Source organism: Eutrigla gurnardus (assembly GCF_963514095.1).
Source record: "Eutrigla gurnardus genome assembly, chromosome: 15".
Taxonomy (NCBI): Eukaryota; Metazoa; Chordata; class Actinopteri; order Perciformes; family Triglidae; genus Eutrigla; species Eutrigla gurnardus.
Window position 1 is genome coordinate 5839874 of NC_139938.1, and position 144179 is coordinate 5984052.

Consider the following 144179-nt stretch of genomic DNA (forward strand, 5'->3'; position numbering starts at 1 on the left):
TTTCTGCCGGTATAGCGACTACACGCGACCGTCCGTGAAGGTGTCGGCTAACATACGTCACCCCCCCGAGAAGCAACAACTGACAAAAAGAGTAACGCGCCGTGTATTTGGATAAGTAACTTTAATCTGACTACTGGTTTGGCAATAGTAGCGCGTTGGACTACTCGTTACTGATCGTTCTATCGCGGAGTCTCCGCACGCCGGGCGGAGTAATACAAACAAACTAGTGCGAGCGGAGTAAAACAAACAAACTAGTGCGGACGTTTAAGAACCGGAAAAATAGGATTGCAATTCCAACAGCTTCTTAACGGTTCCGGAACCGGAGGTTAGGAACCAGTTCCTATTTGGAACCGGATCTCGATGCCCAACCCTAGTGATGAGTAAACGGGATGCTGCGATGAGTGGATGCGGTGCTGCGATGAGTGGAGGGGATACTGCGATGAGTGGACGTGGTGCTGCGATGAGTGGATGCGGTGCTGCGATGAGTGAATGAGGTGCTGCGATGAGTAGACGGGATGCTGCGATGAGTGAACGGGATGCTGCGATGAGTGAACGCGGTGCTGCGATGAGTGAACGCGGTGCTGCGATGAGTGGACGCGGTGCTGCGATGAGTGGACGCGGTGCTGCGATGAGTGAACGGGATGCTGTGATGAGTGAATGCGGTGCTGCGATAAGTGAACGCGGTGCTACGATGAGTAGATGGGATGCTGCGATGAGTGGACAGGATGCTGCGATGAGTGGACGCGGTGCTGCGATGAGTGGACGGGATACTGCGATGAGTGGACGCAGTGCTGCGATGAGTGGACGCGGTTCTGCGATGAGTGGACGCATCACATTCAGTGTGATAAAAACTCCCAAGTATACACGGTGTTAAAAGCGAAGCGACAACAGGTCCCATCAGGGACCATCTTATAGTGGAAGAAGTAGAAAAATAGAAGAGTTGGAGTAGAGAAATGGACGGCACACACACTAAAATACACACACACACACACACACACTAAAACACCTTCAGCTTTACCGCTTTGCAGTGCTCCCCATCGCAGCTTAGTGTTAAAGCTGCACCAGCACCCCGATTAAATTATCATGTGTGTTGGGCCCCTGCAACATCATGGAGGGTTGCGATCCAGTAATAAAGAGTGAAATAAGGAACAGGACGAGGCAGGGAAAAGGGGAAATGCATGAAGAAGCGAAAGCGCTTCTGTACTGTAGTGTGAGAAGGAAAAATAGGCCAAGGCTAATCCCCAACATTACAGCTCAGCATATGATTAGGGGGTGCAGGAGTAATTGCGTATACACAAATGCCTTTGCCAGTCATAAAAAATAAATTTATTTTCCTGATTTAATCTTTCTCGCTCTGTGTTTCTTACATCTACGGAGCTGTTAGTCTTTTAACACGGTAAAATCTCGAGCTTACACGAACCCCTGAGACGAAATCTTTCACCACGTAAGGCTGAATATTCATGTTTGGGCGGGCGGGGCCTTACAGCTCCAATCACACATCATTTTGATGTGCAGCCTTTTGTGTGAGAAGGGAACAAAAGAGTATGAAAGCAAAAAACAAACCAAGAGAAAGCAAATATACAAACATGAGAATCACAGATGAGCTACAATAAAGAAGAACTCATTTTGAAACGAACCCCGTTACATCAAAATGTATGTTGAAGCACCACGTCCTTGCACTGGCCCTTGAAAGTGAATCCCAGCGAATATAATCAATATCGATCAATGCCATAGATTTTCTCGTTGCAACGCGTCTGATGGAAATTATTCACAGCATCACTGTTTATTTATTTTCAGCAGAAATAAGCCCCTCGTCTGTGTTCAGCCGTTGGCAAGCGGAGGGGTTGCTCCAGTTAGATAAAGAGAAATGCCCAACATGTATTCTTACAATCAGCTGTGATAAAAAGTTTGGCAGGTGCTTCAGTAATGCTACCGGGAGAGTTGTGCACGCACGACTTGGCCTAATCCAGTCTTGTGATATAAACTATGAAGAGGTTTCCTTTTTGATGAAAACACACATTACGTGATCGTGCTGCAGATTCGAGGCGTGGCGTTAGAACGGGCTTCTGAGCAGACCTCTTCCTGCCTTGTCAAGCTGTGATCACTGTTCCTGAGAAAACACTAGAGCAGATGAGATGCTCGGCGGCTCCACAGTGCTCCTGGAAAGTAGAAGTCAGGAAGTAAATATTTTAGTGGAGAAAGTTCATACCTTGGGTTATCAACCCTGTCTCCAAAGTTTTCTTCCAATGCTTTCCGTCTCACGAGCCTTCACATTTTCACCGATTACAGTCTTTTCCTCACCTTAACCTTAAGATGTACTCTTCTGATTTTACAGGGTAATTCTCCATTGATTTTACACATGCAAGTCCTTTTACAAGTCTCTGGGAGTACGACTGCATAGGTGATGCACATGAAGCATTTCATGGCAGGGATGTGCTTTAGGAAACAACTGAGAAATGTTGCCAGTGAACACTTTGCCATTATGTATATCATATAAAAGAGAGAACAATGATTTCTATTTGACACTGTTGCTTCTATTGTTATTGACCAATCCTATTCAGGTCGGCAGTCTATCACAGGGCTGACACACAGAGACAGACGACCATTCACGCTCACATTCACGTCACATCACATTTGGAGTCATCTAACCTCTTTGGACTGTGCGAAGGAGCTGGAGAACGCTCGCGCTGGTGCAGGGAAACATGCATGCAACATGCAAACTCCAACGACAGGACTGCCTGACATTACATATGCTGTTTATCTAAATGCATAATAGACATACAAAGTTTGCAGCTTCATAAGGAATTAAGAAGCTCTGAATTGCAGGTTCTGAAGTCATCTGGAAACCCGTGAAGTGAGGCTTAGATGGGCGTGATAGGAAGTTGACTGGTCGATTGGTTCAAAGTACAGTAGCTGCAAGTTTCACTAATTGCAGAAGGTGAAGCGCATTCTGGCTGGGAGTGGATGAGATCAACTAATCTACACAAGAGGAGATGAAAGCAACGAGAGTTCCTTGAGGTCAGTGTGGGATAATAAAGGAAAAAGAGAAAGGACTGACTCCACTTGATCATTAAAACAGAGATTGGAATGGGTTTCCTGGTGGCTTAGCTCACTAAAGCGAGTACAATGAAAGCAGCCTCCTTTCTCTCTCAATCAATTCTGCCTCTGACTTTAAGCTACCAAATATAAGCCAAATAATGTCCAAAATGACCATCATAATATAAACTAGATCAGCTTTTAATCTGCCAAACAAGGCTGTTCTTAATAACTGTTAACATCTATTTAAAATGCAAGATGTGCTTTACTGTGATCAGGCCTTACAGACAGCTTGCCTGTCGGTGTGAGAGCTCTCAGCCAGCGGTAATAAGCAGTTGCAGAAACAGACCATCAAAATGTACACCCGGGCCATACTAACCACACTGCTGTTTGTGGCAACATCGCTGACAAGCTCTCACAATTTATACTGTTCCACCATCTGCACTGCTGGGGAAGCTTCTCTGACAAGGCTCGTGCACTCATGTTGTCAGATGGAATCCACGGCAACGCGTCAGTTCTTACGCTGAACAAGAGAAACATTATGTCGAAGAGCAATAGCATATCATTCTATGGTATATATCGTATCCATCCATCAGACAGTGGGGGAAATTAGTTATTACAACATTATTAAATTAGTTTTGTAAGCCAACCACAGAAGTTAGCATCTCATTCGTTCCCTCAAAAGCGAACAGGATTTTAGACTTTTTTTTTTTTTAAATAAGCTCCGTGGCACAAGTTTATGATACTTTCACCTTTATTCAGTCGGTTACTCTTCAAAACAGAACGCCGCTTTGATTGAATACGATCTGCAGACGAAATAAGCTAATATAGGCTATAAACTAACTCCAGGGTCACATGAGTGAGAGTCCACACGATGATTTCAGCCACTCATTTAGCCACTTGTAAGCAAGACACGTAAAAGCTTGAAAATTGCAGTATTTACTGATGGATATTGTAGAACAAAATGTTAAAATCTTTTAAGCTTATGTTGGACACAGATCTTACTTCAGGCATCCAACCAATAATTCCTTCAAAAAAAACGAGGCAACATGAATTTCTGTGTTTTAGGATTAAATCAAGCACCACTGTATTGACTGTAGGCAAAATCAATAGAGCAATAAATACAAACAAATCCTCATGCAGCGAACATGAAAAACTATTTTTGTCCATTACATTTCTAACATAAGTGCTAATGTCATGCCCCAACAATAGCAAATCCAATTAGTGATCTTTAGCAGGTCTACTGTTTACCATCTTAGCGATCTAATATTAGGATGCTAACATTTGCATCCCTGAACACAAAGTGCACGTAGGCTGAATACCAAAATATTGGAGAAATTGATATTTTGACCTGATTGTGGCGCTAGGTGGAAAGTCAGAGATAGTCATGTTGATTCCTTCAGTAGTTGACGAGCAATTTCAGTCTGGACCAAAATTATGGAGAAAGCAACATTTCCATCCATGAGGCTACATCTGAAACAGCATGGAAACCAATACCACCTGGTGATAATTACAGTAATTGCAGCCTGTCAATTGGTACCTGTTATTTTTAAAACTGTGGTCACTGATTTTTTTTTTTTTTCAAATGAACCCAAACAATACAATCCATTTGAGAAGGAAGCAGATATTTGGATTGACAGCATGGCGAGAGGCGTCAGCGGCAAACTATAGTCGTGACCGCCACCTCAAATTCATTTTCTACTGGAGGAAAGCAGAAAAACACCTTGCATGAGAATACCAGAGGCAGAGAAAATGTGTGAGGTAGAAGCCGAGAATCAATGTTCAATTTCTTTTTTCCCTCCACCAAATAGTTCCAGTTTCCAAGTGTGGGGTTAATAAGACCTGCATGAATGCATGCCATGGGGAAAATCCCCCACTGTGAGACCTTGAATGTGGAGTTATTCATCCTCTACTCCACACATATTTTCCAGGAGAAATCTGATCATTAGTAGTGGGTCTCTTCGTGATTCAAGTCTGTAATTCTCACCTTGACATCACAGCCCTGTGGCCTCACAGTTAGGGAATTCAATTTATGGCAAACTAGCTCGCAGTGATACTCCTCTGCAACTCTGAGCCCAAAAGCAAAGATTGGGCCATTTTGTTCGATTTGAGACGTGTTGTTCAACCAAAAAAAAGCGCCCTGCAGTGACGGCGCAGTCGCCTCATTATGAAAATATTCATTCATCAAATTCAGAGGACGGAGGGTCCTTAGATGTCGGCCCATATGTACGGTATCAACTGAGTCACTGTGAAAACCTGACACTGTTTTCTCCTAATTGTCCCTTGTGGGAGCGTATAAAGAGGAATAATAGTTCCAGCGTGCTTCGTTGGAACCAGGCAGTGTTATTAGCCACCATCTTTCCACTCAGTAAACAGAGCATCTTCATGCTGTGAAGTACTGTAATCAGAGAAATGAAAACGTTGTGATCTGCTAAAACAAAAGAAGCTCTCCGATCACACAACAATCTGTAAAGTTCCAGCAACAAAGTGAGGCGTTGTATAATTTAGCAGTTGCTTTTTTTTTTTATTACAGACCTTCAAAACATTGAAGTCTTATTCTGACAAGCTGTGGACCAACAGTATGTATTAAAAGAAAATATGTTGGTGGAGAGATCTTCAAAAACATCTTGAAAGAATAGCTGAACATTTGAAGGGAAAATTCGCTTTCCTCCCAAAAAATATGCATCTGGTAAATATGAAGTGACAGCCAGCTGGCTAACTTAGCTTAGCATAAACACTGGACACCGCTAGCTCTGTCCAAATGTAGCAAAATAAAACTCACAACTTAACTTGTTTGTAAAAATGGAGGTGTAAAAACAGACATTTCCAGTCGTTATGCTAAGCTAAGTTAGCCATCTGCTGGTGGGGGCTTCATATTTACCTACAGACTCACAATATGAGCATGAGTGGTATCAATCTACTCATCTAACTCTCAGCAAGAAGGATATGACTATAGTGCAGTTTCTGTTTTATGAGTTACACGTGTTCTGAGGACTGCATTGAATCCTGGATGTTTGAAACTTGTGCTTAAAATAAGTTGATCACAGAATCAACAAAGATTTTGATAAATCGATAAATCATCTGTTACTCATCGAGCAAAAGATCCCCCCAAAAAATCGCTGATGACAGCATTTTAAATGTGAGGATATTCTCAGTTTGGTATCATGGTAAACTAAATATCTAGTGAAGACGTCGTACTGGGCGTAGTGAATTCATTAATCCAGAATCAAAAAGAAAATATTATCTTGAGCGACAATGACCACTGTTCACGAGCACAGCTCTGATTCCTGTCCTCACACAAACCACAGGATGACTAAGACCAACCACGGAGTTGCTTTTGTTGATTTAATATGCTTCACTGGAGTCCTCGCTGCTGCACACACTGCACAAGCTACTGTCAAACCCATGCATACCTCTGACACACACACACACACACTTCTCAAAACAGCACTTGTTTGATCTTTTCGGCGGCTGTGCTGATGTGCTCGGAGTTGTGACATTTGAATCGGGGCTTAAAGTCACACAAAACTCCTCGTGTGATTATTGCACTGTTTGCTCCGCCGGGTCCAACACACACACACACACACACACACACACACACACACACACACACACACACACACACACACACACACACACACACACACATTGTTCCATCATAAAGGGAAACCCACAGCTGACAAGATAATTGCTTCAGAGCCTTTCATTACCATACCTTCCATCCATACATTACATCACCTTCAGTGAGCGTAAAGGTCACGACCCTTCTTGTCATCCTCCCACCATGTTGATCAATTCCAGTCATCAGACTGCCTTTACTTGATCGTCGGTGAATGGAATGTAATCAATCATTTTTTATTTTTTTTCCTTTGAATCAAGAGCTCCGGTGATGATTTACTTGAACCATTGTGAATGAAAACCAGCAGGAGCTTCCAAGCAGATATAAATATAAATATGTGGGTGGAGTGAATCAAATTAAAATGGCTGCCCTTTCGCCAACTGTATTTTACTAACCGTGACCTGCCGTTACTGTATATCACAAACTGCCCTCAGCCCCCTTACAGTATCTCTGGAGATGGATTTTCAGACTTTGGGTCCCGGATGCAGAAAAGTTGTTTCTCTTCCACTGCAGCCTCTCGATGCACTCTTTTTTTTTTTTTATCTGCCTCTGAAGATGCCTTTGGCCGTTGATGAAAGCCCTGGCCACATTTTTCCGAGCTGTAAAGTGTTCACTGTTCATCCTTGGCTGCAGGCTCAGAGCGCTTCCGCTGCCTTTATACCTTTTTACTTCCATATGCCTGATCTAAAGCGTTTACTGCATCTTCCTATGGCACAGTCAGCCCTCCAAAGTAAACAGAGAGCTGAATGATGGACTGAGGTCTTACAGGCGGGTGTTTGTTGTTTCTCGACGCGACGGGAAGCTGATGTTTGTGTGCTTGCGTTCCCTTTTCCCCTGTGTACCCAGGCTGACCCAACTTGTGCCTACTCAATAATTCTTTCTTATTTTCTATCCACCTAAAATGCCATAATGATGTATGGTTGTCTCTCATAACGCATCAATAATTAATTTCCGTTGGTTTACTTTGAATTACTACTTCCATGCTCTGCAGCAAACGGCTGTGCTGCCGGTGCCAACTCCGTCTGCAGAAAGACTAACTTTGCATCCTCTTGGGACGTACAGTATCACAACCACTCTCTCTCTCTCCTTCCTCTCTCTAGATAAGCTTCTTTCAGCTTCTGAACTCATCACATTTTCTTACTGAACATGGGATGCCGTGTCTACAACAAGGGCTAAACCAAAAAGATAAGATTTAAAAGAAAAACTTTCTTTAGCCTCATCAATGAGATATTTGATTGGAAGGCAGAAATGCACAGAGGGGCAAGAAACATGCGTTTGTGCCATTTCGTGCAGACATTGTTTAATTTGTTTAATTAACATTTTTGTGCACATTAGAGGCTGATTTCAGTCCACTGCTCAACACAAGGATCTAAAGTTGTTATATGTCTGACTGCGGCAGGAAATGTTCCCTGGCAGAAGTCCTTCTTTTAGGTATTCTCCATCCCGGAACAACTTGAAAGCATAGCTTCGTAAAATCCGCATCACAACGGCAAACTCTTTGAAGCCCATACAGCTGACTGGCAGACAGATTCTTTTTTTCAGTGACGCTATAGCTCCCACCACCGGGGCCAGGCCAGAGATGAAATACTGATCCCTTTAATTTGATACTAGATCAAACCTTATGTTAAACAAAGCTACGGATTAGAAATGATCATCTCTACACACTGCATGCGTGTGCTTTTGTTGTGAGAGAAGATATTGTAACAGAATACATTGTTTAATTCCAGAGCCCTGACGTTACATAACTGGCCTCCCCGTTGACGTGACGGCTTAACTATGCGTGTACCTTGCAAACTTTTCGGCAGCTTTTTGTCCGCCTGCTAATCCGTCCTGCTTTGATCTGCGTGGTGAAGACAAAAACGGAGCTTAAAAAATAAACAATAAGCACCAAAGGAAATCTTCACCCAGCCAGTGAAATCACAATAAGGTAAATACATCTCAGAAATCTCTCTTGTAAGAAAAAAAGAGGCATTTAAAATGGAGTTCTTCTTCCAACATTATGAGAATTTTATGAGCTTTATATTATTAGCTGACAGAATTCATCATTGTATTACTGTGGCCATCGCATTCTCACAGGCACGTTTCTTTCTGAATTTCTTTCCTTCAATATTAACATCAGCTTTGCATTATTTATTACGCCATTATTATTCCATTTCAGAGGCTTAAATACTCGAGATAACCGAGCGTTATAGCAGCTGCAATTGATTCAACTACACACAAAGAGTTCTGGGTGAAAACCGATGCATTATACAGTTTCATCCCACGAGGTCCTATTTCAGTTTCCTTGTACAAACAGTATGTGCTCGTGGAGACGTAAGAAAATCTGAGATTTTCTGTCCTTTCTAAGAATTACAATACAATATGTTTGGCTTTGGGCACGTCTCGCTTCCTCCCAATCACATCTTTTAACCGTCATCAGTATTTTGGGAATGGAGGGTCCGTTCAAGTGCCATCATTTGGTGGCGCTTTGGAGTATTGATGAGCACATTGATTCGGAAGAAGAATTTCATGACTGTGGTAGATGACTTACTATTATTATTATTATAGGCTACAGTATTTAGTAGCAGTGTAATGGTCCAGAATGTAGACATGTAGTCTAAAGTGCCTTGAGTAGTCGAAAAGACTAGAAGCGCTACATTTACTACTGCGGATACACTTCAGACATTTAATTTAGCATGGCATCACCCGCATGTGTGGATTAGCGGAGCGAAACAAAAACAGACTGGAGGGGGAGTCTTCCTCCTCACAGCGTTCAGGCAGCCTCCCACTGCACTTTCACACTCGGCAACATGAACATTTCACGCCGTCGTTATCTTGACCAAAATAACTGCCGTTCACGATATTATCCCGATAATTATCAAAATGGTTGAGAAACTAATCTTTTTTTTATTGCATCACAGAGATAATTTATTTATTGTACTGTATAAACAAGCATAAATTACAGCGCAATCTTATGATGGGGGATTACAGAATCAGAAATACTTTTTTGATGTCATGCTTTGTGAGAAATTGGATTACAGACATTTCTGTGATTTATTTTTGTTATTTTTTATCTAATTGAGACAACGAAGGCATCCATGATGGATGAACTACACAACGTCTCCTCTCTAGCCCTCCCGTACCTGTTTCTATAAGAAAAAAAGTCTTATATTAGTGTAAAAATAGTTTGCATGCACTATAAAGAGCGATTTTTCCAAGTGATGCGACTGTCAGGATGGAAGTGCACTGAGATGGAAGATTGCTCAGTCAACCTCAGTAGAACTCAAGACACTGATCTGCAGACAGGAGTGAGCTGCAGCTGCAGCTTTAGGGTTATTAGTAATTTCTCCTTGATATGAAATGTAATTACTTGAAAGGTATTCTGGTTGATGTGAAGATGAAACGGGAAACATTATCCATTATCGCCAGGTTTTAAATTGAGTAGATTCTCTTGCTTATGCCTGACCAAATAAATATGGGATTTAGTGATTATGATACGGTACAGCTGTAAAATTGTGTGTGACGCAGCATCTGTATGTTATTGATATGGGTGTGCTACTGTAATAAATTAACATCTATAGAGAACAATAGAATGACACCAACAGCCTGGTATTTAATGCAAATAATGTTTAGATATAGAAATAGCTCTATAAACTGTGCTCGACATCAACAGCCTTTTTTGTCTTTTTTTGGAAAAGGTGCTTAATCTGTAGCAAAGAGCCCCAAGGTAATTTAATACAGCCTTGCTCACAGTATTAGTTAGAAACCGAGTTAGAAACTGTGTCCCTTGTGAAATAGACGGCACAGATGCACAACGTTGAACTTAAGTCGGTCGGATCCAGCGGCACAAACCTATGCAATCTCCAGAGAACTATTTAACAAATGCAAACTTGTCTTCGGTGCTCGACAGCCAAATAGGCTACGGCACAGTTCTGGGACGAGCAGTGCTCACCGAGTCTCACGAGGCCCGCTGTACACATATACATCTGGGGACGACCGCGTTTAAATATGTGCTTGGCGTTCATTTCAGCCATCTAATCATGGGATGAATACGGACTGGGAGAATGCAATGAGCCTCAATTAACGAGGTGATGGGATAGAAAATCAGCAGCACCCCGCGTGCCAGGAACCAGGATTGAGAGGCATCGCTGTCGAGCGTCGTGTTTGGCCACGAGCACCTCTCGTCCTCAGAGCAGCCACACATCTTGTGTGGAAAATGGCTCGGGTCCCATCTGGGATTATTTTGAGTTAATATGGTGTGAATGCAGACTGAGGGGGGGTTTCATCTGTGCAGCGTGAAACAAAAGCGGCAGTCAAGGCGTCGTTACACATCTGAATTGAAACGGCGGTGATCTCTACGTGACCCTAACAACGTTGGGTCATTTCGGGGCACACCGGGAAAAAAACGTCCCGTTTTATCGCCGTGTTTACTGTGGGAGCGACGGCCCTGGGAGACGGGGGCGAGAGGTTACACGGAGAGGACAGATTGATGGATGGAGTGAGGCCTTGTTAACGAGCAACAATATCTTTCAAAAGCAATTAGCATCACGCTAACAGTGTTTGTGCGCCGAATCCCAAAGCATGTCTGTGATTAATTATACGGCTGACAATGATTTGTGACGCTTGGATTTTATGCGGTGATCACAGCACTTCCTTTATTCACTGTGACTCCTCTTAAAGCAACACGCAACACTCCAACGCAAAAGTTGGGCTCCGTGGCAAACGTGCACATTTCAGTTGGGAAAAGTGTTGCAAGTTGTGCTCGTGCAACGTAGACATTATTAAATATTAGGAGGGACATGGCTTACAGACACATACTGCAAGTGTATTTATTTACCGCGGAACCAGAACAGGAAGGAGTGGGAGCGGTGGATCCACGCGATGAGCAGTGCGGCACAACCACTGAAAGACAGAGGAGCTGATGGCTTTAAATGAAGAGCTGACAGCTTCAATGAACTGCCTGGCATTAAATGCTGACAGCAATTAGCGCTAATTAGAAACAAGCTGATGGCCAACTGATGTGGCGTGCATCAACTTGCTTTTTCCCGCCTGAACTTGAGCTTTGTCTGCAAATATATGCATCGAACACGTCATTAGCTCGACGTTGTTTAATCCATTGCGATTGATCGTTCGATAATCTCGGGGGCACTACTTAGACCTGCCATCAGGGGGCTCCACAGTGGGTAGTTATTCACCGACGGACCTCACCTGGCTACAAGACGCAAGAATCTAACGCCGCTTTGTCTTCATGAAAGAAAAGGCGCCACGTCTTCTAAACAATGTTGCATTTATTTATCAGCCCTGAAAACCCCTTGCACCTGTGGCTCAGACCTGGCCACACACACACACACACATGAAAACACACACACATGAAAACACGCACACATGGGGGCACCTTTTCAATATGTGATAGTAAATGTAGAAAACACAGCAGCCTCATTTTCAGAAAAACAAAATGTGAAAAAGGTCACACTTATTAGCTGCAGAGGAAACAGGAACGTGGGAGAAAACAAAGGTTGGATGCAACAATACGACTGCTCACCAACGTGACATTCAGATACATGCCTTCACACGTTCGGAGCCTCAGGGTGCAACATTCGGCCGGCAGCACCTCTCCAGGGTTAAGTGTCTCGCTCGGAGCGACCCCCCTGGAAGTAGAAGTTATCAATCGATTGGCGTCCGAACTGAAGAGGCAATCTCCGGGTCGCAGGTCTGCGCCTCGAACGTGACTCCAGAGATTACCGTGTTTGGACCCTGGGGTGTGCCTGAAATGTCAGATCCAGAGATGCAGTAATGGTCAGATTTGATAAATATATCAGCTGATAGAGAATACAAGATCTTTCTCATAGAGTCTGTTGTACAGTTATTTTTTCCCCGTGCATTACACAATATAATTTATCAAGTACATTGCTAAATAAACTATGGCACTTTTTTTCCTGCGGTTTTTCAAAAGCCAACACATCTTTGTCCGCAAGCTGGGACTAATTAACAAAAGCAGTCGAGACGTACACATATCTCACTGTCAGTTTTCCGGAGTTTATAATTATGAGCTGGAGGACATGATTATGTAGGCTCAAGGAATTATTGAAAGCTAAGGCACTTGGTAACCGGAGAAAGCATGGAAATGGCACATTGATTTATTTGTTTGCCGCTCCCGCTTAGCCACGTATATGAAAGAAGATAAGGTGAAAAAAAAGGCTGTGGTGTGTAAAATGGCCATTTTTGCAAGCAGACTCTGACGTGCTGGGAGGCTTCACATAAAAACAAATAAGAGAGATTAAAGCAATAAGCCAGAAGGCAGCATACACAGCGGGTAGCATTCATGATATAGGCAGGGAACATTTCGCTTTGGGGAGCATGAATGATTTTCACCCTAAAATACGCACACAGGACCTAAAGTCAGCCGAACTCCGTCTGCTCGTGGTTGAAGGATCCTTGGCAGAGCCGGCCGGCGCCTCTCCCTGCCCTCGCCCACAGGAGCTCACAGCAAATCAAGTTTATTACGGCCTCCAATTACAATTACAGTCTCGAAGGGCTTTGCAATAAAACAATACATGAAAATGATAAATGAAAATGACACCCTCAACCTTATACCCTCAGTGAGGACGAGGGGAAACCCTTCCACGGCGACTTAATTAGGGGACGATCATCACGCGTTGTAAAAGGCATAAACAGAATTGTGTTAAAGTCATGTGGAATTTTATAAATGTTTAACAAATTCTAAATAGCATCAGGTTTGAAAACAGAGAGCCTGTCATTTAATTAATGTATTGTCCATCTTGTTAAATGTATTTAAGACTAAAATATGCAGTTTTACCAAAGTCACCAAAAGGTCTGTGCAACGTCTGAGGTGATAAAGATCTCTCAGGTCTTGCAAGACTCGCTCATTTATTATTCATGAACGTTAAAGCTAGGGTTGGTAATACTGAGAGACTATCAAAGGGCGAGATTTTTTAAATGGTCCAACCGAAAACATCAGCCAAGCGTTGCCAACTCTTTTAAGTTGGCAGAACTGACAGCCCATCTCTTCAGGCCTCCCTCCAGAGAAAGTCACCCGAAATCATCATTATGAAGGGTAACAACGGACATGGCTCACAGCAGTCTAGCTAGCAGTTCCTGGAAGACTCTTTAATGAGTTTGAAGACCGTCATAACGTTTAACATGGTTATGTTATTTCTGGAAGAACAACATCTAAATCTTGTGATTTGGGACGAAGCACTCAGCATTAACTTTGTTGAGTCAAAAGAGGCAAACATTATTAGAGAGTTGCTATTTTATCTCAGAAATATTCCCAAAACATTTAAAAAAACAACAACATAAAAGCAATGTGTGGTTTCCAACATAAAAGGGGTATTTACAGTCGTAGGAGGGGGGAATGAGTCTGGGTGAGGTTTCAGAAATAGCCTTTGCAAGAAATCCAAAAGTTTGCCCGTTATCGAGCCGTAATATATCATCTGAAGCTGACATCTGACAGACAGGTCACTCATTTCACTTTAGCTTATTTCTGCCAAGTGTCACGTATTTGATCCGGTACAGCAGAGAACTGAACCAGGTCAGGGGCGCTCACACAAACAAACCCTGGGACTCGGCACAGTAAGCATGGGGTTAGAGGTGGTGACATCACATGCCTTGCACAAGGGCACCTTGGGTACATTTGGAGTTGAAGGAGAGATGTGTCATTATGCTTTCCCCTCGCCAGCCCCCCTCTCTGATTAGACCACACCAAACCAAGGTCACGGATCGGGACTGATCTGCTTCCCACTCCCTGCTACTGCGGTGACTCAGATGAGATTGCTATATCACTGTCAGCAGCGGCTCGCGGGCTTGGCATCTCTGTCAGGCGCGCTTGGACCTTGGGCACCTGCGTCAGTGCTCAGACTGCGCGCAGCCCCGCTGAATAAGTGGGCCCACTCACTGCTGTGTCTCGCCTGGGAGGTTGTTGTGCAATAACGCACGAGGAGGGGGTGGAGGGGGAGGTTTGGGGGGGAGTCCCTTCCAGCTGCTGAGAGCATCACTGACAAGCTGGTCGGTTAACAGTAAACCCTCCCGAAAAACGGTCCGCCGCGTGTCCATGTGGGCATCGATCCGCCTGACAGACCGCCGCCTCTAAAGCAGCCCTCGGGTTCAGGGTTTGCCCCTCCTGACCAGCGCCAATCTGAGAGGGGTAGGAGGAGGGGGCGGGAAGGTTAGTTTGAAGAGGGCAGAGCTTTTGCGAGGGGGGGGGGGGGGGACGCCGATTCCTCTTTTATTTCACCACTGGAAAAAAAAACACACACACACACACACACACACACAAACAACAACCCAAACCCAGTGGACAATAACAGCTGAGGGAGAAAACCAGTCGGACCAAACGTCAGAAGAAGCGCATTAACTCCGAGGAAAGCCAGTCGGGGAGAGAGAGAGGAGAAACGGCGAGAAGAACGCATCCCTCATAGCTGCCGGTGAGATTCTTTAATTGTCATTAGCCGTATACCTTATATGTGTAACGTCGTTTATTACGCGTTGGCACGCGCCCTTTGCCCGGATCGTAGCCGCGGATGATGGAAAATGTGCTCCATGGCAATGTTTCATTCACATGCAACAACTGCTGTTTGCGTGTCGCTACCGCAGTATAATTGGTGGTTTAACAGGTCTCCTCGCATGCTGGAGTGGAGACGGTGCTGGTGTGAGGATGCGGCGCCGCATGCTCCGGTGTTGTCTTCCATCATCATGATTTGCTCGGGGAATTAAGTATTGTTCAGCAACAAATGTGGGGCTTCCCCCCCTTGTTGTCTGTGGGAATGCAGTTAGGACGTCGGTGTTAAATGGGTTTCTCTCCCCCCCCAGCTTGACTTCTCAGGACAGTCAAATGGCAACACAATGCGACACTACGGCACTTTCAGTTAATGGGCTTTTAAAAAAAAAAAAAAAAAAAAAAAAAAAGGACAGCGCGCGCGCCTTCGCAGCAAATCGGGCACCTGCACCGTGACTCCGGGCTCGTGCTCTGACCCGGCGTGCTGGGAAATCCGGTCCGAAACCAGCAACCGCAACCAGTGACAAGACTGTTGAGCAGAGAGGCTAACTTAACCTTGGAACAAACCAGCCGCCACAGCGACGCGTCGGTCTGCGCCCTCGCACGCGCGCGCGCGTGCAAGCTCACCCAGGCTGATAACAAAATAATATCAATAACATGTGAGGAGTTGAGTTAAAATGACGCAAAAACACAGATTATGTCGAAGGAGGAAAAAAACATGTCCATGTGGACACAAATGTTTCACTTAACGGATATGTTCCTCTTAATAATTTAAACTCAGTGCTGTGTTTGGCTGTAGTTTATAATGAGGAAGCATAAGCCTGCCTCATTAAAAAAAAAACATAATCCCTTCTTGTGAAATCTGTGTGTGTGTGTGTGTGTGTGTGTGTGTGTGTGTGTGTGTGTGTGTGTGTGTGTGTGTGTTTCTGCCGTCACTCCCCCCTCCTCCCTGTCTGTGCCCATGCATGCCATGTAGTGTTAATTTCCACATATGCTGAGCAATGTCCAATTGGAATGATGTTTCTATCAGACAAAGCAGCAGCAAACATTCAAATATACCCAAAACCGTCTCACCCCGTTGCAGAACCACATGCAAAAGAAGGTGAAATTGGGTCGAGGCAGACTAGACAACACACAAGACCCTCCCAATGTTGCATTGTTTGGTTGTTTGTTGCCCAAGAAGAGAAACAGGCAACAAATGGTTTCCACCCAGGAGCAGTGATGGAGAACGCTCGTGATTTGTGATGCACAACGTGGTAGATGGCACGTTTCAGACCTGTTGGTTCTCCATGTTTGAGAATGTCTGTGCAGAGGCAGGATGAATCATGACATTCATTTAAGCTTCATCTCTTCTCTGCTTTTTAAAGCCCGCCAATGTCAGAGGCCATGCTCCGGTCTTAATTACTGGGCTCCATGAAAAGCAAAGTCGTTTACTCCGAGGATAACCTCCCACACCTCGCTCAGCCCTTTGCCTGCCACATTTTTAAAGCACCTCCTCCCCCCCCTTCACATCACATATTCATGCGTCCACCACACCTCTCATTTGATGTAATGCACAGTCATCTCCAGCTTCCTCGCAGCTTCCTCACTGCCTCAGTCTGCACGCCACGGGGCTCATAATGCGATGACTCCCCGGACTCACGAGTGTGACCACAAGTAAATGACTTTTCTCAGCCGGTTTTCTTCATCTGTTGAGACACACGCAGCAGAGAGGCCCCCCTTCTTTTTCCACGGCAAATGGCCGCGTGCTGGAAAGGAAGCAAACTCAGATTTATTGTCCGGCGGGGGAATGTGTCAGGGAGAGCAGATTTAGTTGAGAGAAGGTGTTATCTATTTTTTTTTTCCTTCTTCCCAGAGAGTTGCAGACGGATATGTTGTGCTTGCGCGGCGAACCTGCTCCATCTGAAGTGGCGTGATTAGAGGATCTGTTTGTAATTGCTATTATTTTGGAATCCGCACAGATGCAGTCAAACAAAATGGGTGGCAAAGATAGAGGCAGATTGTTGGGAGGATTAGCATTTCCATATTGTTCCTCGAGGCACTGTAAGGCATGACGCAGTCAAAGGCAAAGTATCTCCAGTGATTACAAAATAAACGAGGATAATGTCTCCCAGTCTTAAGGGAAAGCACTCTCTTTTTTTGGGCGTGTTGTTGGAGGCAAATCATCGGCCCATAAATGAATGTCAATGTTTACAACATGTTTCAGGAAAGGACTCGGAATGCTAAATAATAGTGTTAGACTCCACTAAAAAGAAAAAGAACAGCACACACACACACACAACGTCCTGCACAGAAGCTTGTGTTGGAGATGACGACGTGCGGCGAGCTCCACCAGTAGACACGGGCGCCGCGGCGTCAAGCGGCAGTCTGACGATGACAGAGATCACAGCTGACAGGAGGTAATCACGGCGGCCCTTTGACTATGTAGAAGCCTCGACCGCGATCGTGTCAAGTCGTGACCGAGAAGCTTCCAGGGGAAATTTACAGCGTGGCTCCGCAGGGACGAGGAAGATGAGGAGAGGAACAAGGCAGGACAATGAGAAGGCCACGCTGGGTTAATAGAGACGGGGGCCCCGGTTCAGATTCAGGTTTAACCAACGCGTTGACTAAGCATGAGATGGGGAAACTCAGTTTCCAGTTCCAAGTCAGCCCAAAATAGTTTCAAAGCTCACTTTTACATATTTGTTATGCTTTAATCTGAAGGGACGAAACACGGTGTCACAATCTGATCCAGTGGTAACGCATGTGGTCATTTAAAGTTTGAAACACAGTGGATTTTAAATTGTATATTTGGATCTCGGCTCATTTATTTCAGCTACTTTAACGAATGTAGCACATTTAAACCCAGTTATTAAAATGCTGTCAAAACACGTTCGGATTATATGCAGCCTATAAATAAGTAAATAAACACATCCTGCAGCTGCACCATGATGCGATCTCACAAATAATCTTGACTATTACAGGATGTTTCGTCAATGACAGCCGACATGAACTGTGTGCACGTTATATATTTTGTATTAAAAAAAGAAGGGCATGCTGTGCTGAGGGTGACTTTACGCTGTGTAATATTTTTAGGAGGGGAGGGGGGGGACTGTTCAAAGGAAAGACTGAGAATGCTTAAAGGTGATAGGCTAACCTTAGACTTTCCTGGGGAACAAACTAATATCCAACCAGGATTTAATCTGTCACATACAGTAAACCTCCACTAATGAAAGTGCTTCGATACGGACTGAATCACTGAGGAAGTAAAACGGGACGTCTGACTCTGTTAGAAGGATTCGTTGAAGAAAACCTGCCAGCGGTTCACAGAGTCAGTTACCACGGTAACTGACCACGGTAACTGACCCAGAGTTTATGTTACCTCTCCGTCTGGAACTGAAAACCCAGAGTTCCCCCCTCATCTCGGGGGTTAACCAACTCGAGAGTTTTTCGCTAAACGTGCTTCCTGGAACGGAGTCGGGGGAGAAACATTTACTTCACTGATTCGCCGCAATCAAAACATAATTTGACGGATGAAGTGAAGAAATGTAATATTTTCAGCATGCCGAGTGCTTTTGCATTACCCTGAATTTCGCTGCTTCCAAGAATTTTTACTTACCTCACTCGCTCTCCGGCTTGGTGAGCTCCCATCGTTTCCCCATTTATGTGCAGCGAGATGAATCACTGAAGCTCCGTTCACACAGGAATAATGTTTCCTGCAGACGCCCACTGATTCATGATCGTTTCTCTGATTGTCACTGATCTTAATCCTGTACAAATGCTCTCCCATAGCTGTCATTTGTAACATGAGACCCACACAAACAAATTACTCTAATGTTTTTTGGCAGACACAGGACTCCAGACAAGCGCGATCCCACGTGAATGCACATTCCAGTGATATAGGGACTGGAACCGCTTGCCAAAACAGCATAAAGCATTTTCAACAAGTACATTATGTGCAGAGCAAATCATCGACTGCCGGAGCTGCCACAGTTGGAATCGTCCTCAGTTAGATTATCATTGAGATTAGATTTGTTATTTTAAAGCATTTTAGCGGTTTCTGTTGGGCGAAGAAATGAAGACATTTGTGCAAACATTTTGCACAATTTAGCACACTCGCATGAAGATTCTTCATCCAACAAGGTCGTTGTCAACGCAGATGTTAGCCTTTTGTTCCTCACACTTCCTTTGAAGCACATAGGAAGGCAGGGAAGAGGAAATTGCCTCGCAGAATCATTTTCTATACAAGAAATAAGAACAGGCATTTCAGTTAAGGTTTTCAGATTGGAGCCTATGCAATCTGCACGTTTCTTCGTACTGTAGTTATTGTTGCAATAGAACACGTCCATTAACTGGAGGTTGTTGAAAACATGATGCCACCTTGCTCTCGCACATTTGCGACTACTTTCCTTTCAGGGGAATTGTGCCCATTTTCAGAAAGCATAGACGTTATTCCTAAGGTCAATCCAAAAATATGACACTGTCCAAAATCTACAAACTAGAGTTGTTCCACCGTTTAAGAGAGAATAGCTCATGTTCTCAAATAAAGACTTTACTTGGCCATGGATATAATTATATTAGCAGATTGGAATTCATCATTTAGGTGTCGTTCCCCTTTAACCTCTTTCAGGGTTCACGTTGACCTTTGAGGTTGACAGCCAACATCTCCCAAATGTCATAATCTTCTCCGAGCCTAAAGCTTCATATCAGGACTGTCTGTATTGGCAGAACGTGTGCAGGAACTCCTAAAATGTCTGACACATTGTATCATACACATTGGAGACTTGAAATGGTGCCTAACAACGCCCCTCAGCTCTTGTAAAATCACTGTGAATGACGGCGTCTCGTGGCTTATCGCTTCATTTAAAACCGAGAAGCCTCTTAAAACGTTGTTTGGTCACTGAATAATTGCTGCTGCCGTGCATTTATTTGACTGGCACACAAAAAGAGAGGAAGCACTGGACATTTGATTGAAGTTGGCTGAGGACGGGACGATGAGCGGCCAGATTGTGTTTCTGATCCAGATAAGCGGAGAGCTACAACACAGCGTGAAGGTTATTGGTGGGGAGAGTGGGTGAAGGTGCAGTGGGATGTGTGCAGAAGCAGTGGTGGCACATAGCTGGTGTTTTGAGGATGGTATAGACAATTAAACCTTGCCGTGGTTGCATAACCTTCTGTGCACGCTCCCTGCTCAAAACATGTGTTGTTTTTTCCCGTTCATATCTCTGACATGTAAGAAACACACTTAGACAAACAGCCATTTTTCTGCTCCAGCGCAGCATGTTGACCATCTCAGTCACAGGTGCCTCCATCGCAATTAGAAATGTGATGCTTCGGGCGTTTCTTTTGTCACAGATATGAAACAAAAGGCGATGCACACAGCTGTTGTCTCGGTAAGGTTTTTTTTTACTGAATATATGGAGAGGGCATTTATTGGGAACCAATGGTCCTGAGGGCTTTGTGTGATGTCAGGAGGAGCTTTAATTGTCTTTTTGATTTTTTTTTTTATGGACCCGGATTTAATTGCGTGTGTCCCAAGTGTCCTGAGGGCGACAGCAACTTTAAACGCCGATCATTTTTACTGCTGGGAAACTGTGTGAGGATGTCAAGATATAAAGCGAGCAGCGAGACAGGAAGGAGCACACGCACGTCTTTGTGGTTATTCTGGGACGGCCTGGTGCTCGCTGCACAATATTTAATTAGGAAAAGGGAATCAGTCTGGTGTGTGTGATCCTGCTTTGGCATAGCGCAATGAATCTTGATCAAAATTCAATTTGCATGCGAGAGGAAGGTCAAAAACTCATGTAGATGGTGAGTTTGTGTTGGTAATATGAAACTTAATATGATCTGGCAAAAAATGTTTACATGCAAAGAGCATTTTACCCAACTGTTTACTTCAGAGGATGCCACTGGCCTTGGAGTTTAATCACATTACCATTTACGTTTTTTTTCTCTCTGTCAAATATGACAACACTCCCATCTCACATGTATTGCTTCTGTTTGTCTTTTTTTGATAATAAATTGAATAACTTTGAGTTTTAGACTGTTGAACAGACAAAACAAGCAATTTGAAGATGTCAAATTCTTTTTGTTGACATTTTAGAGACAAAAGAGAAACATAAATAAAATATTGTTGCAGCTTCAGTGGACAGTGAGGTGAGTGCCTGCTGTGCAGCTGGTATTACAAACCACATTGTATAGCATGTTGACATGCACCCTGTTTTATGACACAGCCAATGCAGAGGACTGTTCTCATGTGAGTCAGTGTAACTCGCAGCACATTTCTGCACAGAAACCAACAGCTCCCTTCCTTACAGGTAAGCTCACTCCCGAGACCATATTTATATGTTTCTTTATCACAAGCTGCCAGATGATTGTGGGTATTTTAATGTGCGTAGCGTTCGGCCACCCTCATGCTGTCTCAGCCCACTCTTTATTGCGCCAGGTATGGCATGGAGAAATTTCTTTCACACAGATTATTTTACATCACTTTTGCATTGCTACGCAACGCGGTGTAGGTGTGATGATAGCTGCTGAAATGTATCTTTTTAAAGCACAAGGGAGATATTGCCGTTTAAATTGTACCATAAATCGTGACTGTCAAGAACAATAGCTATCACGTAGTCTGCATTTCGCCACAGGAAATCTGTTAGTCAAGGTTATAATGACTGACTAACCTAAATGCCTCAATAAACAGATGGAGTCATGGGGATAACTAATGCAAAATACTGATCTCAGACAAGGCTGCAGGGAGGCAAGAAGAGTAAACATCAAAGATGATAATAAGGCCGTAGTTGTGACAACACTATGCTGGAAGCTTGTTCAGAAGCCCTGGAGCCCTGGCAGCAACAGCATGGTCAACTTGAGCAAATAACCTTGACACAGAAACTGTCAGCAGTGCTCCTGCTTGAGGATTTTTGTCATGAGGGGGATCTTAAGTTCAGCGATAAGTCGCTGCCAGGTCATTCAGAAGGCTTAAAAAAACATTAGCAGTTCAAAAAAAAATCAATGAGAAACGAGCATCCAGTGACAGGATGCCAAAAACTGAGGAGATGTGTTCCTGTCTCCTTGTTTCCATTAAAACAAGTTGTGGCACTTTTGAACACGTTAAAGCAGCAACGCGGTAGGGGCCGCATGAGAGTCATTGTGAGCACTAAGAATACGATACGACTTTTGGGCAGGAAGGAGTGTCATAGATAAGCTAGTCAATAAAGTTAGGAAATGTGACGGGTAGCACTAGCTACAGATTATAGTCACGTAAAGGCACACTTAAAAAATAAGTATTTCTACTGATTTTTACTGCTTTACCTTGCCGTCAGACAGCCCTTTCCCACAGAAAACCAAAGGTGTTATATCGCTGTCTTCCAAGCTACCAGACTCCATTGAAAAAAAAACTGTAATTTTACAAGTTGGATCCAGACTAACGTGGCATCCACACAGCAGTACTTTGCTCTCTTCTGTGCCGGTACTTCTGTCTGCCTCTCCAAACTGGGAGCATGTGGGAAAACAATTTTAATAGGAGGAAAATAGCATTTTGATGCTAAAACAGGCCGACATACTTTGACCCAAAAATATGAACTTTCATTGAGTTGAATACATGAGAAAAACTGTTGAGAAGCTATAGAATGATTGAAAAAACTTCAGAAAATGGCCCCACCCTTTAAAATAGAATTTAAAGATCATATTTTTTAATCTCAACCGAGAACTGTAAACAGCTAAGGGAGAGGTAATAATAAAACACGGTTTTCTCAAATGCCCTGACCCTGCAAGCACTTTCATCAAGAGACAGTGCTACTTTATTACATTTGATAGACCATGAAATTGAATTGTAGACACAATATAAGAAAATATCATATATCTGAGGTTTACCTGGTACCAGCCGAGCAGAGCAGCTTTTATTAACATTATGTCCTGCCTGAAAGTGTACACTACCGACATGAACTGCAGCTTCTAATGCACTAACAGCACCTGCATGAGACCTTTACAATAGCTACGGGGCATTCCTATGAATACTAATTCAATCCTTGGGTAATCTTAAAAACTGGGGCCGTGCAGAAAGACTTTCTCATCTCCTCAAATAATAATGCATGTGTAAAATGTCACTGCTGTCAGGGCAGTGTCAGTTTGTCCTTCCATCTGCTCAAGGGTGCAAGTTAAAGAGGTTGGAAGCGGAAATTTATATTGAGCAGAATGTACGACTATATTTTAAGTCATTTAATGTGCAGAAATGTAAGGAGTCCACACCACGGCCATGAATGCCCGTCAGACAGACAAAAGACAGGAAGGACATTTTTCTGCAATCAGAAGGCGGTTGGTGACAGTCAGGACTTGACTTTGCCTCGATGCCTATCCACGATCAGCACCAACAGGCAAAGGGACAACTTTGTCAGACTTCGACACTCACCTTCAACGAGTTTGACTTCACGCCAAGAATGTGAGCACAGTGAGGACAGGACAGCTCACAGTAGTGTCTCCGTAGAAAAAAATGCAATAATAGGACTTTTGCTTCAATGGAATTATTTAGAGATGATGTGATGATGTGATGATGTAATCGCGAGACTCAGACTTAAAAAAAAATATCCCAGAGAACAAGATGACTTTCAATTTCTTATTTGTCTGAATGACAGTCAGCTTCACAAGAAAAACTGAACATTTTGAAATTTGAGAAGCTGGAACTATCAATACTGTAATTTTATAACGCATGACTAGATTGTTGCAGCTCCAGTTTTGATAGTATGTAGAGCAAAACCTCTGTTCGTGTTCACCTATCGGTCCGCCCTAACATTGACATGAGCGGTTGCAAATGTGTGTAGCAAGCTAGCATATGGACTATGGACATTAGGACGTTTTTATCTAACGATAAACGATTTGGGCTGAGAGAGTTAGAATAGTGACGAAAAAACAGGTAGATCAAATTTAGTACTGTATGATAATGTAAGCCCATGTTGTTTATCCTACTATGTTATTCTCTAAAGCAATATAACATAATCGAGTAAGTGTTCTGTTGACGTAATATTCAGTACAGTTTATCAAAGGCCACATCTAGTTGGCATTGGGGATCTTGGATTTGCAATTAGGGTAAATCCAATATCAGTGAAGTCTACTCCAGCATATTGCTTCAAAGATAGGATTCCAGTTTACTATTGCTGTTTACGCCATCCCTTCCCCTCCTTGTAATTTACAATAGTAACAATGTCTGCCTCTTTTAAGGTGTCAGCAGTGAGAATGAGTGATCCTCAACATTTATTGTGTCATGGTTTGATATGATGAAGACACTTAAACAATAGAGGATTTTAATCGCAGATTGGGATAAAAAACAGGATCAGGATGATCGTAGATATCAGTGAAATGAAGAAGCTGTCTAACTCGCTATCGTGGTTGAGAAGGGAAAAATAGAGCCTGATTTAAAAAATACAGGAATACAATTTTTTTGATTTATGATAATTTGATTTATGATAATTTTAGTGTTTTCACAGAAAAAAAAAAAAAAATCACAAATAAAGATGTGTACGAAAATAGTATAATGGCTGCCGTTAATGGAGAATATAAATCTACACGGGGGAGCGTGCCCACAAGCTTTTGGGCTGAGCTCCAGATGTTTACAACATCTGGCTCCTCCCCCGCTGGTCAATCACTCCCCAGTGGTTTTCCAGCTGGTGGCCACGTCTTTACCGGCCTGATCAAGTCATCTACTGAATCATTGATGACCTCTGATCGATGCCTGGCTGGTGCTGTCGATGTCCCATTACATATCCACAATTCCTAAACTCAGATTGTTCACTTTTCATTTCAAATTAAATATTAATGTGTTATAGTTATTGTTCACATTCCCAAGGTGCCAAATGTGTTTCAATGACACGGTTTGTTTACTCAGATGCAGTAACCCTGTAATGGCCTTATAAAAATTCAGTACCAAGAGGGATGTAAAGCTTAATTACCATATAAAAGTGAACTCCATCGTGTCGTTACTTTATTTTTAATATTGCCGCTTCCTGTTGGCACTGCTCCGATTTTCAAAGTAGCCGACTTGAAAATGTCCTACCAGGTGCAGATGCACACACACAACCCTGCTTTGTGTTTAGTGCAGTGTGTTGAGTAACGGTCGGAGTTTTCAAGAAGTACATTTTGCAAATTTTCAATTATGGATGAGGAAGGAAAGTAGCAGGACGGCCTGAGCGAATACAAACACAGAGGAATCTATTGTTGGGAGTCTTACCGGCCTTGCAGGTTTATTAAAGAACAGCCATGGAAATAAATGGTTTGCATCCAAGCGACGCATCCATTCAAAACCAGCGTCCATGCTGATAATGTCCAATTTAGTCAGAAAACACATAAAAATGGCAATCAATTATTTTCAGTTTATTGACAAATTGATTAATCAACTTATCTACTGATTGGTGATAACTTTAGTAATGAGTTTAGAAGAGGAGAGCGCAGAGTTCTGACGTTAACAGCAGGCTGCTTCAGTTGCAACAATGATACGTGTCGGTAGGACATGAAAAATAGACTCCTTTACAATACCTTAATTAATCTGGCATGGGTCTACTGTGTTTTTAATGAGTTTTAAATACTCTGGTGGAGACAATTTGAGGGATTGTTGTCAGAAATACCTGCGTCTGAGACGACTATTTTATGACTATTTGGACTGCAGTTTTCTTTGTAACCACAGAAACATTCACGTCTTTCAGAGAATGGAGAAAATGATAAGAACATTATATTCGGTGTGTGTGAAGTGCCTCGGGGAATTGAAAGTACTCGCCACTTTGTTTGGAGCATCGGCTGGCATTTATTTTGAGAGCAGACTGTGATCTTGCTAGTTTACTGTATATAAGTAGGACCAAAATAAATGAAAGCTACCTTGCCTTTCAGAGGAAGATGAAAGAAAACCAAACAGTCTCACGCTGATGATTTTCTGTACTTCACCGCGAGACACATTTTAAAGATTTCATGTGGGTTCCTTGAAAGCAGTTGGTTCAGACTCACTTTGTAAAGTAACTACTTTAGGCAGGTAAAGTGTATATTTAGCTTAACACACTTCATTTTGACAATCTTTCACCGGTATTCACACACCATTTTACCTGATAATAATTCATTTTTTCTTTGTGTTTGCCCCCAATGAAGCAGCAATATGGCTACGATATACTTTCCCACCACTATAAAAAAAAGAAGTACTAACTATTATGTGACAGGAGAACGGTGCTTTGTTTTAAGTTCCAAACTAGGCTTTTGTGTTTCAAGCCATGGAGTCACAGAATAATTGCTTATTCTTTAAACTATCCTCAAATACTAAAGGCATTGTATACAGAACTCGAGCTGGGACAATCTGTTTTTTTTCTGTCTCGACCAAAGCATGATGAGATATTCGGATTATCAACGTGTGGAACGGGTTTCTGTTTAATAGTAGTCACTTAATATACATTTTCTAAAATGTTTCTTCATTGCCCCCAAAAGTGTTTTTTTAGCCCTTTAGTGCACCATTTGCCTTAACTGCATATTGCTCCAGTGATGAAATAAATCTGTCATCATTTCAAGTTTTAAGTTAAGCACTCAAGTGAAAATAATAAAAAGGGTCGCTGTGACAAACAGTGATTGAATTAAATGTCACAGCAATCCTTTTTTTAATTTGAGGTTCAGTAATATTCTGATCAGGCATGACAAATGGGGTCTATTATCTTATTGCATTTGTTAAAAATAAATAAAAGACGTGCGTGTCACAGCCGGCTACACCAGAGTCCAGAGCACTGGAGCTTATCAGCCACTCCAGAGTGGCCAGTGATTAACTGGTGGTGCTCACCCTGCCCAGTCACACTTGTTATAGTTGTGTTCATCTCAGCCTCCAACCAGCAAACTCCACCAGAGTGATAAGTTGCTGCACCAGCAGTCGAAGCTGCTTTGATCACCAGAATCACAGTCTGAGCCACAGTCTGCCGGCCTGTGCAGCAGCAGCAGCCCACACAGAGCTTCCACAATTATGCCTGTCACAGTCACTCAGTCACACTTGCCACAGTTTGGGCTAATGCAGCGACAGTCCAAGTAGCCAGCCGCACCCGGGATCCTTTGCCGGAGCCAGAGTTGCACTCGCCCCTCGCTGCGTTCGGCGTCGTCCTCGCCAGAGACGTGCTTACCTCAGCCTCGATCAGTCACGCTCGCTGGAGTGCTGCACAGCCCGAGCAGCTGGCACTGTACGCTACATGAGACCGAGCAGCCATCGTCGGAGCCACACTCGCCAGAGGCGCCCTCGCAGCTGCCATCATTCACACTAAGTGGGATCCTACTGGCCACACAAAAGCCCCAGTAAACATCTCATCCACGCAGACTCACAGCAGGACCCCGAGCTGATGGCAGGCCCGCTCAAGAGTCACGCTCCCCTCATTCACACGGGAGAGGGAAAGCTGATTATTATCTCGAACAGGGGGAAAGGTAACCCACAGCGGTGGAGGATACTGGGAAAGCTATGAATTTAATTACATACCAACATTGGCGGATCAAATTTAAATATGTTTCTATCCATCTGTGTGGTGTAATAAGAAGGTAATAAAACGTGATGTGTGCGCACGCTGTGATTTGTGGGATTCACATTTGCAGCGTAAGGTCTTTTTTTTTTGAGCCACGGTATCTGCTCTTGAGATAAGATGAAATATTTCTTGCAAGCCTAATATATTTCAGGGAAGAACAGCATCAGTAATATCCCTCTGTGTCGCACGGGGGAAATGGGTGGCCGACTCGTGCCGGTGGCACACACGCCTACATATCTGGCTGAATGACGATAAGTTAACATATGAATTGCCTATTTAAAATTCAGTCAAAGGGTGGTATTTGTTCAATATGTGGACATTTCTAATAACACGCACGACACTGAATAACCCGTTCAAAGTGTTAAATTGCATCAGATTATGCCGATTCTCTGCATTTCAGGGCAAATCTTTCATTCCAAGTTTAAAACGGATTGCATTTCTCTGCAATACGAAATATTACAGACGTATCAAGTATCCAAGGTTGTGCTGCCACGTAGCACAACTGTCACGCATTCATGTGGGCAGATTATTCATATAACAGAGAAAGTAAAACGGTGAAATGTCCCATATAATGCATTCATTTTCCTTGTTATGTTACAGGAATGTGGCCTTCTCCATAGCAGCAGTTTAGATCAAATGCATTCACAGAAATAAAATAAAGCTTGTCGCTTTTAAAAAAACTGCCCGTTCACCTCAAAGTATCACTTTACAGGTGTGTCATTTGACAGTATATCCTTGTTTGGATAGAAAGCAAGTACACATATTCAAACACAATTCCCGTCTAAGTGGCAAAGATGAGCCTATAGAGCTTCAAGGTGAACCGCAGCCTGAATGCTTGATTTATGGCTTAAATTATTCTGTTGGGCCAGTCTAGTGCGCATGCTGAACTCTCCTCCTCTTTGTATGGCCATTACCAGCGAGTGAAACATTGCATTCCAATTACAGTTGGGCTATAGAGCTGTCCTTCATGTCCGTGATGGCAATAGCTCCTACTTACATGGAATAGCCAACCTGCCTACGAATACCGTACCTGTTAGTGTGATCGATAGCTACTGATCAAGCCACTTCACCGACGCACCCTTAAGTTGTAGAGTTTCAATGCTGTTAAAGACCCACTTGACTCTCACAAAGAAACTAAAAATAAGTTGGATGGAAAATGTTGCTTCACTTGTAGTTAAGAGTTAAGAGGATCAGAGTTGTTGAGTCCTAAATATATTAAGGACTCATTTGGGACTGTCATCGCTTGACTGATCACGACTCCAGCGGTCTCGTGTCCAATTTCATGGCACTATTTTAACATGTTTAGTGGTGCCATTAAAATGTCAATTTCTTATGTTAACTAGATGGACATCGCAGACGATGATGTCATATGTGTCCTTCAAAACACTTGGGCACCGACACTACGTGTCCACAGCCATGCTGGAGATGCTGAAGTGTTGAACTGAGGAAAAGTCGGTGACTCAACCGATGACATCATTTCATGGCAGGCTATCCGATAGTCGTCGAGGCATTTCACGCAAAACCACAAAATGTCATCTTGGTGTTGGCAAAACAGGAAATGTTAAAGTCCATTTAGAGTCAAATAGACCATAAAGCAGGGGATGCTTTAAGGCGGGGCTTTTTTATTTTTATTTTATTTGTTTATTTTTTTTAATTTTTCAGACTCATTTTATGATCCAGAAAGCTGTGATTTAATTCAGGGTGGAAAAGGTTAATTGAACAATAATTAAACAGTGTTTATGATTTAATTGTTGGCACCATACATCACACATTGGTTTCAGGGGGAAATTACCTTGTTCCATTGTTATGTACCACTTTAATTTTGCTTTTCTGGACCAATCAGAGTACCATTTTAGTCCTTGACCAATTAGTGAGGCCCACCTATTGGATATATAAAAGGAAACGATCTGAGACCTCTGAGCCTGTGCAGTACATTAAATTGATGGTTCATTAGCATAAGAAGCTGATTTCAGAGTTAGTTGGATAAAGTATTTTGCATAGCGCCTCAACGGCCCAGTGTGACATGGAGGGTTCAGCTCATTAACAGAACCAGACGGTGTGAAAGTTTAAATAGCAGAGCCGTCGCTGCTTCTGGGCTCGTCTTGAAATGTCTTGTTAGTGATATACTTTATTGGATACTAAACATAAAAAATGAACAAGAACGTAACCTGTACAATAATTATTCACAATTTATTGCTTCCTGGCTTGCAGCCAGTGTTCATTTAGGAGACAAATTTGATGGAGTGCTGACTCAACGTTTCGCGTAGTGGACAACAGTTAGTTCAGTAGTGATGGATATGTTTTCTCTCCATGAATGACTTAACACGTAATTAGTTTAAGCACTTGTCATAACTTTTAAATGATTAATTATGGTCATTTGATTTATACTTGTTAGCATATTCTTTTTTTTTATTTCCAGGTTAGATTTTAATAAAAAAGTAGTGAAATATTTTTTCTCTCCAGTTTTTTCCATTTTGATAGGTCCATGTGTTGTGACTGCTGTGGAATCCAATATTTTTATTGGAACCAGACTTTACGTCAGGGAAAGTTCTCACTGCCTATTGAAAGCTAATTGTTTTTGATTATTACCCATTTTAAATTGATTATCTCCTGGGCGCTGGGGCTAACGTGTACTATAAAACTCAGGCTCAGAGTCAGGAGCCCAACCAAGCACCTCAAAAACAGCATCGTTCCAACATTCAGACGGCTAAAAATGAATTAGAAAACCAACCAAGTGAGCATTTGGGAGGTTAATCATAAAACAATTACCGCCATGCAAACAAGTGGAACATGCTGTTTCCCATGAATTATGCAGGCACCCCCAGGGCCAATTAGTGGGGGTGCATCATCATTTCAAATACGATTTCTCAGGTGTTAACTTAAGACACCACCATGCCTCATACCCATAAAACCCGAGGGGATCATGCAGTTTTGCACAAAGCAGCACTGGACCGCCTCATAGAACAGGTCAACCCTTTTTCAACTAGAGCCCCATGCAGTCCACAGTGAATCTCTATGTCCTGTGTATTGCATGCTGTATCCATTGCATGCTTCGCCATCCCACACTCATTTGTATTCCCACAGCATCGGCGCAGCAGTAGGTTACTGTGCTGACCAGCAATATCATTCCCTGCACACGACTGAGCCACGTCAACACTGCTGCGATCTGACTGGCTGAACATGTGTGTCCACTCAGGCGACAAGGGAAGGCTCACTATGTTCAGCCTTTCCTTTCGTTGCCATTTGTTGAGTCACTGTCATAGGAAGTGCAATCAGACTCCAACTTCATTGTTCTGACATTCATCTGAAAGATAGGCATCTCAATGTTTTCTCCCCTTTTCATTCTTCACTCTCATTTGTTTCAGGATAACAGTCACAGATGTAGGGTAATAAAACTGCTTTCTTCATTTTTGAAGTGTGGATCAATTTTAAAAGTTGCAAGGAGTGAGGAAGAGGGAAATAAACGTGAAACGTTTACTCGCAGAGTTGCATGTTGCATATTTATTCATGTGTGCAGTACCCTTTTTTGTGATACTTTTTTTTGTATCATTTTTTTTTTTATTTTTTTTTAAAGCATGGGTCAATGACAGCACCTTTTGGTCCACTTCATTACAAATCCATCCTACCGCTGATGCTCCTCATTACATAATGTCCACTTCCAAGGTTGTTCCATGCTCTTATTGGAGAGGACTGATAACACAAACATCAACACATTGTATACACTCATCTCACACCAGTGAAATCCTTTTTAGTGTGAAAGAAAACTGGTTATTCAACAAAACTAATTGACCCCACCACCCGCAGGGCCAATTATCAAGATCAGACTGCATATGGCAGACATTATAAATGCTACTGTACGTCTTACTTCTCAATCCCCTCCTTCTGGTGCCCACTTCTTCTCATCGTAAGCCAGTTTGGTTACCCCTCCTAATGGGCAAAGACTTTTCTCCCAGCTGTAATCATAATCCATTGAGGAGATGCAGAACTTGTCACAGCCTGAACGGAGATATTAATTTCCCCTCCGTGTGGGGCCCTGCTCTGCTGGCCATGTAATGCTATCAGCTGTGAAGGAATCTTGCCTGGTTAAGCCTTTCACATGCTTTCTGTTTGACATCCATTGTCTTGCTTAGAATTTGCTTTTAGCTGACGTTGCAAGAAAAGCAATGCGGTTTATGACTTGCCTCCATTTAGTTTGGATCAAAGATCTTCAACAGGGGGTCCGGAACCGCAGGGGGTCTGCAGAGTTACTGCAGGGGGTCCCTGAAATGATCTGATCCCATTTTTTCTTCCAAAAATGTAAATATGTACAAAACTACACCTTAACATGAATACAACTTAATACAATATACAATGCTAAGCCGCTAAAATAATAATTGTTGACAGATTCACATTTTAATTCCATATCGGAATATCTACATCACAATTTCACAACATAATATTAAACAAACAGGAAGATTTATTTTTGCTTATTAATATGAATCTGTCAACAATTATTATTTTAATGGCTTAGCATTGTATACATACGGGTTAGGGTATAAGACATAAGTTGGACTTGTGAGGTTCGGACCTTCACTTGGAGAAAATTTTAGTAACTGGACCTCAGTGACTTTTAATTGAATACCCCTGCACTATAGTCTGCACTTGACATTATCATTGGCCCTGTTTAATAAGGAACACAATTTTATACGATATGTTATAGGGGGTCCCTCCACCGGGTCACTATCAGCCAAGGTTTGTTTGTTTGTTTGATTACCCTTTTGTCCATATTCAATACATTTCAGAATGTACCTGAAAATGTTGTTTTGACAAGGTTTGTGAAATCTCACCTCGTCATTAAAATCCTCCTTGTAGCTCAAATTCTAGTAAGAAAATCAGTTATTGTAAGAAACAAGAGACAAAGAAACAAAAGGGTGGAACCAAAGTATAAGGAGGTCAACGATTGGCTGAAAGTTAGACCTCGGGCTTACCTGAATTTCAGTCAGTCGCACAATAAATGAAGGATTTTCAACTTCATACAACACATTCATACTGGGACATGTGGTGAAGTTGTTGTTCTCTGACCAGTATCTTCTTCTCTTCATTGAATTATGGATCGTAAACAAACGTTGAGCGTGTCTCATACAAACTTCTTTATCTCGCCACTTCCTGGTTACAAAGTCCAATCAGACGCAGCCAGAGACATTTTGACCAATGGGATGCAGCCAAGAGAACATGTGTGCACTGTACCGAGAGAGTGTGCTTGTTATTGAGGTCGGCGTAGGCCGAAATTAATCTCTCGATCTTGATATTACTAACACCAGCCGGCCCACTTACGTAAACTGGAAGCAGCTAGACATTAATAACAAGTGCACCCAGAACCTGCTTCTAGCTTCAGACGCAGAAAGATTTGACACCAATGCACAAATTGTAACGTCCTTTATTAGAGTAATACAGTAATTTAGATCAAATAAACAACACAGTGATTTTCACAAGGTTGAGTTACATAAACCCAGAGACTGAACAGTCTCATGGAGTGTTTTTACACACCGTTTCATCATGAATGGCAGTTAAAACAGGTAGACTGAGCTCTATAAAGTAAACACTGCAGACACTGATGCACGCAGGATGTGTTGAAGACAGGAAACAGCTCTGCTAATGGAGAGAAGTCAGAACTAGACTGGTATGGTCCTTTAATGTTTTCTTTCTGAAGAATACTAAATGGAAAAGCAGTGTTTTTGTTTGTACTATAGTTGAATTTTAAACCCAGGGGATATGAATGCTGCTTTACCCAGTATGATCCACTAGGCAAGAAACATTAATTATTTTGTAGTTACATTTTTTAATATTCCGTCGCCTATTTCTCTTGTCTTGAGCAAACAGGGACTTATTTTTCTTGCTCTGCAGCGCTAAAGCTTACAATGTATCTCCGCTGTAGAACCACTGCTAATGATGTTATTCTTCCTTCTTTCCCCGTTTATTTAATGATGATGTTGAAACTCCACTAGCGGAGAATTACTTCAGCCAGACAGTCTTTGCTCTAATCATGATTTTTTTTTTTTTATTCCCCCATATCCCCAGTCAAGCATTTGCACCATCAAGTACAACCTAAAAGAGGACTTCATGCTGTATGTGTTGTATTTACTTTTTGTGAAATGCTGCTTTTGGAGATAACATAAACCCGTATCAACCTCTTCATTATGAGGATTAATAGTACATAAAGCATCAGTTGTGCGATCTGATTTGCGCGGGCATGGAGTTGCAAACAGCGTAACGAGGCCTGAGCAAATACATGTGCACAGGTGGCGAGTGCTGGGGATGGTATTACTTTTCACTGGGAAGTCTTTATGAACTGTGACAGATTTCGCCTACGAGGCAGGTGCCCTGTCCTTAGTTTAACAGCTGCTTTCCTCTTCTTTTGTATTTACTTCATGGCTATTGTGAATTGAAAGCAGATCGCCATTCGTTCGGTGTTCAGTGGCTCTAATTGTAAAAGTCCCAATGATTTACATGATGATTCAGGTTATCTGAGCAGATCTCTTCCTCCCAGCAGTGTAATGAATGTTTCTGCCCTATTAGAGCACCTTTAGAATCATGTGTGAATTCAGTAACAGAGATGTTACGGACTAACCGATTGTGACCGTCGATTCTTAATGGAAAATATTCAGATTCATGGCAGGTTCCCGATGAAATATATGGAAAATGAATCTATTTTTAAATCACCAGGGTATTAACAGTACTGGGAACCCTCTCCGGTCATTTCTAGATGTTATACTTCACACATTTGATAAATGGATATCAAATATTGTAGGTTCAGCAGCATCAACGGAGAATCAATCAGCTGTGCTCCAGGTGTGCAAACATGCTCCACCGGGTAAGCATTATAGAGCTTAACCATTAGCAATGTGACAGGTGACAACTGTTGATGGTTTACAGAAATATTGAGCCAAGGTGAGAGCTGGATCAGCTTCATTCAGACACAGAGGGGAGGGTAAGATGCATCCATCCAACCTCACTTTCACATGTGGAAGGGGAACGGGTTGAAACGGATCATTGGGGCCAGGGAGGAGTGTTATATGAATCCATTCCCAGAGCAGCAAGCCATCATTATTTTATAGGAGCCGAGGTGGGATGTCGGTGGGTTTAAACATTACAGGACCAGCAAGGGAATTACAGCAATTTTCATTTCTCTGCTCTTTCCGGTTACCGTTTCATCACTCGTCTCCGGTCTGCTGCTACTGGAAGCCCCTGAAAGCCTCGTCAAGTATCACATTCCCTGTCACACACAACTGGATTGTCACCTCTACGATCTTGTGCTATCAGTTTTACTTTTGAAAGAAAGGCATGAGCTCTCTCTGAACATCAAATTACAAAAGGTTTAAGGGCTGCGACAGTGTTTTGCTTTTAAGCACTCTGGCCTTATTTTGGAAACCAGATTTCTGTTATTCCCTCTCTACTGTCGGGTAAATTTACGCACACGGCATGAGAAGTCCAAATCCATCTCTGTAAAAATAACTCCATCTGGTGTATTTTTTATTCATTTCTTTATGCTAATGAACAACCAAAGTGGGTTTTAGGATGTCGTACCGTTTTCCACACTTGTAAACTTGCAGTTAAAAAGAAGAGTAAGCTTTCTTCCAAGAAATCTTGGCCAAAACAGCAAGTGAGAGACACCCCCCGCCTCCCCATAGATTCCTGCCAAGTATTGCACTAATAAAACCATTTATCAAGTCACTTCACCTTAAATTCAGAGGAGATAAAATATGTTTGGCTTTGATTAAACTGGACTATCAGGGCATCTTGGGCTGTTTTATGCTACAGTTTTATAGTTCATTCCAGCACCTATGAACACTATACTTACACCCTACATTAGTCTGCCCACCCTTGGCACAGCGAGATGAAAATGACAGCGTGAAATGCATCTTTCCTCTGCCCTAAAAACAACAACAGGGGCGTATTGTCATGCGGCGCTGTGTTCATAATGGATCCGCTGTACTCTCATTACATGTCTGCGAGGAACAGACCTAAATCGTGACAAATGATCACTGGTGTAACATTATACCGATCGGCCCCAGTGGAAGCAGTTCTGCCTGGCAGCCCAATGCATTGATCATTTGGCAGTGATGAGGCCTAATGATCAGAGCAACACTCGTGCTCACAGTCCCAAAACAGAGAGGAACTTTCCTCGCTCATTAGGTCCACCTGTGTTCCTTGTGAAGGGAGTTATCCATCTCTTATTATCAACACCTCCCTCCCTCCATGTGTGTCAACGTTATTCAACACTGGTGATTATATAAAAGTGGATATTGTTGTATAGATGGTTTGGTGAAGGTCGTACCTCTTTAAGGTACGTTCACACCAAAGGCGAAACGCATGTTCACTGTGTTTTTTGCGCAAGTTTGACCGCAGGCTCAGTTGTATTTATTAGCTGGTTCATTTGTGTTTATTCCCATTTATTCCCATCACTCGTGTGAGACACGATGGAGAGGAGGCGGGGCTTACCTTCATGTAGACGGCGACTATGTTTCATCAATCATGGCTGAAATAACCACTATTGCTGCTTTGTGTACATGTTTTGGAAGTCCCAGATACACCGGGTTATCAAACGGCATCCTGTCCGAGTTCATATCGTCACCCGGAGGTGCTCGGTGAATTTCACTGAGCTGTATTCACTGTGAATACCAAGACAAACATCGGCTGGTTTACTGCAGGGCTATGAAACCAAAACAAAAGATTCTGTTGTGATTTAATTGCAATAAATGGAGAAAAAAAAGGATGCTGAAGTAACGACATAATGACAACAATTTGTAAGAAGTCCAAAGTCGTGGTTTGTTAGATCTGTCAGCAAGAGGATAAGCAAAACACTTTTAAAATGCTTGTTTTCTGAATGGAGTTTGAATCCATCGGAGGTAAACTTTGCTAACACTGTAGCTGCTCCATAAACACTTCAAATAATATAATCTAGGCATACATACAGCAGTGACCTTGTTGTTTGTACTCTGGTTGATACACATAGTTTTGTTCAGTCTCTGCATGAATGAGAGGTTCTATCGTAGAGCACTGGGAGACCACATACCGCTACAATAGGTTTGGTAATTTCTGATTCAGTGACGTCAGGAGGAAAGCGCTGATAGGCTTCGCAGAAAAAAAGAATCACAAGGTAGCCCCGCCCTAAAGCATCCCCTGCCTCATCGTTTATTTGACTCTAAATGGAGCATCATTGACTTAATAAACATCATGCTGTATTGAAGAAGACTTGAAACTAGAGGTTGAGACCATGAACTCATGTTTACTGAGATAATTAAATAAGTGAGAATTAGGGTAATTTTCTCATAGACTTCCATGCAATCAGACTTCTTTTTGCCATCAGAGCAGTTTGCAAGTTTAAGTTTAAGGCATACCGGCATTGGCTTCACTTTTGAGAACCGGAGGACAAAAAGAGAGTTGAAAGGAGAGTGTGACAATATGTAGGTGAAGCCTTTCAGAGATGGTGATGCTGTGGTCAACACTAGAATGACCCCCCCCCCCCCCCCAAATCCGGATTCTTTTTTAACGTATGTGGTTAAATAACAGACCACATAGATCAGTGGTAAATGCTCAGTGCTAGACTGTCACAGGATTTAGGGCTATTTTTAGTGAGCAACCACTTGGATTACATGGCTATAGAGCTGTGTCCTAAATCCAACAATTACTGCAGTCATTGTTTGTTGGCTGATGAGGTCCACAATTTCTTTAGCGTTCCTTGACTTCCTGAACAGTAACTGCACCGGTGGGAGTTAACGCTTACCACGAACTGTATGATATGATATTTTAGTTTCTTTTAGGTCATGACTGACTGCCAAACTATAAAAATAACTCAACCAAATTGTCCCCAAAGTGGAGGAAACTAGGCTCTGCCTTGTCTTATTTTTCCAACCGACTGTATTATCTTTATTGTTCAACAAATCACTCGGCATAGTCGTCCAGTCAAGATTATTCACCTAATTTGCATCAAAGGCGTTTATAGCCTTTTAATTCTGTCAAATGTGATTACATTACTCATCGCATAAAAAAAGCATTGAAAACAAATGTTAGAAGAGTGGGAAATGGAGAGCGCTTTACTGTCACCTTAGGCAAGCTATTTTTAATTTGCCAACAAAAGCACCATGTCTTCTTTTTCCCTCTCCTTCATATTCTCCGTTTCAAACGCGATCTGAGCTCCAGGGACCGCTGACGCACTGAGCCCCTCATTTGCATGACAGGTAACGGGAAAGCGGGTGCAGAATAGTAGACGGCGGCTGGCAGCCAGTCTTTTAATGCCGTTTGTCTTCTTCTTTGTCGAATTTGTTGACACTTGTAAGATTGCTGTCTTGTAAGCTTTCAGGATGATTTTTTTTATCGCAGCTCTAATTGGTGCTTGTGTTGAGGAGACATGAACTGAATAAACAGAAGAAAACGGGGAACCTATAGAAAATGTGATAGACGATGGAGTTTATGGACTGTTTAATGAGAATAAGTTAATCTTTGCCTTTTTTCCCCCTTTTGTCCTTTGAAACTTTACTTTTCTTGTTTACTGAGCACATTAGAGTCTCTAGAAACTATACTAATATTTGAAACTATAATGACCATCAGTGGTGAAGCAAAAAATCTGAGAAATCAAAATATTGAATCATCCAGGCCATTTAAAGCCTCAAAGATGACATACGCTAAGATGATCGTTATGTGAGTGGAAGTCGCTCCAATGAGCGACATTATGTCTGGAAAGTAGCAATGCAATTTTTATATAGACATTAAGACGAGGAAATGCCACCTCTCATTCCCAGAGGGCATCCGGTAGTTTTTAAATGGGCAACATAAAATGTTTAATATAATTACAGTGATCCGCGATTGGTTTTTAACACAAACCTGCTCTGCAGAATGCAGAGAAAGGAAAGAAGGGAAAAGAAAGGAGGCTGAATACACCGATGCCTAATATGATATGCATAAGAAAGGAAGTCAGCTGTCTGCTGTTTACCAGCGTTTGTAAGGCACCACAAGAGTGGTTTAATTTGACACAGTCTGGGAGTCGGTCTGCCCTTGAGCTCGACATCTGTTGAAAGCGAGACGAGAGCTGAAATTAGGAAAAATAACATCTGAGCTCATTTGCATGAACTGTACTCCGTTTAATTGGCAACTTATACCATTTTTTGTTTTTAAAGTGGCTACTCAAGTCTCTTCTGTTTCTGGTGAATCAGTGTAAAAATAACTTGATTTTTTTTTTGTTACATGACTTGAAAGTGTGTAAAAGTGAAACTGGAACCATCATCTTACAGAAGGAACCCACTTTTCAGTTTCTCCACCACAGAAAGGACAGTTGGTGGCGTAGAAAATAGACGATGCATTATTTATGACAACAAGGACACTCGCTGGCTCACAGGTTAATAACGATGACTGTAAATATTTTTACATCAATGACACCTCATGGCTCTTAGATTCATGAAGTCAATGTTTATTGCTTCTTGTCTGCATTGATTGAAACAGTCGATATGGTTCATACAATATCGTTTTTTTAAAAAGTCTTATTGCGATGTTAAACGCCAAGAGCAGTAAAAATATCACTTTAATAAAATGAAGATTTGAACCGCTGCCTCTCCTGAAAATATCTCTGTGTTACAAGCTGCAGCTACTACTACTACTTGCTCACATATAAAATGACTCTTTACAATATCTCTGGTTACTCTTTGGCTTTGGCCCAACTACGATTCGTTTGCTGAAGTGCCGTCCTAACGGATGGTCGAAGGTTGGAGCATCAGCGTTCTTTTACTGCGACCTCCTATTTGAGCACCAGCCTGAAGGGGATCCTCACATCCACTCATTTGTTTACTCCTCTAGTAATGACGAGCGCTCCACGGTGGCACCGACTCCCGAGGAAAGTGTTTGATCTCCTCTCTATACGGTGTCAATAAAAATGGGGCCGATTCTCCCAAAAGCACAAAGAAAAGCCTTTTAAGTGCGACACAGCTGTGACACGTGCTCAAGTGACACTTGGCTTCTTTCCCCCCCCTCATCCTTCCTGGATGTTTTTCAAGCTGCACTCATGTACTTTTCATGACAGGTCATTTCATCTTTCTGTAAATTGCAAGTCTTATAATCATTTCCGATAACAGCGTTAGGAATGCTTTGCGGCATCTATGGAGCGGAGACGTAAGGAAGAAGGACACCGTGTACGGCCGAATAATGCGTTTATCACAGGCTTTATGCGATGCATTATCCTGGTAATGTTTGGTGAAATTTCCCTCAAATATTTGGAGCTTGCAATCTCTCGTCTCCCATGATTACAGAGGGTCATGTGGGCGTAAGCACAGAGACAAGCACCATGAATGTATGAATGTGTTCAACAGTAAGTATAGTGTGCAGTTTCATTTGGTTATATGAGGATAGATTTGAGGTGGGTTATAGAATATTTCATGTATTCAGTTAGATGTGATTATTATTACTGTGCAACAATGATTGGGAGGAGAGCTACGCCTTATGCTTTACTTTTTTTAAATTAAGGTTTATTGTTCACCTTTTCTTCCCCTTCCCGAGAGAAATATCTCAACATAACAGCAGATATAACACTTTCAACCAAAAAACTAAAAAAGGAGGAACAGAGGGAATGAGAGGGAATGAAAGGTGGTCTAGCACAACTTGAATATTTAATATTTTTATGTAGCATTAAATAAGGAAATTAGCATGAGTCAAAATTGTGGCGATAAAATGAGTTACCAAATATCCCAGCCTGTCTGTATCTTTAGAACAAAAGCTGCTTGCTTGCTCAGACTCTTCAAACGCCTTCATTTTAATCCCAACATCTGTGAGGTTTCCTGAATGCATCTTGTGCATTCGCGACGCTATCTCGCTACACAAAACCTGTCCACTGATAAACACAGAAACACGTGGCAAAGAGCTTGAAACTGCCTCGGTGGTCGTTCTGGCTACAGTCGATGTCTCCAGGACAACATGTTGCCATGACGCCACACACGCAGACTCACAAGGTGAAAACAATACCGGCTACATGCGATCGCTGCTGGTAAAAATATAATCCAGATAAGAGCAGGCATGATGAGGCTTAAGTGAATGATTCGAAATAACAAAATGCATTTAACATAGTTTTCTCTGTGTCATCATCTCACTCTTGTGTCCTTCCTACAGGAGTCCCCTGTTTAAACGGATATGGCTGCTGCACTTCGGAAGCCTAAACCACTGGACTTGAGCTTGTGGATCTTCCTCCTGCTCCTCAACCTCCTTCCTGCAGTCAGGTACCACAGCATACTGCGTCTCTCCTCCCCAGCCAGTTCATTCTGCCAACTCCGTCTCTCCGGGTTGACGTTCTGCTGATGTGTTTTGTATAATACATTTATTAATCAGGCTCACTGCTGCAGCAGACATTGTAATCTAACCAACACCATTAGAAGCAAAAGTTAATCTATATTGTAAGCAGAGAAAGGGAAATGTTGTTTTCTTATTACCCAGTGTGATGGTCTCAGCTGTCAGTTTGGCAAATGAAATGAGCAGATCTCTATAATGATGTTGAAAAGAAAACAACCTGCAGGACTGCCTGAGAAATTGAATGATCAAGGAAAGAATGTTCTTCCTTTCTTTATGTCGCAGATAGTTTTTGCACTAAAAGACTTTCACATTTTTGGAAGAGGATTCAAATAGAGTCCATGCCACCGTGTCCTGCAGGCCAAAGCTCATCCTCTCATCTACTGTAAATGAAGCTTGTGCTCTCATATGCACCGGTCTGAATTTCACTGACTGGTGAATTCATTTGCATTGTGCAGCACATTCACAGCATTTCCACTCTTGCATCGGGTGCACATTTTTCAGTTTGTGTGCTAGAGTCAGCACAAAAAAAAAAGCTCCACCTTGTCTAGAAATCATTCCATCCACACTCTTGTAATTTAAAAAAAAGAGATTGCACAGGTTACCATGTTAGCATTGTTGATAAGGACTGACGTTACGGCAGGGAGAAGCGGTGGAGTGGAAATCACTTTCAAGATTTTGCACGCTAGGAAAAAGTCCCTCGAACCTGGGAGAAAGCCGGCTGGGAGAGAAATCACAACAGTGTGACGGGGATTAGCACAGTTAGCTTTTGTCATTGTGCTACTTGGCTCTACTTGCTTATTAGGAGCACATTGTAATTACATATATTAAAACAGAAATGTGTCCCAAAAGAAGCCGCGGGCCAAATCTGTCAAGAGATCTTTTACAAGAATATGTGCTTAGTGTTAGTGTATCTGTCCCCTTCAAAGACATGGTGGTCCTGGTTCAGCTGAACAACGTAGTGACAAACCTGCACACAGTAAAAGCATACAGTGACATTTTAGCCACATAGCCAACAGTTCATGGGAAACCATTTCCTGTTTTGTTTCAACATGTCCCCATGCACAAAGAAATAGTTTTCCCAGTCTGGTGTGGAAAAACTTGACAGGGCCCCTGACCCCATCAAAAACCTTTGGGAGTCTGTCCTCATCACCCAACATCACGACCTAAGCTGTTGTAGGAGCATATTAATGCCTGTGGCTTTTGGAATGAGGTATTATGTTCAGCTGTCCACATCCATTCAGATCAGAGGTCTTCAAACTGTGAGGCTCACCTCCGCAGGACGGCACCGGAGAGTTGGTGGGGGCGGGAGATACGCTGAGTCGCAATTTGTGTCAAAATGAGTCCTCTATCTTCCAGTCATAACTCAGACGTTAAACATGCAGACATGATATACAAATCCTCAGATTCAGTGTGAAGTGCACATTCTGAGGATGACATGATTTCTGCTAATCCTTATAACTGCAGAGCCTGCCTGACTGCACGATACTGGAACAAAACTTACATTGCAATATTTGATCTTCCTGCAATATATTTTACGATAATAAAGGATTTATTGGACTAAATGTTTAAATGTTTTAAGTTAAATGCATCAGGTTGATGCATTTAACCCTGGGTGGCTCCACTCACTCTGGACAGTCTGCCCCCGAGAGCCCCGTTCCTCCCCGCAGGGAGAGAGAGTGAAGCGAGATCGAGGTCCACAGCCCCAGGAAGCGGCGTTGATGAGGCGAGGCGTGCTGTAAAGCTCACAGTAAGCTCCGCGAGCCACCTTCGACCTTGGCCTTTCCAAGCCAAGCTAATGTAGCCGATGTAGGTAGCAGATGTCCTCAGCCTGCCAGATCAGCTCACACATTATGATTGGCTAAAGTGTCAAACAGTTTAAAGTCTATAATTAGATATTCATTGCAAATCTAGAAGTGAATTTATAGATAATATAACATCTTTCGGAATATGAAGCCTACCCTCGGAGTACGGGAACACAAGATCTCCTGGGCCTGTCTCGTTAGTAGCGCCGGTTAGCAACATAGCTAGGCTAATGTTAGCATTCAGCAAAGCCTGGAGGGTAGACTATATCCAATCAGAGGCAGAGTAGGGGCAGGTGTAGGCATGCCCAGCTAATCAGTTTTGTCTCCACATCCAGTCAATGATAATGTTTAACATCTTCCCACACAGAAGGGTTGATGTAAAAAGTGTAACAATTTATTAATTTATTTAATATCAATGGTAGGTAATAAATCAGAAATACTGGATTAGTATTTAAGTTTAAGCAAAAATAGTTGTCATGTCACAATGTCGATGCTGAAACAATATATCATGCAGCCCTACTGAGAAACATCATGTTTTTATGTTTTCTTCCAGTCACGGTGGTCTCCACACACACTGCGAACAGGAAATGCTAATAGGTAATCCCATTTGCATTAATGGTGCCAATCTTCCAAAATGTGGCCTGAGATGAAGATTGACTGTAAAATTACTGACATTAGTATTCAGGACGTCCATAAAATATATGGAAAGTCGTTAGATGTGATGATAGCAGCAGGTTAATAATTGAAAAGGAAATGTTGACATATTCAAGGACAGAAAAATTGTCTTTGCACAGTTTTTTTTTTTCCAACAGGGCCCGAGCAGTCAATGCAATTAATTATGCATGGTCCTAACACCGCATATGACGAGGATTATCACAAATGTTAATCTTCCTGAAATTACTGGAGACATGATGTAGTGCACATATGCAAATCCCACTTAACACGTTTGAGTCCGTTTAACCTGCACTAAGTGAGGACTTTGCCTTAGTTCATTCGAGGAGAGACGTTAGGCCGCCTTGGAAGAAACTAAACCTGGACCAAAAATAGAGTTTCTCCCGGAAATTTACATCTGAAAGTGAAAGCATATTATTAATTGTCCATCAAAGTTAAAGTTGCTGGAGTTTGGAAATAATCCTCAGGACGTCAGCGTGCACACGCTCCCAGAAATATCTGTGTATCAGCAGAGCTGTTCCTCTCCGAGAACCGCCCCCTCCCTGATGCCCACTGATGCTATCGGCAGGCTCCAAATCGGCTTTCCTACAGTTGAGGCAGGAGACTTTCCTAATGGATTAAAGGTGTAACAGACAAATCCTCTATATAAGGGTCTGTCATTCTGCACATCACCAAATTTCCCCCTTTCCTGCACACAGAAAGACGGGGCTGATTAAGCTATTATACACAGGGATCCGTGTATTACATACGAATGAGAAGGGCCGTGTTGATTTCCATCCGCCGAAGGTCTTTCAATCCTTCGGCTCGCCTCGCTCCAAACCCCCGCCTTCCCCTTCTACAATCAACACTTAACAAGTGTGGACACTCGGGCTGTCTTGTTGTCTATTTTGCCTGTAATCTATCGCCAGGCTGCTGGCTAACGTGGCACATAATCAATAGCTATAAGGATGAGAGTGCTATGCGTATGCTTTGCCTATGGATCACGGTGAAGTTGCCGAGTCCCCCGACTGGCTTTCTCACCCCAATTCACATAAATTATTCACAGCGTGGCAGAGAGGGGGCATCACTTTGAGATGTGACCTGGTCAACAGATAACATTCTGTTTCGGTAGTGTTGTCAAGGTTAATGTGTCACAGGTCTGGACAAGGGTAATGTATTCGTGGCTGAGCCACTTTGCTGATTGAATGAGCAGGCAGCTACTCGGCATCGGAAGAAAAGAACGTCAAAGGATCACTCGGTGGAACTAATGTCGAATCAGAAACGATCAATGAATATATGCCGTCTGACTAGAAAACAGGAATGGCGGCCATTCTATTCATTAAAAAAATGAATTGATAATAACAGAGTTTAAACCCTTGTTGGTAATTATTTTGAAGTTGAATCGATCTGTTTTGCATTGGTTGAGTTCCGCTGAATATTATATTTAAATGGCAACCGATAAGTCAAGTGACTGACTTAAAAAAAAATTCTGAAAGTGCAGACTAGCTGTAAACAATTTGAGCAATGAGACAGTAATGGCATGTGAAGCCAGTTTAATTCCATCATCCAACAAAAAAACTAAAAAGCATTGATCCGTGTACTAATTACTTTTGAGTTCCAGTCAATTTCCTATTGACATAGTGAACGCCGATGATCTTCACAGTAACCAATTAGTGGACAACCCCAACAGGCAGGAATCGAACTGAACTTGGATTGAATTACCCAGAACAAGTGTCTGCAGAGTCATTCGGCTGTAGAAATACACAAACGCTGAAATAAAAGTCTGGTCCTTCTCAGAATGGACCCTGAAGATATTAGAAATTCATGAAATTGGACGATTGAGTTGTTGCTGTTGTAGCTCGTTGTAGCCGTGTCTTTTGCATGTTGTATTTATGTTGTTCTTTTTTTTTTCTTCTTCTTCCCCTCGAGGAAGCGGCTCTCACTATTTCCACATTGACAATGAAAGCCCGTCATTTCATTACATCCCATATCCTTTGCCACCAGCGACATCCACCCCCGACTCCTTCTGAAGTGGAATCTGGATAAACAGTACATTCAATACAGATTGAAATCCTTACACCTAGCTGTGCCTTTGAAAATGCTGCACGGGCAGAGTCAAAGTGTTGTGAAAAAGGGCTTTGAAACGGCGTTTCTTGGAAAGCGTAGGTGTTCAATTTAACGAGGAAAGAATCGACTTCCTGTCCGATTCATAAGGGCATCCACGTTTTTAAATAGTGTTATTTCGTGGAGCTCAGATTTATGCGGGAGAGTTGCTGACAGCAAAACAAATTACTTTTATTGAAATCATAATTAATTGCACAGCCTACACTCCCTTTCTTATTGGTGGAAACTGAAAGCAGGTGAGCAGTTTATTCTAATGCTGACTGCAAGAGCATTTCCGCTGCTCGAGGCTGCGTAGCTCATTTCCTGGTCAAAAACCGCTCAAAGATTCATACCTGTCACAAACTAAAAACCCGACTTGCCAAACATTAAATCAGAAAATGTAACGAGAACAGAAGCTGTGCGGTAATAAAGAATGTTATATTGCACAAACCAGCTGTACTGCATATTTTAACAGCTCAAAATAATGTGTCAGACTTCTCAGACTTTTTGGGGATCAGACAGTTTAATAATTCTTCAGGATGGATGGCTGTGATTCGCCTCCCTGCGCCTTTTTGAACCAAGAAAACGGTTTTGTAGGAAACCAAATCATAGTATTAAGATATCATCAATATCTGTGCGTTTAAATAATAATTGGCACTAGTTAAGCTGTTAATTATAGTGTTATTGTTGATATTAATTTATATAATTTACATTATAATCTTAATGTTAAGTTTGGGCTCACAATCTAAAATATTACAGCAACTCAGAAACTATGATCGAGGGGAAATTTGGAGCGAAGTTTGTGACTAGATGAACGCAAAATGAGCGGCCGAGGCCAAATTACTGCAGGGCTTCCGAAGTATATTAAACATTTTACTCCCGAAGTAGTCAGATGGCATCTGAGACTTTGGAAAACTTTGTTCGGTTTTGACTAATTTGGCAGATAGCTAGAGATTTTAAAGTAAATTTCACATACATGCAGTTTGTTGTAACTGATAAAACATGTAAATACCTTAGAACAAGGACCTGCATTATTATTTAAACAGCAATACTTTGTGATAATATATTTCTAATATTAGAAATTGGGGAGGGAAAAGAGAGAAATCTCAAGGATTGCTAAAAAGAATGTGTTTCAACTGATCATTTTATTCCTATTTTCATACAAGTGTAGATTCATTTAACATAAACTCTGTGTGGTTTTACCTCAAACCAGTTGCAGTAACACATGGCAGAACACTAGCAAGGATATATTAACTACACTGGTTTTGGGGCAGTTGTGTTGGTACTTAAAGGCAAGAACAAAAGATGATGCAGCAGGAATGAAATCTGGGAGCTCTGGCCACATTTGTTCTAGTGTTGGATGCAATCCAACCCATTAGGTACGGGTGACTACTTATCTGTTATGGATTACTTTTAAAATGACATACAACTGTATAAATTGTGTGCAGTAAGAAGCCATTGTTCCTGAGGCGTAAAGACTACCTGCTCTACGACTGCTGTCATCGCACCTCCTTCACAGTCTTCATTGTACCTGATAACCTTCCTGTTGTCACAAGTGGAGGCGCGATGTGTGCGCCACTGATGTCTTTACAATGTTGCCTCCAGTTGCATTGTGGGAGAAGCTTTTGACAAGGAAGAAGAATGTGTTGAATGTAGTTCTGCTGCATTGATTTTGATACATTTATCTAAACTGTCCATTGTTGTATAACAATGTTACAGGAGTGCAATGAAGGAAAATGGTGGAGAACTAACTCACTATGACAGAGATCTTCAACAGGGGGATGAAATGATTTGATCCCAAACTTTTTTTCTTCCAAAAATTAAAATATGTCCAAAAATACACATTAACACAAATACATCCTATAATAAGCAAATATAAATCTTCCTTTTTATTAAATGTTACATTATGAAATTGTGATGTAGAAATGCCAATATAGAATTAAAATATGTTCTGTACATATATGAATCTGTCAACAGTTAGTATTGTATACATACACCATTACAATTATACATGCATTTATACGATTATGTAATAGGGGGTCCCTCCAACGTCTCACTATAAACCAAGGAGTCCTTGGGACTTCTGCTTTACGATGTCAAGCAAGTAATAATTAATGATGAGGGAAAAATACTGAAATCATTTGTAAAGCAATCATTTAGCTTCAGCAGATTGTGATGAGAATAATGTGATATTTTATAGGAGGGATAAAGAAAATGTGCAGATTCGTCCCTAATTTCTATACTGTACATTTCCATCACAGATCACATCTCCTATTTAAGTAATATTCCATAATGTGGAGCTCCAATGCTCTCCTCCACCACTTGGTCTGAGCACTGTAGTGATGAGGCTGTGTGTGTGGAAGGTCATCTGAAAGTCCTTAATGGCGCAGTGTGGCTGGCACGCTGAACAGACTGCTATGACTGACACAGGTTGCCACGGACACGCCTCCACCGCAGTGGCAACACCTCAATCCATGGAAGGCAAAATGAATGATCACTTTCATGTGAAATGTGCTCATGTAACCTGGTGAATATTTACCCTGAAAAAATATGTGTTTTTACCCTCCTGTCCATACATTGACAAAACAGCCATATATTTACCCCGATGCAGCATACCTGTCAGTGATATGTACCGGTTCACTAGAAAGAGTGTGATTTACATCTCCTTATGGATTGGGAAATGGGAGTAGTTTCAGCTGGAGTCAGCAAAATAAAAAGAGACAAATTGAGTTTGAAAAGGAACATAGCGATCAGAGATATTGAGAGAGAACATGTGTTACCGAGATGGAAAACGATAAAAGCATAACGCTGCTGTCAAGGATGCGAGTAATCAGAAAGAGAAGCGGTGATATTTTCAGCCTCTTGTTTCACAGAGGAGCAAAAGCTATGACATAGGCTGCTCGGCCATATGTGGAGGCATATGTTGGCTGTAAAACAGGCCCCACGTGTCCTTTACCTGTGGTATTGCATCACTAAATCAAGGCTGTTAAGGTAATATAAAAAGGAAATATATGCACACTGCCTGCTTGGGAATTACATGGAGTGCAGTATGGTCTGTGTCGCCAGGATTAATTGGTAAATTCATTACTGTCCAATATATATTCAATCCCGTTTGCTTATAATGATAATGTATTCCTTGGAGATTCCTTGTGATTTTGAGTTAAAAGGGGGAAATGTCAGGCTCAAGATCATAATAGTTAGTTTAATCTATCTTTCCGAGGGCTTCGTATGAAATTATATACCACATCAACTCGTCCACTGGCTCCGTCCTCTTTCATGAAAAATAACCACATCTTTTAGAAAGAGTCCAGTTTTACAGAACTTCACAGCATGGCGCGTGCTTACAGATATAAACGATCTCGTCATTGCCGCTGATGCAGGTGATTGCGCCTTTGTAATCCCTGCAGATATCAGCGCTGCGTGCGACAGCGAGAGTCGTGGCTTTCGTCTAAAAAAAAAAGCGCCTCGGAAAGTAGGTTGGTGTCACAAACGTTGATATCACACGTTTCAGATCATATCTTTATCTTTGATAATTTCCTGCTGCTGCAGGGAGGCTGTTGTCCCATCCAGCACATTTCATTTGTGGTGCTGTATTTCCATAACTATCCGTTTCCTCTTGCAAAATGTATGCTTTCCTTCTTTTTTATACATAGATTTGTAAATGAAATATTAAATGGATTCATTGCAGTAACATCTTGATTTCCACCTTGAGCCAGGACTGCATTTGCTGATTCGGCTGGAATAATTGTTTGCTATGATAGGAATACTGAACTTAGTCGACCTAGCTCTCATTATTTGTCAAATAATTTGCCATTTTGCATGTACACTAAGCGTTTCAGATGACGGGTCAGCCTTTGTTTTGCAGACCCGAGCAGACACACACCAGAAAGATATTTCCCTGCCCCCTCTCTGACCTTGGTTGCCGTCATGGCAGAGAATTAAAGCTAGTTAAAGATCAAGGACAACAAGAGAGTCGAAAACTGTTAAATTCCAAGATCAAAAAAGGCAGAAGCTTTTACAGAGATGGATTGGGGATTTGAGACAGTGTGTGGGAGGAAAAGCTGGATGTGTGTTGAATGGAAAGAGGGATGCAGTGCTAGAACGGATAGAACAGTGTTGAGCTGGAGACAAGAATATATGTAGCGAGTGATACTGTACATTTAAAACACTTGACATTTAAGAGTCACAACTGAATACTTCAATGGGTGTAATTTCACAGTGAATGACACAAATGCCACTGTAAACAAAGCTGCAGAGCTGAGACAGCAAAGTCTCAAGAAATGATTGAGCCAACTTCCACAAACAGAGATGGCATCTTTTGTTTTCTCAACAGCATCGAGTCCGGGGTACAGAACAACAGTGTTTGGACGATTTGTTGGTACCAGCTGGAAATTAACATCTTTCAATGGATTTTATTTGCCTCTTCTTGTTCCACTGTCTGAACAGATTGTGCCTGTTAAACACAGTCTCCAACTTTTGGCTCCTAATGGTGATCAATGGGCCAACGAGGCCCCGGTTGGCCTCCTCCTCCTGCTTTAGATGGGAAGTGTTCAGCAGATGCTGGGGAGGAAGTGCTGGCCGTGGCCTGGCTGTCATTATGGCTGGGAAACTATTGAAAACCTTTCCACCAAGTTGAAATAGTTTTCGCCGTCCCCTGTTCTGAGCAAGAAAGCCAATGCAAATCTCTTGGCACTGTCTCCAATTTGTAACAGCATGTCCTCTCAAGTCAATACAATCGGTAAAAGTAGTCGCCGCTCTAAAGAAGTGTTCCCGGTGGACACATGGCCTAACTGGCACCTACTGCAAACACAAATGTGTCCAGTGGAGACGGTTTGAGTGTTTACTAAAAATGTCCCCCAGGTGCCTGATGTAAAGAGTGAGCCAGGCATGGCCAACTGGGAAAAGGCCCGGAGGCCAAGCCAGAACACGCTGCAGAGACTGCAGCCCAGCTGGCAGGGGAGCTCATGGGCATCCCCCAGGAAGAGCTGGAGGAAGTTACCGAGGAGAGATGGGTGGGCTTTGTGTCGCTACAGCTCTACAAATGGATATTGTTGAAACGGCTTGGAAAATTTGACATTTAAAGAGGGCCGATCCTGCTTTTCTGCTTTTACCCCTTTTCCTGTAGTGTGTTATATCATTTTTTTTTTTTTTGTGCATTACAAAGGTCTCCTGAGTTGCATAGCTTCAAGACCATGCCCAAAGGGAGTTCCTGTCTCCCACAGAAACTCTGCTCCTGAACTACCTGCAAAGCCTCAATTGAAAATCTTGCCTTTTCTTCTGTGAAGCGATGAGTCACCGAGTAACAAATTAGCATAATACCTTCCCAGCCGCTAATTTGGCACACCCCCAAATCATAGGTGCTTAGAGAAAGCTGTACCATGATCTGAAGAGTTTGGTTCGTGGCCGTCATGTTGAGAAGATGACGTTGTCTTCTTTGCAAAAGGACATTTGGCTGAAATCCCTCAGCAGTACAACACCCGTTATCAGGTTATTGTAATGTGCTGGACAGTTCTGATAAACACACTAAGTTGACCAATCACAAAGGAGCGGGCGAGCTGACCAATCAGAGCAAACTGGGCTTCTTGGGGAAGGAGAAACTCAAACAGAGCGTTTCAGAGAGAGTTTGAGAAGAGCTAGTGAAGAAAATAAATAGTTTTTTGAGCATTATGTATGCATCAGAAAGGGAGCAGAATAGATCCTCATTAATAAGGCTAATAACTAGTGCTTCTTAATGCTTCAGATACTTCTGATAGTATACTTCCATACAGTACACCGTTTTCAATATGTACTTCCTTGCGTATTGCGTGAGTTTCAACAGGGTAATGTCTCCAAATCGAACATGGCTGTTGTGCACATAAAGGAAATGAAAGTTGCAACATTTGACCAATCCTTTTTCTTCTTTTAAAATGTCGAATTGAAAGCGGGAATTACCACCCACATTTAACCATGATTGTTGCCCCTGCCAAAAAATCTGCCGGCTTGTTTACTCAATTGACAATTGATTGAAACTGAATCAAAACAAACTGAATTTTTACTTGCTTTGTTTCAAGGTGGAAAATACGCCTATAAGCTGCCGATAGAGTCTACACTTTGTTATTTGAACCAAATGCTATCGCCAGCATGCTGACATGCTCACATGCTGACAATTTTAATATGCCGATCCAACCCATCCAAAAAGCAAACCACATGGTGGCACATGAAGAAAAGGTCAGGGGGATCACCAAAATCATCAGGATTTATCCTCTGGGCACCATGAACATCTATGTATTGAGATATTTTAGTCCAAAAATGCACATTCTTTAAGGAAATAACAGTCTTCTGTCATCAAGACGTTAAAACTACTGTTTATCTATATCACACTTCAATACTCAAGCTCCAGTTTCCACAAACTCTAAAATAAGTTCTTTGAGCAGCTACTCTTTAAAAAACTTGAACCAAGGTGGATGAAAGAAGCAACACGAGAAAGTTTGTCCTATGAAGGAATATAGATGTGACAGCTGTCCCCGGAGTCAGCCAAATCTACTGTACGTTAGCAGCGATCACATTCCCCCTTCAGTTGCTCCCCAGTGCATATTATCTGCACCAAACAGGCAAGTGGAAGACAGGAGAAAGAAGCAAATAAAGAAAAATCTGTCATATTGTAAAGGCTTTGAATGTTACAAGGCATCCACTGGTGAGAGACAATATGCTGCATAATGCGCTGCCTGCATAACATTGCCAATATATTGTTGGTAGACTAGGAGAGAAGATGAGTGGGAGGACCTGGTGAGGAAGATTAGTTATGTTGTAAAGGTTAACTCATGCATGAATTCAAGCCCGGAATTGACTATTTATTAATCAAGAATGTGCTAATTACTAATCCCCTCCCCCGTGCCTTTTCCCCTACCATTGTGGGATTTAGATGACAGGAAGATGGAATTAAATATGTGTTGCCTCATATATAATAAATAAACCAGCGTGCCCATAACCACAGTGAAGAAAAGTCATCAGCTTCCAGTATTTCTTCTCCACAAAGCTCCAAGCAACCTCACTAATCCCCAAGCATGTGCATTTGGTCGCACCCCTCTCCCGGCAGCAACACAGTTCAGCCAATGTGTCGTCTGGGCACTTTAGTGGCGGATGGATATCAGGGTTCTTATCACTCAACCGTGGCTCGTACCATCGCTCCAGAGGGGGTGACGCACATTAAGAGAGAGATTAGGTAGTTGGGGGAGGATGATGACATGTACTTTTTGTAGGCAATAGCGCCGTGCGAAACATTTACTTCCACTTTGTGTTCGGTGTGAACACCCCTAAAGAGTTTTAAAAGTATTCTGATGATTATCTGGATAATATCTTGGATCACAATGACTTTTGGACAGGATAATGCTGACATTAATTTTTCCTATGCCTGCTGCTCACTTCACTCCAGCTTCCCCACTCACACCAAACGCCTCCAGGCTGGCAGCAGGTGCCCGTGGGCCCACAGAGACCACCACTACATCTCTTCCCATGCCAAGTCTGCAATCCTTCACCTGCCTGACTGGTTCAGTGCACTTACCTTGGATCAGATCCAGAGCACTCACATTCCCGTTCAACTAACTCCAACTCAAGACTGCTTCGGCCCACACACATTTCTTCCCACCAGCCTACTAAGAATCCCATATTGTTCTCACGTTGCCAGACTCACCATACAGGACTGGATCTCCACAGTAGAACTTGGCCACTTAAGGATCTGCAACATCCATGAACATTAAAAGGTGCTCTATAAGAAATTTAGAGTTTATCTGCTGCTTCCACATGGCTCTCAATTTGGCAACGGCTGAGCCAGCGGTTAGCAGCTAACGACGAACCAGAGGTTGGGTGCTATATTTAGGTGGGTTTGGCATTATCAGTTGTAACCACCGTATATTACTGAGTTCAGAGGGGCCGGTATGTAAACAAAGCACAGAGAAGCTCAGATTACAACCCACACAGAGGGAAGACGTTACTCCTCTATAGCTTTACAAATAGCTGTTTGCTGCTATATTAATGCTTTGAATATCATAGAGAACCTTTAATGAATACCATCACAGTGAAAGGGAACAGCAGTGACATGAAAGCATGGGGAGGCATTCATCAAAGGCGTTTCTATGTACATACTATGATGTTTGGACCCTCTAAACTTGTCTACACTCATAAGAATTGCATATTCTTGCAAGTTTAATATGGAACGATCTCTAAAATATTTTCTGCCTCTCATCTATTAAAGGATAAAAAAAAGTTAATTTCAGCTGAAGAACATTGCAAATCCGGTGCACATATGGGACTAAGCAATAATTAAAGAGATGACTTCTACAGAACACGGCCAATTAGCAAAATATATTATTTCAAGGTAACGCTTCAACGTGGCTGTCTCTTTTTCTGAGTGAGTAAACTTCCAGTAAAGTTAAAAGTCTGTTGGCACACGCAGTGTAACGGTGATTAATTGTCCATACCCTCCAGGACATAATATCCTTGACTTTATGTTTGTTCCATCTAATGATGCCATCAGAAAATCTGAACGTGAAGCTGTTGTGCTTAATGTGCTACTGCTTAATTACCTATGCAGCAGATGGATTCTCACGATGTCACAAGATCACGCTAGAGCCGCGGGATGACATACGACACGGAAAAATCCATCATCAGGCTTCAAGTCATTCATTTGTGTCTGCCACGTGAGATATACAGGCCTGGGCAAACTTATTTCCAGAATCTACAAACAGTCAGTCAGACTAGCACTCGATATCTTCATCACCAAAACACAAATTCAAGAGGTTTTTTTATAATTAAAAGTTTTAATTTCAGACCGCTGAGGTGGAAAATGTACAATTTCAATTATCAACATAACAAAAAAAATACAGTCAAAATTCCAGTCAAACCTGCCTTCTTTGACTTCAAAAGTTTGATGATGTAGCGGAGAAGCAGATCATCTAGAGTACAGTGTCATATCATACATGACTAGACTTCTTATTGATTTGATTTTTACATATTTTGTATAATCAGGATGTCTCTTGTCTGTTCCTTCTTTCGTTAGTTTTAAACGGCACAGAATATAGAACGTCGTAGAGGGTTAATTCTAGAATGGACGGTCCGTTTGAATCTGGAACCAAATATGGTGACGGCCAACACAACAACAAACATTTGCTCTGGTTGTGACATCAAATGCAAGGTTTAAATTCGATAGAAACAAACTCCGTCCACATGTGGACTCTTTAACAGCAGACGTTTTGACGTAAAATGATTGATCAACGCTTCATTTCCAGTGAGTGTGCTAGCGTTAGCCTGATAGCGACAGGAGCTGACAGATCTGGTAGCAGGTTCGAGAACTGGCATTGGTCTACTTTCCTCCATAAATATTGGATTCTCATTCTCACATTGTTGTTGTTGCTGTTGGCGGAGTCTCACATAGTCTCTCTCTCTCTCTCTCTCTCTCTCTCTCTCTCTCGAGGTAATGAGAGAAATATTTTGGCAATTGGTTTCTGGCTAAGAAGCAAGCTCAATTTCTATTAAATTAACTGTCTGACCCCGGAGTCACTTAGCAGTTGCAATCACCGAGGCAACCTTTGATTGAAGCTGATTGAGATGAGCTTATTAGGGGTGCCGTTTGACTGACTGACTGACTGACATTCACACACACACACACACTCTCTCTCTCTCTCTCTTGTTTTTTCAAACCTTTTTCATGTTCTCTCTCATACTCATACTTTCAGCTCCATTCAAACCTTACAATCTCCCACATCATTTTCATACTTAGTTGATATCATCCAACTCCTAAAAAGGAAGCAAACCAGCGTCAGCTTTTCAACATTCAGCCTTCACACCACAATTTCTTCAGAAATCACCTTCTTGCTACACCTAAATGCCTACGGTGCAAACAGCCTTTACGTTTGATTTTACACATTACAAACTAGCTGTAAATGTCACCATCCTATACCTTTCTACAACCATTTTGTGGCTAACAAACTTAATAAAACGTTTTTTGTTTTATTAAAGTTGCCATCAGATTTCCAGCCTCACAGCACTGGTGAAGACATGACAGCCATCCCCTGATCAAATACTCATAATTCACTTTTAACCATCAAACTTTCAATTTCACAGTGACCACGCAGAATACAGCGACGCAATAAGACAGAATGGTTGTTAAAAATGAACATCATTTATGCACTACACACGTGACTAATACAAATCTTTCATGAATGCGGGATGTCATGTTCAGCATCCCACTGAAATGAGAGAATCCAAAAGTGAAAGGCTTTGTGAGCTATTGCAGATGTCTGTCTTCACATCTCCAGTGTTACACCTACAGTACTTTACCTTCTGTGCTGCTTATGCAACTTGTTCTCCCTCCAGGCAAACATTCAATAATGTCAATTGCTGACGCAGAGTTTGTTGCCTTGAAATGTTTTCCTTGATGTGTGAATAGTTCAGGACAATTCTGTCCTTTCTTTTGTTATTATAAGCTTAAATTGAGAGAGTATGAATAATGAGGAGGACTGAGGAAGTAAGTCAAACGGCTGGCATGATTATAAAGCCTATGTATTTAAAAAAAAATGACAAATTCAGAGGGAATGTCCCATTTCTTTACCCTCATCAGGGAATTTGAACAGCTGGCTGATACTGGAAGACGTAAGCGTGTGTGTGTGTGCGTGCACATGTGTATCAGAGAGAGTGTGCTTCAGTAAAGTACACAGATGCTACACACCACACAAGTACTTTGATTTCCTGTAGTGGTAATTATCATACGGAGCAGACATTGTTAGAATGGTTTCACAGGGACTAAAGGTTTCTCATTCATTTTTGAGTTTCCACCGGTGCTGTCTGTGAGGCCGCGGAGGCTCCGTGTTTGATAGATGAATCTAGTTAAGTGTGAAATGACCTATTGCAGTTTAACTCGTCACAGCCATTCCTGAAGCTTTTGGCATTTCCGGTGCCTCAAATGTCACTTTTTGAGTGAAATGTATGTTTATTTCAAATAATTATGGAGTAGACTGTGTCATATTTGAACATATTTTTGTCTGAGTTTAATTATATTCTCAAGTACCCATTTGTCAGACAGAATATATGCCATGCCCACTCAAAGAGGTGAAAAGCGTGAGCTTGACATTAAAAGGTTCATGGCTTACAGACTGCACATATTCGTTGACGGACGAGGGAAGGCGTGTCTGGCGCGTAGGGGAGATGCCTTTGCAGACGCTGCCAGCTCTCATCTCGATCTGACTGGGTGATTGGCTGACGGATCTGTCGGCACCTGAAAAGTTGAACTTTTTTCACGCAAGCGATGCAACGGAGCAGACCCACAATTCATTCCGGCATAATGTGACGCAAGCCCATGCAAAGTCAATGAGCTCCGTCAACAGACCTTAGCGGAGATACTGAACCTCAAATATCTGACAACACCTGGCGAATCAGAAGTACTTTCTATAAATATTTCAGTTCTGGTTGATTTGACCTGTGGTCACCGTGGTAACAGCAAGTGGGGTTTCATACTAACGCAAACACTCCTTGTGCAGCCACATTGTCAGAAATACAACGCGTTTCCGTTTGCAGTGCAACCAATAATACCAACAATAATTTCAAAAGTAAGTCATCATTGCAAATCCTGATGTAATTTCATGCTGCACACAGTTCCCCACCCCGACAGCTGGACGCAGTTAAGAGGTTGGAGGTGTGCAGCCTGTCGCCTGCAGCTCTAACGGCTCATTCAGCTGCCTTCTTGTTCCATTACTCCATGAAATATGTAAAACTCATTTGAAAAAAAACCCATACATTTGTGTTTCCTGTGGCTGTTTCACGATAAAAGTCACACCGTTTGCCAGTTAAATGCTGTTAATGTGGAACAGCAGTAGCAGGAAATGTTTGACTTGACAGGAACTGAATACAATTCTGACCTGGTTCAACAGTAAAGAGTGACAATGATGTAACCCAGAATCATTTCCTGTGAATCCTCATATGTAAAGGCGATTTGAACGGCAGACACTGACAAAAGAAAATGACTTAATAGAGGTAATTGCTGAATGTCAATACCATGAATGACTACTGCAGAAAGACATGTTCATCATTAAAAGAATCAAAAATGGGTTTTCATTTCTGTTGGGTGACCTTATGAAAGAAAAGAATGGCGTTTTGATGAATGAATAATTAACTAATGTATTCACAGCTAATGACTGAGCATCCACTCGAATAACAACATTTTATCATCTGTAGTACTGGAACATAATAATTAGTGATATTAATGCTGCATTCAAAACTTACAATGCATTACCGACAGCGGTTGTTCCGCCTTCTTCGCGGCGCACATACAAATTCACCTTTTCTTCTTTCCTTTCTTCTTTCTCTCTCTGCTCCATGAACTTTGGTTTATTATACTGTATAACATGGGGAACATTACAAAATAAAGGACGTGAGCGCTGGAACATGAGGGAGCCGTGATGCTTAATTGATATTCATTCATCGCCCACATATGCCTATGTAATAACCACTTAGCAAGGCTCAAGTCATTTGCCCAAATGACTCAAAATGATGTTTGCCATTCAGAGCATGCATCACCGTTACTCTCAACACCCACACAGATGATAATTACAATTACATACATTTTAAGTAGTGACCTTCACCCACTTAGTGTTTTAACGGCACCGTAGCTGAAATGGACTCTTGTGTTGAGTTGTTATTATAGGACAGATTAAGCTACACAAAGCCCCTCTAAGCAACACAGCAAAGGCAGATTTGCTGCTGAGAGTGCAGGCTTCCCTTTAAACAACTGTGGGAGAAAACCCGGGTTACTTTTCAAGCACTAAATTCCTTAAAGCTCCGTCTTTACCGAGCAGCACAATGCTGCGTCTGTGATAGTGCATCAGGACGAGGACTGCTTGTTGATGGGGATTACTTGGATATTATAGGTCAGCTCCTCAGGGGATTTAAGTTTAATTAAAAGGCGCTACTCATTAACTCATCAGTTTTCCACCTACAGTATAGTGGCCTTTTCATCTCGCCACAATATCGTTCTGCTGGGGATTGTGGGCCATGTAAATTAATAACCAGTGGCTGATAGCATATGATGAATCCTCCAACAAAATGCTGCAGAGTATTTCCTTCTAGGGGAAAGAATTAATTCTCATAACAGTGACTGTTTTTTTTTGTAAATATGGAGGTTCCAGAAAAGACAAATATGACAAAAACAAACACAACCAGATGTTATTATCCAAATATTGATTGAAGCCTGAGGCTGATCAATTGCATTCAATTTTCAATGAGAGAGAAAAATTCAAACAGGAAGATGAAATGAGAACTAGTTTATGGGAGAAAGAAAAGAAGCCATATTTAAATTACTATGTTTAATATCGAAATGTGTTCAAAATGTGTTTCAAATTTCCAAATAAAAATGACTTTTAATCATAGTCAATATAATGAATTCAGTTGGCATGCATAATGTTTGAATTGATAAATCACTGATACATCTGTGTGGTAGAGAATCAAAACATTTCAACCTGCACGTCTGCTGTAAGAATATATATCGACTGTGCAACAGCTGGCACAAACCAACAGCAGGCTTCACAGGCATGGACGTTGAACGCTTGCCAGTCTCAGTGCCCTGCTGGAACAGTATATCAGTTTTTATATTAAAGTTTTTATTACATTTGATATGATTTCCATCTTCTGACTCCACATTCCTGTCTCCATTTCTTCCTGCAGGGCAGTAGTTGGACACAGAGAGCCGTTACCTGACGATAGTAAAGACAATATCACCATTTTCACCCGAATCCTAGATAGGCTGTTGGATGGATATGACAACAGGCTACGTCCTGGGCTCGGAGGTAAACAACACTGTATGATTGATGAGTTTCACTGTGTCGATATCTTAGCTGATGGAAAAAAGAATATAGACGTTTGGGATGCATGAAAATATCACTACAAGTCTTCATGCATTCGAATGTCTTATTATAGACATACACAATATAAAACACGTAGGATATGAAATGTTTAATGTACACATCTAAGCAGTACAATCTGAACTGTAGGTATAATTAAAAAAGTGTTTTGGTGAAGGAATAACTAGAATAATCTGGATGTCATGTCTAAACAGAATTATTATATTCCTATTATCATTGACATTTAGCTTGCTGCTATAATAATTATCAGACTGATCTTGCTAATTCTGTGCTTAATAGTTTATTTCCAATGGTTGGGCCTCATGGATAGAAAGTCACACACCAACACCAGGAGAACACTGAAGTCAGGTCACTTTGTGCAGAAAATCTGCTTTCCCTTTGGCAGATCTTTGTTCATCATGCCCAAATGGCAAATAAGCACACGTCAATGGAAATCTCTCTAATTGATGCCATTTCAAATATTCTCACCCCAAGGTGCATAGTAGCACGCCCACATGCTCAAACAGGCTTTGCCATTTCTCTGCTAGCCAGCTAGAATGGTCATTTGTGCTCTGCTGCCTACTGCTCGAGCCACCAGCGTGGCTATGAGGCTGCAGAGGCACCAGGCTGGATGACCTGGTCTCCATGACAGCAACCAGAGAGGGAAACCATGCACAAGACGTTAATGTCATACTCTGCCTCCGTGCCGAGGTTCACATCTCCAAGGGCGACGAGATGGTGAGCACCACTTACAGTCGTGATGGTTTCCTTTAGTGCAGCGAAACAAAGCAGGCTTTTCTCACCAGGCCCAAGAGACCATTACAGGCCAATGGAGACACAAGAGAACAGGATGCTGCACATCACATGTTCTAATGTCAACAGATCCTCACTAGATCATTCTGATCGGTTGAAAATTACCCCTATTTCATAGGCCAGTAGGGCATCATAAAACACATGCTTAAACATGCAGTTTAGCTCACTTGAAATGTTGTCGTTACATCCACTATATGATTAATTTAATTACAGTTTGATGAAGGCTTATATTGTATTGTTTCCAACTTCTATTTATTATGCAGCAAGATGGCCACATTTAAATGATGCATTCTTTCTTTATAGTTCTTTTATCCATCACAAAAATATGAATTATCATCTCTGTCTGTATTTTATGGAATATTATTGTCGCTTTGTGTTTTTAAAGACACCGGCGTATTGTATCTCTCTTACTGCAGATAAAACAAACAGAGAGGCCGCCCAGACTACATTAAAGCAATACTCAACACTATGGATAGTTCTAGTTTAAATCTAGTTGGTATCATTTGTTGGTGTATTCGAGCTTTTCTGTGGCTCAGCATGGAAACTGTCATTTTGTGCTGCAGGTGAATCTAGATTCACCTCATTTGTCAAAATATATAATGCAAAGTTGAATGATTGAAAGCCCTCTGGTTTAGATTTAGGACCTTAATAATTCAACCATCCACCTGCAAACAGACACACCGGCTGGGGCCCTCCTCAGTGTGGCCAGAGCACTCAGTCAAAGTCAACAGCTTCTACATGTGCACAAACCAGGCTACTAATCTTCCTCCTGTTGGCCACCCCTGTGCACCCCCCACCCACAGTCCCAGAGAGAAACAGTCATGTGAGACCATCTCAGACAAACAGACCGGATAGGAAACGGGAGAAAAACCCATTTAATTCCATTTTTTTTCCGCGGCATCTATTAGCTCTGCCCTATGCTCCGGTGCTTTGTTGTAAACAAAAACAGGGCAACTCATTCTGTTCCCCCGTCATGCAAACTGCTGACTGGGTGTTGCGATAATCGCGCATTTGCGAGAGCTATTTGTGTCACAGGAGTGATTAATGTGGAAGTGGATCTCCTCTCTCAAGGGGGCCCTTTGCCAGAGGACTGGAGACGTCACCTGTGGGTGGTCAGTTAGATCTGGGACACAGTTAGAGACGAGGATCTATTCACTTTTGGAGAAAGGCCTCATCACTCTCTAGTTGTTGCACCGCTGGGAGCAGCTATTTGTCTCACCAATGGCCAAGAAGGCTGCTTCACACATTTGGCCCCGAGGAGCTGATTCAGCCCACGCTGAGGAGGGCAAAGTTTGATCCGTCACGACGCTCCTACCATGCCCTACTTATTTTCAAATCATTTGTGAAGTATTTGGAAACAAATTATTCCACAGCTCATAATTAATAAAGTCCTGGCTAATTTACTGTATAATGATCAATTGGAACGTCGTTACAGTATTGAAATGATTCATAAATCATTGTTGTGACAGGACAAAGGCAGTAATGGAGCTTGCAATGTAACGCAACATGCAATGATACATGTAATTCTGATTAAAGAACCACAGTGGGCCTCTAGGAGCACACAGAGCAGACAAAGCTTGTGTCATGCCAGATTCATACTAAATCAGGCCTAATGTGATTATAATGTGTGCGTAGAACTTTGTAATAGCAGTGAAGGGGGCCCATTATTTGATAAATAAATAAAAAACACACAGAGAGGTCCATCCTTAATGCTGACTGCTGCATATTATTCTTGAGCAAGTCGTCCCTTAGGATCTGTTAAATGTTTTGGGGGGCAGGCTAACTAAATTGTTTCAGGTCAAAAGGGAAACACAGACTTGGGCCGGGCCCAAAGCAGATTTTATGCTATCGTGGACAAAACTAGTTAGCCATTAGCCAAACAAATGGTAGTTTCACTGAAGTAAAGACTTTCAAAAGCATCTGTGAAGTTGCTCACGGCAACATTTTGCCCCTAAATTGAAGATGAAGGAACCCTCCAGGGCCAAATGCCTCCAAGTAAGTAGTAGCAATGCTGTCTTACACTGTTGAATTCAGGACTTTGTTAAAAAAAAAAACCTGCCATCTGCGGCATATTTGACACGGTTTTGACAAAACGAATCCCAAAGACTGTAAGAATCCAGATATTAAGCCGTCCAACAGGGGCCCAAATCCTCCACTGAGCCTGCATGAATCTAGCTCCTTCTCAGTTTGGAGCGTTCCTCTAACCTCAACTTTTGTGTGAAGCTGCTTAGTTAAATGCCAACAGGCAGACTTGGTGTACACAAACAATCAGCTTAACAAAGAGCGGAGCTGCAGCCAAGCTTTGTGCATGACTTCACCGTCGTGTTCTCTCTTTCCTCAGAGAGTGTGACAGAAGTGAAGACAAACATCTACGTGACAAGTTTCGGGCCAGTGTCGGACACAGACATGGTGAGTATGTTTCTCTCCTCCGCCTTCGTCACCCCGATAACATGAGTCACCATGTTCACTTTACTGTCGCAGAAGCACTTTGAGAGCATTTATCATTTTGGATGGTGCGGCGCGGGAACCTGCAGAGTTGACTTTCAGCTAGCTTCTCTCTCTTGTTTTTGCTGTTAGCTTCGCTAAGATGACACTGTAGGAAATCCCAGCAACATTGAAGTTAGTATTTTTAATGACTCCGGCTAAAACTGTAATTCCAACAATATCTCTGGCTAAAGATCCAGTTATTTTCAAAATAAAAGCACATCCAGCTAGTAAATTAGTAAGTAGTATGGTAACTCCTCTCATGTTGTCTCTCTGTTGCAACAGTCTGACAGACTACAGCCATTCCTACTGTAGAATCCTCCTAACCGACATTGTTGATCAGTGTAAATTATTTACCATACGTAGTTTTCTACTGTAGTGGTACATTTAATCTACTGCCATGCATGCAAAACAAGCAGCGGCCCTAAAACGCTGCACAGTATTTTAAAAAGATCTAACATGACATTTTTGTTTATATCATATTATATTACATTACATTAGCTTGACAGTATTGGGTATTATCATCACATTAAATAATCATTACTAATGTGTTTTGCAGCTGATTCTCTGGCACGTAAAAGCCGATAGGCCTTATTGTTAATGACTCTACTCAGCTATAAAAGTCCAAAAGTAAAACTAATAACATCAAAGTTCAAAAAGGGAAAGAATCAGCTGCAGTGTAGACTTAACCAGCAGGAAAAAGTTGACATTTTTATTGTGACATCGTGTTACAACTACCAATGTACGTTTTAAGTGAAAGCGCTCTCTTTTTAAAACGTCAATATTGTGGAGAATGTCCCATGCGCGCCCTGGATGACCTCCTTAAAAACAGCAGATGCTGGAAATGGTTCGCTTTGTCTTGGGACCTTATGCAGCATTTGACATATTTGATCATGCAGCTCTAATTGACCGCCTTGAGCACCGGGTTGATTCTCCGCCTCAGCACAGAGCTGGCTCGACAGCCTGTATGACGTAGCAAGATTAATGACTTTTTATAACTTTGAGTTGATTTGTATTTTCCTTGGTCTTACCGGGGGTTTATTGTAACAAATCTATCATCTTCTCTGCGTTTGTTATGTAATATTACATCCATTTCGCGTTTTATCACTCATTACATGATGATTTAAGGGCTACTGAAATGCACATCATCGAGTTCTTCTAGATGGATTACCTTATGTGTTGCACATTGCAAGTGAATGCACCAACGCACACACAGTTATGTCTATGTATATTTTAATATCACTAATGACACAAATATGTAATAATATTTATTTGGGTTTTATTTTTGGTTAATGGGGCTGCACGGTGGTGTAGTGGGTAGCACTGTCGCCTCACAGCAAGAGGGTCCCGGGTTCGATTCCCAGGTCAGGGTTCCTTCTGTGTGGAGTTTGCATGTTCTCCCCATGTAAGCGTGGGTTCTCTCCAGGTTCTCCGGCTTCCTCCCACAGTCCAAAGACATGCAGGATGGGGATAGGTTCATTGGTGACTCTAAATTGCCCGTAGGTGTGAATGTGAGTGTGAATGGTTGTCTGTCTCTACATGTTGGTCCTGTGATAGACTGGCGACCTGTCCAGGGTGTACCCTGCCTTCGCCCAATGACAGCTGGGATCGGCTCCAGCCCCCCCGTGACCCTGAATACAGGATAAGTGGTAGACAATGGATGGATGGATGGATGGATGGAGTTTGCTTTTCCTATTTATTTTTTTTTGCAGATGAGTAAGTGCCTTATGTCAACTAACACAACTTGTCAGACCATAATCAACATTTTGTCAGTAAACATTTACATTTAGGGCATTTAGCAGACGCTTTTATCCAAAGCGACTTACAATAAGTACGTTTGTTGAAAGAAAGAAACCACAACATATCATTGCCGATAAAATAAGAACGAAAAAATAGAAACAAGTGTTAGTGATCAGTGGGTTTATGTCCCAGCTATCACACTGACAAAGTATGTGGTTCACATTATTAAGGGACAATTAAATAATACATTAACTACACTCAAATTGACTGATTTAGAAGCCTCAGCATATTTGTGTTACAGTAAAAATCGAAGTGTTCTTTCCCCTCTTTTCAACTTAGTCTATCCATCCATCATCAACCGCTTATCCTGTATTCAGGGTCGTGGGGGGGCTGGACCGATCCCAGCTGGCATTGGGCGAAGGCAGGCTTCACCTGGACAGGTCTCCAGTCTATCGCAGTCACATTTTTCAGACGCCACAGATGCGCTGCTGTTGTCATCAATCCAGCTGTCCATGCGGCCATTTAACAGCTCGACCCCCGCTATACTAAGTCTGTTTTCTTCCATTTTCCACACACAACTACAGAGGTGATTTGGCCTCCGAGTGCTGCCAAAACGCGGGTGACCTGCAATCAATATTGTGCTTGAACGCATCCTGTGTAGACGCTGAGGAGCACCGAGGCTGCCGCCGTTGCTGCTCTGCTAACATGCTGCTCACGCCATGTCATTGTGTTCTGCAGCAAAGTTCAGTTTTATTCCACCACAGCACCGTTTAACACCGTCGCCGCCACGTGTGAATAACTTCCCCAATGATGTGAAAAGAAGCTCCAAGGGAGACGACCAAATAATTTGACACAGCATTGATTGCTTGGTCAGTTAATCAGGCATCAAGGCCGCCTTCAAACTGCACGTCAAACGATCACTGATCAGCCTGATTTGAGAGTGAGGTCGGGGGAATCAATTTGGGGTTAAAAAAAAAAATCGAGCCATGAAATTTTCTTTAGTAACAGTTACCGATCATTTTTGGGAAAGCAAATAAAATTAATTTGCACGTATATTCATTAAAATGTTTCTATGTTTCTTCTGGGCAGCGTTACATTTTGATCAAAACATATTTTCTGTTGCAATTCAGTCGTATATGAACATCCTCTTCTTTAAGATTGGGTTGATGTGAACGATCACAACAAAATTAAGATATTGAAAATGCTAAAAAAAAAATGTAATGTCGAAGTGGAAAAATTAACATATTTCAAAAGAAATGCTTTTATATTTTCATGATACATTTCCAGCTGTGCCACTGTAGGAAATAATCAATTATTAAAATCTACTTCATAGTGAAGTATCAGTATCTGAATGATGAAGTCAGATAAAACGATGATCAAAATAGCTGAGTAACAGTTGATATAGTGAATAAAACCACTGGTTTCTCTGACTATCTTCATGATGCACACATGTCCTATCAGTCCGACAACACATGTTACACAACACAAGGCTGCCAACAGCACAACAACGGCTGCAGCATCATCACGAATATGATTGCAGTCGAGTAATCTTCTCGACGCTCAGAAAATGAACACGTTGAAACTAGGGCAAATACAATGGGTTGCTTTTAATCTGAAAAAAAAATCACTTCCAGCCATTTGTTTAGAATATGATTGATTTAAATGTTCTATTTCTTGTAGCTGCCATTTCCTCAATGAAGAAAAAAGCTGCTAAAACACTGCTTGCTCTGCTTTCAAGTTCACCCTGCACATGAATCATATCGGGACGCTAGGGAACCTGATGACTTGTATGGTGAGAGAGAAAAAAATGAAGCCCTAGTTTAAAAGTAACTACAGTTTCTTTTTCTTTTCTTTTTTTTTTTGAAAGGTGAATTTGTGAGACAAATTGAAAATGCTTGTGAAAAGGAGCTTAAATTGGGCTGGCAGGTCTTTGAGCAAAGTCAACATGATTGATGCAGAATCCAGGAGTTCATCTACAAATTTTAGGAGCTCCATCTGTTCGGTTTCCAAAGACCTTGAACTGCTCAGGTAATTTGGAGTTTAACTTTCCAGAATTTTACGCACGGCTGCAAGCTGCACATGTCGGATGTTTAAAAGTAAAGAAAGAAAAAGTATCAGAGATTGTGAGATCTGGACATCACTGACATCATGTCAAAGCCGTCTTCAGCACAGCACTTGTGACAGCCTCCATCACTTCCCATTCCATCAGAGCGGACCTGTCAGATCCCACCGTGAAGCGGGTAAATGTGCCGCGACACCGCATACATGTCAATGAGACGTGACGCCGCAGACCTTCTAAGATACAAGAAAAATTAGCAAGAGTAAGTGAGGAAAGGGAGAAACACATCCGCGTATTTACCAGAGATCAGCGTCAAGATCGTAGCCCACATCCTGGGTCTCCGTGTGACACGCTGCAGGAATGCGCTGTGGTCAAATAACACGCCTTGCTATCGGCCTTATACGAGTTTCACTCCGATTATGCAGTTGCTCTCCCTCACTGTTGGGATACTGGGACGCTAAAGGCAGATGGGGCCTCACCGGGGTCCAAGGAAAGGCAGAACGAGGGGCCCTCAGGGTGAGTGAAGAGCAGATATTTCTGGGACACTTGATGTAGCAAGAGATGGGTAATTGGACCGCTGGATGTTCATGACATAAAGTATGAGATGCCTTGGGTATAGAGTGTGCTCTGTCTGGCAGCGTTTCAGTTCTCTAAGTTTCTCAGAGCATTTATGCTTCACATTTTCTTTTGTCCTGCCAGCGGCGTGACCCTAGAGATGGCAGCGGCAGAGGAGGAAGCCTGATAAAATGAGTGATTCCCCCCGATTCCTTATTTAGGAACACGTGTAGATCAGAATGTTCACAAATCCAATGAAATGACTGTACATCTACAAGATGGATTGGCACCACATTTTACATACATTCGTGGTCCCCAGAAGGTGTATCGTACTAACTCTTGGATCAAATGTCCCTCCCTTAGTGGCATTAGCATTAATACTAAGATAGAGGCCATGTTAAATATTATGGCTGCTTCGTTCAAGACCTTCACTATCTCTGTGCAGAGCCAAAGTTGCAGATTGATTGATGAATTTCGTGATATTATTGGTTGATATTTAAGCACATAATGGGGTTAAATAGGTGCACAATATGAATGAAGATGTCATCAAAAATGGTTAAAAAGGCATTTTTCATTTCAGCTCCACTTTATAATGTGGTGGATCTGCTCCAAACTATTTAGGAAATCACAGAGACCAGTAGGTACCCTGAACCAGTCATTGAGCAGGCCAGTTAGTCATTCAATGCCGAGCACAATCAGCTGCTGTCTCAGTATACATGTGGTCCTCAAAGCAATATGCTGATCTCCATCCTCTCATCTTTAAATATTATAAAACACTGATATAAAAACGGCATATTAAACACTGGCCTTAAAAAACATTCCTTCATGTGTTTTAGCAGCTTCAAGGCAACTGATTAATGGCAACAATTGGCACAGATAACCTGTTTTTTTTCCTGTTTCATTGCCACTCAACCTGATATTTAATTTTTATGTAATTCTTTTTTTTTCTTTTTCTTTTTTTAGAGTGTGTATACTCACAGATTGTGAAGCAGCCTGGGTTCAGTTTCAAAGGCAATGGTAGCATTTACGGAATGGTAATATTCATTTATTGTGAGGAACCACTTTCAATGTAAAGCTTATTAAGCAGTTAACAAGGTTTATTAAATGACTAATCAACAGAAGATGGAGAGAAACGACTAACCCTTACAAAACAATTATGCAGCAACAACATGATAACAAGCAGTAGACCAAAAAGATACTCTTAATGAAGCTGATTTTCCACACTTTATTTTAATGACTTGATAGCTGCCCTAAATGAATCTGTTAAACTCTGTTGTACTGTCTCTGATACAGAACTTTACTTTGGTGAGCACATCAAGGAAGTATCTTAAAACACTTATTTCCACCTCTGAAATACCTCCAGGACTAGTCATTTCCTCTCTTTTAAACTGACCTAGAAAACTGGTCCCTGCTTTTGTTTCCCAGAACAGTTTACTGCAAAGCTTGGTACTCCGGGGCTGTCCTGCTCCAAACTCCAATAACACATCCGACTCATTCTGAACTCGGTAGCCTGGAAACTCACGAACCAGAAAACACGATTGCGTGACCCTGAACTACTGATTTGCCGTCATTGGCTCCGAACAGCAAAGCGCTGTGTTTCCAAATGTGCTCTTTACAAATCACGATTAACTCGCCCCTCAGTACATCGCATATTTACCTGATCTGTGAACCTGACGCAGCTCTCCGCTTGCTAATGCAACTCTCCTTGTTATTCTCTAAACTCAAAAGACAAACTGAGCCACCCACTCACTCTCGGAGGGTGCCCTGCCTTTTGGAAACGGGCTCACATTTGAGCAATTCAGGCGACTCATTATTAAAGTCCAGAGTCAAGACCTACTTATTTAGTGCAGCCAACAGCCCACATTTGCTCACTGTACTGTATAATCGTCGGCCTTGTCCTCCGATTCCCTCCTCAGCTTCGAGGGCCTCATTGTTCCTGGTGCTGATCTGTGACCAGTGTTTTATTCCTCCTGAATATCATACAATCCCATTCAGTCGCTCTGCAACAACTCCTACCAATGTGAAGGTAGAATTGGATAGATATATGTGGCTAGAACTTCTCGATGTGCCTCCAACAATTTAAAAGTAGAAACATATGAAAGAAGTACATCACATCTATCGCAGATGTAAAAAAACTTAATGTAATCTACAGATATTGCAGTTGTATTTACAGACTTGCAAGGCGTGTTATAAGATGATACCAAGTTGACAGCTCTGTAGCGTGATGCTTGTTTTTCCTGAAAGGAAATGCTTGAAGTCCTTTTATGCGGTGTTCATGTGCAGACAGAGACAGAATATGCAGCGTAGCCTGGGGCCAGAGCCTTCGCTCCGTAATGATCAGTGAAATCCCGATGAAGCTACGCAGGAATTTAAGAAATTTTATGCTTTGTTCCCACATCTGTGGAAAACCCCGGCAGCAACAAGTACGTTGTTTGCAAGACGAAGGTGTATGGAACACAGAAGTGTTTGTGCCTTTGACAGCAGACAGGAAAGACCTGCTGTGAAACATTACCACTGAGTCGTCGCCGTGTCCTGTGCAGCCATCACGTGGGCCGCTGACTATACTCTGTGCCGTTGATTCATGATGTTGCCAAGTGGAGCATGTGAAGAGAATAAAAAAATGGGGTCTAGGATTGAGCCCTGAGTGCCCCCAAAGGTGATATCTGCTGAAAAAGATAAAGCTCTGTCTATAAATGTAAAAAACGTGTACATGTCTCTTTTGTTTTGCATCTGTTTGTGGTCAACCTTCATCTCTTCCTGATTATTCTGTGGACTTTTTGTAATTCTGTAGTATTATAACTGTGATTTTGCATATTACTTGAAATCCTCATAACATACCGATAGCAATGAATTCATTAAATGCTCTGACAAAATGAAAAAATGGCATCTGTGGTCGTGGCTGGACTAAAAGAAAATGGGCGGAGAAAGTAATTGGACGGTCGGCCTGTCTGTCAATGCTTACCTCCTGAGATGCACACTCAGCTGATCTCGAGCACTCGTTTGGCGTTCTGGGGGAGCGGCTTTGATCAGAGGTCTGAACGAAGGGGCAGGACTTTCGGTTCAGCGATGCTTTCAAAGTCAAAATCTCAGTGGTTTTTCTAAATGACCTACTGAACCTTTAATCTACCTGTTGACCAAATGTTCTTTTCTCTCACTTCCTTTTTAAATGTTACCATTTATGTTTGTTTTCCTGAGAGCAGCTCAAAATAATTTAATCATGCGCTTTAGATTTTAAAAATGCATCATGTTTGAAAAGAAACATGTTCACCGCAACATATCCTTTTGTTTACCACTCTCCGACTCTGGGCTGATTACATCTATGGAGCAAAAGCATCTGCAAAGTGTCTGAAGTGTTCACAGTGAAAGTGCTCCTCGCAGCTCCAGAAGCTGACGAACACTGCAGATAATTGGAGCTGGAACGGGGATTCACAGCTCATTGCAAGTCTCACACAGGTTACCGTCCCAGCAGGGGAAGGTGAACAGCACAAGAAGCGACGCGAGAGAGAATAATTGACAACCCAGGAGCAAGAAGGACTAGTAATTAGACAAGACATTAATGAAGTCTTTGACTAAGAAGTTCAGGAGAGCCAAGTCGCATGGATACGCTGCCTGCAGGAAGCCGCCTGCATCATCACCACACCTGCTAATCAGGGTGTTATATCTGCTCTGTTGTGCACTGTCAAAAACAAGACCTTGGAACATATATCACACGTAATATTTTTCTGCACATTAAATTGGGGAAACGGCTCTCTCACACAGCACATTTTGTCCAGGGCCGCTTAATCAATCTTGGCAAAGCTGTCAGCTAATGTAGATAAACAATAACATGTACATAAAAGGATGAACAATCGGAAAATATCACGCTGTGCAGAAATAATCTGAAATTTCAATATCCGGGACCCAGCATCTCGTTCTGGTCGCTGTGTCTTCAGGAAATTACATCAAGTCTCTTTATGTGATATATTTGGAGAAGGGGATCAAAAAATAGCATTTAAAATGTCAGATATGTAGTTTTAATCACCCGGTAATTTGATGAAATGCAAATAAAAGGCGTGCACTCGCTCGCTGTAAAGCTACAAGAGATCAAACGCCTGCAATAAACTGTGAACAGTAAAGTCTAAATGTCGCTGATCTGTCGAGTAAAACCAAATTAAAACTAAAACGTGACGGTCATATTAAAATGTGATCCAATACCTAAATGTTTGGAATTTAATGAACTCATTAATTGGAGATAAAAAGGCTGCATTAATATTCTAACAGATTTTAGACACAACCTTCCTGCCGTCACGAGAGAGACCAGTCTAGACTCATTTAGCTCGGTCTACTGTACATCCTACCTTAACTGCCACCTTATCAGCCTGTCTTATCGTTTTGCTCATTTCCTTTCATTCTCTCAGGACTTCAGCGCTGCTAACTGCCTGCTTCTCTCCGCCGCTCCTCCTCACGCACTAATATATGAGCAAAGGAGACGTGTGTGTGTGTGTGTGTGTGTTCTTCCTCTTGTTTCATAATCCCTATTTTTATCGGTTCGTGCCTCCTTTTCAGCACTGCTGTGACAAATCAGTATTTACGGAGAATGTTCAGTAATTGACCTTGACATGAAAACATAAAAAAGACCCACATAGGACAATCTCAGTGATCTCTACACCGTTATGAATCATGCAAATACACATCAGGCTCTGCGCTGAACGTGGCATAACAATTTAATTCAAAAGTATTCATTGTTATAGTAATATATGTTGTTTATATGCAAGCAGGTGACTCCATTAAATGAATTGTTTGAGTCTTAACTGGAGTACGTGACAGCATGAGGCAAACGTTGCTTATTTACACATTGAGGTGACACCAAGCAGCCTTTATTGGAGTCATGTTTGTGTCTGATGAATTTAAGTTGAACATTATATCGGGCTCTTTAGTAACTAAACATGTTCACCAGCTAGTCGCTAAGTTTGTATGTCTGGTTTACCGGAGCTTTGTAGATGAAAACGGCGGCCTGCTGAATCTGGAAATGACGCCAACGAGAGCGCCGAGGGAGAAATCAAAGCAATAAAACTGTAGGCCAGATACCCAAAACAATGAGCTGAAAGGCCCAGCAGATCTGAAGGGAATCGCAGAGTCAGGTGTTAATTCCCCGTGGGACCGTCGCTACGAGTGACCCTTTTCACAATACACATGGGCATTTGATCCATTGTTAATCTAAATATATTGATTGTGGCTTTAAGTCCCACTTCTCATCCATCCAGGGTCACTCGTGGCTCTCTCCCTCCCCACATATCCTGAGTCTCTAAGCTTTATAATAAAGGCAGGATGGCAAAATAAATACACACACACACAAAAGGGATCTGTACTTTGTGTGGGAAGAGGGATTGGGTATTCATGAACCTATTTGTAACAGTTGCCATAAATGCCTTTTAACTTCCTTTTTTTTTGCTACAGTGAATCCATTCATGATCCTCGTTGCTATAAAAAAAACTAAAAAAAACAAGATATTTGAAAACTACTGTTGGATAGAGGCTCCGCTCCGTCTCCTCTGTCAAGGAGAAAATCAATCACTCAGTCCCTGGAGGAACACCAGCTGGCATTTGAACTGATTGTGCCATTGGATCTTGTGTGGAGATCGACTATGCCTTTCCTCATTCCCGTCTTTCAATCTTCAAATTAATTCCCTGTGTTTACCGGAGATTCCTGTCCAAAGGAAACAAACAAATGATGGCGTCGCCCTGCTGGGCCAAGCACACTACTGTCTGTTTAATTCATCACCGGGTTGTTTTACACTGATTGGGATGGGATTTGGCGATGTTGTTGAACCTCATAAAGAAAGGCACGATGAATTAGGACTATAGAAGCGTATAAAACTGTGGTAATGGAGATTTAAGTGGTCCAGGGTCCTTCTGCACCAGGAAAAGGACAAACTCTCTTGTAGTGTTGCCCATAGGTTTTGGTCGAAGGCACACAGCACAAAGAAATATAAATCACCTAATAAGTGTGTGTCCTCGTGCCTGTTCATCAGTTTGTATTGTTACCTAGAGTCCTTTGTTGTCTGCTCTACATCTCTTTCATGACCAAACTCAATGTGGAATAATTAGTGTAAACGGGAGACTTTTAGTGAGAGGGGTAAAGTTATTTGTAACTTTCACCCCTGAAAGAAACAGTTACTGTTGTTCTTCTTCATACTCCTTTTAATTCAAGAGCCATTCCTTAATTATGTGTGTTGTTGTTTTTGGGCTGTAGCTGTTAGTCAAGTAGAAACTCTTTACATCTCTGTCCTGGCTGCCGTGGTAACGCTTTATTCTGGTGCTAAAGTGGCAGGTTTGTGATGTCAATAAATCTAATAACCGTAGAACTCTCATGGATTTACTGTTGGTCATTTTTTGTTTGATTTCAATTACATTGAGTTTTTGTCCTATATGGTTAATTCTAGTAATGGTGTGATTTTGTCCTAAAGTTCATCCTTAATTCAGTAATAATTTATTCTCATCATATAACAAAAGTCAACTATTTACTCAAGTAACTAACTTCACTTCGCTATAATATTCGAACAGAACGCAGATTTGAGACACCTCACACATTACTGATTAAACAAGGAAGATAACTCAATAAGTGGTGGAAAAAATAAGATAATGGTTAAGAGAAACCTGCATTTGTCACACTCTTGATTGTATCAGCCTGTGAAGCTTGCCGTGGGCTATATTACGAGGACAGAAGCAGTGTAATTGTTTTACGGTAGTGTATGCAGGCCTCCAGGAGGTCAATCACATCAATTAAGCGACGTCCAGCCTGCGCTGTTTAGAGGACCCTGTTGATGTGTCGAGGGGAGGCTGCTCACCTCTCCTGCTGAGGATGATGGCTTCCTGTTGTTAAAGCCGCTGAGAAATGATTTTATCAGTTTTTTCCCCCACTCAGGGAGGAGAAGCCCGTTACAGCTCGCTGGTGAGCGCTGCCATACACGAGCCCCTTTCACAGCACGAGCAAAAAGCACAAAGCAAATGAGAGAGAAACGTATCCGGCGTGCTTTTATTGATCACCAGTAATGTGTGCCGTTGCGTGAGATACAGCTTATTTTCATCCCGCTCCATTCAGACAGCTGCGCTTGGTCTGCACAGCCACTGAGTGCAGCTGATGAGGGAAGTCTGTTGCTAGGACACCAGGTCCTATTGAATGAATAATGTGAAATAAATTCCTTTTGAGGGGCCACTTCCGGCATTCACTTTGAGTTAGTTGTCGATGTGTTAAAGTAGTACTTTAAAATTCACAATCTTTGCTACAATAACGTGTATAATGTGTATTTGTGTGTGGCAGTTTGGGTTTTTTTCAGTTGAAGAGGTTTATTGTTGTTTAATGTCCATTATAAAAAACATTTTTAATATTAAAGGATTTAATATTGCAATCAAATAGATCGCCTCTGTGTAACTGATGCCATCTCCCATCTGTGTAATCTGTTATCGCGCCAGTTAAGCTTTTGCAATCTCTCGCCCTCAGGAGTACACAATCGATGTCTTTTTCCGTCAGAGTTGGAGGGATGAGAGGCTGAAGTTTGACGGGCCCATGCAAGTTTTACCCCTCAACAACCTCTTGGCCAGCAAGATCTGGACTCCCGATACCTTCTTCCATAACGGAAAGAAATCTGTGGCCCACAACATGACGACTCCCAATAAACTGCTACGACTGGTCGACAACGGCACGCTTCTGTACACGATGAGGTGAGCCACTTCTCAAATGAATGTCACGTTACATTTTAAAGGCCCTGACACACACTTAGGCACAGTAATGCGTTTAGCTACATGCTACTGTTAGCACACTAACTTGCACCTAGAGATAATGCGATATTTAGTACGTATAATGTTCATCATGTTAGTTTAGCATGATACAATTTGCTATCAAGCTCTTAACTGGTGACTCAGCTCAGCTATGTTAGTGCCTAGTTAAAATTTTAGTGAAACCTGCGCCTCCCATAGAATCAACTGTCAGTTATAGATGCCTGGTGAGCCCTTTACCTTATAAACAGTGCTTGTTTTGGCCTGGTCTTGTACTGAAATGAACATAACCTGACAACCAACACATACGCTATAACCATGTACTAAAAGGTGATGCACTGAACGGAGAGATGATTGATTAGCTTTCACCCAACATCAGCTGGGATTGGCTCCATAGGCCCCGCGAGACCGGGAATAGGATAAACTGCTGCAGATAATAGGGATGCATAGAGTGTTTTTATTTTGGGAAAGCAATGCTCAAGTCAGGCCTGTATGCCTTACATATAACTCCTCACTTCATCACAGTGAGACATACAGCTTATTAATTTGTACCTCCTGATTGTTGGGATGTTAATAATTAACCATTACAAATGTTGACCAATTAATGCTAAAGTAATATTAAAGAATATTAAAGTGTTTATTTTTTAATCTGAACAAAACTTAAAAAAAAAAAAATTCTTCATATTTTTATTTGAATCCAATGTTTTTTTCATCCTGAAAAACAAACCGTGATGCATCCTAACATCAGCTAGTACCAACCAATTTCCACCAATAATATGGTGACTTCCATACATCGATTAATCTGCAACTTCTAGAAAAATCTCCACAGAGCTAGAGACGCTAATCTGTCCAACGATCAAATCAAATTCCTCCCAACATTAAGTCCTGCATGCCTATCCTGTTCCAGCTCGACTCTAAAAAGGAGAATAACGCTGGTCCACCTTAAAGATCAGCCCACCTTAAGTGAACTTATGCCAGAGTTGTAGCTAGCTTCGGGGCTAACCCCCTTCACTTTAATCAGCAGCTAGCAATCAAGACACAGGAACTTGGCTTGGGTCTTGAGGAGTTCTTAGAATTTACACACACACACACACACACACACACACACACAGTTTATACAATACATCACAGCTAATACATTGATTCGGTGGAGATTTACTGGGAAAGTGGCTACATGTGTCCACTACAATGCAGCCAACTGTCCTGGATGGGGGAACCGGGGACAGATGCCCGTTTTGCATAGATCAACAATAATGAACAATGTGATGTAACACAAGTAACCAATAAGCCAGGTTGTCGTCAGACGATAGCCGAGTTCGGAGATTGCATTCCGCTTCTCACTCTCTAAACGGACCATTTACCTGCATCCAACCCGCTGAAACGTGATTAGTCAATACTCTGTGTACAACAAGCAGAAACCAGAACACTTCCAATACCAAAATCATGTCCCGTTGCCTCCAGATTTAGCATTCATATGCAGATATCCCTTCAAAGAGGATATCCTGAGTGGGACATGAATATCTTCACCAAACCTTAAAGGCAATTCATCTAATCTAATCTATGTGAACACATTTGACTTAAAACCACATGTCATGTGCTAGATGAAACATTCGGGGATTAAAAATAAAGTTGTGGGGAGCTTTTTGCTGCAACTATCTGGATCATTTCATCCGTCTGAGTGTCAGATAACTGACTTCCAGCCAGTCTTGTCCACATTTCAAACACACACGACTCAGTGAATAATCACTTTAACTAAGAACTCCACTGGGCCTAAAACACACCAAGACACTCAGTCAGCGAGTAACATTAACTACACAGGAGCAAAAATCATTCAACCCATCTACTCATCGATTCTGTCAATCAGCCCTTTTCATCAGAGCCTTTAATCATTTTAAAAGAAAACCCTTTTTTGATGCTCAGCTACAAGGTCAGTATTGATTTTCAAGGGGGGGAAATTAAGTATGAAAAAAAAGTGTGTGTGTAGTCCCACATGAGTAGATTTGTGATGTGGTGGCAGTTCAGCCAATGCCAACACTGGAGAAACACAAGGACGGTTGCATTTACTTAACCACGTAAATGTGTAGTAAGATGAAAATAAGTATAATAACGCTCCGTTGGATAAAAAGCAAAAAGCTTTCTTGGAATCAGTTTATTGGTAATCACATATTTAGACGGTAAATCAATTACATTTCAAGCCACCAATCAAAAACAACAACAAAAAGCTACGTTATTATTTTGGACCTTTTCCATTTCAACTGACACCCTAAAATATGAGAAATCTTAAGTACTTGAAATCATTTTGAAAGTGTTCAGATCATGAACTACCTTTCCTTGATAATGGTTAAAATGATTATTTTAAGGGGGTCCAAGTCAAAATGTGACTGTATTGTTAGAGGCAGAGTAGCACTCCAAAGGAGAAACTGGTAACTTCATTTTAATACTTCACAGGTATAAGGTTTTAGAAAAGTTGGATTACACCGAAATGCATCACCGTAGCACTTTGAGTTGATTGATCAAAACAACCTCTTAAATCCATTTAATCAGCGAGTACAGCCTCTGAATTGACAAACACTGACGGTCTCCACTCTGCAGGATTGCGTTATTATCTTTGAATTGAAGAGTCTGTTATTGTCTGCTAATGCTGCTGCAGTCTTGTTTTTGTGTGAGAGCACGTATCACTCACTCTCAGCTCACCCCAAACTTGTTCCTAAGGCAGATCTGTTCACCTGATAGAGAATATACATTTGTTTAAAAGGCTTAACATGCACTCATCAAGAGGAATTGGTGTATATTTGTGGTTAAAATCATTTATTTATCCTTAAATCCTCAGCTATGAAGCACCAAAAAGTAACAACATTGCTGTACGACTGCAGTTGATGGAATGCTGCCTTAATGAGCAGACTAATTAAGTATTGGTGGATTTAGAACATATGTTATATGGAAAACAAAATACACTTTTTACCGTTGATCTTGGTGGCATGGCTTTAGAGATGGCAATATTGGTTGGTCCACCACTTTGGTGCTGGCTGAGGTCTCAACTAATGGATGGATTGCCATTCACATCCCCCTGAACAGTTGTAGTAACTTATGTAACTAATGTAACTAATGAACTTATTGTAAGTCGCTTTGGACAAAAGTGTCTGCTAAATGACCTAAATGTAAATGTAACTTACTGATCCAATAACTTTTCATCTAGCACCTCCATCGGGTCAGAACTTTTCCAATACTTTGGTTTCCGACTGTAAAGTGAAAACAGAGTTCTACTATGTTTAGTGCTAATTAGCAAAAGCTAGCATGCTAACATGCTAAACTAGAATGGTAAACGTGGTAAACATGATACCTGCTACACATTGCCGTTGTGAGCTTGTTAGCACGCTGCTGTGAGCATTTAACTCGAAGCACCGACTGGCTGTTAGTTATGTTTCCTTGATTCATATGAATGTTTGCCACTGATCAAAGACTGTTGTCTTCATGTCTAACTCAACTTGTTATCGGAGGCTTTTATTCATTTATTTTGTCTTTGTTTCTGTCAGAGTGTCAGTACAGACGTGCAAGGAGATGAATTAGTTGCCGGTTTAAGTGCTGTGTGATATGAAGCGGCGTGTTGCTCAAGTTTGATTTATGCTGTATTGCGTTCATTTGCCACTTATCAGTAATGAAGCAGCACCATAGAGCAGCCAAGAGGGTGTTAAAAAAAATATCACAGGGTTGTTGCAAGTGCAACACAAGGAGCTAATTAGAAACCGTAAGTTTGTCTGAAGAAGTGGTCCATGATGTAACTAGTTTTAATACTACAGGGCTGCTCACCATGCTCATCATCAGGATATACACTTTTACCTGCTACCTGTCAAACATATACACAAAAGGCATACAACACATACAGTACAAGAAATGACACAGAAGTGATTTACACTTACACTAACTGCATTCACTGGATCAGATATTCTGGTCCCATCATCCCAGTTGTTCAAATAACCCAGTTTTGAATTGATGCTTGGACTATAAATGTTGTAATCGAGTTAGAAAAACCCGGCTCCTGCTCCATTTATGAGTCCCTCAGTCCACTGAAGGACGGCTTTATGGGTTGCTGTTTTGTTTGAACTCAGCAAATGTAATCCCATGTCGATTAAACATGTATGAGTGAGATAATATGGACCATTTCTCTGTTTTCTTCCAGAGTGCATTCGGTGGCTCGGTCATTTGACCAAATGAAATAAACTCTCTGGAGATTTTTTTGTTTTTTTCTTTGTTGTCAGTCAGCTGACGACTCATATCACCAGTTGCTAGGGGAGGGAGGCTGTCTGTTCTTCTTCCAGCTTTTACAACACAGAAATACTGCACACCAAATACATATAATATTTATCAAACATTATCAATATTAAAGTTGATGGTATACTGTGTTGCTGTACTGTACTTTTATGTAATACTTTATTAATACATGCAAACAGATTGCATTTTCTATCCAATTCTATATTGTACTGTACTAATAGTGTCAATACTTTACCATTTTATTCTGTGATGTACTATATTATACCTCTATATTAATAGACAAACACTATCATTACATAAACATAATACATATAATAGTACGTCACTCCACATACTTACAGTACTGCACCGTAAGTTCAAGTATGTTATGGTGTGCTTGCCTTGTAATTTGTGATTCAACTGCTCGTGTAGTTTTTACTTCTATTATTATTTTTATTGTATATATATTTATTGATGACAATGAGGATATATATTTCTCCATCTGTCCTTGTGCTCTTTTGAGGATCAATAAAAGCTCATCTCTTATAATCCTTCAAAAAAAGTTCACAGTGTGGTCGGTAATAACACAGTTATTATGGCCTCAAAGAAAACATTCATACCATGTGTGACAACTCATTTTGGTCTATGAAAATGCACCGTTTTGTTTCTGGAGAACATACGTTATGATGCGTTTGTGTGGGCCCTTCAACCAGCAGCAGTCTGACCGGTGGACTCTCTCCCCTTCAGGTTGACCATTCATGCCGAGTGCCCCATGCACCTGGAGGATTTCCCCATGGATGCACACGCCTGTCCTCTGAAGTTCGGAAGTTGTAAGTCAGTCCAGTTGGTCACAACAAAACAGACTTCAATAGGATAGAGAATCACACTGCAAAAAAAAGAAAAAAAGAAACGCGTGATTGTTCTCTGCAGGCGCCTTTCCTGTCCTGGAAAAACTTCAGAGGACTCCGCCACGAGGAATATAATACCATGGGATAACTTTCAGAAGAAGAGATTCTTTTAGCAATGTAGCAAAAAATAGTCAGCGGCTGGTTTTAAGTGATAGTTCTCTTGATAAATTCTACAGTCGGTCTAGTCAAGGTCTACAGCCCCACCTCAGGCTGTACTTGGGCCCAAGCCCAGTTCTTATTTTTACCCATATCCCTCCTTTTCCAGTGAGTTACAACGGGTAGTGTTTGAAATCTTACATATGAAACCCTTGGAGACCCTGATACTTCATTAGTGGTCATCGATGTCATTTTAAGTGCAGCGACTTCGCTGTTGGACTTAAGTTGAACTTTGGATGTCACATGCCGTAGCGCAGGGAAATGCAACATAGAAAGATGTCGAATGTGGAACTGTAATGCACAACCTTGAAACAATGTGGTCATGTTAGCTAGCCATTTTTTTTTCACCCTTTATAAAAATGTCTGAGTGAAGGACTGAAACAACATAAACTAAGATAAGCTCTAAAATGTCATTCATGTATAAAATACGGCTCTAGTGATGTAGTTTAACTCCTTATATTTTGCAGATAATGTTAACCATGACTCATCGTCCTAGTGTAGCATGTTATTCACTAATTAGCAGCACTAACAGCTGAGGCTGATGGGAATGTCATTCGTTTTGCAGCTATTCTGTGCCAATTACTGCTCTGTCTGTCGCCCAGATGCTTACACCAATAACGAGGTGATCTACCTGTGGACCCTTGGAGACGAGAGATCAGTTGCTGTTGCAGAGGACGGCTCCAGGCTGAACCAGTATGACTTACTGGGACATGTAATTGGCAAAGAAACCATCAGCTCCAGCACAGGTAACACTACACGTCATCCTCGGCTCACACAGCGGTATACCATGTTTGTTTGATGCGTTTGAACAGAAAGAAGCTTTGGTCCTAATCCAAATGAAACACAACATTAAGTTGGTATTCCTGCAGTTAAAACAGGCTGGAAAGCAAAGCACATTTTCCAGCACCGGTGGACACAGCAAATTATATTTTGAGTGAAACAAAATTATTAAATTCTGCATAATTTATGTGGTAAATGAAATTGCTTTAATTAATTCGTTTTTATTGTCATATACTGGCACTCTTGTTTGTTTTAATAAAGTAACAGCCTGCACTTTTCTACAGTTTCTGTGATTTTGAATTCGGCCTGCATTATTCGGGTCCATTGTGCAAATGACTCAATTTTCAGGAAAATATTGAGCATATTTACAAAGATAATGAAGAAGTGAAAGTTCTATTTCCATTCTGCTTTGGCTATAGCCCCCAATTGAACCTTTCAATAAGCAAAAAATTCAAAAGCATTCAGGGAAAGAAAATAGAAAAATAATTGTAAGGTGCCACATAACTTTGATTGATCAGGCAAATAAAAGCAATATAACATTTTAAACATCAACCTCCAGTGCAATAGGACTGGGCAATGTGCCGGCATACCGTTTACTGGAGTTGGTGATTACTGGCTTTCCATTTTGAGAGATTTAAAATCTATGGGTGAAGCGGTTTGTTCAGGCAGCTCTCAAGAGGTGAGCTATCAGGTCCCAGAGATCCTGTGTTAGAGACTCAACCATCATGGAGCCGCGTTGTCGGACGGCTCTCGGCCCGTTTCACTAGGAAGCAAAAATTGTGGTGAAAGCCGCGGAAATAATAGCACTTACAATACAAAAAAAAACCTTTAAACCTAAAGGACTCCAGTGAATTGAAATGGGAGGATTTGAGCCAGTTCAAGACACCTCAGGGAACAAAAGTAGGTTTTTCTCTTTTCTTTGCAACGCAGATTACAGACGTGGCAATGAGACCCGGAGCTTAGGGGAACATTCGCTGCCTCAGTGATACAATCTGAGCTGAGGGAAATGTTCAATATCAAGACGCACTTCACATCCATGGCAGTGAACTGCAGGGAAATGTATACTGTATTTTATTAAAGCAATACTCCACGAAGGGTCAAGCAACACGTGTTTACTGCCTAGATGTTTGGTGGAGCTTTCCTTTAAAGAGGCAGCATAACAATCAAAGAATACGTGTGATGAGGAAATAATAACATATGCATTACAAACATAACACTTGGGCAACAACCTTATTTTAATGTTTCCTCCCGAGTCTTTCCTATTGACATTTCTCAAGGTATCCCCTGATATTCAGTTGTCCTCCACATTTCAAGGATGTGAAAATCACAACTGCTGCTTTGCCGTGACTTCTAACTCCTTTCACAGAAAGGACAATTGTTCCATCAAATCTGTACCCAAACAAATCAGTGATGTCGTACCATTTTCTTTCCGCCCTTTCAAATTCCACCTTTTTATGTGTCTGTTCGAATCCTCCTTTAAACCGAAGCGATATTGAGGTCAGTCACGTGACTTTTCTATACACAGCGCACATCCCGGCCTCTTTGAACGCTCGTCTGACGGCTGAAGACAATCCTATGAGCTTACTGATGCAAATGCTGTAACTTGAATAAATACTTACTTTGAATATTTCAGCTGTTGTTTCTCCCAACTGGGCATGGCTGTATTAATAATTATGACCCTGTGTGTGTCTCCCTCCATCTCTCCCCATGTTTCTCTCCTCTCCCCCAGGAGAATACGTAGTGATGACAACATATTTCCATTTGAAAAGGAAAATTGGCTATTTTGTGATTCAAACCTACCTCCCATGCATCATGACTGTCATACTGTCTCAGGTCTCCTTCTGGCTAAACAGAGAATCGGTTCCTGCTCGCACTGTATTTGGTGAGTGCCAATTTGTGTTTATGATGGTACTTTTTTTTTTTTTTTTTAAAGCATGCACTAAATGATTGATTGAACATGTGCTGAAGCTTTTAAATTATAAGGCAAGACAAAATAAATGAAAAGAGCCACAAACTGCCAAACTATTGGAGGGCTTGACAGAAGTTCCCCTTGAAAACTTTTAATTAAGATAATGGTACAAACATAGCTTGGTGCATTTAGGTGCACATGGGCACACACCAGTAATTCTTTTTTTTTTTTAAACCAAGCTTAACACACAGTATTGACTTTCTCCAGCGTCTGTAACTGCAAACTCTAATCGAAGATAAGTCACAGCAAAATTGGAAAGTATCAAGTGTAGAAAGAAAAGATTTGTGCTGCATCTCTTGAAGAGGATGTTTTGCTGCTTTATCAACTACAAATGCAGCAGCACAGTGTTATTACTCACTCTTGGTCATTTAGAAAGAAAATGTAAAATAAATAACACTTACGATTGAAGGAAAAGCAGTGTTTCTAAAGAGGACACACAACATTTAGCCAAACCCAACCTTCTATTTAATAGTATGCTAATATGTTATTATTCAAAAAGCAGTAAGCTGTGTGTGACACATCCCTTTGTACTGTGATTAATAATAGATTCAATTTGCGCTGCACACTCCAGAGCAGCACTCCTGAACCGAAGCACACACAAGCATTGAGGAGGACACATTGTACAATACAGATGTTGAACAGCATGCAAAGCAAAAGGGCCGTATTCATCACGTCAGGGAGGAGATAAAAGCTAGCGTTTTTATGAATAACCATAGGTCCTTCAGTTCTCCACACACACACAACACAGTTTTACTTGAACCTTGAAAATCATTTCAGTCGCAGGAGGAATTACATTTAGAGGAGCTATGAGTGTCAATTTATCAGTGAGTGATGGAAACAGTTCACAGCAGCGTTCACATCTGGATTTCTTGTTCAAACGGACAAACTGAGCAGCAGATTTATTCTTTTCTGTTGTGTTGATAACATCAAAACGAGATTCAACGCCTCTTTTAAAAGGATACCCTAATTTATATTACAATTCCCGCAGAATTATCAAAATATACAACAGCAATGTTACGCTGTCCTAATAAAGACTACTTTACAAATGTTGGAATATAGTTACCTCATGCAGAATGCAAACACGGACAGCAGATTCATCTCTGTCCTTCATGAAAGTGAAAACTAGTTACCCATCAATCTCTTCGTCACAAATCTTAATTTCTGCCTTATGGTTCACAATAAGATTTTTTTTAGAGCCGAGTGTGAATCTATTTTTCCATCAGAGGAGATAGGTCGGAACAGATGAAGTGATTGCTTTTATGTGGTCGGATGGGCCGCCATTGTCCGACCCACATTTCATCCCCTGCAGCCCTCAATGTAAAGGCAGGATGTGTGTGCGGATTGAGTCTGTTTCCGCGTTCACATGTTGGTCTTTGTAGCCAACCTTTGCACGTAACTCCTGCACTTGAGACGGCTTTCACTAAATGTACCCATGTCCGTTTGAGTATAAGGTGAAATTTAGCATTTTTACAACTTGGGTCTTTTTTTTATTTTATAAATGGAAATATATTCATGGTTCCTTATCATGGCCACAGCTTTATAAGGACCATCTATTGCAGCCAGGAAACCAAACAGAAGCTAGTTCTTTGTCATTTGAACCTGCAAGACTGACCCAGTGTATTTAGCACCATTGGATTTTGTTACTGGCTCTACTGCTTGTCTCCTCTACTACCGATTTCTGATTTAACACAATAGAAATGTCAAGTTAAAGCTCTGCAGTGCAGTGGGCCATATATCAACTAGGGCCGAGTATAACCACTGGTTTCTTGAATAAATTGGATTCCGACTCACAAGGTACTCAGTGGAGTTTTCTTCGATATTGATTCATTTAAAGATATTTCAGTTTTCAATACCAATGTTGCTTAGTTCCGAAAGAGATGTTTAAAACAACTAATGCTGCAAGTTGTACAAATATGTAACTCTATCCTGCTGTATGATTAAAAATATTAATTTTGACATAAAAAATGTTTTACCCCAAAGCATTAATGCACTAAACTGAGTCGTATGTGATAATTCAAGTGCAAAATCTGAAGACTAACATAGTGTAAACAGGGAATATTAAAAGATTGATTTTAGGATTTTATTAATCGATATTGAACCTTTCAAGGAAGATCAATATGAATTGCAAAAATCTATATTTTTTAAACCCAGCCCTACATTCAACATTTATATTTTTCAATGTTACCTTTTCAAATCCAAAAAATGGTTTCAATGATCGAGCTTTATTGATTTCAAACCTGTCTAAATGACATCTTGCATGGACAACCATGATGGCAAAATCTATACAAGATTAGGCCCAGGTTGTAAATAAGATAAACAAAACAGAGCTTTCCTTTTAAGTGTTGGTGCCAAAAAAGGATCCATTTGCTGATGTTTTCATTTTGTCCTCAGGGGTCACCACGGTCCTAACCATGACTACCCTGAGCATCAGTGCTAGAAACTCCCTCCCTAAGGTGGCCTATGCCACTGCCATGGACTGGTTCATGGCCGTGTGCTATGCCTTTGTCTTCTCTGCCTTGATTGAGTTTGCCACAGTCAACTACTTCACCAAGCGCAGCTGGGCATGGGATGGGAAAAAGGAGGGCATGGAAATAAGGGTGAGTGATTCCTATATTTATATATTTATTTTTTTCATTTATTTTCTTTAAATAATGGATATGACACGGCCACACTTTAATGCTGAACATTAATAATCAAACACGTAATCCTACAAAACTAAATGCAATCGTTTTTACCAGTTTTACCTGCAAATTGATTCTTCCTCGTCTTCTAATTTGTTCGCCTTGTTAAAAAATGTGGCACCTTGCTCAGTAAGACCTCATTTTACACCGGAGGAGCGACATGGGCAAATTGCACTTTGGAAACAGTGATAGGAAGTTCCCTCCTTAAAGCAGCCCGGAGTACTCTATAAAGACTATAAAGAGAGCTTTTATTTATTCATCTACCCAAATGGAACAGGGACAGTGGGGCGGAACTGTGGGAGCCGAAACAGAGGTAAAGTCCCAGAGACGCTGGCCCTGATTTACGATGGCAGCATATGTCTCATCCTAAACGCAGTGTAGGCCCATTTTCCCAACAAAAGATGGCCCCCTTACATCTAGTCTGCACTGATTAAAAAGTGAGTGTGCATCATCTAAGATAAATCGCCGGAGGCGGACATCTTTATTTGCGATATCTAATAAATCACAGCTCGCAAATTTGTAATTTTGTCAATAGTCTGGGCTGTTTGTGTGCTGTTTATGAGGACGGTGAGTGACGGTGAGTTTCTTTAAGGGGGCTTTAGCCTACTCAATTTAAGGAATGGTTTTATTTGGAGGAGGCAAGGGTGTTCTCTGAAGTGCTGATGATGTCACATAAATAAAACCTTATAACTCCCCCATAACAGTGCTTAATTGAACATGATTTCTATGATGTTTTATAAGTGATCACATCAAATGAAATATTAGAGGCATAAGAAGCCATGAGCAAAATTAAAGCAGTCCGTCCGGTGCTGAAATACTCTGTAGCTTCAAGGCTAATTTTTTACATAATGAAAGGAATAAATTATTGTCCGATTCTCATGATTGACAGAATCAGGTGTCTGTGGCCTACTGTGGTTTGATTGATGAGGCTGAGATGTGGACTATAAAGTATGTTTTCTTCCTGTCAAAAACAGCTTACATCTCCTAAATAATAATGAATGTTTCGCCCGGATGATTTTTTGAGGTCAGTTCTGATCAGATCCTCGCATGGTGTTGAGAAGATGCCAAACAATGGCATTAAATCTGAATTTTGTGTTCAATTTGTAGAACCAGTGGGGTTTACAAAGTCACGCTGATAACTAACAGCAGGAGAGCTGGCAAACATCACCATATATTGTGATACAAACTGTGCAAGAACAAAGTGCAACAATATCTATAACTTAATTTCCTTGCTCTATAATAAATTCATTTATTTTCCTTTTTTTTTTTCAACACGGGGGAAAGTCTAAACTTAGAAAGTACTATTTAGTAGAAACCTGGTCATGATTGCAGAACAAAAATTGTGGAATAATGAAACAAATAGTACAACGTGAGCAGACTAAGGTGATTAACTACTACCGTACAGCAAAACTAATTATAATAGATTTATTCCTAAGGGCATTTTGTACTCTCACTGGATCGGCACATTTGAACAGTTCTGGCAGTATATAAAAGAATAAAAAACTACATTAAAATGATGGCCTTCTGGGTTTGGTGTTATGCTTGCTAATAACATGCAAATCACATTAGAAATGGTCTTGTATAGTAAATAGTAGCCAGGTAAAAGCTGCTGTTATAGCTCCGGAAATGCTGGAATACTTCAAACAGACACGACATAGGGAGAAATGTATTTTCTTCTACTGAGACAGACTGCCATAAATCTATTTTCCGCTACTAATGTACAAACTGTTTGACACAATCAGTACATTCTTTCCCATTTTAGTTGTTTTTATAGTTTGACATTTGGTCCTCTGAGTGATTGGCAGATATACATATTGCTGCTGTGGAACTTTTCAGTCGGTGAGGATAATTTGCTGCGCTACATTGCAGCAGAGTGGAGGGTTTTCCTTCTTATTTTTTTCCCCTTCCTTTTGATGCCTCGTCTTAATGGCAACAGCCTGGGCTGCGTTCTCGGGGGCTGTGCTGAGCATGCAGTTGTCATGATAGATAAAAAAGAATGGGGTCACAGAGGGAGACGTGGCGCTCCCATCACACCGCCTGCTAGAATGAGCTACTGGAAAGCAAAGGGATCAGAGTACACATGCTTTTTTCCCCCTTTTTGACATATTAACGATAAGAAGAACCTATAGGAGGAGAACCTATACAGGGGGGAAAAAAGAGTGTTTTTTCAAGAGAAGTTTTATATCATTAAGTCCTTTTGAAAATACCGTCGTCAGTCACCAGAGGCAGCGTTTCCGTCACCACCCTTACTGGAACCAAACATTGACTTCCCTCCGGCTCCTTCTTCTTGCAGGACTGAAATGGTGAGCTGTAGTCGAGTCAATGTGCACTAATTTCCATGGCTGGTTATGAAGTTGCTTTGCCCTTTTCTCTCTCTTTCTCTGTCTCTTTTGTCACACAATGTTCTGTTTGACAAGTGATCTACTTAATTAGCGCTCGCCTCGCCGGCCGAAGGTGTGCTTATTACAGAAATGAGCCCGTGGGAAGTTTGGTTGGAATGAAAGCCTGCGTATTCTCAGCACTCCACGTCACATGATCGGACACCACTGTGTTAGTTATGTGCTGGTTTCATCAGCAGATGCAGGAGCACTGGCTCATCATGCAGTGGGCTTCAGTGCTGGAGCCAAAGGAGAGATCAGTCTGTGTGCAGTCTGCCTCACACCTGCAGCACAAACGACTACATCTGCAGACATCTCAACAATAGTTGTGGGAAAACGGGAGACACAGCCTGCCATTATTTCCAGCAGGCACATTCCAGCATAACACTGATGCTCGTATTTCTGAACGACAGGGAAGTTTCAACAGCTAACTTGAACTAAACTTTTTATGAACGGAAAGTCATTGTATTCTGGTGGGAAAACAAAACACGGAGCTGCCATTTCTTGAAGCCTCGTTATTTCCTTTTTAGTTACGTTTCCCACCAGGGATGCGACGATGTAGGATTTTTTTGTGGATTGCAATAAAAAAAACACGAAGGTGAAGGTGATTGTGGTGAATTTCCCTTATCGGGATGATCGTAAATATAATCGCGAGTGACTTGTAAAAGCTGTCAAGCTCCCCATCTTGTAGAGAAGTGAAAAATAAACATTATAAAACAACATTTTTGGATGATTACCGGGATAATATTGTGACTCGCATTTAGTTGGGGCAGTATAATCAGGACATGAAATTTTCATATCATCCCATGCCTATTTCTGTTGGAGGTGACGTAACGCAAGATTATTTTCTTCTTGGCTAGCTTCCTCTGACTGCTGTTACTAGGAATAACCCTTCTAATATGAGGTGGTTATATCTGACCAAACAAACACAGGATGCAGAGGTTTAGGTAACCTGTTACACACAACCTGCAGTAACAAGATCCACCGTTTCAACGACCAGTTTTACAAAAACTTTGGTGCCACTACGATAAAACACCACAGGGACATGAGCAGGGACACCGTGTCTCCTTAAAGCCTGCATGCTCATACGCCCACATGCTCGCATCAGATACTTGAGGCTATTAAATATGCCAACACCTCATCTCCACTCTTTGACTGTCACAAGGTTCAGTTACTCGTGCACACTGGCCTCCTAACAGCGGGACACGGCGAGGCACGATTTACCCCAGGATACTCACACCCATGAAGAAATTCTGATGCAACAATTTGCAGAAGTTGCAAAGACAAGGTCAATAGATGCATTGTATTCGGGGGGGGTACTTGTGCCTGCGGCCACCCAAATGACTTTGAATAGTGCGTAAGAATCTTTGGCCTGAGGCCGTGTCACATTAGGTTTGTCACACACACACACACCACATGTGGTTTCCCCAATTATTAGACCATATAAATTACTACAGGAGGACAGCTCAGCTAAACAGCGACAGAAAATGACTTTGCTCAGCTTGTTTCGTTACTGGGCAAAGAGCATCTTTAAAGCCAAGGACTGAAGAAGAGTGCTATGATTGAGGTCATAGAACCAGTTTTAATGGCCAGTCGATTTTTCCCGCTGATGCAAGCCATGGCTGTGATGGAGGAGAATCATGGTGGTGTTGGATGTGAAGGAATCCATATCGCAGGACCACCTCGGGCAACGTCTCACCATTTCTCTGCTTAATGCAATCAACTGTCTGCAAGCTTTGTTAAGCTCTCCACGACCCTGGTTGCTTTACAGAGGAGCCTGAAGGAGCATCCTCCTCTTGTCCTCCTGCTCACTCGAGGAGGAAACACCGATAACACAGAACGCATTTCCTCCTCAATCCGACTTCCTCCATCACCTTGGACAGACAATCTGAAGCTTCACCACCTCGTAACACCATTGTGTCGTCTGCTGCTAATATTATTCGGCTGCTTGTTAAAAAGTCCCTGTGCATCAGATGCTGAGCAAACTGTAGCGTAGGTCTTGTCACGTGTTTCTGCCCCCTTTTATGAGGTTGTTTGAACATTGAGGATAGAGACAAAATAAAACATTTGGTGATGAGCTGTGTGCAGAAAGAGATGCAGCGTGAAGGGGGGTGGGGAGAGGGGACATTAGTTATGCTAATTTAAGAAATGGAGTTAAAAGGAAAGGGAAGCGAAATTAAATGAAGCTGAAAAGGTAGAGCAAAAATTAGAGCTGGGCTCAAAGCAAAAGTGAAAAAAAAGGGAGCATTGAAAGGGAAACTCTCTGTGACATGACACGCGCCACTTTAGTTGTGCTGCAGATCTTAAAAGTGGCCACAGCGGGGATGAATGGTGTGAAGGAAACTACCCAAGTACAGGCTCAGACGAGTGCATGCCACACAGGAAACTTAAACTGTGCCCGGTGATCAATCTCTGTGCCCTACTTGTTCCCTCACATTCACCGGGAGCACTCCACGTAGTCTTTTAGGCCGATAGGATGCTCAGATGGTGCAATTTAGCAAATAAAATCCCGTCTCCCAGTGCTGATTTTAATATGAAATACGGTCTAATGATTTCTCTCTAGTAGCTGGCAGTTTCTCCAGCAGGCTTTATCACACAAAGCCTTTGTCTCGGTTGGTTTTATCGCAAGCTATTTGTCTGAAGAGGCTGCTCATTGATACAGTTTGTCAGACAAGTTTTCAGGACCTGCGCTGCTATCGCTACTGTTAGCAGCACCAGACGCCGCCCCGACCCGGTTCTGCAGTGATGCAAATAATAGAGCGCTGCAGGGGTGAACATTTTTTGTAGGCCAACCCAGAAGTCAGCATCGCACAAGTTCCCTCGACAAAAGAAAGCCACTGAGATTTTTCTCCATTGGGTGATTCCTTAAAATAAGCTCTGTGGCGAGCAAATGTTTATAATGCATGTTAATTCAGCGAGACAATCGTCACAATGAAGACCGCCTTTATGATTTTGGAGTGAATATAAAACATCATGAAGTAAGAAGCTAACTACACCACAGTAATATGACTTCATGTCACCATCACTAAGATAAAGGCGGAGTAGTGTTTGGTGTGATGACATTTTGTAGTCTTATTTAGCCACTTGTTAGCAACCGTGAGGGTATTAACCGATTTACTCCGTTTCATAACGTAGAACAAAACGTTCAAATCTCTTACGGTTGTATTGACCACAGACCTTACTCGGGTATCTAACCAAAACCCATTCAAAAAAATAAAGTTAACTTTGAGGGAACTGTGCAAAAATGCTGACTCATTCTGGGGTTTTAGGATACCTGCTCCACTCTATTATTGTTCCAATTTCTACAATCTTAAAATTTTACCAAACTGATCATTTGGTCGTGAATTTTTGTCATGACCTTTTTTTTTTTTTTTCTTTCTGCAATCCAGATTTGTATGATGCAGATTTGAATTGACATTATTAATAGTGTAAAATGTTCAAAAGTACTTCCAGCTAGATACTGATGAATAGAGTATGTAAGTTGGGTAATTTTAATATAATTGGTAAACTTTTTTTCTTTTCTACTTTTCTTTTCAGGAACCGTTTCAGGCTAACATGGCCAGGATTAACGATATGGTTAGGCTTTTGTTTTGTTCTTGTGTGTGTCGTGTCTCGTGGTGTTGCTTCTATTTCCTCTTCATGAGTTCAAATGGAAGTATTGTTCAGTCTGGTGCTTCGCTCCTGACAACCTTTACCTTTACTGCCTTCTTCCTTTTCAGAGAAGAGAATCTTCGACTTTGTCCAAAAAGGCAAACAACACCTTCAACATTGTCGGAACCACCTACGCCATCAACGTGGCTAAAGACCAAGGTTTAACGACCATTTCCAAGAGTGCCAGGGAGGCGGCGGCCAAACACCCCTACCTCCATAGAATGGATGACCCCTACACGGAGGCCAAGAAGTCCTACAACCGTGTCAGCAAAGTGGACAAGATCTCGCGCATCATTTTCCCAGTTCTGTTCTTCATCTTCAACTTAGGCTACTGGGCCACATATGTCAACAGAAAGCCCGCTATCATGAAGGCAAACAACTTAAACTGATTTAGCATAGGCTTGATCCGGGAGGTAGACAGGTTCGCAGGAGGCCAAGTCCATTACATCTTATCGTGTGTGTGTGTGTGTGTGTGTGTGTGTTCTCTCTGTTTTTTGAAGAGTTTGATATGTTGCATCTGTATAGATGGAAGGCACATTTTAACATACAGTAGATTCACGTGTAGTAGTGGACTTTGGAGGGAGCACATTCTCACCTCAGACTGTGTTTGTCCCCTCCCCGCCCCCCCACCCCACACATAGCTCTGGCCCTATCCCCTAATGTGAGTAACCAAGTGTTGATTGCTTGCCGTTTTGTAGAGTAGTCCAAATGTGTGTTTTCCTATGTTTTGACATGTTTGCGCTTTGCTTACAATAAGTTAGAGCAAGCATGCGTTTGAGGTTTCCATTGTAGCTCATTACCAATGATAAGGTTTTGACACATCCATCAAGTTAGCATGCATGCACACACACACGCACGCACACACGCACGCACGCAGACACACCATCAGAAAACGCCAGAAGAGCCATTCGTCGGTTGCTTTACTATGCCCCGTTAGCTGGGGGCAGCCTGTATAGCTCCATAGGAGCATCATTAATAATCGTCAGTGTCTGGCCTTCAGCTCGCGCTGAATCTCAACAGACCCAATGCAGTATCGTCTGGAATTGCTATCGCGTCCCATGGGGCTGCCTGTACATTTTCTAGTCCAGTGGCTCTTATTGTTTTAACTGGCTGAGTGTGCTCAATGACAGAGAAGCTATGTGCCTTGGTGAATACACACATGATAAAGAAGAAAACAGGCTTCGACATGCTCACATTTGCATTTACAGCACTCATATGCACAATGGTCTGTGTGTGTAATATATATATATATATATATATATATATATATATATCACATGCAAACATACACTGGTGTCCACAGGCTCCGTGCACGGCCGTACCTGGCGGTGCCTCACCCACCCATGGCCCGTGGTCATGGCCACCGAGTGTAAAATTGCCCATTAGCGTGGAAGGTTAACAGACCTCTGCCTGTGAAAAGAGGAAGCAAAGAGATTAAAGGATCCAGCATAGTCCAGAACAATTATCATGTGCATTTATGTTTTGGCTCTCCATGAGCCAAGCAGTCAAAACTACCACCATTACCTCAGACTGAAGTCGAATTCTGAATCGCAGATTATTATTATTATACATTTGCCATGGAAATGCAAATATCATTCGGTGTTTTATTTATTAAATAATGCCAGACACTTTACTTTCTTTAAGTACATCGTGGGCAGGCACCGTGGTGCCTTTATTTCTTTTCTCCGTGTCAGTGTTTTTGGCTCCATTTTTTTTTCTCTTCTTCATTTCTGCCTCGTCATGAGCAAGATTTTGATTCATGTTGTACTTTTGCCCTTTTATACTTGATTGTTCAAAGTATATTGGTGTTTATTTGATTGTCTACATATGCTGTACTGTTTTTGTGTTTTGAAGTAGACAACAAAGACCAATATGTCACAGTCACACAGTATTTCTAAACAAATTACGGAGACATCGTCATCGCTGGAGGCTATTTTAATGCAAAATGGTCGAATCGGTCGACACAAACAAATTATAATAAAATAATAAACTAAATGTGATGTTGTGATCAAACTGAAGAGCAAACCAATTGTTATATTGATTCATTTTCAACAAGTGGGGGTTTTAAAGTTGTAAATTCAGTGTAGTCTCCAGCTGTGGCAACGGTCTCCAAATTTAGTTTTCTGTATTTTTGGTTTTGTGTTGAATTTGGTATGTGTTTATACAGATGTTATATGATTATAAAGTAATTTCTGTTGCTTTTTTTGCCGGATGCACTCTGGATATTTTGCATTGTCTTAATTATAGACTCTTTGATGGCCACTGGCTACATCCAGTGGACTCTAATTGTATCTTCGGTGGTGAGCAAAGGAGAATGAGTGAACTGTGTTGTGGCCTCTTTAAAAAGGTGTGTTAATAACACAAACCATGTACAATGTATCAGTCATAGGTTAATGCATGACAATCTGTACACGTGTATGTCTGCAACCTCCAATAATGGTGTTTGTCACACTGAAATAGGGCTTAGTATCAGTGTTCCTGTAGTTCATCACAGTTAGCCATCAATTACCGTTTCGTAACCTCAGCAGCATCTGCATAAACACTTAAAACTCCAATTATTTGTGCATTTTGATGTGATGCTAATCATTTACAGTACAGAGTTCTGAAAGTGTTTTCACCCTCATTTGGTTGCACACAGACTGTAAGTTGAATTCTGTGTACCAACGCAGGCACTGAGGCCACATTTCAAACAAGTAATTGCCGGCTCAGCTTCGACAAAACAAAACAACAGGATACTTAATTTGTTCGGTTGTTTATTATTCTCCAAAAGCTGAAGAATAGACCGTATGTCAGATTATTTTCATTATGATCAAGTGTTGGTGTTGGTGGTATCAGTCCCACCATCTCTTGCATTGATTTTAAATATTACACGTTGCCGTCAAACAGACATTGCAGAGGATCTTTGAGCCATTACGTCCGATCAAAACATGTCAAAAGTCTTCATCCCACATGCGTACCATCTTAGATCTTAGATGACATATTGTTCACCGCCTACCATAGGCATATCTAGCCCGTTTTTTGAGCCCCAGCACCCCTAGAATAATAATGCATAGATAAATGCAATATAAAACACGTTATGTTTTAAACGCAAGTCCGTGTTTGACAAGCTTAAACATGGTCAAAAAAACATAGGCAGTATATGTTTTACTTAATATTTTAACAACAAAAATACAACAGACAAATTTCCAGTCAGTGATTTCCCCAACCCCAAAAGTCTGATGTTCTTAATTCACAAATGTGTGAATAATAGTGAAAAATAACATTAAAATGTACATGTTTTTTTTTGTTTGTTTGTTTTTAAAAAGGAAAATTGGGTGAAGCTCTGATCCTAGAATCGCCCCTGCCGTCTACAGACTTTAACTAAATAGAACGCCGTGAATATCTCCTGGTAAACCATTTTCACATTCACACACACAAACTCACTGACATGATAAATTGTGACTCTAAACCCTGGATGAGATTCGTGAGGAGCTCATTAAATGTTTATCCCAAAGAGTCCTATCAAATTATAATGACAATAATATCAAACCAGGTGAACATGTCCCTCTTTAATACTTAACAATCCAACATCATACTGCTGATAGGTTATAGTTTTTTGAATCAAACGTTTCATCGGACGATACATGGTTACTGGGAGGAATCACTGGGAGGCGCCAGGTCTCCTGGTTTTTATCCTTTTGTCTCAAACAAATGGATTCATGGCTCAAACAAACAGATACACATCTGCCGAGGCCGTTTAACGCCGGCTGGCTGCTGCTAATTCCGGATCTGATGACGGAGCGTTATGTGTGTGGATGATTCTCTGCGTAATGTGATGGAGGTGCTGTAAGTAGTCATGAGAAGCAGCTGCCGCCGAGCAGCTGCCTTTGTGAGATAAGTTGCCTCCTCTGAGTGACAACCTTCTCACTCCGAAATGTCCCCGACATGCAGCTGGAGGATCTCGTATGAGTCCTAGACGCATTCACATGTCATGTGTGTTGGGACTGCTCGGCACTATAAAAGGAACCTAATGTGATTCCAATGATTATTGGTAATTCATTTATTATCATTTTATTTTAGACAGGATGGCAATGTGCCCCATAAGTTATGACCCACATTTTTTTTCAATATTTCACTGCTGTATCTGCACTTTTTCATCACTGATATCAAAAAGGGTTTACCAGGAGACATGTTCAGTTCCATCCATTTCATGTGCGACGTTACTCTTGAATGTGATCTATAATTACACATTATATTGTATATAAATACTTAAGTCCTTGCTTCGGACGCCCATTTTGACGCATTTCCTGATTTGTCCTGATGGATTGTTTATTTGCTAATGTGCTAAAGTGTCTGTGAGTACTGGGAAAAAAAAGGGGTGAAAAACTTTCAGAGCCACACAACCACAACCTCTGGCCTCTGCAGCTGAACTACAGTAGAATCTCTGTCATCCAAACTCCTCGGACTGACAACGGCAACAGCAAAAACATGCAGTAGCACAACAAACAGATGATTGATCAACTTTAATAGAAGAAATGAATAAAAAAAACAGTATTTCGAAAAATGTGCATGTACAACTAGCATATTTAGTCTAGAGTTTGTGGTGTTTGAGGACTTTGTATCTGAGGGTTTTGATCATCAGGACTCTACTGTATTGTTGCCATTTAGGTTTGGTTATGATTCTGTTATTCGTGTGGTGAATCCTTTCCTAACAGAGCCAGAGTTCACTTCAGCAGAAACACGTCATCCTATAAGATACAGTATATTAAGAGTATATTACTATATGAATCTATTTAAGCTATTAAGTAGCTATTAAGCATTAAATATGTTTTATAAGACGTAACCTCTACATTGATGCAAATCTCTTGATGGGTAGAAAGCCGTAGACAAATAGATTAACCGAACAAATTATTATAAACTAAATGGCAACAATTCTAATTGCTGAAGAATCGTGTTACCAAGTTGTGAATTTGTAGATATTGTGAAATCAATTCAGATAGTCTTTGTGAATATTGATATGTCACTTCATTTTTAAGTACTTTTTTTTTTTTTTTTACATCCAATAGGTACCGCTGTCTTAAATTGAGCTCTGTAACACTACGTGTTATGGCATTTTAAAACGACGTACAGTAGAGATAATATTCATCGAGCTACTTACAAGGTCCGTACCCTGTGTGCACTTTTCAAAACCTAACTGTGAATTAGCAGCTGTCTGCAAGCGGAGTCGTACACACTGTGTTCTCTCTCCAGCGATTTCACTGCATGTCCCTACGCATTGAGAGATCAAAGACTTCCTCCACAAAGACAGCTCCGGGACCATAGTGGACTTTGTGTTTTTGTTGGGAAATCGCTCTCTACGTGCTCAGTGACTGGACTCTGTGTTGCCCTCTCTCGTTCATGTTCTTACTGTATGAGATGTAGCAAATGGAAATGGGGATTAAAAAGGACGTTGTATTTTGTCTTGGCGTTGTTCGACCCTTCTTGGTCACATTCGAGCCTCAAGGGGGGAAATTCTTCACACGGCGGAGCTCGTCCAAATGTTTATTTAGAGGCTTATTTGAAAAGTCTTTTTCGTCTGATGCTTTTGCGTCATTGTCGGGTCTGTGCATGCCAGTGGTTTTGTTTGTGGTGTTTACACAGTGATTTGTCAGGCAGGACAGCGTGAGGACATCCTACAGGGGAGATGTGGGGCACGTTCAAATCAAAGCACAGCCAATTCAAATCTCTCCATGTTTCTTGTGCACATGACACACAAAACTGGTATTAACAGTCGGTACAATGGATAGCTCAATATATAAATGCATTTTCAATCTGTTTCATTCCATATTACAGTTCATTAACATTTGATTGCTGTAAACTAATTCAGAGTCCAACTAGAGGCTAAAATGTTTGTAACAGTATTTCAAGGGTCAGAATTAAACAAACGGAGACATCCTATGAAAACTGCTCCTGGGAACAAGGAAGAAAACTCTAATAGTCTAGTGTGTCAGAGGTTCTTTTTTAAATGTTTGGAGGTGGAAGGTGCTGCAACAATTTGCCCATTTGCTTTCATTAATTATTAAGTACTATAAGTAAAAACTGCAAACCCTCAAAGGCCTTCTCTGTGAGAAAACTGCCAATAATGCCCAACAAGCTTTGGTTTTTATATGCATGAATAATGCATATAAAAAATGTTGAAACCTGACATTTACAAATTGCAACTGAATAGACGATGAGATCAAATTAAATCCTGAATATTAAAGTCTACTTGCGTTAGTCTAAAAAAACATCCTCTTTGCTTTGGTCATTGGTCTAAAAGGATTGTCAGTGTAAACAGTACTGAGTATTTTCAATAAACAACACTGTGCTGCTGTCTGCAGACTCTGAAGGTTACTGTTGGCGTCTGGCTCCGGTCCAGTCCTCTCTGCCCTGTAGGTGCCTTCAACTAACTGCACAGGAGCGCCAATATGTTTAAAGCTGAAGCACCTCATTTTTCTCAGCATGCTGGGGAAAATGAGCTCTCTAAAAGCCCCAACATGGGCATATAAGGCTGTTTGCTTGCTATCATAAATCAAACGATCCATTATACATTTAGTGGCTGTTGTTCATACCAGCTCAAGGACCATAACATGCTTTGTGTTTGTGACTGGCACCACCGTTGTGCTTATCTACCTGATCTCAACACACGGCAACGGTAGACACACGGCAACGGTAGACACACTGTAACGATAATTATTTTTAATGAAGCAGAAGGTACTGGTAGAATAGCTCTTTTTGCATAACATGCAGGAAAGACTGAGATATCCTCAAAGCAAATCTTGCAGATGGTAATATCGACATATTCAAAAGTATAATACGACAGGAGGTGTCAAATAATGTTGGAGGAACTCCAACACCCAAAACCCACAGATATAAAGCCCATGAGTGAACAAATGTTTTACCACGTAAGCAGCGAGAGTTGTGTTTGTCATTCATGCATGAGGAAAAAAAAAGTATAGTGCAACTGCTTAAGTGATGAATTTGCACAGGAGTATACAAACGGCTGACTTCATGGTAAGCCATTAAAAGATGCAACGCCGACCGTGGAGATAGGGCTGCATTTCTCAGTATCGTGAAGAGGAATTCATCAATGACCCCTCTCATTGATGTGTAAAACCAGGATGAGAAGGAAGTTATCTGATGTCCAGTGACTCATGAGCGTGCTGCGGGGCCCCTCAGACATAAAATATGCTTCCAGTTTGTTTTCAACCCCTGTTAACCGTCGTTTTCAAAGTGTCCACCTTTTTATTAGTGAGGTTTATGTGCGGGGCTCCTGACAAACTGTTGCCATCCTTTTCTCCAGGAGTTGCTCTTCCTCACAGTGAATAAAAGATTAAGAGCCTCCACGTGTCTGTTAGTGTGACCGAGTGTTTGGTGAAATGCACGACAGATTTAAGTTAATGAAAGACATTACGGAGAATACGGCAGCCCAGAGACATCCTCAGTAATTGTCTGGTCCACTCGGGGGAGTCTTCAATCTCGCAGACATGCAGTCCTGTCTGGAGGTGACACCATTACGCTGTAGCCGGGAGGGGGGGGGGGGGGGGGGGGAGTTGTAGTTCAAAAAGGTACAGAAACAACCTCAACATTTCAGTCAGCCGGCTCACGCTGGAACAGATTTATATGAATGCAGACTGTTCAGGGTTGATATTTTGTGTGCGAGCCCTGGCCTCTGCACTTCCTGCAAGCGTGCACGCACCCGACGCTCAGCACTTTGTGTCACTCTGCAGAGATAACCGACAACGATAAACACCACCCCGCCACTATCACATTAGCCAGCCTGACGCCAGATTATGCAGAATCCACTCAGCGAGGACATCAGCCGGCACGTCACCATCACCCAGCAGAGCACCTCCAGACATCGCAGAGAGGAACACCGTAATGAACCGAGATGGAAATTTCCCAGCAATCCTGCTGATACGCAGCAACAGGCAAATGTCATCTGTGCAGCAAATACTTATTAACCAAAGCATATTAAACTCACACAAAAAAACCCCGGCATGGCTTAAAGCAGACAATCTCTGCTTATAATGTTATGCGGTGTTGTTAAGCAGCAGATGACTTTAAGTGTGTGGGAATGAGTTTAAGTTGGCAATAAGAGCAGCAGAGTGTAGCAGCGGCGTGAGAAAAAAAGCTCAGCACTTTGGACGTAATTGTGACCCATTACTTTGAGCTTCAATATTTATCTAATTCTGAGCTGAATGTGAAGTGTGGAGAAAATGTTAATGTGAAGGCCCGGTGTGTCACAAAAGCCTGGAGTGTCCCATCAAGCCAATATTGTGAGGAAATGATTATGCGAATTAACTCTGTTCAAGACAATAGTCACATTTACAATTTTACCCTCCACTAACGAGAGACTCCTGAGTGAGCCCAAAGCAAAGTCCCCAAAAACAACAAGCAGGTGATATTGTTAACATTCTAATGTGTCGGGGCCCAAATGTGAGTACTCATAACTCACCACTATTTACCATTAGTAGGCCAAACAGCATTCAAGCATCACAAAGCACCTGCAACCCAACACCAAGTGAAAAGGCCACCAATTGGTTCATTGACAGCAAAATAAAACCAAAATGGAAACACACACACAGGGAAATGACAGCAGCATTATGGCAGAAATTAGAAGTTAGCAGATGGCGAGAAAATGACCGGAAGCAACTTTGAGACAAGAAGAGCAAACATAAACAGACGATAGGAACATTGCTAGCAGTGCAAACGCGTGTCTTACCTAGCTTGCCGCTGTGAAGCATGAATGAAGCGTCTCCGGTAACTCCACGTCCAGCTTAGACTCAGTGTATGAGGCCTCAAACCGCAGCTCCCAGTGCAGGACAGGGACAGTAGTCCTCCACAAAGTCCTCCTCAGGACCGACGGCAGGTGAGCTGGGTAATTAATTTCTACGTGACGTCAGCAGCGCTCGTGTCCGTTCCCTTAACGTTAGCGGTAGAAACAGCTCTTATGAATTGTGTTATGTGTAAATGTTTGACATAATCTGTAAACTGAATATGTAAATAAAGTTTAAAAAAAAAAAAAAAAAAAACGTCAGCGGTAGCGTGTTTCTGGGGGTGCGCTTGTTTTACGTAGCAGCAGCCAGTTTGTGTCGTATGCAGCAGAAGTGCGTTGAAGGGTTCACTCCACACAATAGCCCTGTTTCATACAACAAACAAAAAACCCAGGTGTTGCTCATAACAATTTTTTTGTGTATTTCCCTTTTTGTATTTTGTTTTTTTTTTACACTTACATAAGGCCTAGTTGAAGGCCTTAGGTGGCCCTTCACACTCAAGGTTTATCTACAATTGGGGGTTTCTATTTTACTGTTTTTTCCTGCCTGATTTGAATGTATTTCAGGCTCTTCTTGTGAGGTATTTGTCAAATAATCAGTTCGCTTGTTTTCGTCTAAACAGCTTCAATAAGCATAATTAGCATAAATGGTTGATGTATCCTAATATAGTCCATTCATGTTAAATTTTATGTATAAATGTAAAATGAACACCCATGTGCCGTCCTCTTTGTTTTCCCCTTTTATTTATTCCTCCGGGCTTCTCCTGGTTACCCTGTGTTACATGTCACAGCGCTATGATTTGTGGGTCATTCCCTCGGGCAAAGACTACAGAAATGCAGACTTAGTGCAAGTGGGCATGAAGGGCTCAAAGAGTCTGCAAGACAGCCCGCAAGTACTCGATGATTTGACATTGGAAGGCCCTAAACCCTCACAGACTTTTTCATGAACATGCCTCAAAGCCATGGGTCTGTGAGTGTGGACACTGTTGGGCTTTAGACTTGTAGGTTATTACATTTCAGAGGGAAACAGTTTATTTTTTACTCCATTACATTTATCTGAGAGTCTAGTTGCTGAAGCCTGTTGCGGCCGTTGTTTCAATCATATTTTGCAGGATCTTAATTAATTCATGTAAAGACAAATCTTACCAAAGCAAATTGAACCATCCACCCTCAAATATGGTCAGAAGCATATTAGTCCAAGCTATTGGAGGATATCAGGTCTAATTATCAGGATATATATAGTGTCATATATTGACCTTGACCAAAACCTCTGGATGTTGTCCTACTTCTTCATATTGTATGAAATGGAAGCTTTTAAACATGTGTAGCGTAGGTTAATTTATACATTCAAACCCGCAGATTCAAAATTAAAGTGGGCGCCAGACGGGGGAGAATCCACCCTGTCAATAAGTATTTACATAATTAAATAACGTTGGTCGTTCTGCAGCTCCCAGGTGTCCCACTAATCACCTCCCTTCCCCCCACCTTCATTCCACTTCCTGTTGGGTCATTTTCAGCCATTTCCAGCCTGGCTGCTACACATGACTTTTTGTTCAATTATTATTCTTTTTAGATTTTCTTATTACTGATTAGAAACTGTCAAAGTAGTCAGGCAGTTTGTCATGTGGAGGTGTGAATAAAGAGACTCCACAGCTGTCCGTCCATGTGGACTGACATTTATTGAGTCAATCATTTTCAATCCATCCTTCGACACCTTTCAACCTCTAAAAAGCCTGACCTTTCCAACTGCTGTCTCTGACAACCACGTTATTATTTTTAATCGTAGCCATGTAGTGAACAAGTGCACTCCCTCACCGCCTTCAAGCAGGTTTCTCCTCAGTGCCAACTCCAACTTCAACACCTCCTGCTTTTTTCCCCTCCACAATGTATGTACAGCATGGGCGAGCGGTCATAATAAGCTATAAATGCAGTGCATGCCCAAGCCCTTCAATAAAAATAATTGAAAATATTAATCTGGCAGTGTGTTCAATTATACAATACCTTAGTTTTACTGTTTTGGTCTTAAATCCGTGCCTAATCTGTCCCGTTTTGCTTGCGAAAAGCTGGAAAGCTGACAGCTTGTTTCGCGCATGCGCACTGTGACACCGACTAGTACGGTTACTGCTAAAGGCTGTGTTTACTGTAGATGAGCATTTTGAATGGCAAAAAAGCTGTCAGTGAAGCAGCTTATCTGCCAACGCGCATGCGCAAAAATGACTTGTTTGAATTGTTCAGCGGGAAACTGTCAGTGGTTCATTCATTGTGTAGCCTGGTCAAAATGGCTGAAAATATTAATTATATTCAGGCTTTGCGTTCAGTGCCGTTTTCGCGGAGACCTTTTGAGGAAAAGAAAGCTATAATTTCAAGTGGTCGGCCTACTCCTGAAGTAAATATCACAAAGACTGCAAAGAATTCCGTCCGTCACTTTCAAGCTAGCACGTATGAGAAACATAAATGGCTAGCTAGCCGACCCCCCTCCCGTCAAACGATCCGGTCTGACAGCGACATATTGCCTGTTCATTCATGAAAACCATCTCGAAACACTCTCAGTCAAACAAGGTGGGGAATGAGAAATCTGCGGCGCTATTAGCCTAGTTCGTTTTAAAAACACACCGGCAGCAGCGCCTACTGATCTGAGACGTGTCAGTGAGTTACTGTAAATGCTGTGCGGAAAACCAGCTGTGGTCTGTGATTGAGGTGCAGACGGGTGAGTTTGGAGCTGACGAGAGGATCGCGCTGACGACCGCTTCGTTACATTTTTCTCATTGAAAAAACTATACAACTGGCATTTAGATGATGTTCTCCATAAAAAAATAAGTGAAATACTGTAATAACAATTCGGTTTTAGTAATCAACCGCTTATAGTGATCAAATGTACTCTGGACCAACGTGATCACTACAAGCTGTTTCCACTAACCATATTATATTTTTTATTAAAAAATATAATGCCCCCCCACGGGCGCGCATGGTATTGACACTTCAGCATGACCACAGTAAAAGGTCACCGCTCGCCACTGATGTACAGGATCCCTTTCAACACTTTAGTGTCCATAGGTCCAGAGCATAACACTCGGTATTATTCTTTCAGCCGCTTGTCATTTGGACAAGTGATATAACCTTCCACTTATCCTGAGAGGGTTATATGTCTGTGTCTGTAGATGTTAATGTCTCCCATAGTGCTTCCCCAATGATATGGTCTGAAACAAAACACATCACCAGCGATTTATTGTCTACCATGTAATTATGAGGTGATTATTGGTACTAAAAGTCATTTACCATTAATATAGGAATGATACCAGTAGAAAAAGGATCCCAGACTAATAATAGTGAAAGTCATTAATGAGATTTGTAAGATTTATTACATCCTTTTCCCTGGATGTGCTGTCAACATACCAACTAATGTGTGGGGTAAAATGGACTATCCAGCATTTGTTTACTTTGTTTTCCCCCCTCCAGGGCCTTTCTGCTTTGATGACACCTTGTTCAATGAACCTTGGCTCAGCTCGGCGGTTTTGACTGAACAAGATACCGGTAGCCCCCAGGTGTATGCTACTTCTCAGCGATTAGTTCAGGTATTGGAACTCTGCAGACAGATATTTTTCCTGAAGGCCTCCTCGGGACAGGCTCCTCTGGCTTTGCTGTTAATTAGCTTGCTTTGTTGTGTAAAGTAATGCTTGGATTCTCTACATTCATTTCATATTTCCAGCACTCTCATTCCTTAAACATAAATCATCTTCTTATTCTAGAAAAGGAGAAAATATTGATCAAATGAATCAAATTGCTATATACTCAGTATCAGCACAAATTTCGTATTCGTGTGATGTGCCCCCTAGTGGCTTACGAGCATAAAAACTCCAAAACCCTAAAGTTTGTGAGTCAAATCTCAGTACAAAAGTTGTTAAAACCAACAAACAGAAAAAGAGTCCATTCAGGGTGACTTTAATGAGGAAATGTGGAGGCTATGCATTAGCTAATATATTTACCTACAGCTGCCATTAGGTCTTACAAAAAAGTAAAAATTGCACCTTTAATGGCTCCAACTTGTTGGTTTGGGGTTATAAGAATTTTCAATACAGTCTCATAGCAGTTTGTGAAATAGTCAGAAAATTGAAATCTACTGATTTGTGTACAGGGACACACTTAGTGTTGCTCACCACAACTTTAAAACTAATGTATTTCAATTGAAAGTAGCGTTCTTGCCTGCACCACATTTGTTTTAGTCGAGAAAACCACTTTAGGCAAGAAAACCAGCCAAGTTAGATTTTGTCATGAAAACCCCTTACTAAGGTTTAAGCTACAAAAAGGAACATTAAGTTCCAGTCTCAGCTGCACGGCGGTGTAGTGGGTAGCACTGTCGCCTCACAGCGAGAGGGTCCTGGGTTCGATTTCTGGATCGGGACCGGGTTCCTTCTGTGTGGAGTTTGCATGTTCTCTCCATGTAAGCGTGGGTTCTCTCCGGGTTTTCCTGAGTACAGCATCAGTGGTAGATAATGGATGGATGGAAGTTCCAGTCTCGTGGTTGAAAGTCTTGTGTATTTGGACCCATCCAAATGGACGGGGGTCGATAATCCAAACTACATCACAAGCTCTGATGGTTGTGTAGTCACGGAGATGCATTTTATTTGTGTGTCCGCCATGAAAAATTATCCCAATTGACTTTCAATTGGCATTGTTTGACTACCGGTATTTCATGACCTGCCGAGAGACTGTGTTAGGATCTAACCTGTGAGAGTTCAACCCATTGCCCGCTGTACACACCACACTGAAGAGTTATATGGTCTTAGCTTGAAGGAAAAACAGCCAAAAGACTCTTTATTTGCTCCATTTAGGGGTGCAGATCTGATGTCAGGATTGGGGGGGGGACAAAAGTGTTTGTTTTTCTTTGCCCGGGACAATTCATTCAGAAATTAGCGGGGGCATGCACCCCCCCACCCCCTCCCCGGGATCTGCACCCATGGCTCCAATTGTTTTCTTTCAAAAGAGCTTGTTTGATAGTTTGTCGTTTTATCTGCCGGGGAAGAGAACACCTCATAATCTTTAATGATTCCTCAAGCGTGCTGCAGCAGACTGCCTGGTCTAGACATTAGGGGTGAGGCTATTCATCTGCCTTTCAGTTCTTACGTTGCAGTGTGCTGCTGGGACCAGCAAAGATCCCACTGGCTTCAGAGCGACTAACAAATGGGTCTGGAAACCAATCTGTTATGGCCTCGATGAAAACTTTACATGGATAAAAGTTAACTTACTTGCCTTCAATGAGAAGGAGACACTGGATCTATGCATGTGAGTGCTTTAACAAGACAAAGCAGTGGAACATCACATGATTGTTGCTGCGATAGCTGCACCAGTATACAGAGAGTTGTACATTCTGACATACGGGGCATAACAAGACTGGCAGACGTGACTTGACTCTGCTGAAATGTAATGTTCTCAACATATGGACTGGCTTTATTATCATTGAGTTCTAACCGATCCAGTCAGTGAATATGGAATTTCATCAAAACAGCTGCCACTACTGTTTCTCCAGGAATGTCATTTTAAATTCCACCCATCATATTAAGCTCAGGTTATGCCATCGATTTGCGAGTTAAGATCCATTGCGTTGACGTGTGTCTGCAGCCGAGGACCGCCGTGGAGCGGAGAGCTCAGATCCCCCGCGGTCAGCATGCGGTTCCCTGGCAGAGGAACAACTCAACATCTGTACTCGTCCTTGGGAAGATCAGCCGGTACAAGCAGTCAAACAGAGAGGCGGAGGACACTTTTTTATTTCTAAAGGTGACGAGAGAAGATGAAATATTGGAGGTAATAAGAAAATGGACTGCTCCTGAATTTGAATATTTCCAGCAGCTACTTGTGTGGCTTATTGGAATGGCTGGAGGATTAGATTGCACTAAGACGAATTACATTAACATATAACGCAGAGAAATATCGCTTCTTCTTTTTTTTCTTCCACGTTTCCCACACAGGACGCGATGGTCCTTTGCTGGTTTGGACGGTCGCGTCAGATCTGCCTGATGCATTTCTTCCACAGATTATAACGTGGTTCAGTGAGCTTTGCATGAATTTCAGTTTTGATGGTGCCAACCTCTTCGGTTTGGGTTTTTGTTGTCTACGTGCCTAAAGTCAGCCCACATCACATCTCCTGGGATGATACCCTGACATACTTACCCATTCAACTCCCTTCCTCAAAGCCCCCTGTTCTTCCCCTAGGAGGTGCATGGATGAGCAAGCTTATTCTCCTTGTGGGGTGTTCCCCATGCATGACTGATGTTTAGATTAATATCCTTGACTGAATCCTGCTCCGCGGTGAAGAGAGGAGTGGGCCTATCAGAGCACAGCCGCCCCCTCAGGAGTCCATTGATTTTCGCACCACTCTGACAAACATAAACCTTCCAGACCCACAAAATACTTTATTTGTTGTCCATTTAGATGCCATCTCCTCAGGCAGCTGTCCACATCTTTAAAATATCCGTTTGTCTGGGTTTTTTTCTCCTTCCTGTGTTAGTAAAATAGTCTGCTGCCTGGTTTTGTTTTGTTTTTTTATGTTATTTAAATGACTGTGTGAATGCTGAAAATAAAAAAAATGTAAAAAAAATCTGACTGCTTGAAACATTTGTTGATTTGTTTTATTTGGAGCCCCGATAGCTTCTTCTTCCTGCAGTCCACACAGTAAAATGATTCAATCAATATTTAATAAACATGACTATATAACTTCAGAGCTCAGTATTACAGAAACCCCAACAAGGCAATAAACAGTATGATGTAAATGGAGATAAAAAACAATCTAAATCAGCATGAACATTTATGTCAAACTATAATGACAGTGTATAATATAATAATATGAATTACTCATGTTGTCCGGCAGCTGCACAGCGTGTATTTGGCTTCTAACTCTTTTGCATTTGCAATGCGAAAAATGATATAATATGACAATAAAATGCTGTTTTGCAATCCATAGCAGGTCTGTAATTGGACTGTATTTAAAACGGCTCAGAGTCATAATGGTGTGGGGCTTTTTTAAACAGCATCCAAAAAAAAATATGCTGAAATCCACCAAGGGAGGGAAAATGGTAACATCGCCCCCTGGTGACACAGAACAACACTGAGCTCAGCATTGTCCTTTTCAAGAGGCGAAGACTGTGTTTCAACAAGATTGATATTCACAATTAATTTAGTAAAGATTGTTTTTTTGGGCAGTTTTGTTTCATCCCAAATCCAGGCATAAGCTCCCAGTGTAGAGTCCAGACATTACAGACAGCACTGACCAGTGGGATACAGGATTCTGTGCATCTCTCTGCGTGTCTTCTGCTGCAGACGTGATCCATTTTGTATTTCTACAAGCGGTTGATTCAGTTGTGACAACACTTGGCTCATCGTTTGTACGGTAGGGAGAGTTGGAGAGTCAAACCGGCTTTGAATCCTAATGCTTCAGGGTTTAGTTAGAGCTTAAAAACCGACATGCAGCTCACAAACTGACACTTTCTTTCAAGGAAAAGATGTCTTTATTATAGATAGATAACAATAAAACATGTGGATGAGCCTAAAATCGTCATGGTAACAGCGATTAGGGGAACATCCTGGTAAGATAATAAATAATAATCTAAAATAAATCTTAAAGCACAAAAATAAAGAAAATATTAACATAAGGCACGTGTTTCTGATACATTAACACGAACAAAATGATGCACCCCTGAATGGAATGTTGAAAATTACAGCTTTTAGAGGAGCCGTTGTTGAGAAATATTGCATTCCTCCAGAGGCAGTGATCTCCTGTTCTCTGTCTTTAACCTGCGTGAACAAACAGAACATTGCATACATGAAGGCTTGAGAACTATCTTGTGTAACTGAGGCTTTCCCCCCTCCTCCTTGTTCCGCTGTTCTTTCTCAGTCTCCCCAATCTGCGACTTAATTGGCGCTTTTCCAGCAGACCTAAAGGGTCCTGATTTCACTACTTAGTTTCTCATCTCTGACAGTTTATTTCTTGAGGAGTTCGGCGCCTCGAACCAGGAGACCAACTCGTTCTATATCCCTCAGGATCAAGCACTGGGAAGCCAGTTGATCTTTAGCCTTCTTTCTCCTCCTCTCCATATCCTGAAGCAAGGCCTGGACTTTATAGCCCCCGTTGGACTATAAAGTGAGTCAGTATTTTCCCTTATGGGACATGGGAAAGAACATAGTGTGTAACCCTTTTAAGAATGATGAACAGGGGTCCATTTTATTTTTCTGGGCAGAGAGTCGTTGGCCCTCGAGCTCCTGAATGGAGGCCTGAATCACCCTGTTCCATGTTCATTTCTTGCCTTTTTCTACAAATATGAGCCTTAAGGAATGCAGCTGAGCATTTTGGATTGCTCAGATCAAGTCACGGCACCTAGATCTATGGTGGCATTTATCCATCTGTGTCTTAAATAGAAACCAACGGCAACACGGGTCACATGACCCTTGAAAAAATATGATTCCAGTAATTAGTCATAGACTAATGTGAGCTTTTCCCTCACAGGACTAGAGGGTTTCATGGTTGTGTTGGAGGCAACGCTCCGACTTTGTCAGTCCCCATATTGACACCTGGGCTTTGGATCTGGACCAATACCGAGCCCCGGTATTCTATATATCTGATACCAGTGATTAATTAATGAGCTTATGTGCTTCACTGTGTGGATATGGATCATTATTTTATGTGTTACGGAACATCACCAACTTTCTTCATAATTTAGCCGGACAGGGTGGAACTTTTAGTATTTATGCTCACCTTGAGTAAGATTTGTATATATATAATCATAGAGAGGTTAAATGGCCGATAAAATAGTTACAGAATATTGTGAGTATTTTATAATTTTATGGCTTATCATGGAGACATTTATTACTTTGCAAGCGGGCCACAAAAGTGTGCCACAAAATTAGAGGAGACCTTGAGCTATAATTTAAGCCATTCGTTAGAAATATTTGACACATTTCAAAGAAGATATGGGGAAGTAATACATAGGGAGAGAAATGTTGCTGCATCACAGGAATGGCTTGTATAAAGCTCACCTGTTCTCCTCCTTGTGCATTTATCGTTAAATGATGTCATTAAGAACTCATTTTTTTACATAAAACTCGTCTTGCAATAACATTCACAACCAGTCACTGAGGCTCAGTTTCCACCACTATACCACCAACACAACCACACCAGAACGCCATGTATTCCCTTACTGCATAATAAAGCACTCTTGGCCACAATTACAACATTTCAACATAGAGTCATTTGCTGGACCTGCTCTCAAACAGGCTTCGCACTATTCTCCGAGTGCTGCACACACCCTTACACTAATGGGACTATGTCAGCGTGTGGTTATTTTAAAAAAAACTAAAAAACGAGCATCAGCCAACCAAAGCAGGCACTGTGAGACATTAGATGCATCCCAAAGCTTTTTCACTTCTCCTCTTTTTTCCATGTCAGTTCATTCCCAGCACCCTCATTCATTCATTCCACTCCATCTCCCCTGGCTTGTCTGTGAAGAGTATTTGCCATATTGAAGCAAATCCCAAACCAATTAGTGCAGAGAGTACGTCACTATCCCCTAACAGTGGAAACACAATGCCAAATGAGCACGGAGGAAGCAAATTAGTTCTCTCTGGACTTTCATATATTTACTTCAATTAGTCTTTTCTGTTCCTTAATGAAGTGATTTCAAAGAAAGTATTTAGGTCCCATCATAATCCAAATCATAACACCTTCCTATTCCGGGAGGATGTATGTGATGTTACAGCCTTCATTTTTTGTGTGTGTTTTGGCAACGTGTCAATGGATAGATGTGTCATGGTGATGGCTGCTTTCTTCCCGCGGTTAATGATCCTCAGACACCAGTCCTTTAATTGCCCACTGGTCATTAAGCAGCACTGCTCATTTGGAGTGACACTGGCAATTTATTTTCTAACAAAGACAAAATTTCGGCTTATCATTTACTGGAAAAGAGCTTTGATTTATAAATTTAAAAGAAAATACAGTCAACTTTCACATTTAACATATGCTACAACAATAAATAATACAATAAACAAAATGGCCAAAGTTTGTCCTGATTGAGGCACTAAAGAACAATGGATTTCCACAAAAGAAAAAGGTTTTATTTCTAATGTTTCAGTGGATGTCAAAGTTTTGGCAGTGCTTGAAGAAATGCTGTTTCTAAAATGAAAAGGGTTTGCTGCTCTTGGGGGAATAATATTGGACAGGAAATGTTATACCAATCCTGTCATTAGTTTTCAAGATAAACGGGCCACAGTCAAACAAACTAAAGACAATCACATTGTGTCAGCCTGTTGCTGCAAGGAGGTTTAATTAAGGTTTAATTAATCAGGTGATATATATTGCTCTGAAATAAGTGTAACTGGCTCACATTCGTTAACTTTGTAAATGCCGGATTTAAATAATTCAATAGGACTCCTCTTGCTGCTGATTGTTTCAAACGATAGAAATGCATAGATGTGTCCTTGTGGAGAAGGAACCCCATTAACAAAATTAATATTTTTATACACTTAATCATTACCCAAACGTGGATTAAATTAAAGTATGAACTCCTATGTCGATGAAGCAGTGGAGGCTTTTATTAGATTCATCACCATACCAGCATTAACCAGAAATGTAATTCTCGAATGCAACCAGAATAGAGGAAGTTCCCGGATTCCTCATGAACGCACCATATCGAGTATCACGTGTGTTGGTTGTCCTCCTTGGTTTTTGGGATTTGTTATTGGCCCTCGGATTTGCCTCTCAGGCAGAGTACAACTCGACTTAGTCTAGGGCGAACCCTGAAGTTAAAAAAAAGTCTTCTATCATAAAGTGCATTTCACCATGCTTTACTAACTGTAGTGTTATCACACTCACGGTAACGAACGGATACGCTTAGTCGCACAAATGCCTCACGTTCACGTCAATTTCAACAATCTGACGTTGGCGAAAAATTAGAGATGCAATACAGAAGAAAATCAATAAGTATTGCCTCCTTTTTGGTTTGCCTCTTCTTCTTTTTTAAAATACAGCCCGTCTGCTGTGTAGAAATTGGATTTGTACTCAGCCTGAGAAACTAAACTCGGGTAAAACAAAAACCCACGCATCAGTTCAGCGAAGGTAGGCTAAGCTAGCAACCGATCCAGAGTCTGCGCTGTGCTAATACACGCTAACCCAACCTCCGGCCAACTGCTGTCTGTGCTTGATATGAGTACGAGCACTTAGTCAGCATGGTCGCTTGTTTCATATGATGCCGGCCTGACCGTCCACGGTAGCTAGCAACTGTACGAGCTAACGTGAAAGAAGGGAGAGTCAGTCGCGGTCCTACCAGCAGCAGCAGCCGCGGGTAGTGTTGACTAACAGCCGCCTCCCGCTGCTAGCCGAAGTTCCTCATCTGTCCGCGGATGAGGTGACGCTGGTTCGGCTAATTAGCTCGTTGAGACACACCGAGGCGGTGGATACATGTCTACCTCTCAACCACGAGACGAACGACGAAAGGGAAATCTCGCAGTTCATGTTTCGCCAAGAAGTCAGTGTGACGTCTTTTATTCCATCTTGTTCGTATCTTTTTCAACACGAGAAGAGGAATATGTCCAGGTACAACATATACAGCCTGCTGGACTGGGTCTACGGCGGGGTGGACCCGAAGTTTGAGGGCAACGGGGGCCCCGAGTGCGCCGCCTTCATCGCGCCCCAGCAGCGCATCAGCGAGAGTCTGGTCATCGTCCTCATCTCCGTCGTGGAGATTTTCGTGGCGCTGAAGAAAATAAACGCGTCCAAAGACCTCAGATCGGCTGGAAAAGACTGCTCGAGGGCGAAGGAGGACAGTCTGGTCAAGAACCTGTTGCTGGTCGCCCTGTGCATGACTTTCGGAGTGGAGGTCGGCTTCAAATTCGCGACCAAGACCGTGATCTATCTGCTGAACCCGTGCCATGTCATGACCATGGTCCAGGTAAGGATGAGCCGGCTCTGTTAGGTCTACGTGTGTTTCTGTGTGAGTTGCTAAAGTGAAAGCAGCACAGATGTATCTGAAGAGTACACATTTAATTTTCTTCCAGATGAGTGATAGAGATGATGACTTATATTGAAAGATATTTGTTGACTTTGCCTATTGAAGTGACCTCACCCATCAACAATATGGTGAAACACTATGTTAGGTATTTTACAATCAGTGTTACTTCAGTGCGTTCTGAGCTGCATGTGCTTTTCATTTGAACCCTGCAGAACTTGAAGGGAAGCAGACATACTGCTTGTGTTTTTATGTGTACACTGTTTTTTTGTTTTTTTTTAACATGCAGTGGGAATTAGCAATAATCACCAGTAAAGCAAAACATGTTGTCTCAAGATGAGACCTGTTGTCTCCCTTGAGGTATGCAGGGAGAGCTGGGCGTCACCCGATGGGCCCATGTGTCTGTGAATGGACTGAAGGGTCTGACTGCACAGGAAGCAAGTCGAGTTTCATTGTGAATCAAGGTGTTTTCGTGTGTTCGTTTTTTGTCAAGTTTGGTTCAAAGCGACACAAAGCTTCTCGTTTCTGGTGGCTGCCATGAGAATCAGAAGTACCTGTTTCCCACCCGCCTCCTGGTCGGCTGACCTTCGTGGTACACGATTGCCCACCGTGGGTCATGACAACGGGTCACTGCCATCTGTGTTTTAATGTATTACATACACATGAATTATGCAGAATGTGTAATGGTGTTAGACTGCACGGTGGTCATGTGATAGCTCGTGGATATTGATGAATAACTTCCTGTGATGAAGAGTTGACTGAGCGTAAAATGGCCTTAATGTATGGGGGACCCATACATGCTTGTTCACTGTGGAGTGAAGAGGAAATTAAAGAAAGGAAACAGTACAGTTTTTTTTCTAAAAAAGGAATGTGTGCACAGATATGAGGTGTTTTCCATTTCCTTGTTACATATTTGATGTTTGGAGCAGGATAACAGAAAGGAGGGGTTGTTCATCAACGGGACGGCTCTGCAGGGATTGCCTCCAGGAGTTTATTTGTGAGGGAATAGCGATTGGGGCGAGCTGGAAGATTGACTGTTTAATATCAGAAAATAGGTGGAACATGAAGTGTGTTATGCATTCTTGCTCTATAGAAGATGGTATTTGTGGGCTTTGATGGAGCACGATATGATTCCTCAATGAGAGGACTGAAGGGGGATTTATATTTCATGAAGCAATTAATGAAAAAAGAGAGGCACTGTTGTGTATCTTCAGTGTTTTGGGGGATTTGATATTTGTTGAATATTTGACAGATTAGTCGTGGTGACTGACTGACTGTTCCCAGGCTGTATATTTGTGTGTGCGTCTGTCATTTTATAATCTGGCTACGCCCACCAGGTCATCATTACAGTCAGTACATATGGGTGTGGTTCATATTAAAAGCCTAAAATCAAATTTAAAGATCCTGACATGGCCAGTTTCCACGTCTCCTTTTTTTCCTTGTTAAACCAACAATGCATCTAGAAATGAGAGCGAGAAGTCCGGAAATACATTTTGCTCGCAGGCTCTCGTAAAGTTCCCATCGTCCGGCGAGCCGTGCAAAGTCGAGTGTTGCTGTAACTGAAGTTGCCACAGTTCTCATCAGCGCAGGCATCTACTTCACCTATGTGTTGAGAATTTAACCACATGACCGTGTTGCTGGGCTGCAGCAGGTTGCTTGTGCTTCACAGTTATTATAAGAGCACTTCATTAGATTTGAAGATATTTTACATTACTGTCAATACTTTTTTTACGCAATACTTTTACAAACTGCTGATGCTGCTGACTGCACACCACCGACAAAATCATTTTGGGAAACCTTGCCGTTTAGCATTAAAAATATAAATATTGAATGGGAAGGAATGTCACACCTTTTTTTTTTTTTAAGCAACACACTGTTCCCCAAATAATGCTTTGTCATGCATGGAGAGGATGTGTCCATTGCAACTTTCGATCACCCAAATGTCAAAAAAACACACCAGGCGAGCCCGGGTCCCTCAGCACAAGGTTGAGAGGGTTGACGGGTTCAGTCTCTGATGACTAATGAGTGGATGCCTCCCATCTGACAACACTGATGTCTGTTATGTTTTCCTCCACATGGAACAAGAGCAGTCACGCCTTTGGACTGACAGGCGTCTGACTGATTCCTGTCTGCATGTGGATCCGTAAACAATCGCATCCAACAGCAGATACTGGGGTTGTGGGCTTAGCATTGCTCTGTATGGTAGTACACCGTGTCTTTCATCTTGAGTTCAGACTGATAATGACGAGATATTTAGGTTCTGCTCTGCAGTTGATTAGATTTCTGATGTAGCCCAATAAGTGACATTTTCAGATTTTATTGGGGACAAACTGTTATGTTGGATTGCTCGAGTCTAAAGTTACAATACAACCAAAAGCAGGTGTTACATGTCAGTTGAACAGAAATCTGATCTTCACATGCCAGGAATCAGATCAGACAAATATATGATTAGAAATGGGACGGTATTGGATTTTAGCACACACAAGAAGTATTTTTATTTTTACATCGGGATAATGTCATGAATCGCAGTTATTTTGGCCTGGATATTGTTGACATGAAATGTTCATATCGTCTCATGCCTACTCAGGATTAAATGTGCTGTGTTGAATTTGCCATCACAGTAAACATACTGTCCAACACTCTGGATGTTCAGGGGTGAAGGAACTTTTAATTTCTCTGTGGTGTCTGTGTGGTGACTCAGCACCTCCTACAGGACTCTCCAGTGAGCTGGGAGTTTCCCTTTGAAACCACGATGATAGAGGTACATTCTTGACACAGAGCCCCCTTATCAAGTGAACTTTCTTCCCTTGTAGATTTTGCCAGGGGTCTAGTGTGAGTGATCACATAAGACCATGATAGAAACTAGGTAGACAGATGATAAATACTGCTACAGGCTCTGGTAAACAGCAAGTCATCCCCTTTTTAAAACGAGCCTCTGGCATGTCTGCAGCTTTGAAAGGGTTTAAATGGAGAATAAAATACTGCTTGTTAGCGCGCTACGGCAATGAACATAAAGACTTTGCTTTGTCTTTGCTCTATAGGTCGACAGCTTGCCGGTAAATTGAAGTACTATGCCGTTAACAAGCTGTGTGCAACACAAATTCTGTATTGATGTAACAGAATACAGTATCAGCATTATCTTTAAATACAGCCACATTTATCAGCTCAGTCATTCAGGACACGCTGAAAGCACAATACTGCATTACTTCACTTGTAAAAAGGAAGTACGGTTTATCGGTAATAAGTTCTGGCGATCTGTAAATCAGTCATTGATCTATTTTTTTCAGTATCGGTCTTGCTGCATGTCTAGTTTGGAAACCAGATAAATGTGTATTTCAGCAGTAAAATGAATTGTGAGAAAAGACCATTGGAGGTAATTGCTTTAAATGCTGCAACGACACCATCAGGGTTGTTTCACTGTCATAAATGTGATCATGCATGTGGATATAATCTGATCTGCGTTGTTTATTGGAGTCCTAAACTGTTCAATACTTGACAGAAGTCACTTCATGACGTCACTCAAGTTACATATTGACTGTTAACCGCACATCAAACGTGATGACCAGGTCGGAGGGGTGTCACCTATTTGACGAAACGCTTCCAAACTGATCTAAAACCCAACGTCTGAAGATAATCATTTGAAGTAAAAGAAACAGCATTTGAGCGATTGACTTTGGTTGATGGCAGTCCTCATTCTCATTCCTCAATTAACTGAACCAATTTCCTGAAGGAATATTAGTTAGACCGGGACACAGGGATTATTTGGACAGTTTGATTGTGGATTAACGAGCAATACCGGCCAGACAAGTCTTTATTGACAGAAACAGTTACAGTTTGAACAACGGCTCAGTAATTTGCACGACACCCATTTTCTTGTGTGCAGTCAAAATGCAGCAGTACAATGTAACTGCATTGTGTTGCGTTTGTAAACACAGAAGCATTGTACCCAAGAGCTGTGCTAATATGTAAATATTTACTTTATAATATGTTTTACATGTTGCTTTAGTTCCCCTTTACTATCATATTCATTCATATTGAAATTACATGCAAAATGTTTTCTATAAACGTATTGTGTTTCAACAGTCGCACACCGTTCTCACCCCCTACACACGCTAGATGCTGGAGGCCTGCTTGTGAAGGCGGATGATCCATTGGGCTGTTTTGACCACCCTCTGCAGACTTTTCCTTTCAGCTGCTGTGCAGCTGGAGTACCAGCTTGTGCAGCCATAGCTGAAGATGCTTTCAATGGTACAGCGGTAAAAGTTCATCAGCTTGTGCTGTGGCAGTCGGTTCCTTTGAGTATCCTGAGGAAGAACAGATGCTTCTGGGCCATCTTAATCAGGCGGGAGATGTTAAGGCTCCAGGTCATGTCCTCTGCTAAGTAGACTCCCAAGAATTTGAAGTGGGATACCCTCTCCACCAGCTCTCCATCAATGTATAGCTCGGTGTGAGGCTCCTTGTTTTTGTTTATCCTGAAGTCCATGATTATTTCTTTGGTTTTCTTTGTATTGAGTTGACACTGACACCACACCCCTGCCTTTGAGGTTCGGCAATGTATATTTAAAACGGTGCGTCTCCCACTTTGTCACGGCCCAAAGAGCCAGTTCGTGATACCATAAGATCAAAGATAAAATCATCCTGAATCCTCGTCCCTGCTGTGCTCATTTCATATCAGTTCATCACACACAATCGCAACATCAATAAAGTAGTTAATAACGGTAAATTAGTAATCACAGCAGCCTAGTTTTTAATCTTAGCAATATTAGCGTGTTAGCAGAAGTGGCATAGAAACGGTTTAGTTAGCTAACTTTATAATGGCATTAAATGAATAGATGGGGCATCTGGTAATATTCTATCTGTGATATGACACAGATACAATACACATACGTTACACTATGACTGAGCACAAACTTGGCTTTTCTTTTGTATAGATATTGGGGTTTTCCCACAAGATAAACGATAATGCCCCGCCATTGTAACTTTATTTAGTCTGATCCCTACAGTGAGTGCAGGTCCTCATCGCTAATTGTTAGCTTATTAATGTCAGACAGCTCGTCTTCTGCTGCCAAACCCGTCAAATATTCCTTTGTGATTTTAGATATCACATGTGACAGCGCTACTTCAGGACTGTCACTTTGAACTGTCGACAGTTCGGCTCCGCCCACAAAATATGTCATCGCTGTTTACAAACACAAAAAAGGTCTGTTTTACCCCAGGCAGCGTAATCCCACACGCCCTACACAAACAATGGTGGCTGACAGTAGCAGTCCTCCTGGTGAACATGCAAGGACCAAGGAAGCACCTCTGTCAGCTTTTGCAAAACATGTTTTATGCATCATAAGCAAGATTCATGTATCATTTATTTCTGCCGGAATAAATATGGACATGAAAAGACACATTTCTGATGTGTTTTTGGCCCCCTGTGTTCCCGTTTTCTCTCCCAACAACGTCTGGGCTCTTGATGAGTCGGCGGAGGGTGTCCTGGGGGATCTCCACCCTGACCTGGAACAGGATATCAGTGAGCTCCCGGACAGTTTGTGGCGGTACTTGGCACCGCCAGATGCACCGATACATAACATAGGTGCTCAATTGGATTTAGGGCAGGAGAATGTGATCAATGCCTTCGTCATGCAGGAACTGCCTACATACCAGGAGGAGCCCTGCCCTGTCCGTGGCCACCACAACACTCCCATTTTGGGGGTTGTCTCTCTATTGCACCTGTTGTCACTTTAATTTGCCACAAAGCCAGTGAAATTGATTCATAATCACTTGTGCCTCCTAAATGAACACTTGGCGTTCTTCTGTGATGATTAAGTGTTCCCTTAATTTATGAGCATTGTATTATCCCTTGGCCAGTAGGTAGTTGTACAACAGTTCTCAAGTAAATTGCTTTCTTGTAATTCTGGTTGCAACCTTTTGCCTCCAGGCAGAGCAACTCTTTCTCTTTGGTGTCAGATGGTGTTTCAAACCAATCCATGTTTGCAGTGTCCTCAGGCCCCAACAGCACAGTCACTGAACATAGCTGAAATATAACTGGGATGACCCATATTCTCATGCAGTTATAAGGCCCGCATGTTGAAATGAATGCTTTGGAAAGAGAGATTTTAAAGGACTTCTACTTGTAGTTTACTTGCGTGTAAATAAAGAATCAGCAGCTTTCCCTTGGAGCTGTGTGGTTTTCTGGTAAATCATGTGTGATTCTGCCGTAAATTTATCCTGGACTCATAAGTTCAAGGTTTGAATTTATATCACAGTCATTATCATAAAGTCGAGGGAAAAAAGCCTGAACAAATAACATCAGCCAAACTTGAGATTGGGTGAGTTGGCACATTAAAAGCTCAGGATTTAAACACATCCATGGTCATGCTGTTGTCTAAGAAATTGATTGTTTTCCTTCTCCCTGTACCGTGAGCAGTGCTTTGAGGAGTGCTTAATCTGAAATCTGAAATTCAAAAGTACGGCCACAGGAGCACAGCAATGTACTGCTTTGGACGCGGACGGCAGCACAATGTAGTTTAGACACCTAAAAGACAGGCCCACTAAAACAAATGTCAGTTGAAGTGTAGTGTGTGCCACCAGACTCCTTTTGGAAAACTGGTTAGTTCGTTAGTTAGTGTTATTGTGTGACTTAGGTCTTTTAATGCTTTCAAATCTACTGTAATTATTTGATCAACATCCTGGGTCCCATCTGAACTTTGCATTTTGATTTTTCTTATTCAAAGCAAGGAGCACTTTCCAGTAGCCCCTGGGGTGTTCTGTTCAAAGCCCTCGCTCTTATTATATTAAACGTATTTAAGCAATTTGTTCATTTTTTTCTAAACTTGCAGCACCGAACGCTGGAAGCTCTCGAAGCATTCAAGCTGATTAATAATGACTGAGTTTAATGTGATATTATGGTTTCTTATCTCTCTCTCTGTGCTTTTCCTCAACAGATCTTCCTGCTGGCTTGCCCGCCATGTAAAACAGCAATGGTTGTATTTAGGTGAGTTTATTTACCCCTGGTTCATGTCTGTCTTTGGTATTATATTCATTAGAATTTCACAATGTATTTCGGCAGTAAAGATGTGATTCATGCTAATTGGAAAAGGGCCACGGCTCACAGTCATCCATCATCCATGTCAACCTACAATAGGACGGACCTGTCATGAATGCAAATCCTGAATGGATGACAAAGTGATTGGGCTGATGCACCCGAATGAAACCTTTTTTTTTATATCAATGACTTGTAGTGTTTTATTTTTTTGTAATGTATTTGTTGGGGTTTTATAGTCCTTTCTTCACAACTGCTGTGGTCTGGGCCGTTTATTATACAAGAGAAATGACTGTGTGTTTGCCATAAATACAAGCTGAGTCACTTTCTGTAGCATTAGCTCATGGGAGGGAGCAGCTGCAGAGAATGGTAGCAGTTTTATCGAGGCACTGGAGCTGTACGTTACCTGAAATTACCTTAAAGTTAGCAGCTCTAAATTCAGTTGTGAGGGTGGGAAGATTTATGAAATGCTTTCCAAGAGGTCTCTTATCTTTGGAAAACAAAATACTTAAGTAAGTCATTTCTGAAAATGTTCTTTCTCATAGTGGACTAGTTTATATAATACTGTATCATTACATTTGACAGGTATTTCCCCTGAGAAATACAGATTTTTGTCCTTGTTCAGGAGGTTGACTATTTGTGTAAACATGGCAATTAATCGCAACCCACATAGGAAAATGTGCAAAGTCAAGTGAAAGTGCACAGTATGTTTGTAGCATCAATATCTAGGGTGATGGCACAAGGGGGGGGGACAAGGACACCCATGGTTACCGTAGCAACAGCAGGTGCGGTTTAATACCACAGCAAACAGAAAAGAACAGAACCACAGAAGTTGTTGTTTTCAATACAATCACACCATCATCTGTAGAATCAAGAATGGGAGGCCACCTCTTCAGACACTAGAGTGGCCTCACTTCTACTTGGTTTCTGCTCCTTTTGTTCTCCAGGCTGACAAAGCATTGCGTGAGAAGCAAACATATACTGTTACCTGGTGACTGCAGAATAACACTGAAGGCTTCATGCAGGCTGAAGCCCCTTTTCATGCTGCCTTTTCATTGCGGGAGTATCGCTCCTTTTTACTCTAATGTCTTTATTGGAGAAGGTACCGAAGGACGGACTGGGGTGTGGGAGTGGTTCCTCCTCTGAGTGTAAATGAGCACGAGGGTTAGCACACACCTAGGGTATTGAGGGGTCTTCTTTCAGAGATTGTGGCGTGATCGCTCTAGTAAAACGCCTTCAGCCTGAAGATGTGTACATTCAAGTTTGGAAGTATGTCTGGCTCGGGGCTGGCTACGACACTCAAAGTTAAAATGAATATTGATGACAACAAATGATGATTATTTCAAGTATTTCAAGATAAATGACGATTTCACACATCATTGCAGTACAGAGACAGACTTGACTGACATACCAGAGCTTCGTTGTAAATATGTCATTTTAAAGTAAAACCACACGCACTTGGCAAATCAATGGCAATAAATGTGGTGAATTTGAATGAAGCAGACTGGTTTACCTAAAAGGTCCAGAGGCCCCCAGAGTGACAGCTGGGCTCACTTGAACTGACAATCCTACGGCACCGCTGTTTTCCCAGCGACCTTGGCTGTCACAACAGTTATTTTGCTTCATTTGACAAAAAGAGCAGTCACATGAGATGGATGTAGGCCCACAGTTTGACACATAAGCTGCTGGGCCTTTGTAGGTGGTTCCTGGATAAACTGTTGGTTAAAAGAAATGGGCAGAAGTTAACTGTACGAGCGTTACACAGGAGCACGCAGGCTGTGTGTGTGCTGAATGGGGAAGCAGCTGAATAATGCGTGCTAACTAAAGACCCATCCATCCATCGTCTACCGCTTATCCTGTATTCCCAGCTGACATTGGGCGAAGGCAGGGTTCCCACTGGACAGGTCTCCAGTCTATCACAGGGCCGACATGTAGAGACAGACAACCATTCACACTCACATTCACACCTACGGGACATTTAGAGTCACCAATGAACCTATCCCCATCCTGCATGTCTTTGGACTGTGGGAGGAACCTGGAGAACCCACGCTAACACGGGGAGAACATGCAAACTCCACCCAGAAGGAACCCACTACACCGCCATGCAGCCCTAACTAAAGACCCGATGATCTAAATGTACACTAATTATGAGCGATTGGCTAGAGCTGCTGATTTGTCCGAATCGTGACGGAAAGTTTGCGCGATTTCTCGTTTGATGGCAGAACTGTTGAGTCTTATAGTGTACACGTAGAGGGAGAGGTTGTAATTACCTGAGCCATCAGTCACGCGCCTTCTGACAATCAACACTCCCGCTAGGACCTGACCCTGCCAAAGAACGAGAGACAGCTGCTGCTAACAGCATCAGGGAGCACTCTGATTGGCTTTCAGCAACCCAGAAGATAAGCTACATTCTCCTCCAGCTGTTCCTCCGTGCTCCTATCAACTCTAATTCAAACTAATACGTCGATAATGCACTGACGCGTGCTATGTAGAAATCATTGTTAAAATGGTCCTGGGAGTCTCAGGCAGATGTGGGAAGGATGTGAGGCTTGTCAGAGCTTTTGATTATTATTGGCTTATTTTTCCCCCCCGTGTGTTTCAGGCTGCAGGTCCATATGCTGAACGGTGCTTTGCTGGCATTAATGTTCCCTGTAGTCAACACCAGACTGGTAAGTAAACACTACTGGAAATTCCTTCATCAAATCCTGCATGTCATTCTGAAAGGCTTCTATCTCTGAAGGTAACATGGTTGGTGTGTTGTTTGTAGTCCATATATTAAATGTATTCATGGCAGCCCAGCAGGGGAGCAAGTCCCTTAGTTTTAAGATGATGACTGTGGACTCTCCTCCTGCTCAAAAATGGGATATTTATAGGTACGTTTAAGTAAACATTAGTTCCTTTACTAGAGCCTGAATCTGCAGAATAATTTCCAGCATGCAGAAGATAAAATCTTGGACTCCAGTGGCAGAAAGTATGAGCTTGATTGATTGAAAACGGTGTTCTATTGAAGCAAAGGTGAGGGAATCGGTCCACATCCACATGTAACAGTGCCTGCTTGAAATGCTTTCACTAGCGGCTGCAGACGAGGACCAGATGCAGTACATTTAAATTCTGCATATTTGCTTCAATGAAATCAAGGTTGAACAGTTTGAACCAGATTCTACCGTATCTGTGAATATCAAATGCTCCTACTGCAGAGCCGTTCTTACCAAAGCATTTCTGCCTCCATTTCTGATCGAGAATGTGTTTTCAACAAGCAATGATTGCCTTCACGGAACTGTGGAGGTGTGTAATGGTGGAGTGTGTCTTTGTTTGTTTTTTGAATGGAACAGGATGTCTTTCATCATAGTTTTCACAGCAGATTTACTAAATAGAATAGAAAAGAGGACATGCATCATACCCTCAGAAATATTCTTGTAAAAAGATTGAATTGTACATTTTATGTATTAAAAATGTCAAAAAAGTAATTTTCACATTTACAGAGAATATTGAAGTCTTTCTTTTGTTATGATTCCTGACAAAATAAAATTAAATAATGTGTTTCATAGATTATACTATTCATAATATCTCCAGTTGTCTCTGGTGTGTGTGTGTTTTTATTTTGATAAAAAGGTACAGAAATTCCCTTTGCATTTTCATTTTGTTATTCATATTATTCACATTCTAATAATTTCATCCTGCTGTGCTTTGTCTTTGTCCCTAATGACTCTCTTTCACTGGCAGTAGATAAATAGATTCAAATTAGTCAAAACTTTCTTCCCACTAATGCTTGCAAGCCGCTCATGCAAACAGAGCCCAGTTCAGCCTACAGCCCGCTGTGGTTATTCATGCTGGTCTGAGGTCTCACTGTGCAGGCAGGAGTTCAAAAGTATCTCTTTTGATTTTAGGTCATAAATTTTAAGACTTTCTACAAATATGATTCCCCCAAATGTTCAACTACGTCCTCTTTATCTCGGCATTAAACCATCCGGGCAGTGCTGCTGCAGGGGGCTGAGCAAATGAAATGGCTGCTTAATGTGCTTTGTAAAGAATTTAAATGGTTTGTTCTCTCCTCAGCTACCGTTTGAGAAGGAGATCTACTACATCCAGCACTCCATGCTGTACCTGGTGCCTCTTTACCTTTTCAGGAAAGGAGGTGAGTGTAGACCTTTTAGTAATTACACATTGACACCCACTGTGAAGTATATTTCACCTGCTAACCATGCAGGGCTATAATAGCATGAGGGTGGTTTGTCTCTGTTCAGCGGTGGGGGACATTCGTGGACACGTCAGCGACACAGCTATGTTTATTCTAAACAAACACCTTTTGCTCTGGCTCGTGGCCACGGGGAACCAGATTCTGCAGGATTGGAAGATGCACTCATAGTATTTCCCATAGAAAGTGTTGTCAAGGGCCCTTTAGAGTCACTCAGTGACAAACGCTGGGAGACAGGAGTCCAAGATGTGTGAACGTAAGGCAGGAAATTGGTGGAAAATAAACCACTTTTTTCCTGAATGATTAACAGAGTAAAGAAACTTCACCTAAACAAGACAAAGTATGTGTAAGGATGGGGAAGATTCCAACAATTAGGTAGGTTACACCTACAAGGTTTGGAGCTCTCCTCCAAAGTAGATTTAATTGGTAGAAGACAGGTAAACGTCTGATACACTTATCGAGGGTGTAGCACAGTCATAGAACTTCTGCATATAATGCTCATTGTTCTTCCTCACGAAAGGAAGTATTCATTGTCCTACTTTAACTGCCATAATCTGTGCACATTTAATGTCTTCCCCTGGTAGTGCTCTTGCAAATGCCAGCAGTGAGGAAACAGGAAAAGCCAGTTTGACACCACATCCTGGTACTGGCCTTGCTGCAGTCGACTGGCATGTTGCAAATGCACAGCGACGTGAATCGGTTTGACGTCTGCAGTTCGTGCGCTCGCTCTCTCTTCAACCCACAAAGCTGTTCACGTGTTTTACGACTCGTCTCTTTTTGCAGGTGTGTACAAGCCCGAGCCTCTGAGGGACATGTGGTGGGCGCTGCTCTCCACCGGCATCCTGTTCCTCTACCACTTTCTCTTCTTGCAGGTGCTTGGCCTGGTAAGATGGAGCCCTCTGCTGGGCGTTACATGATACTACACTATGCAAAGTACATCACTTGTGACACTGATTTCATTTACAGGGAGACTGATACGTTATTTCAAAACAGTCAGGACAATAATTAAATATTGATTATGCATACACATGCCTGTAGACATATAAATACACTTTAATTGCACATTAATTCACGTGCATGTGCAAACATGCTTACATATTCATTTCATCCTTTATTTAGACAGGGAGTCTCATTTAGACCCGTGTACAATATTAAACAAACAGTTTAAAGGAATACTTCACCCACAAAATGATCTAATAACTACTCAGCCTGTATCACCTTGATTTGAAGAAAGTTAGTTTTTCTTGCATGCCTCCATGGTGAATGTAAGCCTTGATGGATGGAAGTAAATGGAGGCCCACGTTTAACAACAGTATGAGGCAGCCTTTTATCCAATGTAACTCCCTTGTTTGTAAAGATGAGCATCCTACCTTTAAATATAAACCACAATGGAGACTGAGATAGTTCTCAGCTGTAATAAAGCTCAGTGTACTCTGATAAACAGGCTTCAAAGCGGGAGGTACATGCACACATTTATTATTCATTACGTTTTTTTTTACTGCACAATTATAGGATAGTGTTCAAATGTTGCTGCCACTGCCAATTCTGTTTTCCCGTGTTTCACTTTTATATTCTCGTGCTTTTTACAAACTAAAAGTCTCATTTCTGCAGCTTGTTATGTCAAAATGAATATCCTGTGCTGTAACACTTAGAATGATTGTGTCTGCTTGCAGGTGTACATTGACATTACGGGCAGCGGTACGAGTGAGACATAATGAGTTGAATACCAATTAGATGTATAAATCTGCTTTAGTTTAAAAGCGAGTTCCTGTACTTAATAAAGTACACACCAAATCGTGTCTGCCTGATTGCAAAATGACGTTTGGTTGTACACGGACAAAGCCAAACTATAATGTCTGCAGAGGACTGACTCTGAACAGAAAAGCCTCATAAAGTCAGTATTTATTGCAGTGCAACTGCATTAGTTTGCATAGTGTCGGAAGGTGTTTTTTTCAGATATCAAACACCGTACAAACACTGACAGTCTATAGAAGTCTAAATAAGGTTGAGATGATCCCAGATGCAAACGTCAGTGATAAAAAGAAGCGAAGCATTCAGCAGCCTATGCAGTCAAATAATGAATGGAGGATGGATGGATTTACAGGCCATGAAATCATTCTTCAGTCAATTAAATGATAGTTGGGGCAGAAATGAATGATTATGAAGATATGAATAGTGAAGTCAACCGTGCCATTTCCCAGAACCTCATTATCCATCTGGGTGGTACTTATTATTCTGATTGCTATAATGTCATATCAGGACTCGTGCTCACTCAGTCTGTCTCTGCTCCCATCCAGGCGACCGAGGTCAACCTGAACAACATGCTGTGCCCGGCCGTGTCCGACCCCTTCTACGGGCCTTGGTACCGGGTGTGGGCGACGGGCCACCAGACCTTGCTGACCCTTGTACACGGGAAGGTCCTCACGTTCCTCTCGCAGCAAACAGGCCCCGTGTGCCGAAGCCTGCTGGACACGCTCCGACTGCGCAGCAAGAAAGTTGACTGAACGTCCACAAGGAATGCCTTTCATTCTAAATGCCTGCTCTTATATTGAGATTTTCTTTTACTTTACTTCTTTTTTTTTTCTTTTTCTTTTTTTTTTATCAACATTTTAAAGTATCTTTTAAGACTTATCATTTCAGGGCCAGTGAATCAGTGAGTCATTATTTTAGTGTTGTAGTTGGCTTGCATACGTACTTGCATGCACAAACATAAAGGGCATTTTAAGGCTGGTAGTTAGCATTGTGGACATGGACAGATTTAGCCTTTTTTTTTTTTCTTCTTCTTCTTTTTTTTTAATACAATTTCCAGAAATATGTAAGTGAATTTGTGGGAGACAAGCTGCCTTTTTGTAAATGTAAAGTTTTGAGGACAGGAAACTGGAGTCCCCCACATTGTCCCTACTGATCTACAGATGTTACACTTTTCAGTTCTATGTCGTCGTGGTGCTCCATCATATGTTCGTGGGTACAGCTGCCATTTTATTTGTCTCCACAGCGTTTCCAGGCGGATTGTGAATGTGAGCTGTTGTAAAGGTTATCACTTGTTAATAGTCGGAGGATGACTATTTGTCATGTACGATCACCTCTCAGTGTTTTCATGACTGAAAACAGAAAGTTATTTATGGCGTCCCTCTGTCCCCGTTTACCTCCACACATGTACAGGGTTTTGAAAGCATCCTCTTTTGCATTTGCCTCCAGCCGGTTCAGATCATTCCAGTTGTGATAATCAGGGGACATGAGGATGTATTATTACGTGCTGCGATTCAAAGTGATGAATGAGGATTTATGACTCTACACTGGAGGTGTTGTTATTACCTCTGCCAAGGAGGTTATGCCTTTTTGTCCTTTTATTTTTGTGTGTGATTTTTGGATCATATTCGGTTGGGTATAAACTTCGGTCGTCTGGATGAATGTGAGGTTTTCCGGGAAAGAGGAGATCAAAATATGACAAAAATATGTATCTGGGCTGGAATTACGACACTTGAATTTGTAGCTTAATCTTACGAGGCCTCCTGATTTCACTCCACCACAACAACTGTGTGACAGCGAGTCGCAGGCTTAGTTTATTATTGTTGAAAAAGAAAAAGCATCAGATGATCTGCATGAAGTCACTTTGGGTCATTTATTGACGAGCCACTCCGAAGATAGTATTAACCAGCATTGGCAGTTGGAATATTTCAGTCATGGTATAAATCATTTCAAGTTTCGGGGGGTGTGTGTGCGTGTGTGTATTACTGTAGCATATACTGTACTTCACTGTAAAGAAGGGATAAGACAAACTTTTGTATTTCTATTGATTCGAGTGTATGTGCTGTATTGACAATAAAAGGTGATTTCAGTTTACCAACGTTTTCATTGTGTACATTTAATTTTAACCATGTTCAGGATAGACCTTACAACACTTACATCTGTAGTGTGTAGTGCTGTGAAAAAGTATTACATTTAGTTGTATAATGTATAATGACGATAAAATCACCACCCAACCTTCAGGTCATCAAACTAATTTAAATATAAGACAAAGACAACTTGCAAATGCAGTTTTTAAATTATTTCATTTATTGGAGGAGGAAAAAAAACTATCCAACTCTACCAGGCCCGATGTGAAAAAGCAATTGCCCCCTTGGTTACTCAATCAACCAAACAACAACAACAAATTATTTAATCAATTGATAATTGCGTTCAATTTCACAAGGCACGCCCAGGAATGATTACTGCCGACCTGTTCAATCACTTAAATAGAACCTGTCCGGCTATGTGAAGCTAAAAAGTCTCAAACAGCAACGCATGATGCTGGAATCAAAAGTACAAATGGGGGGGGGTTACACAGATTTTGGGGCTTTGGGACTCCAGGGAATCACAGTGAGAGCCATTTTTACCAAATGGAGAGAACATGGAAGAGTGGTGAACCTTCCCAGGACCAGCCGACCAGTAAAACTCCACCAAGACCACATCAGTGACTCATCCAGGAGGTCCCAACAGAGCCCAGGGACTAATGAGCCAAAAGTGGAGCTTTTTGGAAGATATGGGTCCCGATACATCTGGTGGAAATCTAACGCAGCATCCCACAATAAGAACATCATACCAACAGTCAAACATGGTGGTTTGAGTGTGATGGTCTGGGGCGACTTGTGATTATTGATGGAACCATGAATTCTGCTCTCTGTGACGTGACCTTGAACAGGCAGCACTGTACAATGTGGCGGAATTAATTCTGCAAAAAGGCATGGGCCAAAATTCCTCCCTAGTGATGTAAAACTCATTGCCAGTTATTGCAAACGTTTGATTGCAGTTGTGGCTGTAAAGGGCGGCACAACTAGCTATTAGGTTTAGGACGGCAATTAATTTTTCACATGACTGATATAAGTGTTGAATAATTCATTAGCTTCAATAAATGGAAAAAGGACAACAAACAAAGAAACCAGAAAGTAACTGCCAGTAAAGTTGTGTCTTCTCAGCACATAACTGGGTGGGCATAAAACGAACCCATTGTTGCAGAGAAGCAACTTAATGTACTTGGTGTTCAGCAGCCCGGACTCTCGGTCAACACAGTTGCTAAGCAAGGTAATGGGATCGATACGGTCGATGAGTCTTGTATATGGCCAGACAATGCAGAGGCCTGGTGAAATGAAGAGAAATTGAATGGAAATATTAAATGGACTTGATTAAGTTACTGTGAGTATAATTCACCCACAGTGTTGTTTATTCAGACAGATAGGCGCCCGGGGGTCGACTCAGCAGAGAAAGTAATGTGCTGGTTGGATCTGATCTCAAGCCAGCACTGGGTCCGTGTGTGGTTTCATAAAGGCAGCAGACTGAACCATTCCACTATCTCTGAGCACTTAGCCCTGAATATCAAGTAACCAGCGGTGATGTATTTACAGACTTCTCCTGACTTGTTGGCGAGCCGGTTCGGTGGAGGAACTGGCAGAGAGGCAAGCATGTGGGCATCCTTCTTCTTCTTACAGTCACGGCTCGACATGGGCTGAGTATGCAGCTCTCTGTGGCCGTTAGCTGTTGGGTTTGTCACCAGCACAACGGTACGTTAAATACAAACAGCAATGGTTTAAACAAATCTAAAAGCAAGTGGAATTTAAAACAAATAATGCTAGATTGATACAGTTGATCTACTCACAATAGGGATGAGACAAAGGTAATTTACAGCATCAATCAATATCAAAGTGAAGTTTTCACATGTGCTTGATCAGGTGGCAACCTCTGGTTCAGAAAAGTGAAGCCAAAACTGAAGTGCCTTAAACTTGCATTCTCTCTACTGGCCATCAGGGGGCGACTCCTCCGAGAAAATGACCCTACTTCTCACTTGATGCATTATCTTATCTTATCAGTGTGACAACATTTTTACAGACCTTTTACACTGAACAGGTCAGTCTCCTGCGATACAATTCTCCTATGACAAAACATTCTCAACTCAAGCTCCATTTATTAGCTCTTCTAGACCTTTCGATCATATCACATGATCACCGGCAGATGGAGTTTACCCAGTTGTCATGACCAGTTAAATTGATATTCTGTTGCTGCTGTCATGAAGAACTTTTTCAGTAAGTTAGAGCGACCTTGTTTGGTTTGCATCATGGGTTTGTGAAGGATGTTGTATAACTTGTTTTTGAGCACTCGGTGGGATTTATCAGTTACTGGAGCCAGAAAACCCTGACTTCGCCTGCTGCCAGCGTGCTCTCTCCTGCTAGTGCAAACATCATAAGTGTGTGACAGCTGAAATCTTTTGATTTTATTCTAGAAAAGGTGCTGGGATAACAACGCACACTCTCAGACAGTGCCAGCAAGACAGGGACAACTTAAATAAAACCAAAGAAATTGAAAAATGTTTTCAATTATACGTTTTTATATCTAGACATGCGTGTTGTTAATTTGCGTGGGTTTTGACAAATTTGTCTAAGAAATATCTGCCTCCAAACCAGAGAATGAAGCGTGAGCCCAGGATAATCCACAATCAACTTGAATTGAATCAACTTAATATTTGGTGTTCAATTTCTTTGGATCTAAATTTGATTCACTCAGACCATTGTTTCAAATGTCAAAGCCCAAAAATACTGTATGTTTGTAGATGTGTGCTGAAAGAAAATACAATGACACGGAATCTCTTTTCAATTGATTTTTTATTTTTTTATTGAATAAATGATTTTAAAAGGTAATAACAATGTTTAAAACTACATTATCTTCACAGCCATTGCTTACTCAGATAACCCATCTATATATATTCTTTCAACCCGCCCCCCAACACTTTTGTTTTGCAATTTTTTTGTATTTTGTATTTTTTTTTTTTTCCTTTAGCTAAATTATTTTTTGTGGGTTTATTTTTTTTTCTTTTGGAGTCATACTATCATAATAAATGCCCATTTCAAGTCTTGTCACACTAACAGCAATTCAATAGGAAAGGAGGGAGGGTCTAGTTCTACAGGGGATGGATTTGAAGTTCCCAGTTCATATTACTCCATCAACATTTTTCAAGTTACTAAAGAAAAACAAAAAGGAAAGAAATTTAAATTGGTATGAGGAGTTACACCAGGCAACCCTCCCAGCCCATCAGGCCACTGCAACAGAAAAGTCATTGTACAGCGACACGTCTTAGAAGTCAGTGTCTCAAAAATTCAGAACATAGAAAACCACTAAAATAATTTTGAAACTAGATCCAAAATATTCTTTTGAAAAGAATTTATTTTGATGTACAAAAACAGTCATTTTCTTTTTTTATTTGCTTTTTTATTTATTTTTTTAATAAAAGCTTCAAACACAAGTTTATTGTAGTTCTTATTTCATTTGTCATTATCATTATTATTATTGATTCTTTTTTATTCTTATTTTTTGATTCATCTATCAGTGCGATTGTATACCAGTGCAGCTACTGGGTCCAGAGTAACGAAAACAGGCTTTTTCATCTTTAATGGCATAAAAAATAAGGAAAAATCCATCTTTTATACAAAGTATAACTGCTGGTCTTTAGGGAAAAAAACATTTATAAACCCATAAAGCTAGGAGGCACACCATGGGATTTTCATTTTTGTAAATTATAGCAATAATAATAATTCTAATAATAATAATTCCAATAATAACAATAATAATAATGAACAAAACAAGTACTGTAACAATTTGCAACCATTTTTAACCATCATTGATGCCATGTACGGCTTCAGAGATAGACTCAATGAAAATTCATTGAAAAATTGGGTTGCTTAATAAGTCAAGACAGTTGAGAAATCGCACAAAAAAAAAAGAAAAGACAAAGAACATTTTGTCAATTGCAGGGGTGTCTTTTGGAAGGACAGGAAGCCAGGCCTGAAGAGCAGCATTTGGGCATGGCCGCTGGCATCTTTGGTTCAGTCAAACATACGAAGGTAACATGAGCTTGAGCATTCCACGAAATATGAGAGTGACCACACAAGGAATGCTGAGGCTGAACTCTAACCCTGGTATGGAACCAAAACTCAAGTCTGCTACAACAAACTACAAATGTCGTTCCATAATCTCCCATGAGGTATCAATGCTTTAAACAGTTTTAAATCAGTACAGAAGCAGGACTATTTTCTGCGTGTTCTACGTAAAACATTAGCTCGGCATCCCATCATAAGAGATGCTTGCCTTCAACATAGTTTTAGAGGCGGCGAGAGCCTCAACAGGACCTTTCTATAGCCAACAAACCTTGCCTTCTCAGAGGTCAAACGATTCAGCAGCTAAAGGAAAGTGGAGGATGTGCAATGAAAAAGCAGCATCCAAATCTTCCTTGAGAGGCAACGGTCACTACAACTGCCTCTATCTACCGAACGACATGGATCACACCTTCACAAACTCGGCCATGAGGTTGGGCCACAGTGTAGGGAGTAATCGAGGGGGAGGGAGGGAGGCTACGTGTGACTTCTTGTCCTTTCAAACCTGCAGGGGTGTTGACTTGCACTGGTAGGAAAAAAAAACAAAAAAAACACCTGTTGAACAGATCTGCATATATCAAGGATAGTAAAGGTAACACATGTAGGATTTTCTCTTAATATATCGCTGTTAAATTGCAATAACGACCACTAAACGGTACATTCAATAGCCCCTATGACGTGTTTGCTGCGGGGACTTTCCCTCCTTCGTTACATGCGTCAGAATGTCAGTCTGTTTTCCCATAGGGAATTGATCCCAAAGTTGCCCACATTGGTGAATGAAAGCACAGAGGCTTTGGGGCTACTGTCTGTATCGGCGACAGTCACATCCTTCAGTGTTAAAACGTGCCGTCATGACTCATTTGGCAGCAACACACTTGAGAGAAAATCTTACATGCAGCATCTTTAAGTATGATATGATCAATGAGTCCGCATGACCAGTCACGAGCGTGACCACCCCAATATGAGGTCTGATAGCACCATATTTGTCTTTTAAATCTCTTAATGGTTAATAAGAGTGTCTAAGCCATAGATCAAGCATATCATGGATAAAACCATAGGTCTCATACTCATACATACATGCAACAAAATACATTGCATGTGTATACAAAGACATATGTAAAAGAGCATGGTCAATTTGGTTTTGCAGCAGAAGAATTCAGGTTGTGCTGTATTAAATGGACCAGGAAACGAATGCCTGACTGTTCCTCATTCAAACTTCATGAAAGCATACATTTTATGAGGCATGAGACAGTCTTCCCGTGGGTTCAAACATGTCGGGTAACAACGCCACAGGGCCTGACATTATTTTAAGAGAATGTTGAGACGTGAGCAAATGGAGACTGCATGTACCCCGTATGTTCTGTTAATTCTGGGATGGAGCAAAACCCCGAACAGAGGAACAGTCAGAGCACCATCTATTGGTCCATCATTTACTAGATCATTAATTTAAGGCAACACAACTTAAATCTGGGTCATTTCGGGTTACTGTGGATGGAGTGCCAAAAGCCCTTGTCATTTTGCATAAAAGAAAAATAACCTGTCAGTTAGTAAAGGCTGTTACGAAGAAAGATGTCAAGTAACAAGAACCTCTCAAAAATTCCAGTTAGCAAAACTAAAGCCGAACCCCAAAGCAAGTGGATCAACAGTTCAAAACATTCTGGAAAGTAAATCCAACTAGCCTAGTGTGTGTGGATGTGACTCACAACAAGTAATAGTTGGATGGGGACATGGCTTCTTAAGTCCTAACAAAGCCCTGGCTTTTTATTTGTAGACCTTAACTGCAAGCCACCAGGCCCCATGCAGAGATTCCACTCAAACTAATGCAACTGTAATGCTCTAACCTACTGCCAAACAGCTGACCAAACAGGCCACAAATCTAAACATTTCCTGCGCCGTGGACACAGATCAACGGGATCTCACTGAACAGCAGAGTGCTGGAAGAGAACAGTGGTGGTGCGTTTTCAACAACTAAATCAACCAGCCACATCACTGCAGCCGCTTCAGACGGCACAATGACGTGAATTTCTTAATGACACGAGACGCGGTAATCGGATCACTCCCCTTGTGCTCCAAGTGGTGTGTCTTCATTCAAAAATGACAGTTTTAATGCATCATACTTGGTGAACGAGTGACAAATGGTTAGCTATAATCTGAAGAGGCAAGACAAAGTCTCTACAACGACACGGGCAACACACAAGACATCCGACAAACGACTCGAACCGACGGGTTCGACGAGTATTCAGTGATGTAGCCTTGCCTGAGGCTGGCTGGTGTTTGCATTCAGAGGTTGAAGACTCAATATAAGAGGTTACCACTTAAATGGCACCAAATGCAAACACTTTGAGCCAAACAACAGATTACTCTTACAAAGTGTGGACTAGAAAGAGAATATGGCTTTAAGTAGTTATAGCATGTCCCTGCCAAGTGACTCCCTGCCAGTAAACCCAGAAACTAACAGACAGTCAATTTAAATGAAAGCATAGCTCATGCAAATTATTTTTGTTTTTTTCTAGGGACCTGTAGTAACGCCTGCTCCCCCCTCTCCAATATGGGGAAACCACACCCACTTGTAGCCCATTTTACATTGATAATTAACAAGCCCCCTGCACAAACATTGATTATCCTTAGACAAAAATGGCTTCCTCCACAATTACCTTAAATTTTTTTTAAAAATAACAAAAAAAGAGGGAATGTGGCTCAAAACTCTAGCCAAAAAAACTCAGTTCAATGTGTACAGGTTCCACCACAAAACACTACAAATACTCAGGGGAGATTCCCAACAAATCTCCATAGGGAATCTATAGGTAAAATCCAATTTCTAATTTCCTCTACCAATTTTCATCTCAAGGCAGACCAATATCTATATCCACACACAGAAATACACACACACGATTGTGAGCTCAAACAATACACACTACCAGCAAGGGCATCACAATCCTACTATCTAGACTTTGGAGTATACAGATCCCAATATATAGTTCCAACTACAAATACTACAAGAGTTTACAAGGCTCAACAGTCGATCTTTTTTTTTGTTTTGTTTGTTTTTGAGAGGAGTCAGAATAGAGACGACACAGCCTTTGAGAACTGCAGTTGCCCTGCTACATGGTTTACATGACTGGATAATAAGATAAATAAAAGAATGAAAACATAAGTTTTTTTTTTTAAGAGAGAGAATGTAACATTGTAGCAAAGCCAAAACAATATAAGCGCGAGACTAATCCATAGACTTCCTTCCATCCACAGAATCAAACACCTGATTAGGGTCGCTGAAAAGAAATTTACGTCCGTTTAATTTTTTTTTTTATATTAATGGAAAGGGGTATAGATATTGGTATACATATGCTGCAAAAACTTAACCACAGGCAAAAAAAAAACGGAAATGTGGATTTCTTGCCATAATCAAATGATGCTTCGTTGCCACCCGTTGCCATGTCAACGTCTGGGAGACGGCCAGCATGGCAACGGAAACTATCATCATAAAATGGTACAGTAGTAGAAATAGCTAGACCAGGAGGGGGCTGGCTCTCCTGGGAAAAGGTCCGCGGAGAGGTCCAATGATTGGTCATGCGGCTCGCTGTCAGGAATAATGGTTGTAGGGTGGTAGAGGGTGCCCAATGCCATTCTGGTAGTGATGGTGCTGGCGGTGGGCGATGTACTCTGCATAACCCATTGTCATCTTCTCGCTACGGTACCTAGGGAGGAGACGAGATGAGTTGGTAAAGGCTGGTAATGTCATGATGGGAAAGCTATGATGAGCCATAGTCAGCACCTCTTAAACTGTGACCCCTGTTAAACACATGTTATACTTGGATACTGGATTTAGGAAGCCTCAGTTGAAACAACAGATACTTCTCTTCATTTCTTCCCCTACAGTATAAAAGTATAAAAATGGATGCAGCACAACCAGTGATATTTGTTATTCCATTAATTCTGCTTACTTTTCAAAACCTGGCTCCTACATTACCCACAATGCAACTCAACTGGCTACAGTTCATTTAAGATAATTTCTTTCTTTCCACACTCCCAGATTTTTTTTTTAAACTTGTCTTCAGATCCCACCAACACTGCCTCAAGTGACATTACTCGAGGCAATATGGCAGATTTCCCAAGGCTCCCTAAGGAGTCACAAAAGGCTTCATATTGCATGTTTTACTCCCCAAGACCTGTAAATAGACATTCAATGTGGAAAATCTGAGAACATACATCTGGACTTTTAAAATTCTACATCAATCAATGACTGATGAGGTAAAACTGTCTTATGTTTGTGGGCATGGATCTATATTATTGTATGTGTCAAACAAAGAGTACATCAGTGACACCTTCCCAGCATGTCAGTAGGTAACACAATACATGTAATCTTACCTGGTTAACTTAATGGTCTTCCTGAAGTCATTTGTGATGGGAGCTTTGTAACCTCCCTTTCGTAGTAAGGAATCTATGGTTTGAATGTGGTCCCAACCTTCATAAAAGAAAAGATAAATCTCTTTACAGACTCCCGAAGAAATCCACACGTGGCACAACACAGGGTGTCTTTCTAAAAAGCAGACGAGGCTAGGTGCACAAACAGATCTCACCTTGCTCCTTTGCAACCTCTGGTAGATAGGTGGCGGTGCGCTTTGATCCTTTTTCATTGAAAAACTCTATCCTAATACCGTGAACACCCACCTAGGATTCAAGAAAGAAGCAATGTATTTTTACCACCATCAATTGCTCTATACAACAAAGCACATGTATTAACAACAGATAGACTGAGATTTAAGCAGCACAATTCTCAATGCAAACCAATGTCTCTTACCTCCCAGTCAAGGTAATCACCCACGTCTTCAAAGTTGGTGAGAAGAGACACTGAGCAGAAGAGGCGAGGCAGCTCATCCCTTGTCATAGGGGGGAAGCGGCTGTCTTTAAGGGCACTGCCGACATAAAAGCACAAAGAAAATACTGTTACAACAGGCGACTGAGAAAAGTGAGCACAGTCAAGTGTAGAGGCCAAATTATTTCATAATTTGTGGACTAACTAAAAAGCTAAAGCTAATTTCTCTACTATGTAAAATTGTTTATTATGCAACCATTAGGTTTTCTTGAAACGACTGCATAAACAGTCGGTCAAAAATAAATAAAATTACCCAATTAAACAGCCATTCTACCAGTACACCAACTTCTTTTCTCAAGTTTAACACTTTAAAGTTTCTTTAAATATGTATCAATTATTTTTCCAAATATTTCTCAGCCACAATCCAAAATGAGCTGCCCTTCAACATCGGCATTAATCAGATCCACCATGAGAACATGTCACTTTTAAAACTGGTTATTGACCGTTTGCCGACAAGCAATCCTGCATATAAAAGGCTAGTTTTATTTTTAATGGAGCAGTGCTCACTCCACTTTAAACACAGAGGCTACATAACATCACTCCCAGCAAACTTCATAGACAAAACAGCCTCATCGATATTTCAAGGCGAATATTCCCTGTTCCAGCTCAGCTAGAAACAGAGAATCTGTTGGTACCAACAACATGTGTCCCACACCCCGTTGTGTGTGTGTGGAGAGACTCAACCACACACTTGTGTTGTCCTCAAAGTGTTTCAATACCAGGTGGGAAAGTCGAAATTAGGTCGTTGCCATTCCATCAGCCAGCCCTCGTGTTTACATATATTTGACAGCTGTGTCCGCCTTCTGGTCACAAATTCCACACCAGCTATTTAGAGATGGCCATGTTTACACTGAAAGATGGCGTGCCCGTTCTCATTTGTTTGATGTAAATATCAGTAACGTTAATATTGTATTTAGGTTTCTAATCGAAACTTGTCCACCAAAGCCAAGTGGTGGTCATTGTCAACCAGCATTTAACCCACCAGTCAGATGATCTACCAACGTGGGTTCAACCTGTGTTACTGTGTTCCTCTGGACTTCCCAAATACCACTACACAAGGACTCTTTATTGTCACAACATTACATTTTTGAGTTAAAACATATTTACAACAGTCCATACATTACAGTTATTGATGAGTTATCAATACATTTCATTTGTGTCACTGTCTGTCTATTTGATCTCGACTGCCAGTTCATCAAGACTTAACGATTTTAGCATTTTCTACATTATACAATTTCCTGAGGGATAAATAAAGTATTCTGATTCTGTGCTGCTAGCACTTTGTAACAGCAGTTTGTCTGACTATTAAAGAAAAATGCTTACACATTGAATCCATTCGTCTAAATAGATAAATGCCGATGGAATACATGAATGGAAAACCCTACTTAAGGACATTAATAACCTAAAACACAAAAAAGTAAACACTATAAGAAAACAAATTGTCCTTTTTTGCACACATACACAATGAGTGCAAAGAAGGACAATTATCAGTTCTGGGGGTAAGTCAGCCATGTTAGGGGGCTTTAATTTACTACTACTTCACTATTTCTCCACCATCATGCTCCGTCAGAGTTTGAAACAGAAGAATAACTTTCATCGTGTTGCTTACCTGGTAAGGGTGTACTCCCTGAGTCCTGAGTGCAGATTCATGGCAGAAAATGTACCTATACAACCCCTCAACCGCTTGTCTCTGCCTATTTTCCATGTGACAAACAGCGGGCTGAAAAACAACAAGGGACCATATTAAAGCAGTTGAACATTAAAAATTTGCACACATCATTCGCAGTCAGTCAAATCGGCACAGTATAATGAACTAGCTTTTTTTTTTTAAAAGACTGCAGGCTTTTGTGTATTGGGCCATCTGACCACTCATGACTTGTTAATGTATTATTCTCTCTGTTTTAAACAATGTTCTATCCTATATTAAGTTATAGGATTTTCCAAAACGCATTGTTTCAATTGCTTTTACATTGGCATGTAAATTAGCCTTGTGAGATTGATCACATGTAGAATGTCTTGTGTATCATAAAGAAAATTTGTTAATTACAATGAATAATTCAATGATTAAGTCACTGAAAAGGACCCATTACTGCTTCAGGGGAGTATATGATAAAAGTTTAAAAGTGATCTCATTTGGCTTTGCATATGTAATGTTTATCGGATGCATGTCTGACCAAATACACCTGCAAGAATGTTCCTGCAAGGATGCAACCCAAGGGTCTTTTTTATACGACAGTGTTATTTCCTGCCACAACATTGATTGTGTGTTGTTGTGAGCACTGTGAAGATGCTTCAGATCCACTCTAACCCTGACTGCTTGTCCTGGTTGCTCAACAGTAAATGGCATATGTCATTTGAATCTCTGCTGTGTTAAGTTGATCCCTCTCACTGGTATATTGTCACTTGCCAATCGAAGGTCTTGTTTTCAGATGGAAAGTCACAGACCACTGCTGGGCTACACGCTGTTTCCACCCTTAACTTAAGCACCGGTCCAATTTTAAAGAGCACCAATTAAATCAAGATTCTGCATGACACGTTCATACATAGCAACATTACTTGTGTCAGTGATTAATTCATAGGTAAAAGGAATTTTTATTTATTTATTTTTTAGGTAAACAAGTGTTTCTTTGCTTCGAAGACACTCGTGACAATATTGTTATTGTTTTTTAAATGCATGGAGCCTTTGCATGTTGTGTAGTTGGGTCTACTGATACAGTAACTAGGTGAAAAACATCTCTCTCGCTTTTGCTTGACTATTGAAAATTAAACTGTGTAAATATAAGGATTTTTGCTTGGTGTTTAAGTACTGTTCAATACCAGATCCAATACTTCAACTTGACACTGACTGACTGTTTTTGTTCAATCCAAAGTATTGAGCTAAAACTCCTATATGATAAAAAAAAAATTCAAATTTTACAAAAAGAAACATACATGAGACATTTCCTCTTTGAACAAATTAAATTTTATTTTAAGCTTCTTCACATGTGAAACAACTGTTTTACAAAATCAAAATGTCGAATTCTGTTTCAACAAAGTACCATCAAGTGAAGTACAAAGGAACAAACAAAAAAAAGTTTACAGCTAAGGGCAGCTCATAGATTCAAATAGTCTAATGAAAAACAAAGTGGTGTCTAACGGACCCTGCAGTTTCACCCAGCAGTTCCTCAGAAAGCCTTTACATGGTAACTGTCCTGTGGCTTCATTATACCTTTCCTCATTCCTTTCCTCAGGCTCATTTCACCCCCTCTTCCAGTGAGTGTCTTCGGGTAGTGTCTTCAAAATGCGAGGGGGGCCAAAAGGGGCCAAGGTTGATGTAGAAGAGAAAAGATTGCTAGTGTTCAACACTTGGTTGCACAATGAGTAACATGTTTGAACAAGACAACAAGTTTGCTAGCCGGTCATTTCTTTCAAATTGTGATCTTAAATGGAGTCGTAGCTTACTATAGCTACAAATTAAAGTAGCTTACAATCTATGTATCTATGTTGGCAAACATAACATTTAAACAACAATGAAAAAGGTCCAGTCTGTAGAATTTACTGTATTTTAGTCCTCTTAAAGAGGACTAAACCGTGGACGAACAGAGAAGGAGCTCCATTCACTTTCACATCTTTCAGCTCATCTGAACTAGGACTTCTGTACACACTAGCTCCTGCCCTCATCACTCTGGTGGTCAGCGCTTTTTGGGTTGGCACAAGCGCTTCCACACAGAACACTGCTTTTTCTCATCCATTCCTTCTAAAACATATATTAAAATATATAAATAGCCTTTAATCAACTGAGTTTCTTGCCAAAAACTTCAGTTTACATTTTACATTTGAACACATGATAATTGTAGCAGTACTGTGCTCCCCACCGGCAGCTAAAGATCGGCGGTTAAAGAAAAAGGGGCTTCCTGATTTAATCACTCCAAGTTTGATTGGAGGGCTGATAGGATCAAACACTGAAAACACACTGCACCCAACTGAATGCCCTTCTGCTAGCCCCTCCATTTAAAGTGTGTCTGCGAACCATGGTGGTCTTCAGGTAATATAAAAAAATGCTAGGGCCTCTATAGCGCCTGCGTTTGTCCATTGTGGGCTTCCATAGAAACATTGCCAACATTACAGACTCTGAAGAGGACCTTCCCAATGTATATATTAAGGGCTCATTCTAAGATAGGGAAAACACAATTCTTACTTTCAGGTTTCTGCTAATACCCTTATATCCTACACACTGGTCCTTTAATATCACCCCACATAACTATATTTGCCTTATCAAGTTATACAACTATTCAAGTCAACTTACGTAAACTAGCTTATTAGCTGACTAATTAACATACCTTCAGCTGTGCTTGCTGGCCAGTGTAGTCCATTGATCTTCTTGCAGTCAAAATGAAGTAAAATGTTTTAAAATGTATGCTGTGTTGGCAGTCCTTCAAGCAGCTACCTTTACGCATATATTCCTCCCAGCATGTAACCATCTCCATTTGGAGAAGCCTTGCTGTTTTTAATAAATACCAACAAATGCTGGTCTAGGCAGCATAAAAACACTGTCTCAAGGTGATTCACAATGGTAATGACTTTGCCTTTGTGACTTACAATAAAGGGCACATTTGCAAGAAGCATGGGCTCCTATTTCTAAATGCAAAGTACCACGGGCTCCTTAAAAAAAAGACCAAAATGTTGCCTGAGGCCATGAATTGTTTACCGGCTAACTTTGCAGAGCACAGTGTTTAAGTATAATGTCACAGTTGTTCGGAGCATTTCAATAATTCAATCCGACAGTGCCCCCAAGTGAAGGACATGTTGAGGACACCAGTTTCTCAAACCATCATCGGGCATTAGCCTACTTCATTCCTAGTCATCATGTGCTGGTTGGTGTTAAACCTTGGTTTCTTATGTTGAAGGTTAGATACAACCCCAGCGTTCACCCTTTCAAACTCACAAGATCAAATGGGATTTATTTCTCTACGGGAGGTTGGGATGTTTAAATTTGGCGTGCACAGATCTACATCGACTAGATGTTGTTGTTTTTTCATTTAAAAATAAACAATTTTATTAAACTATATCCAATCAGGCATTTTACATCCTGACACCCTCTTGCAATGACTAAGGTTTAATGCCTAGTGTGGACCTTGGGACTAAGCCAGGTTTCAAAAGCAATTTTTAAATTAACATGGCACAGTAGAATACTCTTAGAAAGGGCAGGGAAAATATTCAGTGGTGGCTCACATACTTAAGTGTGGACTTTGCATTTATAGAAGCAGCCATGTATGGAATCAGGAATGCATGGAATCAATCCGCAAAAAGAAAAGAAAAATATCAAGAAAATGTATTATCGTTTGTGACTTTTCGGTTAGTCTAGCAACCAACGCACAATGAGCTGCATCCACTCTGTCTGTGACATGTCAAGTCATTGTTCAGTACTTGCCACACCACTATACACTTTGATTGGTTCTCATGTTTGAATGTATAAAGCCTTTTGCCTGGAATTTGCTGAGGTTATTTTGAGGGAAAAATAAGACAAAGATAGCTATTGAGGAAACACTTGTATGATTAAAGGCTCCAATGTGTTGGATTTTCTTTCAAAAATCAACGTGCCCTAAGCAGCAATTCAACAGACTCTTCATTCAATATCGTCAAATCTGTTACGCAAAAAAAAAGGTTTGATGTGAATGTGCTGCTGAGTAAGAAGAGAAGGTGATTTTTTTATAGGGTATCACTATATAAAACCTGGCGGTTATCACACCGTGTACATATGCTCGTTGACAGTATTTTTAAAAAATGACATAAGAGTGTGTGTGAATTAAGGTGAGAGAAACAGGCTGCACTGTCATGCTCCCACAGTGTATGTTAATTGCTTAAAAAAAAATCAGACTATTTTAAAAGCTCACAGCTGATGTTATTTATTATTTAATATGAAATGCAATATGCCTCAGTGCATTTACATGTAAACGAACATACTTCAGTTAATAATCATAATTATTATACCCTATAGTGTGGAATTGTGATTTTCTGCTGGTGTACTGTGAAAATATCATACCGTTACAACCCTACATTTACATTATTTCCCATAAAAGATAATTATTACCTGCAAATACCCTGAGAGTGTTTTTTCTATTTACATAAAAACAAAGCATTCACAACCAATGATGCATGTATGGAGCATTGTTCTTTGGTGTCTGCATGGTGAATTGAAAGGGTCTGTTGAATGTGTGACAGTAGAAGGACACGACACACACACACACACACACACACACACACACACACACACACACACACACACACACACACACACACACACACACACCATTTGCTTTGAATATTTCGATACATGTATACTTTGTGCTTGTCAATAAATCATTACCATTTCAGGACAGTACACCGAATAGTAAACTGTAGTTGCAATTATAAACAACCCCTTCAGTGGCTCAAAATGTAAGTAAAACACCCGCAAAGTCACATGCTATCACATTACATCGCTCGTCTAAGGTGGGGTCAAAATGTTTCAGTGGAGTGCGTTACGGGCAAAAAAAACAAACTTATGTATTCATTTGTATTGTTAATTCGGTCCCAACCCAAAAATATCGTGTTCAGTGAATGCTTCAAATAACTAAACATCGTATTTGTTTGTTTGTTATATTTATTTAGCACTGTCAATGCAGTTTTCTGTCAAATATGGCCATAAGGAACGCTTAGGGGCTGCTTAGTACATAGCGAGAAGCACATTTTCTTTGTTGGTTACTGCTTAACTCGGTTAACGTTCGTCTCTTATTTTGACAGCACGTTCACTAAACAGAACTTGCTGTATAACGAGCGACTGGTATGGTCGGTTATTTTCCCGTGAAAGCAGACAGACTTTAATGCCATTTATTGTTGATATAATTAACGCAACACAACAATTATGCTTCGATGCTAAGCTAATGTAGCCCGCAGCTAACAAAGCTAAGCACAGTATGTGGAAATCCAGAGTTCATTGAGGGCAACATAAAAGATTAAAAATGCTATCGTTAACTTTTGACGTTGTGCTATTTGGTGGTTTAAATGGCTTTTCGTGACTAGCAAACCTGTTACAGTTTACTTGGAAATGTGATGTTATCTTACTCGTTCCACCTCTTCTTATTGCTTAAGTGTTAGTGGCTAGCTGATGTAGTTAGCTAACGGCTAAAAGGCTTAACGCTAGCTAACGTTAGCCAGTGTTGTTCGAGTTAGACAAACAGTGTCGCAAAATATTGTTTGGTGTCGGATAGAGACGGGAAATCTCAAATTGCGTTACAGTACACCATTCGGTGACAGGTGACGTTGCATGGTATCATATACAATCATTCATTGTAACGTTAATAGTCCCGTTGCGTGCCAATGCCGACAGTCTATCCGACAGGGCCCAAATTCCAACTTGGCCAAATCGAGCTATGATCTCGAGCTTTTCACATTAAATTCATGTAAGTAAAACGTTGTTTCGATGTGACAGCTGGTGCCCTTAACACCGAAGCAGTATTCAGAGGCAATCCCGTCAAGTGTGCCGCAAAGGATATGTGTTGAGAGAATACACCAATGAGCTTTGACATGCAGCAAAACAACAAAAGGCAAAAATACTCACTAGGGATCATTTGTAAACCTGGGTGTTCTCGGAGGTTGGTATCCGTACAGATGGCAATAAAGCACGTCAAAACAGAAGCAGCACATCTCCGCCGAGACCACCATTTTTCTGCCTCCACTTCCCGAGCCAGGTCCCGAGCTGAGATTCGGGGAGAGGCCGGATGAAGTGTAACCGGCCGGGGCTGGGGACAGAGCGTTCGTGCCGCTGCTACCACTACTACTACTGCTGCCGCTAACGTTACCCCCGGGTCCCCCCAGGCCGTTGGCTCTACTCACGTTCGCCGCTGCTGCAACGGTCGC

At 41.4% G+C, this 144179-nt stretch overlaps 3 protein-coding genes across 5 annotated transcripts in view; 2 read left to right on the top strand and 1 right to left on the bottom strand.

Moving 5' to 3' along the window:
• Nucleotides 1-14976: 14976 nt before the first annotated feature.
• gabra3 (gamma-aminobutyric acid type A receptor subunit alpha3) lies at nt 14977-92098 on the top strand. Of its 2 annotated transcripts, XM_084029800.1 has the most exons (11): nt 14977-15078; nt 40772-40878; nt 59194-59315; nt 62524-62591; nt 74500-74720; nt 79770-79852; nt 80689-80832; nt 82596-82748; nt 85227-85432; nt 91432-91470; nt 91614-92098. In XM_084029800.1, the coding sequence occupies exons 2-11, from the start codon at nt 40793-40795 to the stop codon at nt 91932-91934; spliced, it is 1443 nt and encodes a 480-aa protein (XP_083885926.1). In that variant the 5' UTR covers nt 14977-15078; nt 40772-40792; the 3' UTR covers nt 91935-92098. The 2 variants fall into 2 exon arrangements, with proteins under 2 accessions (XP_083885926.1, XP_083885927.1); XM_084029801.1 differs by lacking the exon at nt 91432-91470 and having other exon boundaries at nt 14979-15078.
• A 19350-nt stretch (nt 92099-111448) lies between these two features.
• On the top strand, nt 111449-127103 carry tmem164 (transmembrane protein 164). Its single transcript, XM_084029818.1, has 6 exons — nt 111449-112248; nt 119238-119287; nt 121938-122004; nt 123392-123470; nt 124314-124414; nt 125828-127103. Exons 1-6 carry the CDS (start codon nt 111811-111813, stop codon nt 126032-126034), a joined length of 942 nt encoding a protein of 313 aa, XP_083885944.1. The 5' UTR covers nt 111449-111810; the 3' UTR covers nt 126035-127103.
• A 3758-nt stretch (nt 127104-130861) lies between these two features.
• The window catches only part of ammecr1 (AMMECR nuclear protein 1), a 14588-nt gene continuing 1270 nt past the window's right edge, over nt 130862-144179 (bottom strand). The window contains exons 1-6 of one of the 2 annotated variants that reach the window (XM_084029706.1): nt 143881-144179; nt 137911-138021; nt 136227-136341; nt 136006-136096; nt 135794-135890; nt 130862-135123 (exon numbers count right to left, since the gene is read on the bottom strand). The exon at nt 143881-144179 is cut by the window's right edge and continues 1269 nt beyond it. In XM_084029706.1, the coding sequence (XP_083885832.1) occupies nt 135009-135123; nt 135794-135890; nt 136006-136096; nt 136227-136341; nt 137911-138021; nt 143881-144179 (828 nt within the window). In that variant the 3' untranslated portion in view covers nt 130862-135008. The remainder of the gene's footprint in view (nt 135124-135793; nt 135891-136005; nt 136097-136226; nt 136342-137910; nt 138022-143880) is intronic. The other variant, XM_084029707.1, reaches the window with a different exon arrangement.

Bases quoted from the DNA above. Each gene is read 5' to 3' on its own strand.
- gabra3 (XM_084029800.1), top strand. From the start codon at position 40,793: ATGGCTGCTGCACTTCGGAAGCCTAAACCACTGGACTTGAGCTTGTGG. The intron at 40,879-59,193 runs GTACCACAGCAT...TTCTTCCTGCAG, and splicing joins AACCTCCTTCCTGCAGTCAG to GGCAGTAGTTGGACACAGAG. The intron at 91,471-91,613 runs GTTAGGCTTTTG...CTTCCTTTTCAG, and splicing joins TGGCCAGGATTAACGATATG to AGAAGAGAATCTTCGACTTT.
- tmem164 (XM_084029818.1), top strand. From the start codon at position 111,811: ATGTTTCGCCAAGAAGTCAGTGTGACGTCTTTTATTCCATCTTGTTCG. The intron at 112,249-119,237 runs GTAAGGATGAGC...TTTCCTCAACAG, and splicing joins ATGTCATGACCATGGTCCAG to ATCTTCCTGCTGGCTTGCCC. The intron at 119,288-121,937 runs GTGAGTTTATTT...CGTGTGTTTCAG, and splicing joins ACAGCAATGGTTGTATTTAG to GCTGCAGGTCCATATGCTGA.